We start from the raw sequence: 144179 nt of genomic DNA, 5'->3' as shown, positions 1-144179 counted from the left end.
AAACCAGAACAGCCACTACCACAAAACAGCTCAGTCTATACTATTTGACCACTTTGCCACCTTAAAAGTTAAGAAAATTCAAGACTGTTTGTCTGCCCTTTCATCTTCCCTTTCAGAAATGCAGCGATTGATTAAAACCTTGAGTCAAAGTAATAACTGAGCAAAAAACAGAGTCATGCTGCCAAAATTTTCAAAAATGGCTCGTGACTTTTTATTGCGTTTAGTTTGTGACCAACTCTGGGGGTTACATAGCTGCTGAGAGGAAGGGATCAGGAGATCCTGAAACTGTTATTATATTTTCCCTCTTTTCAATTAAAAGAACTACAGCAACCGTGTCCAAGAAGCTGCTGACACCATTTAACAACCAAAACGATGTTACGAAAAAACACATGAAAATTCCAGCTGGATATTTGCATTTGCTTGTTAGAATAACCAGGCATGCTATCAACATTAAAGATCAGCCTCACAAACAAAAGATGCTTAAAACTCCATCCCAACTGCAAGGAGCACTCTCATGTCACGACTCAACATCCCAGAAAAAGACTGAAATAACACCAGCCTAATCCAATACATCCTTAAATGCGCAGCCTCCGCCAGCCCCCGCTGCCCCGGCTTGGCTGGTGAGGTTACCACCTTTCGCTCTTCTCCCCTCAGCCCCTCACAGGTGGCGAACAAACGTCTTTTACCCACGGACTTCCCACTACGGAGGATTGCAACGGGCATGATCCCACCTTGAGAACAAGGTTGGAAAGTCACCTCCTGCGGTTTAAACCATTAACTTGAAAATCAGCAGTAAAATCAAACGATGCACGGCACAATTTCTGAATAGTCTACTGGTATGGAGAGGACCGCCCACGCATTCAGGGAGGAGGACTGCCCCCAAAATGCAAGTGGATAAAAGAATATGGAAGAATTGTTTTTCCATAAAGGATTTCCCTGTTTTTTCTGTCAGCACTGAGACTCTACACCAGTTCCTGGCCATCATAAATAAGAATTGGGCAGAGAAATAAGGAACTTCAGTGCAGTGCATGAGAGGGGAGAAGTATTTCCCCAAGACTGTCTCTTAAACTGCTTTAAATTTAGTGCATTCTGGTAAAATTAAAAAGTAAAATGTACACTTGGAGAAGCATTTTATGAGCCTGAAGGATCTGCTGTTTGACAGGAATAACTTAGCGATGTTTGGAGGGGAGATGAAGAAGTGGCAGAGTGAATAAGTTATACCAACACTTTCTTCTCTAGTTTTTGACAGCAGAATTCTTAGAGGACATAGGAAAAACTCAAATCGGTAGCAATTTTGAGAGTCTGCAAGTCTCTGCCAACAAATGACAGTTGGATTCTCTAATATTATGGAGAAACTTTTGTCTTTTGGAAATCTGTAACTTAGGTAGGATTTCAAAAACTGTGTTGCATCTAAACTCAGGGATGAAGTGAGATACTCATGGGTTATAGCATTCTCACCGAAAATCCTCCTTTGCTGGAAAATAATATGCAGGACTTCCTCTCCCTTTCCCTCGGGCACTGTGCTCAACACACGCATACCCACCTCACAATTTTGGCATATTCAAAGATTATGCCATAAATATGCTGGGGAAGGAGACCGGGAAATTACTCCACCACTGAACTACCTGGCGAGTTTTTGCTTACATGCAGGCTGGAAAAATTCTTGTGGATTTCTTTATTAAAAAAAGTGGGAAATCTTCATATTTCTATTAGTCGCTTTCTGTCTCTATCACCACTGCCCAACCATACTTTCAGCACTGTCACCAGCAAACTACATCTCCCAACATTTAACTAGCATCATTTGATGATGATTCTGGAAAATGTCAAGATTTTAGAGGCTAAATCTAACCTAATATAAATTGAAGTAAATATGCAAATATGGTTAGGCAAAAAGTACAGTTTGTCTCTTCATCCTGCTTATATGTTTCTGGTATTTTCTGTGCTGTTTCAATTATTTTTATTTTGTTAAATGGGAAGATAGACCAGTCACAGGAATTGTAATATAATTGCAAAATTTAAAGGTTAGTATGCAAGTATATTTTCATTTATCCTGTTTAACTCTGAAATATACCACTAAGCTGCTAATATCTAATAATCCATTTCTAGAAGCTGAATGTTATCTGTAAAAATTTAATTGTTTACATTCACAATGTCATACAGTAAATATAAATGCTCATTCATTATTTAAAATGCATGTGTCTCTGCAGCACATCTACATCATCGCAAATTTTATGTTTTCCCCGCTCAGTTTGGCTAACCAACTCCACAGATACATTAGCACCATCTTTTGGTTAAACTGTATCCTGACCTGTATTTATATCTTTTTCTTACAAAATCTTTTACAAATAGGGTTGTTGTAAAGGGACGGTGGGAAGGGTGGAAGATGCATTCAAATTCATGTTGCTGCCATAAACATTCAGTAGGAGTTATGGAAAGCTTTGGAAGCAAAGGCTCATGCAGTTGGTTACCTGCTCTCTCTCCAAATGGAAGATTTAAATTGGGCCAAGAAACTGGGACTGAGGTGGGGGGACAGCCCACCATACCTACAAAAACCACCTCTGATATTTCCCTGGGGAGCATCTTCTGAACACGCAGAAGAGGCAAAATTGGTATTGAAGCTCAGGCTCTGGCTGATAACCCAACTGAGAGAACCCTATTTGTCCCGATTTATATTTACACTGGGGTGCCTTTATACTGTTGTAGCCCTAAAATTAAATTTTTATAATTACTTTGTTGTCCTAGAATTGTGTAAAGATGATTTTGTGTACAAATGCAAATCAGGTTCACCAATTATTAATCAGCTATGGATACTTGTTTGCATTATATCGTTTTCATAAAACATGTAATGTGAGCCTACTCTAGGGATTTGCTGCCACTTTGCCATTCTCTTGTATTTTATACTTTACATTACCTTGTCTAAAAAGCTCTAAATTCAGACTAGAGATGATTTGTAAAAAGTATTTTTCCCTCCTTATGTTTTGTGTTGCATTTTTTAAAGTGTTTATTGAAACTAGTTAGAAAGGGGGATGAAAATGCTGCTTCTTACTTAGGCAGAAATCTCCACTCACTTCTGTATTAACATTATTCTTTTGTCAACTGACACCACATGAAAAAAATCTTACATATGTCACATCTACTAATGGACCCTCAACAGGATCACGTAAGAGCAAGGGAGGCTACTTGTGCAGTGACCAGGATGGAGGGAATATATGCCAAATAAGGCATAAATCCAGGACTTCAGGAGACTGTACAAGCTGGACTGCTGGAATTTGTTGGAACTTTGAGAATACTCCAAAAGAGAGAAAAGAAATTACCTTAAAAACAATTTTTTTTTGTTTTTTCTGGATCTGGAGTGATTCTGGATAAGCAATTATTTTCCTAACTTCAAAAATTAGGACTCATGGAGCACGGAGGACCCCAGAAAAGGTAGAATCCTCTTGCTGTCACAGAGGCAGAGGGCCCTCTTGGTCCAGTCTTAGTTTCACCCAAGGGAGGTGTCACATTCCGCTTCCCCTGAGGCCTCTGGAGCTTAGTCAATGACCTCAGTGAAAACACGTGTAGGCTCATCTGAATTTGGACAGCGCGCTAGGATGGCTAAGGTCCTTAACTACTTAATGTGCCTTTAAGAGTTACGTTTGTTCCGTGTAGATCAAGGGATAGCCATCTCAGCGTGTCACCTCAGCTAGGCAACTGGGCGCACCACCCTTTGTACGAAAGGCAGTACCATTTTAGAGCAAGACAAAAACAGTAAACCGCAAACATGGGTGATTTCGCATTGGACAAGGACAGAATTTGGCGTACCTTGCTGTTGAGTTCATGTCATCTGTAGAGCTATTCATCCCATCAGAATCCTCTGCACCGCACTTGTAAGGAAAGTATTCTCCCAGGGCAAAACAACATAAAGTATTATGTCTTTTTAGTATGATGCTTTATATTCCAGCTACTGCGATATGTAATCAATTTGACATTCTGCTTTGCAAAGCAGTCATCATTCATTGCCACCCTGATCTATGAGCGTAGATACATCATGATTTGCCCATGGCATCAAGTATTGCAGCTTTGTTAATCTACAGCAGAAAGATAATTTACTGCATGACAGCAGCAAATACCAGTGCAAAACTTAACGTAAAAGAGAAGTAATAACACTTAGGGGGAAATACGTGCTATGTGGATGTTTAATACGGACATATTAGAAATATGTATTTGCTAGTAGCAATTACTGGAGTGGGGTCAGATTCTAGCAGCAGTACTGCTTTGGATTAGTAACTTAGCCCACAGAACTACCTTTTTTAAACTAGACTTCTTATGCCAAATTATTGGGATGAAACTGTTCTTTGTATATTACTAAGTGTAAGTTAGATTGTAGTCTGGTGGTCTGGCAGTTTTGCCATGGTTTGCTGTAGGACTATATTTACGGTGAAGTTCCATCTTGCATAAAATGGGCTGAACCTGTCCAATCTAAAGGCACATTTATTTCCTTTAATTTTTTCCTCTGGAGTTATTTAGATACAATAAGCAAAACTGGTAATAATTAGCTAAATTATGACTTGTGTGGAAAGCCATGCAGTTCAAAAATCTCCTTTACCCCTTTAGTAGGTTTATATGTACGCTTGGAGACAGAGGGGCAAGACAGCTGCTGTAACTGAGCACAGCAGGATAGGCAGGAAGCCTGTGAAAGGGTTTTGTAGTCTGAAGAAAGTCAAATGAATTTAAATAAAGGCATCTAATAAGTACTGTTAACATTGCCATAACCGGTTGCCTGTTAAGATGTGAATAGCAAGTACTTAGAAAGGCATTTATACGTGTAATACAATATATAACTATATAATTTGTATCTATATAATATAACATACCTATACCAAAAGATATTCTTTTATCTCTGCTTATGTAATTTGAATCTTCAGGGTTGAGAAATCTGGAAATCCTGAAGTAAGAATGTACGCGTGAACAAGAATGTTTCAAGGTCATGTGGAACCACATCTGAAAATAGGAGCAAGACAATCATGTCTTAAAAGAATATTCCTCTATCTGAAGGAAATTATACTAAAATTGATAGTCAAAAGAGAAATTGCAAACCAATTAACGTTGTATAGGGAATCACATAATTCATCCGTGCATAAAAGTTGACTATATGAACTGCAACGGTGGAGCTACCTCTAGATTGGGTATCTAAAACTACAACAAACTGCACTTAGTTGTTTCTTCAGAAGTGAAGGGGCAGAACGGATCACACTGCTACCCCACGTATGTACTACTACATATGTAAGTACTGTCTTATGACCGTTAAAGGGGGGCGTACCTCAGTATTTGGGCTACATATGTGTAGACTGTTTGATTGTTCTGGCCACCTACCCCTTTTGGGTGTGGTGATCAAATCTGGATGCAACTAGGAAACGTCCAGTCTTCCCAAGCCTGTCTCCGGTGCTGCTCTTCTGATCTTCAAGAAGCTATGTGAATTATTGCGTCGGCAGATGCGATAGCAGGAGTGAACCAGAAAGCAGACAAAAAAGCAGGAAAGTGCAATAGCTTGTCTCATTCTAGCTGGCAACATTTACATTAACCAGGAATTGTACAATACCAAAACTGGAGATTTATAGGATAGAAAACCCCATAGCTTGAAATTTCAAAAAGGTGGGGGAGCTTTCTGTTCCCATTATTCAGTAAACGAGGGGGAAAACTGGTTACAGAGCTACATGGCTTATACGCTTATACTGCTCGTATTTTCCAGCAAGGGAACATCCTCAAGGAACCAGCTGGTTTCTGCTTGCCACCAAAAGAGCCAGCGTACTGTAACTCTGCATCGTTGACTGCAAGTGCAGTGTTCATAAAACGGCTACCAAGGGACCCAGACTGGCTGAATCCCCTTCTAGCTGCTTCCAACCACATCTAGTGGAAAAGTTACCCTGACAACACACACAAATAATAAAATCTACGACAGCAAAATTTAATATAGGAAAAGAGAAGAGGAAAGAACAAAAAGGAAGGAAAACATTTATCATTATGTGGGCAACACAGAGGCGAAAACTGAAATCACCTAAAGCAAGTTAAAACTGCTAGAACTAAAAAATTAGAAAAATAAGGTTTTCTTTGAATTTTGAAAGTCTAAAAAGTCTCATGACATACTTATTTGCATGAGAAAATTTAAGTTCAAGACGACATTTTGGACAAATAAAAAGAGATACTAAAACCTGCATGGTCCTTTAAAAGTAGTACCCCAAGTTGTTGCAATTAGTTTAAATTGATTCAGAAAGAATTTAAACTACACCAAAAAAAGTTTCTAAAAGGAAATATGCTGAAATAAGGGGGAGGGAGGGATTGTGAACTAGCAGGAGGGATTTTTCTCCCTGTTACACTGACTTTAATAGTTATTTTTTAAAATTTCTGTAAGGCTTCTGAATCTATACCTCATCCTTGTTAAATTTTTTAAATGTGGAAGCTTTGAAATTTAAGCCAGAAGGATACAAAACATACAATTTTTCTTCATCTTCCCGGTTAGTATTTGATAATTGGCTATGAAAGCACTTATTTGAACAGAATCCAGACAATCTCAAGTACTTTGGGTACCTCCCGTTAAAAGCAGCATTGTTATGCAACTTACAAATGGCAATTTTCCCATGCCGACCAGAGATTATTTTTAACAGTCATTTGGCACAGTGTGCGTCTGCTGTATCGTTATCATGGTAAATGTTTTGTTTATTGAAAACCCACTCTCTGTGAACAACTAAGCCAACTAACATGCGGTATTAAATAGCAAAGAGTTGGTCCCTGAGCAAACGCTGTTGCACTAATGTATTCAACTACGTTATTGCGAACAGCAGAATATTAGCTACTGCTAAACACTTAAATATTCTTTTTTAAACCAACTATGAACATTTTAAGGAAACTGGCTCGTTTGAGAGGTTCGATGGTACTGTTAGAGGAGCTGAGTTGACGGCACTGCCATTGCCTCCGTGTACACGGCGAGGTACGGCGTAGGGAGACACGAAGCAAAGAGCGTGTCTTGGGGTGTCCCAGTTCCCAAAGGGTCCAGAGGTGGTTCAGCTGAGAGGGACATGTGGACAGAGGACGGACTTTGCCACCCTTCTGATCCCCACCATCCTTCCAAGAAGCATCAGCTGGGGAGAAGGATGGGAGAGGGAGCAGTCAGGGACATGATCTTTATGAAGAAGAGGGAGAGAATAACCAAATTTTTCTTGTGCATTAAGGGAGAGCTGGGAAAAACAGGTTTTGTGTCTCTACTATATTGTCCTCCATAGAAAAAAAAAAAAAGTAGGAACCGTACTGGAAGACCTTAAAAAAAAGGAAAAAAAAAAACAAACAACAAACCACACAGGAGTTGTCATCTTGAATGATCCATCCCCTTCTATAAACCTGAACACTGCTTCCTTTTTGGCAGGAAAGCATCATTTTAAACATCCCTAACAGACATGCTTCACTGCCCAACACTCAGGTTTTCTCACCATATAAAACCGGCTATCACAAGTCAGTGAAGACCCGGGAAGAGGTGAAATATTAAGCAGGCTGAGCTCTCCCCTGCTTTTAAAAAACAACCTAAACATGAAAAAAAGATATCAAACTTCTCACAAGCACTACATTTCACAGGCTAAACCATAAATGTATTCAACCAAATCAGCCTTTGAAAGTTTTCGTTTAGCTCTATGAAGATAAACAGTAGATCAGCATTTTCATTAAAAAGAAATGTCATGGCTCATTCCTTTCTGTGATTGAAGAGGATGTAGCAACATCTTTCAAAACTCAAGAGAGAAACATATGCTTGCAATAAAAAATAAATAAAAATGTGATTGTTGTTCCATTAAATGTTTCAGTCTGTGATTGTAATTACTTCCTGATTGGGAAGAATTCCCATGTTAAAAACCCTATGTAATAATAGCTAAAGTAGATCAAAACAGAAATGGTAAAACTCACTGGATCAGCCAGGGGTTGCTTCCCTAGACAAGGTGCAGGGAAGGAAACTTAACTGCTCTTCATACGTTCTTTTTTTATTATAATTGTGCAGCTGAAGAGACTTTCATCCCCCAACACTTCTCCGTTCTCCCTCTCCAACCCATAGAATTTAGCAAAGACCTGGAGCAAAACTACTTGAATAGCTTAAGTTACAGCAGATTTTGATTGAGGCAGGGCAGAAAGTCCTCACGCAGGCAGCTGTAGAGAAGGAATAACATTTAACAGCTAGGACTGGCCGAGACGGTAGACTCCAGCTGGCACAACGGCACCAAAAACGGGTCTTTCCCTTTGATGTCAGCAACAACCAGATTGGGATGGCTCGAAGGCTGGATATGAACGAGTCATCGTCCACAAAGGAAACCACTGCCATGGAAGAGGAGGCAGTGTCCCTGAGTCGGGCAGACACAGACCCTGCAGACTCTTTTGTAGGGCAACAGCCTGTGATTGAAGGCTACTAAGATATAGACCAAGGAGCAAATATAGAGCAAAGCAAATCAGGAGTTTTTTGGCAAAATGTCTTCCTTCACTGCAGATCTTTTGAGATCAGAACTTTTCACTGGAGGGTACAAGTTTCAAGGAAGGATTTCTCAAGAAATATTTCTTCAGGATGAAATGAGTGGTTCAAATGAAGGACTGATGGAGAAAATGAGGGAGGAGGAAGGAGAGAGCCTCAAGAAGCAGTAGCTGACCTTCCCAACATTATGCGCAGTGTATCTAGTTCTCATCATGACCCAAAACCGTAAGAAATATGTAACATGAAAAGCAGGAGATAGAGCAGCTCTGTCTTACAGGCAACACACGACAGCTCCTCTGGGGCCCACAGGCGGATGACATTAATGGGGATGCAGCCTCAGCCTCAGCCTCCCCCCACATCCTCCTGCCACCCTCAGTAGCGCAACCTCCATGCCATTTCCATTACCCTCGTCCCAGCAAACCCCTTTGCTGGTAATCTGACACAATCCAGGACGGGAGTTGCACTTGAGCTGCTGGGTATCAAGGTGGAAGCTAATGCTTCACTTATTTAGACGGTAGCGTGGGGTCAAACACCCGGGGCCACCAGGGAAGCTGCACATGCTTGTGTGACATGTTACACCAGGAGAACCAGTCAGAAGAGATTGAAAGGAAACAGAAATGGCAGGTTTGGCTTTAGATCCCTGGGAGAGGTAGAAGCAATAGAGATAGGACAGGTATTAGATCAATGACTGGAAATAAACTGCCCACGTGTTAAATCCATCTTTCAGAAAGTAGGACTCCTGGGAATTTGTAAAAACATTCAAAACACAAAGAAAATCTCACAACTGTGCGTCAGTGATTGGATGCTCCATATGGTAAGCTGGCAGGCAAAGACCGCCAAATTCCTCTTCTTGAGAAGCAATAAAATAGACACTGATTACTGGACAAGCATTGCTGAGCAATCTCCAGCCAAAAGAAAGCTTCTAAAGTCTATACTTTCTCCCTTTTACTGAAAGCTTCTTGCCCGATTGGTGTATAAATTCCAGTCGAGAGCAGAAAACACTAGTGATCTTCACAGAGCGCCTTTCTGCAAGAATCCAAACCCAAATTTGCAAACCAAAGTGAAGACCTGAAAGAGTTTTGGATGTTTATACAGGATTCTCCTCCAGCTCTTTAGTACCATAATGTATTATACTAGTAATTTAACATAAATATATAACTGTACATAAAAAGTATACATAGAGCCACTCAAAAAAAGCATCCAGAAAACCTACAGACAAGGAATTGGAAACCTTTGGTGTTGATCATGACTACTTTCTTTGTGTTAACTTTAAAATAATGATGATTTTCTTTTATCTTAAATACATGAACAATGAAGTAAAACAATGTCAAGTCAGATGAGAAAATCCTAAGTCACTTCAAACAATCGAGATCTGATGCATACTGTAAGTACAGCTCTGCTTTCACAGATTAAAGTACTCTCAGATCTATTTTTTGTTCTAGTCAAAGGAAGACACATTGCATAAAACATCAGGGGGCTTTCTTTGATCAGATGCATATCTTTACATTTCTTGTTAAACAGTTATAAAAATAAAAAAGCCTTATAAGAGGTAAATTCAGAGGCTATTTATACTTTCCAACTGACAGCTCAATCGGGGTCTTGAATTTAGTACCACTTCCGACGTGTAAAAATAATTATTTGTACAGTAAGTTTTGGAGTTGTATCTCTAGAGGAGACAGATCCACAGCTCTGTGCAAAACAAGTCCCACTTGGAGAGGGTTGTTTCCTTCATTGAAATAAACCTCTGCTTAATATCACTGGATTAGAATAGTGAGAGTTTCTGAGCATTAATAGGGCCTTTTTGTGCCACTCTGGAAGTCCACAGGAATGATAAAACTGTCTTAATTAAGTCTAAAGATTTTCTCGGCATAAGAGATTATCCCTCTGAGAGACAGCCAGAGCAGTTCTTTGTCTTTAACAATTAGATCAGAGCTGAGGTACGAATGGCAAAGCCCAGGATAGGAGTTTCTAAAAATAAAGCATGGCAAGGACGGGGTGGTGTTCAGCCTCAACCTATAGCCTCGTTTATTGGGTTTTTCTAAGGCTTGTCCAAAAATAAAACTGAATTTGAGCTATCAAGTTTTTATATTGATTTTCCTCTGTGTCATGAAAAAAGAAGGTTAATCAACTGCTAAGAAATTGGGAGGAGATTAATCATAGAAAAGAACTTGTAATACAAAAGAAAATGGGGCTGTTAGGACCCTCATACTTAGGGTGAGACAAAAGCCACGCTGGAGTGAAGAAGGTGGATTTCTCCGTCCTTTTCTTATCTTGCAGCTCTGCAGACTTTAGCACCCGGCAAAATAAACCTCATCATGCAAGGAAAGGCTGCTTTTCCTTGGACCACCTTTGTTTGTCAGATCACCGAGTCGCACTGAGCACCAGGGATGCGTGGTAACAGTTCTCCTTTTCTGCGTTACCTAGGCAACTTGGTTTTAACAGTCGGAGCAAAAGAGAAGGAATTCTTCTTAAAACATCAAGAAATCAAATAACATTCTGGCAGATTAAAGGAGTTTTATCCTCATTTATCTAAACTACTCGTCAACATACTTAAAGAGATGTAGGTCGGCTCTTCTGCCCTTTCTTGAGTCCTATCAGAAACCATGACAGGGCAACCACTTTGAACAGCCTCTTCTCAGTGTCTGCTTGCCAATCCCACCCCTCGTCTCAGAAATTATAACCTTCATCATCCGAGACATTTAGGGATTTTTCAGGAGGGTCCTACTTTGTGTTTTAAAAGTGCATTTTTTTCTTATGACAGCCATATGACGAGTACCAGGTAGCATTTCTAAAGTCTTGGTCTTTCAAGAAAAATGCTTACTGGTTATGCAAATAAAGGCCAGCTCAACAATTTTTTGAGTTAATCAACACAAAGCAATGGATTTATACAAACAATTTTTTCAGACAGCGGAAAGCACTTTCATCCTGATTTGCAAGACCATGGCTAAGAGCTGTGTAGCTCCATTCCTTTAGCGGTCCACTCTCTGCACAATTCCCGCATCTGTTTTATAATATGTTCAAAGGCATGATATAGGACTTATACAGTATTAAATTACAACTCTATGTGTGTTAAAACTACATACATATACCTATGCTGTATACCTGCCGATATATTATTTGTTCTTCCAAAAACTAGAATAGATTGTGAAAGGTTTTTATTTTTAAACCAGCACCTCCACATGCACACTGCGGTATCTATGTAGTGCAGCTAAAACAAGGCTGGCATTTTTGTGTTTTCTCAAACCAAATGCAACTTCTGTACCTAAGGTAGGCTTAAACTGATGTAAGAGGTGAGGAATTATTCCAAATTGGTTGTACTAGACCATTATTCTCCATTTCTCTATAGGATTGGAATTTGTATGGACTACCAAAATTTATATAAATAATGTATAGGAAGATATTTTTGTCTGCAGGTGAAGCTTTGATATTCTCAGACAAGACTATTGGCAAGATGGCCAACTCATATCATTCTTTGTAGGACTTTTTTCATGTCTGTGAGGTGAGGATCTGTCCACTAGGAAATCCACTGAGACTTTTGATTCATCTTTCAACTGCATATCAATCATTTAAGGATAAACATCCTCCTGGTAAACAAATACCTTTGGTAGCACAGCTTGGAAAAAATAGCTCCATCGTGACAACTTCCAATAGCAGACATTCTCTCCTGTCCACGTTTGTGCAAAATAATTCGCAAATACCAGGTACAACAGGATAGGGGTGAATGATGAGAAAAACTCTTTTTTGCATTCATAGGCTTCAGTGTATTCTTTTCGAGTAGTTCAACATGGCTATGTGTTAAAATGCTAATGCCAACCATTTGCATAGTCTCCTCTGAATAATAAATAGCGGAGACTCACTGAACAAGAATCACAGAGTGAATTCCGTGTCTACACAGACACACCACTGACCTTACCGTCTCCTTTACCAGTTTCAGGACATTTTCTTGATTCACTTTCTTGGGAAAGCTCAAGTGATACTTTGTTCTTATTATAATGTTTATATTCACTGTGATTTATCCTTCATTGCACCGATCCCCACTGCGTGTGCTTCTCCACCCCTTGGAAAACTTCTCTCCACACTCCATGGTTTGATTTTCACATTGGTTTTGAGAGTTCTTTCCCATATCTGCAATAAAATCCCAGATTCCAAGTAGCAATAACTGTCCAAAGAAGAAATTCTGTCCGTAGTAGCAAGTGATCACGGGAAGGCACAGTGAAGAAATGCCCTCCATCTCACAGGAATGCATCCATGCGCAGGTGACAAACGGGAGCATGTGGGCAAACCAGCCCATATCGGGACAGAATAGCTATTTAACCAATCCTCGTCTTTGTCATCTGGCTTTTTGGGCCTTTTTTCTATGAAAGAATGGCTACTCTATCATGTAAATAATGTATTCAATTCTTCATTTCAATTATGCAAAACCAAATCTATGCAGAAAACTGAGTTTCCCTCTGGCTCTAATTTTGATATCAGAGAATATTTCTAAGCTGAAAATGCAATATCAGGCCATGGTGGAGACAGTAAACCTAGCTTCATTTTGGGGGGGTTCGAGGGTAAAAGAATCGTCTCTAGAATGATTAAAAAGCCATAGTTCTCTGCCTCTTTCAAATTAACTGCATATGAGGCAGTACAAAACAAGCACAGAGGCAAAGCAGTTTGCAAAGCATTTGGTTTTACCTGAAGTTTCTGCCAGGACCCAGAGTCCAGACCTGCACCATATATGTATATTTAGCCCTGCAGGCATGAGTAGCCCGACTACTTCATGGGCATGGTGGAGGTGGTTCCTCGTAGGACGTGGCTGGAGGACACGTTGTTTGCAAGCTGGAGCTTCTATTGTGGAGAACCAAATTTCATTAACACATTTCAGGTGAATTTTAGAGTATTATACCTCGAGGAGATGCAGATATGGGTCTGAAGAGGAAGGACCTCACAGCTGCAACCATGCAGCATAACCCAGAACCAATTTAATTGTATTAATTTCGGCTAACGAAGCAGTGCAGATGAAAACCTCTTAGACAACGGTTACATACATACGCATGCTCCCTCCAGTAAATCTTTGTGAAAAGACTGAAACCTGGTCTTAGAGTCACCTGCACACATTTTGTAGATATCAGAGGAACACGTGGCCTCTAACCCAGGGTCATCAGCTTTCGTTCCTCTAATTACTTATCAGAGAGCATGAGAGCACACAAATAAGAGCTGAACATACTTGAACAGAAAAAGTAAGGAATTAAAGAATGGATACACAAAACTTCAGGGATATTCACAGAATCACAGATTGGTTGAGGTTGGCAGGGACCTCTGGAGGTCATCTGGTCTAACCCTCCTGCTCAAGCAGGGCCACCTACAGCCAGTTGCCCAGGACCGTGTCCAGGTGGCCTTTGAATACATCCAGGGAAGGAGACTCCACAGCCTTTCTGGGTAACCGGTGCCAGTGCTTGGTCACCCTCACAGTAAAAAAGTGTTTCCCGATGTTCAGAGGGAACCTCCTGTGTTTCAGTCTGGGCCCTTTGCACCCAAACAGAGCCTGGCTCCGTCTTCTTCCTACCCTCCCTTCAGGTATTTATATACACTGGTGAGCTCCCCCCAACCTCCTCTTCTCCAGGCTGAACCGTCCCAGCTCTCTCAGCCTTTCCTCGTAGGAGAGATGCTCCAGTCCCTTCATCATCTTTGTATCCCGTGTCTGGACTCTCTGCAGTATGTCCGTGCCTCTTTTGTACTGGACACAGGTTCAGTTATTAAGTAGGAGGACCTTGTTTTTGACTGGGAAATGAGACTGGAAGCAAGAGGAGGGAGCTTCTGTTCTCTCCCCGGCACAAGCTGCCCCTGCTCAGCCTCAGCTCCCTCCGGCTGCGACCGACCGAGCCGTACCCGGGCGCTCCACGGGACTATCTGCGACTGAGGTACCCCTGCGTTTCCCTTATCAGAAGGTTTTCATTAAGTATCACGGGTGCTTTGATAAAGTAACTGGCACTACAATAAAAATCGTGATGGCAGCTGCTACCTGGCAGCTCTTGAAATACCACTGTAAGGCGGAAAGGACACAGAATTGAACGGGAGTATTTTCAGCAGGATCCCACAGGGATTAATCGGTGTTTTTCATGTTTTTATTAGTGATATGAGGAAGGAAAACTTTCCATCATACCCTCACTAAAACTTGCAGAGGAAACAAAGAATGGGGCAGGAGAAAAGATGAAAGAGGAGTGGTCACTGACCAAGACTTACATTAATCTTTAGGAGACCAGGCAAAGCAAGCAGCACGCCTCTGACTAGGGAGAAACATAAAATGGTACATCTGTAAGTATACGGCAGAGCTAACAAACAGCAAACCCCATCTTGTCTTGATGCATATGGTTCAAAAAGTCTACTGATACATCGGAGAATTTGGAAGCTTACTTCACATGGAAAGAGTCCAAGACTTCCATCTTCTTAGTTTAACCAAAAGAGAAGTCAAAAGAAGATTTAATCGTGATCTATAAACACTAATATGAGGAATTAATCTGTGGCATAGGAGTCTTCAATTTTAGCCGATAAATCTGTGAGAAGGCCCAAAGATACAAGAACAGCCATCAAATAAATTAAGGCAGATTAGATTCATGTATTTTAACAGTTCTGGTAGTGGCACTTTCAAACAATCCCAGAAATTTTTATATCTAAAAATTTTTTAAAAAGCTTTTTTTTTTTTAAACAGATATGTTCTATCCCCTCTTTTTATTAAAAGTTAAGCTAAATGGTCATAATATTTCCTCATAGACTGATCTCTTCATGTATTAAATGAAACGTTATTTTATATCAGAGTTAGGAAGAATTATTGGCATAGGGGGACTTCTAAACAAAACACAGGGTTCAGAAACTTTCCATTATTATCACTGAGGTCAACTGTGAGCAAATATTACCTGCCATGGGGTCAACCTTGTTGTAAGAAATTCCATTCTTCCATACCAAAAACGTGGCACAACTAACCTGAAGTTTGCAAATCTACTACCATCACCATCTAAAATAAACTCCAGTGAGGCACCAAGACCGGTGTTACCCTTGCTTTGGAAAGCTCTACACATTTTACCACGGTACAATGCTAGAAAAACATAAAATCAATCACAGCTCCTTTATCTAGAAAATTAAAAAAAAGGGTTACGTAACTACTTGAACCGGTTTAGTCATAAGTCAATAACGTGATGATTTCCTGGAAGCTTTGAGCCGCTCTCCCTCACCCTGGCAATATGCAGATATGCTTCCTGTGCAAATTCAAGAGAATTTAATTATTCTCAAACTTTCCCTTTGATTCATGAGGAGGGAACAGCAAGCTAGCCAAGACCATCAAGATACTTCATGGCTTCTAAATAACAGAGCCAAGAGTTGCTGAAGTTTGCAGTCAAGGCTTTTAAATTAGGATGATCCTAAGTAGAGGCACCAGTAAAGCCCAATATGTTCATTTCAGGTGGAAAGTGAGTTGTTATAAAAGGATAGACAAAGTTCATAAAGCCTTGACTGACATTCAGGTTGAACCCTAGTTAAATTATATGCCGAGATATTACCTTTTAGAGAAAACAAAAGGTATTGCTGACATTGATACCTCAGAGCCAAAGCTGCACAAGTCCCCGAACTGATAGGGTGCTTGATACCGCCCGAATGAGGGAGCAGGAATTACAGATGGCCAACACCTGCTGCATTACTGATTTGGATTCTCTTCTTTGAAGCCTGTGGGCATAATTTGAAATTTCAGTTCCATTTGTACTAGACCAAAGTTTTCTGTCAAGGCACCATCTGTAGCAATGAAATTCATATCCAATTCCAATTCCTGACACAAACCAAACCAAACCAAACGAAAATTATACCCGCAAAACAGCTACATGAAAGCACACAACTTCAAAATATCAAACTCCTTACTTATCATATCACATGTACACCCTGTATAAAATGCCCTCTGGGATGATTTGGAACAGCCGCATGCAGTAAAAGCCTCAGTAAAATCAAAAGAACAGTCTGAAAAAGGCTCAGAGGTCTGCATCCCCAGGGCACTGTCTCCAAAATCTCTCGGTTTGTCCTTATGGGGGCAATGGGGACTTTGTGGGTCAGTTCAGCACCCGCAGGTGCGCTGGTCCCAGTGCGTAGAGGTGACCACGTGCGCTGTGCAACCAGACGCAGGTGAGACAAGCGGTTAGGAGGAGACAAGGGAAGTGCTTCTGATAAAAAAGAGCATCTCTGAATGGCTTTATTTTATTTTCTTTCTTATATGTCGTGATCTTCTGAAGGAAGTAAATGACTGATGATGGGAAGAGATCCAGCAGTTTTGCATAGGTTTTTCCCAGCAGCGTTCAAAAGAGAATTGGATTCTCAGCCAGGTAACAAAAATAGGAATGAATATCTTACAAGGGAAGAAACTGAAGGGTTTTCAACACTTTTCATATTTTAAGCTGCGAGAAGCACACCTCAAAGTGTTGCCTAAACACAACATGTAAGCAGAAAAACTTTCCCACGTTCTTGGTTCACGCTTGCCGAGCTGTGGCAGAGAGGAAGGGAAGGTGTTGTAACACGCTCCCGAGCTCATGCCAGAGCCATTGTGCAACTCGTTACTACAGGGTGGAACCAGGAAGAGCTCTAATCAGTTGGGTCACACTCAACACTTCTCTCACCTCAGTAAATATTAATTATTTTGGGCTGGTAACCCAGTAGAACTGTTTGGCATGTGCATTTTTTTCTGTCCTTTTGAAAAGAATTTAAGAACTTGAATGCCTTTGATACCACTGTGGTGCTGACCATCAACTAATATTCATAATAAGGTTACCCCAAGGCAAATTAAGCATCCAGACAGCAGAAGAGAGAACCAACCTATTGGTGAAGGCACTCTTCTTGGAGGCATGGGTTGAAAACCTTTCAGATAAAAGAGAAAGCTGTACCAAGGTCTCCTGCACCATTGATAGATTGGACATTAGGAGAAATTTCTTTACTGAAGGAGTGGTCAGGCCTTGGAACCGGCTGCCCAGGGGAGTGGTGGAGTCACCATCCCTGGAAGTATTTAAAAGACGTGTAGATGAGGCACTTAGGGACATGGTGTAGTGGGCATGGTGGTGTTGGGTTGACGGTTGGACTCGATGATCTTAGAGGTCTTTTCCAACCTTAATGACTCTATGATTCTATGATTCTCTGGATGACCATGGGCCCTACCTCTTTTCCCCTGGATGAGTTTCATGAGAAAGAGATCCCACAGGCATCTAATTTCAAAAGACAGTTCAACATCATGATCCTGCTCTGACCCTTCTCTGCCAGCCACAGAAAGTCACGGGCAGATCCAGCACAGCCGGGGCTGGGGCAGGACCAGCGTTCCCAGGCTCCTCTGCTTGTCCACCTCCGTCACAGCCTCCGCAGCCAAGGATCAATCAGCCAGATCGCATCTACCCGTGACTCCTCTCCTAAAGCTACCGGACATAAAATAGTTTCTGCGAGAGATACAGCTGGCTTGATCGAGCGAATTTATTGAGCTGTTACTGCAGACAGTTAAAATCTATGAACAACTTTGGATTAATTAGTTTGTATATAAACATTTTAAAATAGTGCACGCAGAAATAACTAGGAACAGGAACTAAAGCCACCAAGATTTGTTTTGAGAAATTTGCAATTTTCCTCTGAAAGCATGTACGTGTGACCACAGGCTTTACACCACACGTATGTAGTCACGCGTAACGAGGGAGACGTTTTGTGGCTTTTGTCTGAAGTTGCTCAACAGCTTTGCAACAACCACCATCCTCTGAGGAGCTGGATGAAGGGTTTGGTGTACAGGTACCTTTTCTGGTATTTGAAAAGAACATTCGAAACTGCTCACAACCAGCTCTTCCACAGCGTAAGTTGTCTATTATTAATTAACATTTGTGCCACCCTCAGCTGAGCCTACAAGCCCTTTTCCCTGGTCACTGCACACACTGATAACGAAGGATAGACTGATGCAGTGATTAAAAAGGAAGATTGGAGAGGCAAGGCAAGGCTGAGGCCACCCAACAAGTCCCTGATACAGGAATGCAATCCGGGTTTTAAACAGCTTAACCCTGCTAAGGCCAGTATCTCCCTGCACGTTGAGTCCCTGAACAACCTGAGAAGCTGCTGCTATTCCCTAACGCTTTGGTGGCAGAGGTAGCCATTGATTTGTGATTTAAGGATAACCAGTGCAACACCACCTTCCTGAGCCTGCAGACAGCCTGAAACAATTTTGGGGCCATTCAGCAGATGTGTGGATGGTTTACCTTCCCTAAACTCCCAGTGTGATAGTAGATTGAACGCCTACTCGTGACTTTCTCCACTAGCATGTTTTACTGAAAGTCTCCTAAGCAGGTGGAAGGAAACAGGGTAGAAATCAAGCTTGTGAGATAAAAATCAGGAGCTTTACAATGAATTAGGGCTGATCCTATCTAGAAAGTCAACGGTGCTGAAAGCAATAGGCTCACTCCTTCCCACCTCACTCCAGGAGCTGCTTCCCGCTGTCCTCAGCCACCCACTGGACCTCCTTAAATGCCAGTGGAGAACAAAACCCCCAAGGAGCTGGAGGTTGGGATCCTGCCCCCCACCTCCTAGTGTTTGTCCACCACATAGCTCGCTTCTTCAGCACAAAGTTATGCAGCTTTTTTCTAGGTTTGCAGGGGGTTTTCTGGATTGGTTTTCTGCTGGATTAATGGCAGCATGAGTCAAGCGCTGAAGCTGGTGCAGTGGAAGCCACGACCATGTGTGATGGGACTGAAGTAAGCAGATAGGCTTGCGCTAGCCCTACTCATTTGGCTGTATCCTTAAGTGAGGGGAAAGAGGGAGGACAAACACAACAGAAAAGCTGCAAAGACACAACAATTCTCTTTAAAAATAAATTTTCCTAAGCGCTAATGTAACAAAACAGCGACAAAAAAAAAGATGAAAACATGAGAACCCAAAGTTAAAATTAATGACAAACTTCACAACATATTCCTTTAATCCCCGTACTAATAACAGACAATATAAAGCTCATTAGTAATTCTTTGCAGGATTGAAGTCATAAACTCACAGAATAGTTAAAAAGGATAGCCTTACTTTTTGTTGTTTTGTTCTTTCAAGTGTTGCCATGTACTGGATGCATTTAATGTGCTTAGAAAAAGGGCAAGAGAGGTCTCCGCAACTAGGAGATTTAGAAGGAAATTGTCACTTTCTACTCTTAAGTGACAATTTTGTAAATTCTAGATGTGACAGTAACAATCGAAAAAGTAAATTATATTGGGGGGAGGTTGTTGGTGATGGGGAGAGGTTTGACACAGGCAGAGCTCCGCACGCTCAGTTGCAGAGGTTTGTTCAGGAATTTAGTATAGCTGCTATCATGCACTTCTACAGAGCAATAGTAACATCTAGTGGACGTGGGGGAAACATTGCAGCTCCGCATTCACCATTAGGAATGGAAACAGATTTAAGGAGAAAATATGGGTATGCCCTTACCCCCATCCCCCCCGTTTTTTTTTAAATATATGCATACACCTACTTAAACAGCCCTAGTCAAATCTCACTGGTACTTTGTCAAATTTAAATAGGATGCTTTGCTATTTCTGTTGGCAAGAGAACTAAATTAACTACCCACACACCAAAAAAAATGCAAACCCCACAGCAGGTGGGGAGACGATGATGGGCTGCAGGAAGGGAGAGCTTGGAGGAGATGCCAAAATCTGTCCGCACGCACACAGCTTCTACAGCGAAGTACCAAAATGAGTCGTACCCTTAATTTAGAGCGTCCCAGTATGTTATTTGACATAGGCAATACGCTAGTGCAGACAAACCCATCTGGAAGTACTCTCAAAGCGAGGGAAACTGTATTTTGTATAGAGGTGGTCTCGTTCTTTGGCAAAATGCTTTACCCAGGGAGCAGCAACGGAACTGCAAACTCACCATCTTCCTAAGAGGGAGCCACATTTATTAACTGCTGTCTTACAGCACAGTCTGAAACCTTGGAAACTCAGGGAAGGGAAACAAGGTGAATTTTATTTCTCCGTTCTCTCAGAGTCAACATTTAGCAACAGGAGAGGCAACGTTCATCTCTCTCAGCTACCTGTTGAAGTCTCATCCCTGATGAGAAAAGATGGAAAAACATCAAGTCTTGTAACAAAATATCTGAAAATTATCATTTTAATCAGGAAACTAGATTAAGAAATGGATATTGGAAAATTTAACATTTTAGAAAGCCAAATGTGAAACACTTCAGTTTGGATATTTTAGTTAATCTTTTTTTTTATATTATTTGAAAGGTTTTTCTTTTCTTGAAAGGACACTTTGGTTTTTTTTACTTCGGAGGTAGCTTTTATATCAGAGTCAGTTTTCATTAAAACTCAATAAAAAGCTTGGCCGTACAATGCAACCTCTGTCTTTCTGAATAGGAAGAACAACTTCCTTTTTCCTCAAAACAAATGGATTTGGCTGGATCTGCAACCTTGTTTGGCTATCACTGTGCTAGAAGACATCCAATACAAGCTTTGGGAGGTCACCTTCTCCTCCTTCATAACTTTCTTCTTACACATTTACTAAAAACAGGAGCTCACTTTTTGCCCCGTGGCTCCCTTTAGAGAACCAGTATCCAGATGTTTCAGATTCATAAAGGCTTCAGCAGTAAAAATCCTCCCAGGAACCTTTTCTCAGGCAGGATTCAACCAATCTTTCTCTCTTCCTTCACCGAAAGCCTACCTAACCATGCAGCTGTTACCACTACTTCTGCCCAGAGAGGACCACATCTCCACTGAAAGCCAGTTGCCTCCAGGCCTTTTGCTTCACCCTGGCTACAATTTAAAGGAAATTTCTACAGCTGGACTTGCAATTTCTTTGCTGAAAGCGATGCAGTAGCAATCAGCTGGAATGAAATTCAGGCCACCTAAAAGAATTTCATTCAGCCCAGCAAAAAGATTTTTCCACTATCCATATTCCATTTTCCCCCACTTGCTGAAAAGTATATAGTCCTCAACATTGTCATAATATTAATGTGTAGCTGAATTTTAAAGCCCCTACCTATCGAATAGCTTTAGTAGATAGGCTCAATGAAGATGTGAAGGCATTGGATCTGTTCCCTCTAAGCCTCTCCGTACTCTTATTACATACTCAAGAGACAACCACCCATTACAGCTGTCTGACTACTCAAACTTTCATAAAGCTTGTTTCTTCTTTTGTCTTCCAATTTTGTTCTTTATAGTCAAGTAGCTCCCTTAGCTGTCAGCTGGCCTGGATGACAATCTTCACCAGGTTCTTTTAGGTGTTTCATCCTGGCTAGCTTTATAATCGCCCTATTTTAGAGGAATGGGTCACAAATATTAACATTTTCAAGAATAACTTCTTTTAACTATTATATTAGTAGTGACATACCTAGTTTTAACAAATCACTTGTACCACTTTTTCTGTTTGTTCTGAAAGATCACAAAAAGGCCCTTTATCCACCATACATATTGTTGCAGCCAGATTTCACAACATCCTTCAAGGGCAGATGACCCTACCAACACCCTACCCAACCTATGTGAGCCAAAGGAACACACCTGATATCCAGGACCAAGAATTTATTTATAGTCTAATTAAAGTCTTGATAGTCTAACCCAAGAATTATCATTCGTCCAATTACAATGATACCAAGATTTATAGACCAAAGCATCCAATTATAACAGCTCTTTTGCTGTTGATGATATAATTAAAACTTTCTCACAGCTACCTCTTTTTCTGGTGTTATGCCCACGTTCACTGAATGTCGCTACATCATCAGCAGCATCCCACGCTCCTCACCAGCAGGATTACAACGCTGATAATGGGATTTCTTCCTCTTCACTCTTGAGTATGTGTGGGTTATTTTTATGACTTTCCTAATGGTTTGCTTGCTTGCTCTCTTCTCGTTAGTGCATAAATTCCATGTTATATCAAGTTTTACTGTATATGGTAGAGTTACTGAATGTTGGATACTTGTTCTTTGTTCTCTTTGTTTTAGCTAAAATCAGCTTTATCCAGTGTCCATGGTTACATCCTTTAAGGACCAGTAATGGCCACTCATTGTACGTGCTTACAGCTGACAAGTAGTTACCATTCTGTGCCCCACACTCCCAAGGCCTCTGAAGCATCTCGTGCTTGTATTTTTGGGGCCCTCTGCTATAATCTCCTACTATTTGTGTGCTAGTAAGTTACCAGCACAAGCTACTTGCAGGTACATCCTAGTTCCAGGGTCACTGAATGGTGCACTCTGTAAAAATAGTGATCCGTGAAGAGGTAAATACACGTAGACACGTGCAGACACGCTGCTCTGGTAACCGTTTACTGACAATACGATAACATTTACAGCAATTTCACTGGAATACCAGCAAGACTGCTCTACAACACATTGGACTCCCACGTTACTTAGCTCATAGCAGGAAGCTTCCTTCCTAGTGAAAAACTAGAAGGAAAGCCGCAAGCTCTACTACATTTCTCTTACTTACACATGAAACCAAGCACCTCTAAATTACTCTAGTACCAGGAGATCTTGATATTTAATTTCCTTCAATCTTTTGTCAATTTAAGACTTCCTTTCTACTCACTGCAGAGCCTTCTCTGAACCTCCCATCCAACTGTAATTAACGGTTACTTGAAATTTTATTTAAAGATCTAAAGAATTAAATCTGAATAACTTAGTTTACCCTCTCTGGGGCAAATTTTGCAGGACCGTCAAATTTGGGTTCATTTATTCATCTTCCTAAATGTTCATTATTGCTCGCTCCAGGTTTTGCTCTAGCTCCTTCTGCAAAGTTTCCAGCCGTGATAAAGGAAGCGTCCAGAAGGACGTGTATCTGCTCCGTATGTGTTTTAACATGATCACCAGCTTCTAGCAGCTTTTCCCGGAAACTGGATCCCACCTATGGTGGTCTTATGCTAACAACTCTTAAATACGTCGAGAGTTGTCAGCTGATTTTCTCAGGAGTCAAACCGAAGGTGGGTTTTGTTGTTCCTGGGTAGTTTCTCGTTGTTGGAGAAGTCAGACCACCGCAGTATGGTTTCCCTCACCGGCTCATAACACATTAGGTGTCTTCCCTTTCCCTCTACTCTCTTCCTGTCATCCCTGAAAATATATTAGAATAACTCTGAATAAGTGATTACTATTTTTTTTTTTTTAAATTTCCCAAAGGTAAGAAAAACCTCATTAAGTTTGCCACCGAAATTTTACCATCAGGAATAAACTGGAAGTCGCATTCGGAAATAGAAATCAGCTACGCCAGCCAGCGGGGGCCCGTGAGACAGACTGGCTCTCACCTCGATACAACACACCCTCGATATAACACACCCTCGATACAACACACCCTCGATATAACACACCCTCAATATAACACACCCTTGATATAACACACCCTCGATATAACACACCCTCGATACAACACACCCTCGATATAACACACCCTCGATATAACACACCCTCGATATAACACACCCTTGATATAACACACCCTCGATATAACACACCTGCCCAACAGGGGTGCCCGGGGACCTACTGCACAACCCTGCTGGGCCTGGGGAACTCCTGAGGACCAAGCTACCAGAAGAAAGAGGTCAATAACAGCACTGAAGTTAAAGACTACCTGGAGCGAGAGACACCGAGAAGAGTCTGCACGCTCCTTTCGTTTCCACCAAAAAAAAAAAAAATTGCATGCTACAGTACGCTAACCAAGAAAATTGCAAGTAAATATATTCCTGCAGAGAGTTTCTCCACCGCTCCATCCACTGGGAAAGCAATAAAGCTTTATGTCACCTTGGAGACAGCCTCGGGTGCTTCATGCAAACCGGGGCCTGACTAATAATACAGCCTTGAAAGCAAAATTCCCAAACACTGCGGTTTAGGACCGTCCGAATTAATATTCAGGGTTCTTCAGCTGAAATGCTTTGCAGCCCTGAGGGACAACAATGTGTCACATCTTACTCCTCTAGCTTTAAAGACAGATATGATATCCAGAAGAGGCTAAATTCTCTTTTACTATAAGACCAATTTAGCAACATAAATGTGCAAATGAGAATTTATCCGACAGCATCTATATCCTAACGTTCTGTGCAGGCTTCCTAGACCCCAAAGTGACACATTAGCATCATTCCCACCTCGATCTCTCCAACTCCCTCCCATCAAAGAAATAAAAAAGTAATTTTGAACAAGACGTTATGAGCTGACATTATCAATAAAAGAAAAACTTCTTAAGAATAATTCAGTTTGTTACTGACTGCTTACTTGGACTACAGATTGCCTGTTTCAGTGCTAATCTATCTTTTCTCATTTAGTGTTTGTATTAAAATAATGACCCATGGTCAAAACTGAAGTTAAAATTAGAAAGGGAAATTCATAGCACTTTCAGAGCGTTTTGTACATACAAATACATTCACATTGACTTCTTGGGATATTTGTAATGGTATTCCTTCAAAATTCAACTTTGCAACATCATATCAAAGCACTAATTGGTTAAACCGTCCTTTGAGCCACTTTCAGTTTTCCCTGATTTATCCCTTATGGGAAGAAACGGGTGGAATAAAATTTCAGTCTGTATTAGGCCCAGGATATACAGCCAGACTTTCAAAATCCCATATTAGTTAACAAATTTCTGCAGCCTGTGCCTTGACTCTCATTTGCTCAACATGGACATTACATATCAGCTAAATTTACCTGGAATTTCTATTTCAAATGAAATTTTTGCATTCACATAGCTTTCGAATCTCCACTTTAAACAATCAAAATTCATGATTTTATTTCGCCTTGTTTCCATGCTCCTACCAAAAAGGAGAGAAAATAAAAAACACAAAGGTTTTTTATTTTTAACAAACTCAATTTCTACCTGTTTTTCTTTTCTTTCCCTTGTCTTTTTCTCCACCCACCCACCCCCCAAAGGAAAACCTTTGGTTTTCTAGGTAAAGAAAAAACCAAGGAGAGTTGATGAAATAATTCCAGTTTTACTGCTTTCCACAGAGGAGCTGGAGGAGGATCAAACCAAACCCTCAGAAACAAGATACTGCGGTGTTAGAAGCCTTATGAGTATCTGGGTGCAAGACAGAAGGATCCCTCTGAGCCTCCCAACTTTTGCAGGTACCAGCCAGCCAAGGAGAGTACGGGTGCCTGAGGTACCACATGGAACATGGGCGATGCCACATGCCTACGGCCATCCTCAGGGGGCCCCGTAGGGTAACGTGGCTGAACAGGTTCATCACGAATGCTCCACAGTCATATAAATCCTCTGCCGTCTTCGGTACCTACCTCAGATTACAACAATAGAGAAATTGCATTACCCAAGGTGAGCAATGATCTCTGCAAGCTCCTTTCTGCGGATGAAAACTAGTCTGCAATTCATGCCTTCAAATTCAACTCCAAGCATAATCCATTCACAACAATTTTACCTTTATGGAACAAATCTGGTCCCTTGAATTATGACTGGGGCAGTGGAAAATAGTGAATAAGAGAATACTGTGTAGAGCTGATGGTCATCATCACACACCTGAAATAAAGCCCTTTAGGTGGTTGGGGAGGGGAGGGGGGGAACAGAGAACATCCCATTGTCATCTTAGAAAAAAAAAGAAAAGAATTAAAAATATAATCAAACCCTGGCACTTTATTCCCATGTGTTGCTCCCGCCATGCTGGTATTGCTGTCCTAGTTAATTCAAGCTGCAGTGAGAGTAAATGATCGACCACTCAGAGATGTACCGATTTCCAATTCCTTTCCTCCTCCATGGTCCTACTGACTCTGGGCGTAACTGAGCAGAGTTCTGCTAAATGTCTTCTGAAAGGGAAAAAAACCCACAAAAAGCATTGCTGTCACCGCCAGCTGTCCCAAGAGGAAAGCATCAGCTTCCCGAGCCTTCCTCAGAGCATGCGGACAGCGGTCTGCCGCTCCCCCACGCCGCCGCCGCACCGCGCGCAGCCCGTCTGCGCCCCTCGAACAAACCGCTGCCCCTCGCCGCCCGCCTTCGGGGGGTGCAGGCAGCGGTGCCCGGCCCCTCCGGTCGCGGGGCGCAGGTACCCGGCGACGAAAGAGAGCCGTGGGGTTTGTAGGGCTGGAAGCAATTCCACCTCTGGTTGTGAAGTCCGGGGCTGCTCTCAGACGTGGCGGATGCCCAAGCCAGACCGGTGAGAGGAACGCGGACTGCACGGGGGCGAGCGGGGGGAACATTTATACTAGATTTTCGCTGGTGCAACTTAATCCCATTACTTTTTGCTTTGCATTCACTACCTGTACTTTCCAGTCCACCCTTTAAATATTTGTAGGCCTTCCCCTGGTCCTTTAAAGCTTTCTGTTGCTTCTTTTAATGATTCCGTAATACCTGATTAAGATAGACTAATATGAAGGAATATCCTCGTGCTTTTCCAAAGCATCCCACAGTCCTATAAGCTCCTGTTATTAGTTGCACTGTTCTCCCTCTACCTCCTAGCAATTAATGTTGTCTCCCCCAGCCAGAGCCAAACTGCAAATAAAGAGGAACATAAAAATGTCAAAGTCCCATCCATTACGAAACGCAGAGGTTGGCACCCCTTGTTGCTGGAATTTACAGACTGCTTTTTAGTTTTATCATTTTATCTTCCTTTAATGGCAAAATCAGTTAATCCTGGGTGGCACCATAAAACTTGCAAACAGAGGCAGACCGTAAGTCAGCAAGTCATTGCTAGAGCTGCGCAGCACAAATCCCTGTTGTAAAAAGCAGCAGCAGTTAACTCCTTCCATTTCTGCTCCTCTTTCAAGGACTTAAGGCAGGCTACAAAACGCTTATTTATCTCATTAGCAGCACTAATAGTGCTGCAATTCCTGCCCTTTAAAGGTAGAAAGTGGCCCGAAGGCACAAGTCCCTTAATTAGTCAGTAAAGTACATTTAGTTTTGGAGCGGGGAGGTGAACCTGTTTGATGAGAAGGCTCCAGGGATGATGGCACTGGAGGGCTCAGATATCGCGATGGCTTAGATACTGCAGGCACGGGGCAGAAAGGTTCATTTTAAATTAAGATGATTTCACAGCGCACCTTCCATCCCACCCGTGGTTATGCAGATTTGCAATTCCTCCCATAACGCCCCAAGAGTCACTCAAGCACTCAACATTAAGGAACTAACGAACGAGATTTTCATCCAAATGTTAACGTAGGATCCCAAGGGAAAGCCATCACCATCTGCTCAGCCTCCTCTCCGCATGCCACCGGGGGCTCGCAGACCATCATGTAAAACCCTCCCGCACATACCATGCTGGGAAAGTCTGCTTTCCCAAGAACAATAAGGCAGGAACTGAAATGCATTGTCTTAATCGATTATTGAAACTTTAATCAGTTGCGTAAGAGCGTGGATGAATGAAAAGAAAGGCAAGGGCGAACTGCACCTGTGCTTCTTGAGTTAATAAAAAGGATGCTGAATCTCATCCTTTGATGTTTTCACATCAGTCTGCTTTCTCCCTATAGGGTGTGGTGGGTTTCTTCGAAAGATCTGGCATGGGCTAGTCTTAGGGACTAAAAACCCACACAACAAATAACAAAAATAAAACAGGAAAAAAAAACCAACTAGACAAACCTGATCTGATCCAAAACATTAGATTCTGTTTCTGTGGTTTACAGAGGCGGTTTTTGGAATTGATTTCAGAGATGCAGATTTTTCTCATTTCCTTGGTATGATGTCACTAAACTTCCAGATGATGCTGGAGGGATGCTTCAAACGAGCTGCTGCCACTCACGTTCACGGCTCTCCTCACCAACAAGCAGAGCTCCAGGGCAGAGCCCCTCCACCAGCCCCACGTTCAATACCAAATGGAGGAGACCTGACCACACGCCCCAGGCCGCAGCATCGTATAGAGAAGCTCAAGAGCAGGATATGGAAAATGGGTTGAGCTCATACAACCGTGATCCAGCTCTCACTAACACCGGCAAGTTGTGCTGCCAGTCTTCACAGGAGACGCCCTCCTTGAAGACCACGTTGTAGAGCACTGTTGTAATATTGCTCTGCTTTCAACCAAATCGTGAATAACGTAAGGTTCACATTTGTTTTAATATTATTGTCTTGAAAGCCCGGTGTGAAGCGAATAGAGTGAGTCGAGAAGGAGAGCTTCACAAGGCCAGCAGAAGCAATGATCCGTCCCCAGCGACCAAGAGGTGGCGCCCAGAAACCAGTAGACGTTGCCTGCGAGACTGGTTTGAGGTGGGGGAACTGGCCAGCTCGGATCAGGGTTATCAAGGCAGGTGAAAAACAAAGATCAGAACCTGGCAGATTTTTGGTAAACTGTATAAAAAGACGAACAGCCCTTTCCAGCCTCGATTCGGCAGCTTTCCCGACGACTCAGCCTCCAAGCGCCTACATCTCAGGTTACCCTTGCATACCTTGCATACCCCAAATAAGCAATTTGCTCCTTTCCCACATCTTTGCTGATTGATTATTCAAGACAGGCTCTTGGCTTCTTCTACTGGCCCCAGCTACAGCTGTGTACACCCCTTAGAAGAACATTTGAACACAGTATATGCAAAATCCCATAATAAAAACTCCTATAGGCTTTTCCAGTCCCTTTTCCAGTTTCATTAAGCTGAAATTTCTCAGGTTTAAAAGCAGAAGAATATCCAATATTCACATGTTAAGCACAAACTATTGGAGATTCAAAGATTTTGACTGTACTGTCTTGAAGTTTAGGATTACTCTTGATGTCTTGCTCACAAGTCTTGCACTTCTATACCATGGCATCGCGGTATGGATGTGGTTGGGTAAAATTTATTTACATATAGTCCAGTCCGGAGACAAACAGCCAACAGGAGCATTCAAGGATAAAATAAAAGTAGATGCACAAAATACATTGGCAAAAAAAAAGGCCTTTCAAGGTAATGTCAGAAAACAGAGTTCAACATTTAGAATTCATTAGTAACAGGGTGGAAAACACTAGACATAGTCCAACGTAACCTCGTGGGCTCTGCTGCCAGCCAGCCATGGGGAAATGTCCATCACCACGAGCCTCGGTTTTCCCAAACAGGGGAGGTGAAGGGACAGGCAACCGGCCCAACTTGCAGCGTCAGCATATTCCCAGATGGAGAAAAAGAAATCTTTTAGTGTAGACATTAAGAAAGCTAAACACATCAAAGTGCAAGTCTATCACTTCTTGCTCTTTCACGCTATGAACACAAGCAGATGAGCAGCAATGCATTGAAAGAGGAAAAAAGAAGAGAATGGGGGGAGGGTCTGGTTAAAATTTGTCTATGAAATTCGCTGGCAAGAGATTTCACTGAGGCCAAGACGTTATAAGCATTTTTAAAATAGATTTTTATACAAATAAATAAAATATTTGCTGGATTTTGAGGGACTGACAAGCCAGTACTTCAGAGTACCCAGTCACTGACTAAGAGCTATAACTATTACGGGCTGATTTTTCTATAGCTGCTTGTATTAAAACTTTTCTGAACAGGAATGAAGGACATACCAAGCTTAACCCCAATTAGCAGCAAGGAAAACATCCCGAAAATCCACCCCATGATTTTATCAAGGGAAAGGAGCTGAAGCTGAAGCAATCTTTTAACAACTTTATTAAACGGTATATGTCTAGATTCATAGCAGTCTTCCTCGTAGCTGTTGCTTGCCAAAAAAAGAAAAAAACGGGGAGGGGGGGGGCCCTGCCAATATTTAAACGTGCTTTTGAGAAAACTGCGAGATTTCATTCTGCACTGAACCCAATGGACCCTTTTCTCTCTCTTGAAGAGGAAAAAAGAACTCTGGAGAGTTCGCGCTGCAGGCTTCACGCTGTATGCTCCTGCTTTAAAGCCATGTTCCATCCGGAGTGCCCTAAGTGTTTTAATTAAACTGTTTTCATGGCATAATAGCAAGACAACAGAGCAGTAAAGTCAAATGCAGCCACACGGTCTTCTTTCCTTTACACATAATTCCTGTGAAGTCTATGGGTCGCTTTTCATCCTGCAGCTTAGGCTTTTTCTCTGCCTGCATGGCAGAGAAATTTTTTTCTTCTTTTTCCCCTTCTATTGTTCTCCACCTAACAGCGGGATGACAACAGACTCCAAAGCCATTAGCACGACGGGCAATCTTCAGGCGACGACAGTAAAAACCAACACAGATATAAGTAGCTAGTTTGCCAGCAAGGTGCTGATTTAACTGGAAATTCTGCAAACGGGAGAATATACTTATTCTCCCCATGAAGCTTAACAATACGGTTGAATTATTTCACTTAAAAAGGGAGTCTTTCATGCATGTATTAATACGGTAAAAGCCTATTATATTCTTCCATTCCTTATGGCGTACTTTTTTTGACTTATGTCTAAAGTCACCTCCAGCTGCCTTTGCAATTTGCTTGATCTGCTTACTAGCAAGCAATCGGTGCAAAACTCTGCCACTTTTCGTGCCTTCCACGTTTTTCTCCTAAGCATAAATTACTGTAGAAGAGCAATCTCAGTCTTCACTATGAGATTTTTCAAGCATGGGAAAATTAACCTCTTATCCAACATAGTGCGTGCTCTGTATTTATTTACACCATTTATTGCGAGTGCCAAGCAGGGTAACAGATAAACAAATTTCTTCAAAGTACTCACAAAAATGACATTTGAATTTAAACACTTCACCTACCAGAATGAAAAGTCTTTACAGTGCCTGGAATGACGTATTTGCCCCCATCCCCCGCTGCCGTATTACTGGGTCTGCCTTATCTTTTCTATCATTCTGATTTAGATGACAACGTACAGAGGACAGCTGAACGCTTTTGGAAGGGTCAATTGGACAGACCTTCAAGCAACTAAGGTAGCATGACTGAATCATTCTGTTTAAGAGGACAAGGAGCAAAAGTTGAGCGTCTAACAGAACTTGTAAAGGAGAAACAGTGAAAAAATGTTGGACTTCTGGGCCACTACATAGATTTTGTGTCCACACTGATGGACTAACCCCAGTAGGGTTTTATATATGGCATGGGTAGTATTTGCATTAGCACCAGTCAGCCCATGCAGCCCGAAAGAGGGAAGGATGTTGGGCTCAGCTCGGCACTAAGGCAGCAGCTCTCAGCTCACGAAGCACCGGGCACAGCCCCAACCCCGCCATGGGTCCAGCCCTACTGCACTGCTCCCGTGCTCCATCCTCAACAGCGATGACAAACGACGCACCACCACCCAAAGGAGTGCAGTGACTTCTTTGCCAAGCGGGATCATTTCCAGGTCCCCCCGTTTCTGCAGCCAGATGCCAAACAGCCAACAACCAATGTTGGCTTAGTGATGGGAGGACCTGTTCTCAGCTGGGAAGTGGTCGTCTCCAGAAAGCCACATACCCAGACAGGCGCCTGCAAGCAACCAATGCCTGCAGAAACGCTACTTGGTTTCCCCTCTATAGAGTGGTGCCAGGACCAGACTTAACTTGCAAATTCGTATTCACATCCACTTTAGAGGTAAGACTTTAATTAATGCCTTCACTGCAATAACAACAGTAGTCCATGCGGGTGAACTAGCCTCATCTTCGAGTCAAGGACCTGTAAAAAAGTTCAATATGTTGTTGTTTCTTCCATGGTCTTCACTGCAGTTAAGTGTTTGCAGAACCTTACCCACGTGGGATTTCAGCACCAAGCCTTACCGTCAGCTGCCTAATTGGTTCAAACTTTTACCAAGTAACATGATACGGAACTAAGACTTTCCAGAAATAGAATTCAAAATTAGCCAATTTGCACTGACAAAACTTCCTCTGGACTCATTTTTCTTTTTATATCAAACAAAAATATCCTGTATTAAAAGGAACTGTTAAAGTAATTGTTAAAATTTCTCACCCTTACAAAATTCATGACCTTTGCAGGTATTTCTAGTAGTTTTTACACAATTCTGAAAGTTTCCTTAAATTCTGAAACAACTCTCATTGTGGACTTATTTGGTGAACTCTAAAGCAAATTTAGCTATTAATTGGAAAGAGATTGTTTTGGATAAAAATACAGATCCTGGTGTGACTGTCCTTAAGCAGAAATCCAGATGAATATGAGCTACAGTTTGATACAATATTTTAGTTGTCTTCCAGCCTCGGGACCTTGTAATTCGTTGTCAGGAAGAGAAAATAAAACAGGTAACTATTACAAGACAGCCTGTGAAATAATCATAGTCTTATTTGCATGGGTAAATATTAACTAAGAAGGAACTAAAAGTTTATTTAGTTCTGGGTTGGAGACTTAAAACAATGCTGTACACTCCCGGGAAAAACATGACAGCTAATTAATATTGCTGTTTGGCTGAAGAATCGGGGAATTTGAAAGCATTACCAGCTAGCAACTAGAAAAAAAGGGCAGGGTGACTTTCATTAGTCTTTTGATGGATGTCCAGCTCTTAGAGGTACCTATGGCTATGTGTGGGGAAGACACGCTGAAATTTATTCTCTTTTGCTTGGTCGACCTCCGTTGCTCTTGCTTTTCCCCCATCCCTGCATCCGTGTGACTCCCCTCACTATGAAATTCTGATAAAGTATATATTTAATCAGAGATTTTCACCTACTGCTGCAAAATGCAAGAAGTCCCAGAGGCCACTAGTGGTATATTCAACCCTCATAGACCTCATAGGATCAGAAGCAGGGGAAAATAAAGATGGGAGAGAAGAGCAAGCAGGAAATAGTGGCAGGAATTTTTACTATTGGTAAAAAAAGGGTTTGAGATCAAACCTCCCATGATATCAGCGCATGTAAATAACCTACACCGCATCTGAATCAACCTCTTCTTTTTTTTAAACAGCTAACCAACAGATTTTATGTATGACAGTACGGTATGTCAATGACAGCAGTTGAAGTCGTGGCAACCTGCGGCAGAGGACACCCAGAAGGCGTTGCCCAAGGCACAACCCAAAGCCCACAAAAAGCCGGGGGTTCGTCCACCATCCGATACTAAATCCAACACGTTTTGAATGTTGTGTTGGATCTGTCACTTCTCAAGACCAACTGCCATAACTACATGTATAAATAAATATATGTATGTATGTACGTATGTATCTACACATAAAATTCTTATGCATCAAAACTAAGTCCAACTACAGAGTCTCATTTTCTTTCCCGCCGACTCAGACCAGAGTGATACCCAACAATGTATTAGCAATCTCTGTCAGGTCTTCACAGCTGAAAATACCTGCGGGCAAGGAAAACAATAAGGCACAGAGCAAAATATTAGCGAGCCTGTGAAGGAAACCCTGTTCCCCATGGCTTTACCTTCCATCCCAAAGACCAAATCCTCAGCAGGGATTGATCACAGGAGTTGATTCACCCGGCGCATGGATGCCCTTAGGTTTTCTTTTTCTTTTTTTTTTGCCTATGGCTGAAATTCACCCTAAACGACTATCAACCCATTTGTAACACCACGGTGACATAGGAGCTTATTAGATGTACAACACAAGCGGGAACCCCAGAGGACACAACCGTCCTTCAGTGGCCCACATGCAGATACGGCAGGGACCGGAGAACCGGGCACGCCGATGGCCCCGCGGAGGAGACGCGCGGGTCACGCGCCGCGTTATCAACGCCGCGGCCAAGGCCGCTCTCCTGGGTGGACACTCTCACTGCAATTCCTACCAGATAAGAGAAAGGGCCAGCAGCTCTTCCTTGATTTGTCACAGCCACAAAACCATGGGGAATCTGAATTTTCCTACTTTTAGAAGCAAAGGTTTATTTCCTTTTTATTTTTACGCACCGTTGTCCTTGTTCATAACAGGCCGGCAAGGGTTTTTTTGTAGCCACAGACCGCTGTGAAGCAGGTGGACTGATGTGTAACCGTACTTTAACCAACGAACTAAACCAACAGTCTTGAACAGCATCTACAGGCGGAGCGAACCAGGGTAAGCTCAGCGCCTGGAGGCCCTGGCAGGGTCTTCTCCACCTTCTCCTTACACGTAACTGCGGGCTCCACAAAACACAAAGCTGTTCAACACTTCCTTCACGAATGTCTCATAGCCACACACATAATCCTATTGCACAAGTGAGTAGACTTACTGTTATTTTTATTGCGATATTCACTGAGAAGTAGAAAATGTTTTGGGATAAGATTGCTGAAAAAAAACCCTACGACAAATCGGCAGAGGTGCCCAACCGTAAAGGAAATCCGAAACCTGTTCAGTTTTACACTGAAATCGTTTCTAGTCCAAGGTTAATTAGCTTTTTTGCAGCTCGATGGACGGATGCAGTGATTCTCCAGCCACGGGAAGGACTCGTTCGGGTGCAGCAGGTTACGTCCTCCTCACCTGACGGGCGACCAGATTGCTCAGAGGCACTTAGTGTTCACGTCCTGCAAAAAGGGTGTTTCAGGAGAAATCTCACGAATCATTAAATCCCCATTTACCGAGCTAATAAATCACAGCATTTAGGACCTTGTTCTGTCTGCGTGTCCCCACCTGGGGAAGGGCTTTACCACCTCGGTGGGACGAGCGAGGGTTGAACCGCCCAGGCTTTCTGGGGAGCAGCGCATCGCTCCCCGGGGCTGTCCCCACCACAGCGGGTGACGTCCCTCTGCTGAGACCCACCGGCCTGCAGCAGCGAGGAGGGGGGCTGGTGGTCATGCAAGCACCGAAGGAGCCAAGGCTGGGGTTAGGGGGGCACCCGAGCCCCGTTTCCTCCTTCTGCTGGGAGGTGAAGGCCAGATTGTTTAATTATTTTTATTTTTCCTAAATAACCTGTGTTTACTTAGAAGGCAAAAGACCGCGACTTGGGTATTATCTGTACATTCATAAGACAAAGTTTTGTGTTTTGCAAGAACTTTCCTCAGCGTCCTGCCGCACAGGGAACTAGGAAAATATTAGCAAAGGCTGTTTTCCACTGTGGTGGTTTGCCATCAGAAAACAGTGATTCAATTGCATCCATTAAGTCAACACATTTTTGTTAAGTGCATCTTACAACATCATGGGTAATTATAAAAAGACATTTCAATGAAGTTGAATTTTTCAATCTGACATTTATTACATTATACAACATAGCAGAAAAGTTGGCTTTCCTCATACTGAAGAACATAAATGTTGAAATTTTACATTCGAGTGAAATGTTAAAACTTTACCAAAGTGAGGAGTTTAAAAGTGGTTCAGCTACAGGACTCCGACTGCTCAGTCTGATTTGAAAGGAAACCAAATTTAAACCAGCAAATTGTCTTCAGGTCTACGTGCAAGGTTCAAGTTGGCAACTTTTCTGCGCAGAGTCCTCTGTGCGTGTTTTTCCAATTAGCCACCACTATGTATTTTTGCAAGAAGCGCTTCGGCCTCACCCTTCCAGCCACACGCACGGAAGGAGCCGCTGGGTCACAGCTTGCCTTTTTTTGCCTTACCTCCTTCCTGTTTAAGAAATAAAACAATGTCTGGTGGGTGTTGTTTAGATGACACACGCGTTCCCTGTGGCCCAGGTTACGGTGGGTAGCCAACGAAGGCAACCCACCGCCTGTCGCTTGAGCCATCTGGGAGCCTTCACGCACCCCACGTTGCCACTCGCTGCAGAGCGAAGCACCGTGCTCCCGGGCTTATTTTATTTCAATCGGCTCCACCGACGTTAGTTGACCTGTTTTCTCCTCTGTATATCAGCCATGGCATCGGTCCGGTGCAAATCTCCCCCGGTAAATCCTTTGAAGTCCGCGCACCAAAAGGTGCTTTAAAAACAAAGCATTAAATAAAAAGAAAAAAAAAAAGGACGCTGGTTAAAGACCTCTCGCCGCCCGGGTTACGCCGTGTCAGGGACGGGGCAGAACTGCCTTGGTTGGGCAGAAGAAAGAACGGCTGGTGTTCGTGTAAAACCCAGCCGCAGACTAAAGGCTGTGCCTTTGAATTTTCATTCAAATTGATCGAAATTTGGCTGATGTTGCGGGCGGCTAGTGAGCGTCGCTTACACGAGAAACATCTCTGCCAAAGCCTACGCTGTACGGAACAGCCGAGGCTGGAGCCTGCAAGAGGGAGGGAGCTCTCTACTTCTGTTAGTGTGTAAAGCGCACACCGGGCAAATCGGTATCCCGCAGTGTTTACCTATTTTTCGTGTCCTCCCAGTTTTTAGCCATTTTATTAAAGCTGGAAGGTCGCTTTCATCACGTTTTGCTGCATGCACAACTCACCCTTCTCACTACTGCTACCAAATAATTTACAAGCAAAAAGGCAAACCCCGACGCCGTCGCTCGGGTGCCTTTACTGACACGTGAACTAAACTTCGGGGCAATGATCCTTTTTGCTTTTAATTTTTCTTTTAGCTGGAAACGTGCGCTGGCCCACAGGGATGAGGAGACAAGTGGGTTGGGTTTGCTCCTGAGCTATGACAGTTCGTAAGTTGAACATAAATTTTAAATATATATATTTAACTGTATAAATATCTGTGTTCTTCATCTAGAAGATTGTATTTCTTGTATTTCAACCAGTTGGTGGAGACCTTTTAAAATAGTTTCAAACACCCGAATGTCTTCTTGCTTCATGGCAGCTGGGTGTAAAGGGGAGATTTCCATTTTTCCGAGGAGGTGTGAAAGCCAGAAGCGGACGGGGGAAAGGTAGGATTTGCGAAAAAGACAATTGCCTTATTTGCCCCATATACTTCAACTTGGCAAACATAAAGTCTAAGGTGAGTCATTATTATAGACTCCCACATTTTTGTGGAATACGGGTGAAAAGGAATCATCCGAAGCGCCCTGCAAATGGCAGGATTTTCTCTGCAAGGGGTGGAGCGAAGGAAGGGAGCCTCCTCATGCCCTGCCTTCGGCCCCTTGCAGCCCGGAGACTTTTGGGACACAGCTATTGACCCATATTCCGCTGAAACACCTCGGGTTTGATGATGTAGTGCAGGAAGGACCAGCGCCAGGTCCGGGGATGCCCCAGCTGGGAACAGTGCCCGGACCGCAGGGAGCGGCTGCTGCGCCCACGAGGGGCCAGACGCTTTTCCTTTTCTTTGGTATTTTCCATCCTGAAAGCAAGTTGCAAAACATCAAAACTTCCAGTGAACCAGAAACCTTTTTTTGTTGTGGGTTTTTTTTTTGCCACGGCCACATCCGGAGCCGTTCAGCTACCGGGCAGCCGCCTGATGCTCCGTCCCACCACCCCGCTGCTGGATCCTCCGGCTATCCCAGCTCACAGCCGCCTTACAAAGCTTCGTTTAACTTACAAAAACTTCGTTTAAGATGGGAAAAAGGCGAAACAGGCCTGGCCCCCGCATGGGTCCGGAGAACAGTGTCTCGGCGGATGGTAACCGCCCGCCCGCCCTCACGCAGCGCGTCCCGGCAGACGGCAGCAGCGGGAAGAGAAGCCGGCGGGGTGGGCAGGGAAGCTGAATTTTAAGCTGTTCTTCTGCGGAATAAAGAAAAAAAAGCTGTGACCTTTTGCTATTTCTATTAATCATATTTGATAATGTGACCCACGGTTTCCACCGTCTCCTTTACTGCTGGATGCAACCGTTACCCATTAGCGACTTAATGAAGCCGGCTAATGACAGGCATCTCACTAATCCAGGCGTCATTTCCCTATCGTGTTTCCGAAGTGCCACGGAAGAGCGAGAAGGAAAAGAGAGCACAGATGTTCCTCTTGGGGAATTAAGAGCATACAACGCCGGCGAAGACCACCTGCGTCTCGCTGCCGAAGCCCCTGGCCGCAGGTCCTGCGCGACGCGGGTGCTGCCGTCCCGCCGAGGGCCTGCGCCGGCTCGGCATGGCACGGGGACTGAGGAAGAAACGGTCGGGGCTCAGAAAGAAAATAAGAATAAAATAAGACAAGGAAGCGATCGATAAAGACAGAGTGAGGATTTCAGAGGCCACCTGATGGCCTCACTCGCTTCCTGGCAAGCCCTTGCCCCACGCTGCCTGAAACCAGAGCAAGAAAAGGCGCGGGCGTGCAGGAACAGGAGGTCTGCGGTCGGGGGGTTACTGAATCCTGCCCTAACCCTGCTCGGAAGAGGCTTCTCCAGCTAAGGAGGGGGGACACCGGCTTTAAACAAGCTGTTAAAAGAGACTTGAAACTGAGGGAAGAATGGGTTAATCAGCACCAGTAACTTTTTGGACCTCCCCAAGGTCAAACGAGCACCAGTTCAAAACGGGAAGAGGTTACTGGAGGCAAAACTTCTGAACTGGTGTTTTCCATCAGCTTTATTAAGCAGACAGAAAACCGCTGAGGGCTGCCGGGCCGTGGGTTCCTCCCGGCTTCAACAGCAGCAGCGGGCGCTGCAGCGGGACGGCAAAAACAAACCGCGTCCCTCCTCAGCACCGACGGGGATCTTCTCCCGCTGACTCCGACCCCATCCCCGTCTCTGCTCCCGCCACGTCCGCTCATCCCGACCCGGGAGCCGCGGGCGAAGGAGGTCGTGGCTCCTCCGCAGCCATCGCCCGCGGTCCTGCACGAAAGGGAGAGCCCTGGGGCTACGGACGGACAGAGGGACCGCGTCTGCCGGCACATCTCAGCCATTCGGGCTGTGTCCGGCTCTGCTGACAGCAGGCACGGATTAGGTAGTGTCATAAACAGTGTTTGACCGTGGTACAAAAACGTCCTGTAGCAAATCCCCGGGGTTTAGCAAAACTGGACCAGAAGGAAGGATTTGTATTAAACCTACAGCTGCAAAGCGTCAGTGTTCCTGGTTCCCAAAGGCAAAACGTTAATTCCGGTTCATATTTTCCAGAACACACCCTAAACAACGTGTTGGCCACAAAACCTCTGTAACCTGCGCTCAGCACAAGCTGGGTGTGGAACATCCCTCCTGCATCAGCCTCCTCATCCCAAGCACCGAATGACCGGCCGTCAAAGGGGCGAGCTTCCATGCGGAGCAAGCGCTGGCCCCAGCCCCCCGTCCCCGCCACCCCCTCCGGAAAGCTGGGCCAGGAGCCGACGTGAAGCTAAATTAGAAAATGGTAACAAAGAAATCGCATGACTTTACCTGCGTAGCTTGTTCTGCACTGGCAGAATAAGAACGGAGCTGCCTCTTTTTCCCTGCTCGCTTTTGACTTGCCTAAAAAAAATAGATCTGGCTGAGAATCAGAGGGAGACACAAGGGCCAAAACCACCCCAAAGCGCTCAGGTTTCTCTTTCTAGCCTGGCCACAGGCTTCCAGGAGGAAGCGCTGGAAGAGCATTGCTCTGATTAAAGGCAAGGTATTTTTTGAGCATAAAGTCGGGTCACCATTCAGTTCCCTGAGGTTTTTCTGGCAGATCTCGGGAAGAGTCAGCGTGGTCGGGGCCGATGACTCCTGGCACAGACGGAGTGACGGGGAAGCCCCAAGCACCGGCAGGATGGTTCCCCTCTTGCAGATCAGACGTCCCTCCGCCCCAGCCCTTGCACGACTGCCCGGTGCCCCCGCCGCGGCTGGGCTTCCCTTTCAGCACCCCATCTATTCCTCGCACCCCTATTTGTGGCACCCCCGGGGTCCAGGTCTCTCCTCCCAGGCCAGGGTCTCCCCTAGCCCATGGCTGCCGGCTTTGGGGCTTCTCCTACTCCCATACATCTCCTGGCAGAGAACAGAAGTCTTCTGGGGTGGCCTTTGGTGGGTTAAGTGGTCACCTAAGGAATTCCTGTTCCCGTTGTACCCAGTATTGTGGGTTTTGGTTATTCTCAAGGTTAACAAGTCGCTCTGTCACCTCCACTGCCGCCCTGCCTGTTCTTCGCGTGCAAAACAGTGTTTTTGTTGCCACGGGGAATTTCTTGCCTGTGAACTCTGACGGCTTCACCTTTGCCCCGCGTGCGAAGGGCCAGTGTGGGTAACTCGCTCGGATGAGTCACGGCGATGCACGAGTCTGGCCCGTACCCGAGGCGCGGCAGCAGTAAGAGTGATGGGTGAACTTGCAGCTCCGGGAGACCTCCACACGCCCGTGCGGCGAGCGAGCCCCAGAGCACACGCGCCCGATGGCAACGCGCGGGGCTGCCAGCTCGCGGCTCGGCGCTGCTGACCCCGCACCCCTTCCCGCCTCGCAGCGGTGAAGAGCTCCTCAGAAACGAGCCCGTGGGTGCCCTCAGGGCAGCGACGGGGGTGACCCGGGCTCTTTACACTGGCTTCTCAAGTTTCATCCCGCGAAGCACGCCGGCTCAAACCGGAAAGCGCGTTCGTTCGTTGCGGCGCCGTTTCCCTGCCAACACAAATTTTCTTCTCACGGATGCAAACATCGAGGTCAACGCTCTCGCGCTCTCATGCTTTCCGGGTCAGGAGGAGTTTATTCTGAGCGTTCGCTTCCGCTGCTGAAGAAAAAAGGCAGGCAGAGATGTCAGACGCCCGTCCCGGCAGCTGAGGCTCCCTCGGGGAGGGACAGACAGGCTCCCCCGGGGCCAGGCGGGTGCCCGGCTCCCCCGGCGCGGGGCGGACGCCCAGTCCTCGCCTGCTTCCCGGGAGCCACGCTCACCGCACTGAGCGCTCTGCAGCCGCCCCGGGCTCGCAGGGCGGCGCTCCCGCATCCTGCAGGCACCACCGAAAAGGTCTGCGATCACCCATCCTCTGAGCCCACCTTCCACCCTTCCAGGTACAACACCTTCGGCTGGAAAAAAAACATTGCAGGCGTAAAACAGATGAACCAGGGATGAAGGAAGGGAAAATGAGAAACAAAGGACTCACGTTTTAGGCTAAGGAAAACGTGTGTACGTTCCTGGTTTCACATCTGTTGTCAGAAGTGGAAGAGGTTTTTTCTGCCTTATTCTTCTCCTTTGAAGTAATTTTTAATATAATGTGTGACTAAGACTAGTATTCTGCTCTGCAGCTGAACCGAAATAAGGTTTCAATTTCTAAGTTTCTGATCACACCAAGATGTATTTTTCCATTAGAAGCTTATGGACACGGAATTAAGAGAGGTTTTTTTTGTTCCAGACTACAGTAGAATTACACTTATGACCTTACCAGTAAGCCTCTGGGGAGCCCAAGACGCTTCAGATGTTTGAAAAAGTTAGAACTAGGGTTTTTTTTATGACAAGTTTGATTTTAGCAGAGGGGCTCCTGCCCTAGCAGAGTCTGCTCCAGAAGGAGAAAACCATACTGGTGCCTGCGGCAGCGAGGTCTCAGCAGCGCGGGCTCACGGGAATTTGGGCATACTGGGACACTTGCTACTCCCCCCACATACACACCAGACCCCCAGCTTTTGATGCCTCTCGCATTTCACTCTTAGACCTATTGGTCACAGCTGACTTTTAGCCCTTACACATTTTCTATCAGTCCGATGCCCTGGCGTTTTGAAGCAGACGACAGACTGCTCCCGGCTTCCAGCAAACAGACGCACCAGGCCAGCGGCCATTTGATCCGGAGGGGTTTGGAGGAACTCCCCTCCCCGACCTGCTTTTTAAAGAAATCCGAGATTAAGGGCAGCAAAGACCCGACACCCAAACCCGTCCTGTAATCCGCTGTAGCAGCTCTTAACAGCACAGCACAAGGTATCCGGCAGAGTGCCGACGGCAAAACATCGTCAGTAGGAATAAGAACGGGTTGATGTGCCGTCCCCGCACACTGAACTGCGCACAAAAGTTGTTGTTTTAACATCTAAACTAAAAAGGAAGACTAACAAGCAAAACCTTGAATTTCCTGCTTGTGAGCTGCCCCACATCTCTTCATAATAAAAGTGAGAATGTCACGTAAATGGTCAAAATAAACCGTCTGAGAACAGCAGGTGCCAAATATAGTTAAGTTTTATTTTTTTATTGTCTGACAACACTGTGATAATATAAACTATATAAAGCATGATAAAACACTTCCATAAAACAGAGTCGGTACATATTATAAAATAAAAAATACAAATATGTTAACAAAAGGAAAAAAAAACATTAAAAAGAAAATATTACAATAAAATAATGCTACCAGTTTCTTCCTGTATTCCAAAATTTATTGAAAATGTTTAAATTATGCAGCACTAAGATAAGTTACTTTTATTTTCTCTCCTGATTTTAAACATGCACTAACTCAAACAGAAATAAAACCTATTAATCAATACAGAAAATGTTATTAATCGCATAACATTGCATGTAGATTTAAGGAGGGATGATGCAGTGGCTGTTAAAAGAAATGCATTATAATTACTTCCCATCCCATGGGCTTACAGATTTTAGCAATTAAAAATAGCTCAATAATTCACAATAAAAGGAACAGCCACTGAATTAGCAATAAACTCTGATAAACGAGCAGTTATCGTAGAGATTGTTTGTCAGAAAACTATCAAACAGAAGATCAGCCGCGCTTCAGACAGTCTGTGCACAGAGATGGCATCCACTGCGACCACGATCTTCGCATTTGCTAGGACGCGACAGCCCTAGCAGAAGGACGGAGGGCGAAATGGGAACCCTGCTAACGTCAACAGAAATCCTGAGAGCAAAATTCCACTTGGCTCTTGAAGAGAAACACGCGCGCCTCCTGACCGCGGCGCTGCAAATAATCCTGCTTACACCGTGTTTTGTTTCCACCACGATGATATTCCCAGTGGAAGGAGTGCTTTCCTTCTCCGTCTGCTGTGCAGGGCCGGACAGGCAACCCGCAGGGCAGCTGGGGATGCGTTTTCCCCCCTCACCTCCACAAAACCTTTTGCATTAACGCCCAGAGACAGCGATCTGGCCTTGAACTGAACTACTCAGCCCCTACTATCTTCTTCAAGAAGAAAGCAGCTAAGGAACAACTGCCAGGCGCATCTGCTGAGAGTTAATCCCACAAACTTTAAAGACCCGAAACGGGCCAGCCAAGCGCCCCAAAAACGCCTGACTCCCAGCTCCTGCTCGCAGCGCAAGGCCATCGGTGACCTCCGCAGTTCCTTCCGCTCCTTCCCGTGTCACACACTTGCCGACTACATTATTTCAAAGGAGGCTGGAAGTTTTCAGAGGGGCGACTGCATTCTTCTATGCATTTGGAGAGTTATCTCAACACTTGTTGAGATGGTACTAAAACAATCTACGTCTATGCAGGGTCTTTCATTATTCAACGTAGTAAAAATAGATTTTTAAAAACAGCCCTTAACACATGAACTTCACATTCTTACCGAGGAACGTTTTACCCATCCCCAGTAAACATTGCCACTATCCCTTTGCAGAAATGTGATGCTTTTTAATCATGATCTAATGCAAAATCACTTTTAATTTAGCTATAAACATTTTGGTCAGAAATACACAAACTAACAATAATTCAACACATAGGTGCTACTAACTCAAGAATTCAAGCAATGTAATTTTGTGGAACAAAAGAGAAAAAGAAAATATAAGAGGTTGGATTTTCTGCTGAGTGGATACATATATTCTTAAACAGTAGTAAAGCGGACTTCAATTTTTGTGAAAATATTTGTGATTAAAAGCTTCGAGAGCAGATCCTTCTTAGCATCTGTTACAAAAGCTCTACTAGCATTAATAACCAGCTGAGGATCCTACTTATAATATCAAAGATGTATAAACCCCATTTCTTTGATACCCGTTTGTTATCAAAAGTTTATTGGTTTTTTTTTCAGAGATGCCACTCGTGCAAGAAAAGTGAAATTTGAAACGCAGCTCGATGATGGAGTTTCGGTAAGGCCAATGTAGCCAGTGGTTATTAGTGTGCAAAACCCTTTCCAGTATAAGAAATCAACCTTAACAGAGCTAGTAAGCAGCCAACCGACTTAATATACTAGGGAGCTGCTGTCGCCTACTAGGAGTCAGCAATTACTGACTTTTCAAAGCAAAGTCAGAGGAAATCTTCTCATTGATACAAAGGAGAGTGGAATCTGGGCCCAAGCCCAGGCATACATATTGTCTCTGTTATTAAAGTTTTATTCTGTTGTGTTTCTAATTCCATCTTACATTTCAAGGTATGCCCAGTTTACATCAACTAAAAATCAGACCATTGCCCCACTACGAGAAACCAGTGTTTAAAATTTTGTAAGGAAAAAAAAAAAGACACTGAATCCAATGACCATAGTCAAAATAAACTAATTCCATAGTTTTTAAAATAAGGATATCAGCATACTGAAATGTTTTCCATGTTTTTAGTTTAAAAAAAAGAAGTACAAAATTATACTGAAACTTGAAAATTCACAAGAAAATGTTTTCAGGAGTTTTGCGCAGCCCTGTTCAGGAGCAGTGATGCTCTGACAATGTCTTTTTGACTCCAGTTATAAAGATAGAACCAGCTTCTTGAAGGAGTGGGACCTACGACACATCCTCTATGTGTGGTTGTTGTTAAGATTGCTCTTATTAAAGAATCTCCTCGCTTCGACACTGCTAAGAGACACGGAGCAGCGAGATGGATTCTCTTTTCTGTATTCAATGCTTTCCATCATAGCTTGCTTGATCACCTGGAGAACAGTGAACAATGTGTCATTCAGGGAAATAACTAACATTTTAATGATTTATTAACTGATAGAAAGGACCCCTTCAGATGTTGTTGCTCCTGCTTTTATCACTGTTCTGTCATTGAACAAAGTGATTGCTAAGTATTATTACGAATGCTATTTTCTTGATCATATAAAACAATGATTTTCATGTAGTTAATATATAAAGATATGACAGAATACCACCAATGTCAAAGTCGTCACACAAGAATATACACCATTTAAACCGAGTCCCAATGCAATTCTGAAAGGTAAATCAAACATTGAGAAAATCCATACTTGAAGGACATAGATAATAATTATTATCTTGAGAAAGATTAAGTCTTCACTTTTGCTTCCTTTGTGCTGAAGTAACAAGATTTGTTCACTATATTGAAATAAAAAGAACATTTCTTTATCTGGGATGATCATTTACGCTTGTGAATATGTCAAGTCATTCTATGGATGCTGGGATCACGGTCTTGTGTTACAGCTAGTATCAATTAAAAATAATGATTACTGAGTTAGTTGATAAAGACATTTCCAGAGAGCTTTAAAAAAATTTTCCATTTTCCTTTTTTTCCAGTTAGAAAATCAGCACACATAAAGAACTGAGTATAAAATCCTGAACGTAACGTCTACATCCTGTGCAGCCACCTTTGCTCAGTTACCCTGCAGGACTTTCAATGGTAAAATGACAAAAAACCCACAGGACCCAAATTAAAGAGAGTATGAACTTACCTCGGGTATACTCCAGCCCTCGCTAAAATAAAGCAGGATTTATCCACTAACTATAATCGGCTTTGATCCAGCCAACTTTGAGAAGAGCAAGGGGCACAACTAAATGCAGGAAGCGCTTTCTATGTCAAACGCTGAAGCAAACGCCTGAACCTTCTGTATGGCAGATTTAGGGCTTTACTCACATCATCTACTTTCCCCTTTAAAAGTCCAGACCCCTTAAGGCCCTTCCACACCGGCATACATACATCTATGTTATTGAGGGTGTTGAACTCCATTAGATCATGAAGCCTCTTGAAAGCCTCATTGGGATACTGGAAGTTGAAGGTAGAGAACGGTGTATTCGGATCATCAAAAATGTCAAAGTCTGCAAAATCCTTTTCTTCTTGTGTCTCTCTTGGAACGCCTGCATACAGAACAAATACAGAAGTACAATCGAAATGTTAGGTCTGAGGACTTACCATTTTTTAATGGCTCTTTTGAAATTCCTAACTACTACAGATAGACTTATGAGTTATCTCAGAGACAAAACGTTTCTAGTATATAATTACCGTGTCATTATAAAGCGTGAAAGGAACAGCTAAATTTAGCATCAGAAACTGTGTGCTCACCTGGAGCTTTGTACTTCCGGAAGTTGATGTTGGCCAAAACAAAATGGATTATAGTTGGACAGTCTTTCTCCGAAGAGGTATCCTTTGGTTTGAAAACATAGCACTCCTTCATGCCTTCTCGATCAAATACATTTGGGTCTATTTTCGGGAAAGGAAGCTTGTTCATTTTGGCCCATTTTTCAGCAAGCAAAATTTCCTGAAAAGATAACAAAGACTCAGGTGCATATAAGCATCCACTGCAAAGTGAGATTTTATGTAGAGAGACACAGGTCAAACTGGTTACCAGAAGCAGTTTTATTAACTCGCGCTTCTTTACGGCAGAGGGACCGATCGAGTCAATCTCTGTACAGACGACCCAGCACGGCATACTGAGCACCTAGTTCAGCCTGCCCAATCTTCACCACCTGCGATGATTCACAGGAAGGAAAGAGCTGGTCTGTCACGTAAATCTTTGGGTGAATTTACAGAGCTGACAGCTAGAAAAAACCATCCGTAATTTTACTTGCAAACTGAGTATCAGTGCTATGGAAACCAACGAGAGTTAACAAACACCAATCCACGCATTGTTATGTTCAGAGTCACATCACAGCACAGACAGCATTTGAAAACATGCTAAGTGAAGAAGTAAGTCTGGAAAACAGGCTCTTTTTCCTCGTGACAACTCAGTAAACAAAACAATTTGTAAATAATGACTCAAAAGCGTGTCATGAGGGTGTGTGACAGGGAGGAGAGGGAAGGTCAACATCTTTAATCTTGGTTTTGAATGAAATGGGACCCTTCTTCGGGCGACTGTTTTGGATACACAAAAGATTAAAAGATAGTGGGTGTAAAATGATAAAACAAGAGTAGAGTCATTGACTTCAGCTGGCTGATTTCCCTGTGTGTTGGAGTAATGAAAGTATATTAGAGTGCTGCCATAGATACAGGCCAACTCTTGAACTGGCATTTACTCTTTCTGATGCAAGCAGAGCCAACGGGGTTGCACAGCCAGTAAACAAAACTGGTTTCTGTCCTTTAGGCCACCAGCGTACAGCCTCTGCTTGCGGACTACACTTGTGTATTAGCTGGAGGGACGTCACTCTTTTCATTACGCACATATTTGCGCTTCGGAAATAATGAAGCATTCCTTTCAATGGTGGCTTCATGAAAACCTAAGGCACCACTTAATTTTCCCACCATTTTTTCTTGCGTAAAAGGGTTTTGCCTTTTTGAAATTAGAGTTTACAGAAAAACCTTCAGGACACCACTTGACTTCCAATCAAGCTCTCCACGTTATGTTATGTTCTCCAAAACGGCATAGAAAATTGCAGCTGACGAAGACAGAAAGCTCAATGATAGGCTAAGTGTAACAGAGACGACTATACACAGCCTTTTGCACAGACTCCACATGCAGAACACAACACAGCCGGAGGAAAAAGAAGATGTTTCAGAGGAGATGACAGTGCTGTGTCAGCAAATTCAGCTGACGGGGAAAATACTCAGTCATGACAAAAAAGGAGAAAAATTCTTAAAGAAATAGAAAATTAAAGGAAGAAACAGACTGTGGGATTCAGTCAATTAAGAAAAAAAGAAGGATCTCAGGACTAGTATCAGTCTTCTCAGTGCTCTACTCTTCCAGGTAGTCCCCAAGAGACCTAAAAATTACAGAAGTTACTCCTTTTTATTCTCCTGAAGCTTGGGGGTTTTTTGCATTTGACAACACTGATCTAGAGTTCATTTTGCTATTGCTGTTATTTTCTAATGTTGTTCTGGGGTTTTGTCCCTTATAGCAAGAGGAAGGAAAACAATACTCTGCTTGTTCTAATTGAAATTTCTCTGTAAAGCAACAAAGAATGCCAATTGTTTCTCACACAGGCAACTTTTCCTGGTTTCCTTAAAAATTATTTTTAAAAATCCACATGGGTTTCAAATAAATATTGCCTCTTTTTTGAGTACCTCACAACAGTCTCGTAAGTGCTGCTTTTTCTGTGTTAGCTACCAAAACGATCCAGTGTTAAACTCTTCTGACCAGTTGGAGCTGTCTGGATGCGAGGGTTGTACAGGTCGTACAGAATGACAGCTGTGCTGCCCACACCTGTGGGATTTTTCTGTGGTTGCTTTGCGCTTGCCTGAACGGATGTAGGAATCCTACTTAAACCAGTACTGGGATTATCCTAGTGAGATGTAAATGAACAGTTAGCCCCACTTCCAAAATGTTATATATGTAGCAATACCAGAGTGACTGAGGCACAATTCTGCAAGATGATGACAGAAAACCATTCGTTTACATCACAGCATCACAGAGAACAGCTGTACAGAGCTAGAGCACTGGCACAATGCTAAATGACTGACTTAATTGTTTAATACTGACATAAAATAAAATCCTGCAATTCAGTGTGAAGGCAAGACTTCCATAAAAACAACAGAGCTACTGCTTCAAATGAATTATATTCTTTGTGTCAGTTGTCTCGTGTGAGTCATGTAGACAGGAACTGAGGCAGAGTGCAATATTCTGCCTTGACGTGGAAACAAATTGCTCCGATGCTGCCGATACAATAGCACTAAGGGGTTCTGGAACCATGAAACGTGCAACCAACCCAACTGGAAGAATACAACTGAGTCAAATTTACGAACACAAAGAAAGGAATGGCCTATCTTACTTACTTTGAAAGGAGGACTGGAATCACTTGGCCTCGCTGAAAAATCGAAAGAGATGATGAGATCAACGCCCCTCTGAGGTCTTAAGATAAGTGGGTACGGCAGGTTAAAGGTAAGCCCACTGTCCACTATATGAATCTTTTTGCTCTTCACATCTAGCGGCTCGTATATCCTCTCAAACTCATCGGGATCTGCACAGAATAAATGAAAACAAAACAGAACAGGAACACACAGTTAAGAACTGAAATTGTGATGGGCTTTCAAGTGTTTCCCCAAGTACTGAAGGTACCACAGAATTCAAAATGTACAGCATCCCAGCTAAGCATGAACTCATGTGTAACCTTACCTCTCATCTTAACCACTGCAGAATGAGGGGAAATGAACAGAGCTGGAAGGGACCTCAGTAGGTCAAGTACACAAATGCCCTGTCCCAAGGCAGAAGCAGGAGTGGCTCGGGGCAAAGCTGAAGGGGACAAATGCCCAGGTTTGACCCAGGCCTTCCCAGCTTTACCCCTTCACCCTAACAACCCATACACAAAGGAAAGTGTTTATGGGACATTAAGAGAGAGACTCCTAACGTACACCCTCTCGGTGTCCTACAACCCCTGCCCAAACCTCTTCCCCCAGGTTCCCTCCCAAACCCCTGTCCTTCCCAGCTCCTCTTCCCCAAATTTGCCTAACAGCCTTGATGTGGCTCTGGGCTTGAGCGATGCTTTTCTATGTCTGTGTCTGTCCGTTAAAATTAGGACTACCAAGTCAAATGACTTGTTTTTCAACCTACACCAAATTCAGGACCTCCTACTCACTATGATACTAGGAACAAAAGGCACCGGTAACCCATACCCATATCTGCAATTTAAGCATTGGGCAGAATTACACGTAAGCCACTTAATGCTATTACTGCCACGCTATAGTACAAAATAGTCTCCTACCTCTACTGCCCGAACTGAGGGCTGAAGAAGATGATGGTTCCCCTTTAACCCCAATATTCCCTGGGAGCAGCTCAGGAAAGAACAAGCAATTTTTCCTAAGTCTCTCTGCACTTATCCAAGTCTCTGGATACGCCTAGATGATCCCTGCAGTACTTGAAACTTTTCTCCTGACAGTCTTTTCTTGCTCTAAATCTTAAAAATATTTCCAGTGCACGTTTTTGCCTTTTGACTAAAAACTAATGCTCATATCTATAGAGGGCAGTGTAATCTAAGAAATGCTGAATAGAAGAATATAATTATTTCTTGTATAATTAAATTTCCTAGCATCCACTTATTGGTGATGGAAGTATCTGAAAAAAGATACTTTAATGTGAAGAAAATCCATCAAAAATAATTCAAACTCTAGTTCCTATCATTTCAGGATCCATGAGAAAAATCTATTGTTATGAGCAGCAAAAAAAATCTCAGAAGAGATATTTTGACTTTTTATTTCTGTTATTATTATTATTTATTAGAGGGCACTTTGCTAAGAAATGAGGCACCAGTTTCCTAATAATTGCCTTGATTTCTAAGGGAGAAAACACTTCCAAACCATTGCCTATTGCTAAAGGGCTAAGTGTGTTTATAGACCTATTTTAGAACCAGATATATTTCATAACTATGAATTTAGCATAAATCAATGAAAATAGTTTATCAAATTCATCATAATTAAAAAAAATACACTTACTACAGATCCTTTTAGCACAAGTAAACCAGTTTTGTTTTCCCCCTCCTTTTTTAAAGACAACATTTCAAACACAATTTAACCCTTGTTCTCAATAGAATTTTAAAAAATTGCAGAAACATTTTTGTTGAAGTTTTCTATTATCTTATTTTACAAAATTTGAATTTGAAAGTCAACACTGATCCTTTAAACAAGAATAGTACCACCTATAATAATGTTTGTGATAGGAGTGTTACTGCATACACGAACTCCTTTCCAAAAAGGCATTGAAGAACAAGACAGTTCCTATTGCTTACAGCCTTCATGACTCTATCATCAAATTTATCATAATAATATTATGATATTTTAAATGATAAAACATCATAATGCCATCAATAAAATGACCACATAGATTGTTTTTATTAGTCGTGGTCGTCTTTGATTACAGGAGAAATACAACTTAAAGGTTTTTCTTTTTATTATAATTCATTTTAGAAGTACATTTCTAATCTTTGAACTGAGAAGAAAAGTTCCAAAATGCAACTTGTGTCCACGTTAGGGGGTCAGCATTCAAAAAGCAATGAAGATAATCCAGTGTTATTTTAACGACATGACTTTAAAGGCAGGCTGAGAATGTAACTTGATTTGATTTACACGGGGTCTGGAGCCATAGGCCAGAAGGAGCACACAACGCCCTGGTGAGACAAGGCAAGCAGGCAGACTGATCTGCGGGTCAGGACACTGCGGGCGAGCCTGCAATTGCTCCTGGGAGAGGCGTCATGCTCAGTAAGCACCCCTGACGCTAAAGGAAGCATCACCTCCTCTATAACCTGTGCTGTAGTTACTCTAAGGGCTGGATAGGAAACCTTTGTTCTTTTTATAGTTTACAACATGTGAATCCAGGACAATCATTCTATATACGCAGCCCTGGTAAGTCAATCCATCATTATTCATCAAACAGCATGAAGACCGAATGGAGTATTTATGCTCTGAGAGCCTGGGACATTAATCGTCAACCCATGTAGACTGCTTTTATGAAAGATGCATCCGTATTACAAAAAGCTTTCAGTCCATCAAACAGCAAACTGGGAGATGCACAAGATATTTACGAGTACAGCTCTGTGTTAAACTAGCTCAGCATGCCTATCTGGTTCGCCATGATCAAATACACAGATATTAAGAACTGTTTGGAAATAAAAAAGAGAGCATATTCTAGAGACCAAACTTTGTCACAGACGGCAGCTTCAATGGAAGTATGGGAGATGAAAAGGGCATCTGCTTCTGACGTGTGTCTACTATAACAGAGTTTCCATAACCACTGAAATAAGGAAGCAGAGATTATGAGTTATTTTTTCCCTATTGTTTATTCACTTGGCATTTTCTCAAGTGATTTTAGTGTGTTGTAATATCAAGGCACAGAAACAGAACAACTCTGAGTTGACAATAAAATCATTCAAGGGGTGTAAAGTTTTAAAGCATATTTGAGATCAATTAAGAAAATGCTCAGCATCAATAGAATCCGTAGCAAAGCGAAGCACAGCATTTTACTTCCAGATCAAGCAGCTGGGATCTCTGCTGTATGCACTGCAGACCCCAAATTCAATCCTCAGTAATGACTGTAACATCGGCTTAGGTCTGCCACAGTTCATCCTTTGCAGTGCAACTCAGTGGGTCTACAGAAGGTCTGAGACAACTGGAGATGTAAAGTATTATTTATACCCTTTTTGATTCATTTATTTCTCCTTTGGAGTGTCTGGTAATAAAGACAAAGTGAGCCCTACAGCAATGCAGACTTCTCTCTGTACTCAGGCTGATAGGTAAACTGCTAGCGGTAGGAATAAATATGCAAAGCTTAAATGCATCCAGTACCTTGATAACATACAATATTTGAAATTTACACCAAAGTTTCCTTTCTACTCCTCTGCATTTCTAGGCTCTTACATATATTAGCAACATTCACAGCATTAAAATCTGGATACACTTAATCACACTACCGAATGATGAAATTTTGTATTAACCACTGAAATTTCAAGGGTTTTTTAACTATTCTTGACCATAATATTGCAACTACTCATAGCTGTTAGGTTTGAGTTGTTAGTTCAGGTTTGTGAGCGTGGGCTTCAGCTAACACTAAACGAATCGCAGTTATGTCAAACTTTTGCCAAACATTTTACCCAAAGAAATTTCAGGTGCTCAAAAGTAATTGTCTCAGATGTGCAGGCTCGTTCTGTCAAACCAGCATTTTATTTCAATTGAAATTAAAACCCAGGAAGTTGATAGTTGATTCTGAAGATTATCCACGTCTTAATTATGAAAAATTCTCATCAACTGTCATTTTTTCCAACCATAAATTTACTACCCGCTTTCCTGCCTCTTTTACAACTACTATAAATATTAAGATTACCCAGTTGTAAACAGCTCTGAGATGATAAAAATATTTAGAAAGTGGAGGACAGATGGAAATTACTATACAACCACTCAAAGGGATTTGTTACATTAACAAATACACATTAGAGCGCGTCTGCTACTTAAGCTTTAAAACGACATCTGGTATTTACTATTGCATAATGACCAGCTAGCACAATCTCTTTCCTCTGAATAGAAAATAAGGGCTGAAGTGACTACTGTTATTACGAGGGACGGTTGGCAACACTGCGCCGCTACACAAGAACATGGGAGGAACACCACTTTCAGAGATTTCTAGTTCCTCAGCTTGATGGATGTCAGTAATAATCCACAATAATCCAGAAGCATTACAGTTTGTGTCACAGAAACTGTATGTGGAGGCTCCACCAAGTATGCGTCTTCACTCTGACGTAACTTTTCTATAGGGAAACTCACACCCTTAACTCAGTGCTCTGTTGCCTCCTGAAGAAGAAAAAAAAAAGCACCAGTGCCAGAAGAATACTAAGAAATTCACTGGCTCTCATTGAGCAGATTGTAATGAACACTGTCTATAGCAAATCTTCAAAATACTAATCGAACATGATTCCTAATTCTCTGCAGCTACTGTCCCAGACACCATACACTTCGTCGAGTGGGGGAAGACACTGAACGTCTTTTGCAAATTAACATTTTTCTGCAATTCTTATTTTCCATCCTCATTCTTGCTTCCTGCTTAAGCCAACATGAAATGTGGATGCATCTACACATCAGTCACACATGAAATGTGAATGCAGACAGATGGGTCACACTGGGAAGAACGTGGTGTCAGCAAAGCAAGGACCTACATCTAAAGAAGTATGCTCCCTCCACAGGTTTTTCAGAGGAAGACAAAGACAGCGAAATTTTTGCAACAGGGAAGCCCTGCAGGAGGACAAGGAAAGGTTTTATTTCCACCGGAAGGCTTAGCACCAGTCAGAGAAAAGGAATAACACAGGATACCCTTCAGAGAAGTCCAAGAGAGTGACAAAGTGGCCTTAATGAAGGGCACCATACACAAAAGCAGCTTGGTCACCTCTGCCAGCAGTTCCTTCAAAACAAAGAGCCACTTGCCCTCCAAAAGGTACTGACTGCTGTGCACACTCTGCCAGGGGGCACGGGAGGTAGGCAGCAGACAGAAGTCACCGAGCGGTGCCCTCTGTGACACCCCGTCACCTCATAACCTCTGCTGCTGATCAATAGTCACGACTGCCGCTACAGAAACCTTCTCCTGCCTTCAGGTACCTGCTGTGGTAAGCCTCATAGTTCGATGTTTCTGGTTTTCCTAATGGATATGCAGCAACATCGGCTTTCTGCGAACTAACCTGCAACGGCTGCATCTAGCTCATCCTCCTCCACGGACTCCTGAGTAAGAAGGTCTGCCAGAGGAGAGAGCGGGTAACAGCTGTTGAGGTTCAATCCCAGCATGAAGTTGTGCACCTTCCCAGCACGCCCTTCCCTGGTGTTGAAAAGGGCACTGTCACCCACCAAAGCCATCAGCATTCGCTGCACCCAGCTTTCTTGGCTGCTGTTCTGATATTCTTGATTTGCCTCAGCGTTTTCAGTGCCTGTAGAGGAAAATGAAAATAACCAGTGGTGAGACAGTTAACACATGAAGTATAAAACCAAGGTTTCTGGGTCTACGAAAATAAAGGACCTATTAAAATAAAAGGAATCGGGTCATAGCCTTCTTTCAAGGAGCCATGGACTGAATGTTCACAGGAATGGAGAGAAATCACCCTCTTACCTTCACAGGCCAGTGAAACTTTTCATCTGCAGTATAGTAGTATGGATGTGTCCATCAGGAAAATAGACTGGGAATGTGTTAGATGACCTGAGCCAGACTTAACTAGTCTGGACGGCAAGGGCAATGAGGATATGGCTTTATCTGCGCTAGCACCCAAAACGCAAACTCTCCTGGGCTCTCAGGAGACAGACTTGAGTCACCAAGATCCATGCTCTATGTAGACCTAATTCATCTGGATGCGTACTGACACCCTTCTCCATCCTTTGCTGACCCAGCTTTCCTTAAGAAGGCAAAGTCAGTCTGCATAAAAGAGAATGCTATAGCATGGGAATTCTAAAATATCTGAAAACATCCTTTCAGTAAACTGTAGACTACAATCAATATCTGGTTTTAATTAACTAAAGAGTACAACGAAATGTCCAGTCTTAGATGTCTACAGCTAGACGTTGCAGTAAAAATAACTTGGATTGGTGTCACCTTGCATTCGTACTGTCAAAACTTGACTTTTTTATAAGGAGATAATTCAGGCTGAGGCTTGATACTTTAAATCCAGCACTGAAATGTGCCTCTTCAATCCAGGCTGTAAAGGAGCTGATTTTTATATAAGTAGAGAGAAAACAAGCATCAAGCACCACAACGTTTAGAGGTCCAACGTCTGTACAATATATTCTATAGAAATGAGAGGCATTACCCATTGTTTACAAATCACAGATTTGTAGGTTGTCCACTATGGCTACAAACTATGAGGGAAATGTAGTGTTTTGTGCTGGCTATAGTGCTTAAAAAGGAAATCCGCAAATAAACACAAAATGTGGTATCACCCTGTCCCTATTATTTTACACATAAGGGGAATTGAGGAAGCAATCGCTCAACTGAGCTAATGACATAATTCACTGTCTCATAGCACAAGATTTTCTTTTCTTCCTGTAGATCCTAAAATTACAAAGAGCTGCATTCCCATCTTTGCTTTAGTTGTTAAAAAAATAGTTCATTGCTTCAGGTGAAAACCACTGTTGTCCCCAAAAGTACCATCAAATACAGAAAGCATGATTAGGACGAGACAGAGACCCTGACTAAAATCACAGAAATCCCCAGGTGGTTTAGGTGCCTAAAGACAATTTTCAATAGGATCTTTTCTTCCCACTGCCTGATGTTTCCCTTGTGGTTGCGCCTCTTCTGATGCCAAGACTGAAGATGTGTGAGAGAATCATTTGATCATCAGCTTGAGCAGGAGGCATGAAGTCAAGCCAAAGGCCCTCCTGAGGTCTCTTGTTCAACATTTCTCTATTTTGCTGAGCCACTGGTTCCTTTAAGTTTTATACCAATTAAGTTTTATCATTGGTATAAATGAGAGCAGAGCTCTCAGTTATAAGAGACTATTGGTAAGACTAAGGAAAACCAGCTATGGCTAATTACCAGCATCTACCGACTTGACCATGCTACGCCAAAGCTGATGAAAACAGTAAACTACGAAATAGAACGTGAGCATTTCCTTACCTTTTGGATGCTGTGATTCATCTTCACTGTCTGAACTGTCATTGCTTACAAGGTGCTTTAGCCTAATATTTTCTGTTGAAAGAAATACAAAATTACTTTAAACTGCTAGGGTTTATCAGAACAGCTAAGAATTTCAAAACCATTTGAGTCATAAAACTATCACAGTCTTCATAATAGAAAATACAGCTGAAGAGATTCGATTTGCTGTGGACATCTCTATGTTCAGAATCTGATCAGAATATATTGGCTTTAGCCTGCAATTTTTGCAAGGCTCCTGCACTAAGGAGATTAGCCAAAGGGTTGAGGAAACAAAATGTAATCCTAAAGCAGTACCTACCACTCACCTCTGCACCACGTATCTGACACATTTCATTCACCTTGATTAAAATTTAGATGTATAACTTCTGCCCTCGCAATAACTCCTAGTGAACTAGGAAGACAGCGTTTGTTAATTACCTGCTAATTAAAAAAAAACAAAAAGAGCAACGCTTAACCTCATTCATACATATATGAATGGGTACCCTTACAAACAGTGGGGGAAAAACCAAGATGGTTATAAAAGTTCTACTGGAGTATGTATGGAAAAAAAAGGCAAATGCAGTTACACGGGTAGAAAAGACAATGGTTTTCATCTCAAAACATTAAGTTATGAGAGAGAAATAAAAACAGAAATGAGTGAACTTCTCTGGCAAAAATCTGCATTTTGTTAGGGTTAACAGCTTTGTTTCCAAACCAACCACAAAGTCATTGTTAACTGTTCATTACTATCTCAAGGAATTATTTCAAAGTCAAAATGAGTACTGAAAAAGCAGCACATTCCACTCCTCAGGTAAGGTTTGTAGTGGAGGTGAATTCATGTGAAAAGGGATTATAGGTTGACAACATTATTTTCGCTAATTATGGAGAGAAGCCTTTCTTGAAATACAGTAGATTTACAGTAGTTTTATGAGCAGCTTCATCTTGGAAGCTTATACCCTACAGAGACTGGAGACAGAGACTGAAGTCCAGTGATGCAACTGTATCCAAGAGAAGATTTTTGAAAACTAAAACCCTTTATTCCCTAGTATAATGTATGCTAGGAATCGTCTCTAATTGAAATTTGAAGCCAGTTAAAATAAACTGAATGAGGGTTCTTTCCTAAATGAACTTAGGATATTATCAACTAATTGGCTTTTCCATTAAAAAATGAAAATAAAATAACATCTACTTTTTCTCACAGAAGGATAATCTAATCTCGCAGATGTTGGTCTCTGGTGGCATACCCCTGCTTTGGGCTGTAATTTCCAACAAATGCTGTAATTTCTACCAAATGCAGTATCAAAACAATAGCAATTACGCTCTGCACCTTTTGCTTAAGTCTAAATCTAATTCCTGTAAGCACACCTGGCTGAAAGAGAAGGTTGAAGAGAGATTCACCGTAATATCAAGTGTAACAACCCACAGCTTTATTACGCTTGGTAATGAATACTTGATACAGATGACCACCACTTTTGCTTTTTTCCTAAAGAGGATCACGTCCTCTTAGACTTACAACACTGCAAAAATCCCCACAGAAACAGAAGAGCTTAGTCATCATGTATTTTAACTTAAATACTTTTTCTTTTTAATACTCAGTGGGTCCTCAATATACCAAATACCGTCAACAGACAAACACACACCAAAGACAAACACGTACACATTCTTGAGCGATGACATAGGAGACACGTCAAAATAAAAACCAGTGACCAAAAAAGGAAGCTAACAAAAACAACAAATGCAATTTTTGGACATCAAACCATCTCTTTAAAGCAACCCCCATGCAAAATTTATTATTTACTGCTTCTAGGAGTGATTTATACAGGCTGTGTGTAACACTGGCTCTTCTGATGCCCACTGGCATTTTGCCATTCCCTTTGGTGGTACCACAGTTTCATTGGGACATCTACAGCTCTGGGAATAGATTGCGGTTCAAGTCACATTAGTATTTTCACATCCAATCCCACTTCAAAGCGTATTTTTAAAATTATATGTGAAATGAACCACGGATGAGAGAGAACATTCTGTCTCTCAACATCTTAAAAAGCAATAACACAGACTGTTTCACTATCAAATTTATTGATGGAGATCTTCCATTAGTAGGTATTAACACTCATGAGGTGTATCAGAAATATGAACCTAGAGGCACAGGTCTCATTTTCATCCATAAATAAGTACATTATCAAACAGCTGAATACAATCTATTAGGAGACAGAGACAGCTAAGGGGCTTGGGGGTTTTTTGTTGGTTTTTTAAAATCAACTCATCTGCATTTTCTCTTCACGCTCTTGAGAAAAATCTGGCTGTCTAGTACAATTTATTTATTGGTTATATATTTCCCTGAAATGCCGTCTTCTGAATAAGAAAAAAAGTGTAAAAACCCCTTTCATTATCAACTGCATTCTCGAATAAAACACAATAGTCTATTCAAACCAAGCTACAACTCCTTCCTTACAGTCATTACGCCATTTGTGCATTAGGAATGAAACCAAAATCATTAAATTAGTAAGCAAAAGACCAGATACCAACAGATAACTTGTGGTTAGAATGGAACAATCTGACAATCCAGAGACGGTAAAATTTGGTTTTACTTTACTAATCCCTTGAATAGTACAGTCCAGTGTCAAGAGACTACACAAGTAACTTCAAGTATTTGTCAGCTTCTGATCTCCAAGAACTAGCATAACAACATAAAAAAGGGAGTGGGATTCTTTTAATTTCATGAAAATAGTTGGATATATGCAGGTGACTTTCAGTACTTCTGAAACACTCAGAAACAAAAGTGAAAGAAAGAAAAGAAAATTACTAACCCTCTTTCCCTGACCTCATCAGCATCTAGCAATTTCAGCAATTAAAGTTACTTGAATTCCACATTCTTAACATGACTACCAGCAGAGTGCCATCCTTCCACTGAGTAAGAGTGCACTGAATCTTGCTGGTCATTGTTTTGCCTAGTAGAAGAATTATTTACTAATATTACCTAATTCTTCTTCCATGGTGGGACCTTTATTCTGAGAATTGGAGACGCCAAGCACTCTGTTAAATAATATAGAAAATGCACTGCCCCAGACGCCTGAAAGGGAAAAAGTAAACCATGAGTGGAGGCTGGTAGAAGAAGAAAAAACATATACTGCACTATTTAAGCAGTTGCTTGCTCTCTGAACACACCTCTGATTTTGGAACATGGTAAGTCATAAGCTCAGATGTACATACCAGAAACAAAAAAAACAGGGAATGCCAATCCATGTCTGTGAAATCTTTCAAATGGATGCCTTCCAACAAATTGAGAACTCTACTTCTTGTCTCATGCTTTGTGTGATTATATTTAAAAACCCTTGTCCATGAACTACTGAAATTAGTTTTATTTTAAAGTCTCTTTCTGTCACATACTCACCCATCAAGAAATGCAAGGGATTTTCACTATACTTCTTCACTACTGTCCCCATAAAAAATTTGCTTCCAAACAAATCAGGAGACATAAAAGTGCCATACTTTGCCATACCAATCTCATACGGACTGAACTCCACCCAGTCTGCAAAATAGGAAACACAACTGTGCTTAGTTAGCAATCTCAACCTGAAGAGAAAGAGAGGGTGAAAATACATAAATGAATGAAACCTCTGTCCAAGCAAAGACATTTTAGTTAAATGGGAAGCTAAATAACCAACAGGAATATCTCTTAGGTTGTGCAGAAGTCAAAATTTTGACTTCAAATGAAGGACAGTCTAATGTCTCAGCAGAGAAGGAATTCTCATTCTCATTCTCTCTTATCACAACAAACTTTGATGAAAAAATATGAAGTAAAAACAGAAGTATAAAAGCAGTGATCACAAATGAGAAAAACAAAATGACATCTGGTTTTCATCTCATGCTTCAGTAGGATTCCCTGTCACATGAAATGCAACATGGGTCTAAGTTCCAAGTTTCTTTTCTTTCACTGTGATCCTACCAAAAATGTGGAGGGCAGCGACAAAGGCGGCTTTCAAAAGTTGTGAAAGATTCTAGGAAAGGCATTTGGGTTCCACCAAAACCTAAAGTTTCTAGTGAAATCCAATATGAAAAGGCAAAGCTGAGAGGCAACTGAGTAACTTATTAATACGAAACGATGCAAAACATATTTTTAAAAGTACATGCCATTTTACTGAATAGAAAGGTCAATAAAAATATGGAATAAAATGTTCAAATGCACTTTCTGATCTTAGCAGAAAATTTCAGAAGTGATTTACATTCTATGATGTATGCCTTTTTTGAAAATGGATTTTAGCTGATTTTGAAATATTTTCTTTGATACCGGTAGGGTTGCTTACATCAGAGAATTCATTTCAAAAAGAGAGCAATACAAACAAAAAATACCTGACATTTTTAGTATTTCACCCATTCATCTATTTTATGTTCCATATTTTTAGTAGTGATTGATTTGACTGCTTCTGTAAACAAATTAGAAATAATTCTGAACTAGAAAGGCAAAAGAAACAGCTTTGAAAAAGCCCCACAAGTCATATGATGTCATCCACTCCTCAAGATATTCAGTGTTTCTGTTGAAATGTTAAGCATAAGGTTAGCAACTCATCCTGAAAAGGCAGGATTTAATCACGACTGCAGAGAGTTTCGTTTCGTGGGGCAATGCTTATCTATGCTAAGTCAAATACAACATCCTGTTTTCCAAATAAACCACCCACAAATCTTCACATTTATTGGAACAGAAGGAAATTCCTTTGAAGACCCAATCCAGGAATTTAACGGTATTTCCCTTTAGATATATAAACAGGAATCGGCAGATACGTATTCAGAACCATGTTGACAGCAAAACTGAATTTAAAATTTAATCTGTGATAATCCACTTTTATTTTTCTATTTGCACTGAAGAAGATGATTTCTCAAATCACATATCCTGCTTAGGGAAATAAGATTTCTGCCTTAAAACCAAAGGGCTTCAGCATTAGCTTCTGCCATTCCAGAAGCTCCTTGAGACAGCGGCCATTTAAATGAGCAGGACTTGAATGTCCCAAGAGACAAGAACTCTATACCAAGAGAAATACTTAGTGTTTATATCCCTAAAAAGGGATGTAAACTGGGGCTGGGGCTTAATCCAAAATGTACTAAAGTCAAACCTCTCAGCTGTGTTCACTGCATTTCGGATGTGGCCCTGATGTAAGTTAGATCATAACTCTACAGTGCTTCATACCAGCTGAAGATGCAACAGATTTTTCCTGTTCTCAGGAGGGAAGACAGAGAGGTAATATTTTGCCAACTTTAAGCATTTGGCAGATTCAGGATTGGGCACATAAATGCATGGACTGTACTCACACACCAAGACCAGGTCCGCTTTACAGTCCGGCCTTGCTGCAAGCATACCCAATCCAGTACGTGTGATGAGCATGGCAAACGAGCGCCGACTGAAGGATCCCTCTGAAGCCTGGAGCCTGGGATCTGAGCACCATGAATCCATACCTCAAGGCAGCCCTGCTTCCCAAATCAGTTCTGTAGCACTGACTGGTATGGAGCAACACACACACTCACCCTCTCACAGACATAAGTTTAATATAATGACTTTCAAGAGCAAAACCCCAAAATCCAAATTTTGACTGATCTGGCATTGCAGCAGCGGTAAAGCTGGTGAACAAGGCTGTCAGGGGATGGAAGCACGCAATACCAAAGCCAAACATTAAATTCCACTCCCCTCTTTAACACTGGATATCAGTATCTTAAGGTAATTTCTTATCGTTAAAGAAGCTATCGTAATACAGAAAAAAAGCTGTCTTTAACTAAATCACTGTAATTATGTTCAGTTAAAATGATTACTGCAAGTTTTGGGTATGGCCGGCGCCACCTGGGTCAGAAATGCTATTGGTAGGGAAAACATGCAGAGCCCGGGGCATGAAAGCTATTAGCAGCTGCATGAAATCTTGCACCATCGCTCCCGGAAGGAATGTTATCTGATATAATTAATGCATTTCAACTTGAAGCAACATGAACGATCTCACCTCCACCTATAATCTAGTAAATAAGAAAGTGTAAATATTCTGTTCAAAACTTACTATATATTTCACATCAAGAATAGCTGTTTCAGTTCTAACAGGAGGAAAAAACCTTACAACAGAAACGATCAAGATCTAGCATCCTATATAATGATATAGATGCTAGCCTCAAAAAAGCAAAAATAAGATCCATTGGCAGAGGCAATACCTTTTTTAGACCAATGGGTAAGGCTACAGAAATTAGACCAGCCTTCCGGTGCTTCTGGTCTTGCTTAGAGAAGGCCATTATTAACTAAAGATAATTTTGTTTTTAAAACAGTAAATAAGTAACCCAAATAAAATGTCTCAGAAAACAGAAGCTCATCAAAAAACAAAATACTTTTATTTTCAAACAAAAAGGTTTCCGTTTCCTAAGGAGGTAAGTAGACATTCTCCCATGAAAAATTTAACGTCATTTACAATCTCATTTTCCATTACAAACAAAGTTTTGACAGCAACTTTTCCAAATAATCTTTTTAGGAAATGTGGATACAAAGTCTGACTTATAAACCTTGGGCAAGCCATTTGGTGTTTTCCTTCTCAGTCTTTTATATAACTATATAGAAATACATATCCTTTTCTTTGTACAGCATCTAGCACAACTGGACCCACTCTCAGTTGAGGTTACTGGATGGGATTAAAACCTATGGGATAAATTAAAAAAAAAAAGAAAAAGCAAAAGCCCCTTTTGTGTTACCAACAGTACTTTACACTGTGCAAGAAGTAAAAAAGAGGAAGTATATCTAATTTGTTTGTTCAATTCTCATTTCACTCTTCTTAGAAAAAGGAATAATCTTACATGACTGAAGAAATTTCCCTTTTGATATACTTACCTGTTTGATATACTAATGTTAAGCAGCTTTCTGCTGTTGCAGAAACACCAGCTTTCTTTTTGTCTTGACTGCTGCAATGTACTTAGCTACTTCATGGATAAGCAATATTCTTTTCAATTGGTAGGAAATAATTTTTTTGTAACATACAGAGAACAAAGCTTAACTGTACATCACTCAACACTTTACAGAAACCTAAAGAGGCTGTTACTGTGTTAGACCTATTTTCAGGTAAAGAAATAAAAATTAAGGTTTACAAAATGGTCTAAGAGTAAGTCTCCAAACCCAAGAGACTAGATCCTGGAAAATCTGTTGACCTAAAACATCAAAAAACCTGTTGACCTAAAATACAGTCTGTTTGTCTTTCCATGGACAGGAAAAGATGCATCTTAAAAGCCAAGACGAGGCTCAGTTCCATGGTATGCCATGAGGAGTACGCCCATTTGATGCCTGTTCTCCACAACCCTGTAACCTTGGTGCAAATACTGCACCAATCCACTCAGTATCCACCCACCTTAGTACGGGATCACTTATCCCTGAGCTAACCTCCTGTTATCAGACTCGACTGTCAGATTCCCAGAAGCCGCTAACACAAATGTGTCCGTTTCCCCATCACCTTTTAAAACCCATCAGAACTGTCCTTATGATGTGCCTGTTTGGTACATCCTGCAACATCACAACTTCCTATTCTTTTTATAAATTAAAATCTCCCCGTACTCAGTTCATAACAACGCGAATTTTGTTAAGCCCTGAAGAATGTTTCATATCATGGCAAATTCCTTCCTAATCCTTGCCAGAAGACTAATAATTTCAAGGTGTACCAAGTTGCAGGATACAATTATTCTCAGAAGTATTAAAAAATAGGGTTTTTTTCAGCCCTGCACTTCTCTCTTCTTTTCACAAGGGGCTTAATACACAGATTGAAAACATACCTGCAAACATCAGCTCCGAGACATCTGGTTTGACATGGAGACATGTAAAGAGTGGGAGAGCACACTGTGCATTATTGATTTTCTCTTTCATGTTGCTCAAAGTGGTGTCCATTCTCTGCATGAGAAGAAAGACATTACGTCCAAACGGATCCTATACAGGCCTGCTGATATTTGGGAAACTACTCATTTCTCTGAAATCCTCAAAAGAGAAGGAAAATGGACAAACACAGTTATTTCCAAGAAAAACAGAACAGAAGAACTTGTAAAAGGAAGTAATCTGCTTGAATACCTTTTAAATGCACAATTCAGGAAGGAAGGAGTGGGAGAAGACATGGTAGGGAGATGAAATAAGCATGTGTTATAGAATCCAAAATAACATGGCCAAAAAGAAAACAGTATTGCTGGACAAAGCAAGTTCTTTCCCTCTGCTACTGTAGAAGATGAAAACAAGGAAAAACCTCTTAGGCAGAACTGCCACTAATGATCATGTGATGTTTTTCAATCTGTGCTGTTTCTGAAAAGTCAGCAAAGATAACTAAGAAAAGCAAATGGACTATTAGGAGGCTTACATTTGCTAACCAAGGATCTGCATTTCCCCCAGAAAAATGTTCTGGAGTCTGCAGTCAAGAAAGACTGAAAGTCATTATGACATAATGGTACTAAGATGTATTATCTGTGAATAAACCAAGAGCCTTATTTCCATTTTTCAATGATTGTGTCAGGTTCAGATTTAAGCTAAACATCTGTGCATTTCTCCTTAATAAACAGGGACTTCTAACCAGCCTCACAGGATCATTAACATCCCTTCATCATCAGAAACTCACCCTATATATCACAGTTACTAAAAGCTGTGTTGCCTGTTTTCCGTATTTTAGTGTTTAAAACCTAATGGCAACATATACTCATGAAAGATACAAGTGTATAAAACAAGTCTGTGAATCTATTAACACATTTCAATCTTACGATAAGATCAAATCCAAATTCTGCTCACCTGACTCATTTGAACTTGAAGTCTGTGTGCCCGATTCAGTCAATTAGGATTTGTCAATAATAAAATATAACAGTATGAAGCCCTCCTATTGTTTCTTTTTTCAGAAAAAACAGTAATAATAAACAGACATGTGGATCTTTCCCCTTGAAATTAGTATTTTGTTAAGCAAATGCTGCTTTTCTTATAGCAAAATGTGCGTAAAAAGGTTACATCATTTTGTAATTTTTTCTTGAAATTGCTCAAGCAGTAATTTTAATGGATGATACACAATGTTAAGAGCTTGTTGCAAGTACCCAGCAGTTGAGTTCATTTCTGTTGCACATGAATGCATGACGTTTTCCTAGTTCTTAAAGAAATGAGTACCATTCAGAAACATGTCCCAGAGCAAGGAAAACATTTTATAAGTTTCTTATCCAGTATCTGTTCAGCTATGACTTTAAATATTCCTTGTGCTAAACATGCTTTGTTAAATGTTACCAAGGTCGTTTCAAAAAAATAGTAACAGCAGTTATTACACAATAGTTTCACAACTCCAATAATCATAAAAAAATGAACTCACATTATGGATAAGTGTTTCACCTATTAGCATTCCAAAGATATCTGTGAAGGTGACAGGCTGGCCTGAGCTTTTCTTATTCCACAGTGCTTCAATGTAGCGTTTGACTTTCTGAGGAGTGAGCAGCAGAAGTGGGTTGTGACTCACAGAGTTCATCAATTCTTGATTAATCTCCTTTGGTCCTTTTTCTGGAAAATCCGGGTGTGAATACAAAGTTGACATGTACCTGCAATAGAAAATAGGCTCTGTAAGTATCAAAGCCTGGTTCAGTGTCAGCTGCCTGAAACGTACAATAAGCTCATAAATAACTTGATAAAATTACTGATTAAATCAGATTAATTTACTCACCGTTTATAAAGTAAGCTGTAATTTCTTTTTTCTCAAGGCACAGAAAGCTAAATAATTTATTCTAAATATAAGCATACAATCAACATACATTTCCATAATGCATATGAAGTAAAAGATTAGAGAGTTCTTTATTTATCTGTTTAAGGGACAATGGACAGAATCATCCTAAGCTGAAAAAACAGCTTCTCAAGTTATCACAGCGTACCTCAATTTGGCAGACTGGAGGTCCTATAGGCATACACACGCAGTTCTTTCACTCTAAGATGTACCTCTCTCTCTCACTCTCCAGTTCATTATTACTATTCAAAAATTCCTAACATACATTAGTATATGGCATATTTTCCAGGATCCAGATGTTTTCATAATAAAATGAAGCACAATAACTACAACCTGTGCAGAGACTTAATTGAGTCTGAGGATTCAGAAGAGGCCTATCAGGTAAATCTTGATTCTGTCACTGAGTAACTCTGGAAACTGAAGTTTTGCTTACTCAAAACAAAGTTTAGACACACATGCAGACAACTGTTGTTTGCACTTGGTTGGCTTAAGTAACACTATGGGTGAAGACTCGAGATCGGCCGTCCTAATCTACTAGATGTTCATTTCACTGTTATTTATTCAATTAGCTGACTCAGGTATACATACCATACTGCAGGCATAATTCTGCGTAGCAGTGAGATACACAGTGTAAGCTTGGCCCTGAGATCACTGCCCGGCAATTTACTTGACAGCATGATGAACCCCGTCACATGCATGATGTAAGAACTTGATTCATTAGTCCTTGCGCAGTCTCTAAAGCTAAGCATGCACGTCAGCTCATGGGCGGAACAAACACAGCAGCAAGCTTCCATGTGAGCAGGGAAAGGAAAATGCAGGATGAAGAATTCAGTACGAGGTTGAAGCAAGATGACAGAAACAATCAGGGGGGTAAATGCATTGCTCCAAGGTTAGGCATGCATCTGAGTGAACAAGCGAAAACCTGCCTCTCCCTGCAGGAAAGGAATTCTCCACCCTTCAGAAAAGAAAAAACAAAAAAGAAAAGAGCATTATTCCCAAGTAACAGACTGCATGGAAAAAAAGAAAAGAAAGGGAGTGTCAAAGTGTCAATTTATTTATTCATCAAGCAAGGAAAGTCTGAATAGGTGGCATCACCAAGACAGCAAAAGCAAATTTGTTTAAATACAACTGTTTCCAATATATGTTCCTAACAGAATCAGTTCAGATAATCTTGCTATTTTAATACCGATTTTATAGGTTTACATTAGATCAACCATGTATTCACACCTGGGTTTTCCCAAAAAAGGACCTCATGGCTAGCTGATTGACGTCTTTTCAGAACATGGACTATATACCATTCCCTAGAAAATTTTTCACACTGCATTGCACTATTCAATCGCTTTTCATCCAGCCAAATGACATCTTCCACTTCTTGCAATTTGACAAAAGTACATCCAGGTCTCTCAATAGACAGTGATAAATCTGCACCCCCAACCACCAGTGATAGAAAACCCAGGTTGAGGGATGCCAATCTTTTACAGTTCAACCTGAATGAGAAACTTATCGTAGTTCATGGAGACTTTAGGCATTTCAAAACCTTCTGGCATTCTGAAAGCTTTCAACCTAGTCTGGGAGGGGGGAAGCAAGCTTCACACAAGTGAAAAATAATTGAAAAAAAAACACACAAGGAATAGAACAGATCATTACCTATTTCAAAAGAGTTAACAACTTTGGGGTTAGAGTATTTCCTTAGAACGTGTGGAACCAAAATTCATGTGCTTCCTGAGAGTTCAACCAGGGGATAAAACTCATCCTAGGCAGATTCTCTGCTCATTTATAGTAAGCTATTCCAACAAAAGTCTTTCTCCCTTACTCTCGAAGAAATGAGACATTCATATAAACTTGTAATTTAGACTGGAAGGAACCTTCAGTCTCTATTCCCACCTCCTGCTCAATGCGGAGCCAACTTAAAGTCAGATCAGGTTGCTCAGGGCTTTGTTCAGTCAAGTTCTACTTTCACATTAAGTATTCACTGAGTCAGACAGAGAGAGGATGACACCTTACCCAGCCCAGTTAAGTAAGGATGCGGCAACACATTCCAGTGCTTGACCACTCTCACTGCACAATAATTTTACTAATAGCTAATCAAATTTATCTTGCTGTAACTTACGGCCATTACCCCTCGTCCTTTCTCTGTGCATCTCCAAAAAGAGTCTGTTTTCCTTACAGCTACCCATTAGGTAGCTGAAGATAACAGTCAGACCTCCCACCACCACTACCTTTGCCTACTCCTCAAGGCTAAACAAATCCAGCACTTTCTCATGTGCTCCAGTCCCCTAATTGCCTAGGTGGTACTCTCAGGGAATTAATCCAGTTTGTAGACACCTTTCTTGTACTAGGTGGCCCTAAACAGGATTCAGATGCAGCTCCAGTATTCAAGCTGGTACATTAAAAAAAAAAACTGTTTATGATAAAATTGTATTTTGTGACATTTGGGATACTCCCTTGAAAAGTTCAAAATTTTCTTAAGACGTAACATCCTCTACTGCAACCTGACCCATTGACATTAAAACCAAGTTTTAAAGTTAGACAAAAAGAAGTCTGCAATTTTTCACAATGAAAAAAATGTAGTGTTAAAGAGCCCAAACAGTTAGGAAATTTGGATTGAATTTGGCTGATGGAAATCACACAGCTTTTAAATATGTTACGTGTTTTCATTTAAGAAACGTCAAAACAAATAGTTTCAACATTTGTAATAAGTGTAATTTGGGACAATTTTTATAAAAGCCGAGAAGACAAAAGGCTGCAGGTTCATAGCACTGGGCGGGGAGAAGAGAAACCCTCTCATTCAGAAGAGTGGTTGAGGCAGACATAATACTGGGGTTCAAAGCGTTCTGCTCCTCAAAGCTCTGAGCTCATAACGCCCAGAGAGTGCCTTTCACACAATGAAGTCACTCTGATTTTCTCCTGGTGATGTTGTTCCCGTTAATGGGCTGAAGAATTCATTGAGTCAGAGAGGAGGACATCATAACTACCTGATTAAGGAATTCTAATTGAGACATGCTGGAAGATCTTTTCTCTGATCTGACTGACAAACTATTTTAAAAAACAATGTAATTTCTAAATTAAACAGTGACAACAGGAGTGATACAAGGCAATCCATAGCAGGATGCCCTGCAGCATGGCAGTCAGTCAGTATTCTTTCCTACAAGCTGAAATACATCTGCTCAAATCTCCTTACGCTAAGAAAGAATCAGTGAACAGGTCCTAGACATCCCCAGTAAATTCACTAAGAAGGGGACTACTCAGTCTAAAATGGAGCAAAAGATCTTTCGGTGATTTTGAGAATCTCTGAAAAGTGCCCCAAAAGGATATAATCCATTTTGAGTCAAATGAGTCATCATCTTCAAATCACAAGGAATTTGTTTTCTCCATTTCATCAGCAAAGTAAAGCAACACAAAAAATATTTTGGATCTATATCAACAGCCTGAATTCTTAACTTTTTGGTCATCAAGATGAAAGAATCAGTTACGCAGTCCTAGTACGTACAGTAGTAGCTGTTGATACAGAAACGTGGGTGCATAAAAAAAAAAGCACCTCTTTTCATCCATTCCTCCTATCAAAGCTCCTAGTAAGATCACCTGCAGACTGGGCTGTCCTCACCCTTCAAGGCATTCTGAAACACCTCCACCCGCAGACTGGCTCCACTGACCTGCTATGCTGCAAGACAGCTGTCTCCGCATGTCTTTTCCATACTGATAGTGTATGCGTAAAATTTGCTGTGAATTATAACCTTAGAAATAAGTCAACTCTCATCAAAATTCGTTCTTGAACTGCCTGAAGAAAAAATGAAGAAAAACAAAAGAAAAAACCCTTACCACGTGGATCCTGAGAGACCAGCAACGTAAGTCGCACAGTCTAAAATTCCAGATTCATAAAGTGCTTTCATGACTCCAGCAAACCCTACCATGGCACGGAATCCACCTCCTGAACCCAGTACCGCTATCACTGGTACCTGCATAGATGAGAAGAATAGCATATCACCACATCAATTCCGATAAAGACTTAAAAGTAGTAAATAAACATTATTCATCAATCATCAGCCAAACATACCAGCCTTGTCCAATTAACAGGTCACCATCCAGAGATCCTCACAGCAGAGAAAAAACCTGTGCTTTTCAAATCTGTACACAAAAGTTCTAACAAGACAAAAAGAAGGTATTCTGCGGTCTCTTAGTGGTACGTGTGTAAGAGAACGGCAAAATGCTTTAATAAAGCACTTTGAAATATGACTTTTAAACACTGTATGTAGAATGGAGCAGTATCATAATCCCATCCATGAAGTTACCTGTCCCTCTTAGGTTCTCTGGGCCCAAGAGTGATGTACAATATCTGTATGTCACTTATTCAGTCCCTTCTGCTTCACAAAAAGCTGGACTGCAGCATGGGAGGAGAGCACTGCTGATCACAAGCAAGGGAAGCCAGGAACCAGCCAGCAGCATGCGAGGTTCTCTCTGCCAAGGTGGAAATCTCACAGAGCGGCAGAGCAGAATTCCTTCCAGCTCCCTATTTATCTTGTACCTAGGGACCATCAGCAACCAGGAGGTGCAAAGAGATGGCATGTAACAAAGCACCTGGCATGCAGGGATATAAAGTGAAGCTAAATGTACCTAGCGCCCATGCAGGCAAGAAGAAAGGTACGACTGAGGCAACACAAGGGCAGGAAGAAAGCATGAATTCCCAGGAGAGGGGGAGCTGTAAGCTTGCTACTTCTGGCAGTGAGAGAAGTCTCCCCTTCCACCTGCTGCAGCCCCCCGCCTCGGGTCAGAGCCCTGGTGACAGGGAAGGAACAAATGCTGTCAGGGAGGATTTTGGACCAGACATCAGAAGTTACTGGGTAAGAAAGTGTCAAGTGATGGTGGCTGATGACTCCCTCTTCTGTGGGACACAGGCCAACCTGCCAGCCAGACTGATTGTTTAGGGAAGTCTGCTGCTTTCCCAGACTCCAGATCCACGATGGCATGGGGAAATGGCTGAGTCTCACCTGGCCTTCCAGATGCTACTCCTCGCTGCTCATCCATATGGGCAACAGTGATACAAGCAGGGGAGACCCTGAGCTTTAGACCCTTGAGATGAGAGGTGCTTTGCCCCCTCTTGGAGCAAGAACGAGGGGCAGAGGCACCCGAGGCTGTGGCCTATGGACTTGATCTTTCCAGTCGGGAAGAGGAATGGCTCAAGCAGATGCTATCAGGCTCAGGTGGTGTCACTAGTGAGACTCTTGGCTTCTTGACGATGAAGCCTTTGCTTGCTGATGAAGATGGACCATGGGAAGATAAAGAATCTACCTGACCAAGAGAGTGAGGAACACCTTCATGAACAGACTTGCTAACTTAATGAGGAAGATTTTAGACTAACTTCAATGACGGGGACCTAAGTGAGCAAAGGGTGCAAATGTTGCAAATGCAGTAGGAATGTATGGGAGAAAGCTAGTAGTGAAACCTACATGTTCCTGCTCAGAAGGAAGAGCGTTCAGAGGCTTACCTCAAATGTCTCTATATGGATGCACAGAGACATCAAACAAGAAAAACTGGAAGTTCAAGTGCAGTCACAGGTCTATGACACAGCCAGAATGCCACAGACTTGGTGGGACAGCACGCATGCCGGGCACACTGCCATGGATGGGTAGAGACTGGGAAGACAGGCAGGGAAAAAGGGTGCCAGGGGGCTGTGCTCTACAAGAAAGCATCTCCTTGATTGTACAGAACATGAGGATGCAACCAGAGACACGTCTTTTGGGAGTTTCTGGGTCATGATCACAAAGAAAGTAACGCTAGGGATGCTGTGGCAGTCAGGTTCAGACCGCTGGCCATTGGGATGAAGTGGGTAAGACCTTCTCTAAAAACCAGAAGTCTCCTGATCTGGCTGTGCTCCTCACAGGGGATTTTAATCCCCTGCTGAAAGGTCAGCATTGTGCAAGCCACCCAGGAAGTCTGTAGACTGCCTTGGTGACAATTTCCTAATGCTGGCGGGGCTGACTAATGCTGTACCTCACCTGCTGCTCACAAATACTAAAGAACCAGGGGCAATCGCGGCCACCGGGAGCTGCTTGGGTTGCAGTCCTCACAGAGTGATTGAGTTCAGGATCAGACCAAGGTCGGGAAGTGAGCATCAGAGTTCGGACGCTGGAATTCACTAAACTGGATTGTTCTGGGACTTGGTAGGCAGAACCCCCCGATTTTCTCTGTTGGCAGTAAACTGAGCGTTGGTAATAGAGCTCCTTTCAGAGGCAGCTGGGACTGGCTGACCTCCAGAGGTCCCTTCCAAACAGTATTTCTACGACTCTGTTGTATCGTACATTTTATTCAATACTACTTGCTAATAGGGCACAATATTATCACTGCGCAGAATCCTCCGGTTTAGGTTCCTTAAAGGCACAGAAAGGTAATGCCTGATTTTTCTGATTCTTCAGGCCAAATAGTAAAATATATATATATAGAGAGAAAGTCAAATACTACCACTATGACCCTCCTTAGCTTCCTGTCTACTGAAATAATGTATAGAATTTCAAGTTCAGTTCACTCGCACAGATTTGTGGCACTGCTTCAGACCTTAAAATACAACCAATAAGTCTACAAATTGAGTGAATAAACCACATCAGGTCTCAGCATTAGCAAGTTGTTGCCCCCATGATGCCCTGTCACTTAGAACTCTAATTGCCTGCTTTCTCAAGAATTAGAATCTCTTTGAAGAATTCGCCACTTGTAGCAAGATTTCTAAATAAAAATATACTCAGAATTTCGTTAGAATGTCTGTCCTTCTTATCCATAATCCAAAACAGAGAAGATATTAAATTTAGTTATTAAATAAACTATTTAGTTACAAAACCACAGAAATTTTTAAAGCAATCCAAACACCAGCTTTAATCCAAATGGTATCTTTGTGACAGAGCCAAAACCAGTAAAAGTTACTGATCAGAAACCGGAGAGACAAATAATATTTTGGATAGCAGTTTAAAAACACATTTTATAATAAAAACATCTGATATTACTACATAGCATGAAGACAATCTCAAATTTAGAACTATCTTGCAAAAACTACAGGAGAGGTAATGAGAATTCATGCGTGTCTGTACAGCTGCTCAGCTACCAAGAGATAGCAAAGTGAGCAAAAGCAGAGCCAGTTACAAGTGACACCATATTGAAAACGTATCTACAGGGGTTTTATTTTATACTTCTTTCCTTCTCACTTCCCAGCCTCCTCAGCCCTAACTTCAAAGCTGTTCCCTTCCATTGCATAGTTTCTCCAAGTATCTAGAAAGAAGACAAAATAAAATAAAATAGCGATAGGAGGAAAACTGCCAGCAAAACCTCGACCCTGGATTTGGGAGAGCAGACTTGGGGCTGCGAAGGAGCTAGTCAGTAAGGTCCCCTGGGAATCTGCTTTTGAAGGTACTGGGGTCCATGAATGCTGGTCACTTTTTAAGAACCATCTCTTAAGAGTGCAGGGGCAGGCAATTCCAAAGTGTGGGAAGTCAAGCAAGCAGGGCAGAAGGCCGGCTTGGCTGAGCAGGGATCTTCTTCCAGAACTTAGGCAGAAAAGGAAAGCTTACAGACATTGGAAGCAAGGACGGGCAACAGATGCTGTTCACCACTGTATGGAGAACATTTGTGTGGCCAAAGCTCAATTACAGTTCAAGCTGGCCACCATTGTGAAGGACAACAAAAAGGGCTTTTTAAAACATGTTAACAGCAAAAGGAGGATCAGAGATAACATTGATCCATCAGTCACCTCACAAATAGGGACATAGACAAAGCAGAGATATTTAATGCCTTCTTTGCCTCTGTCTCTAACACCGATGATGGACCCTGGAACTGCCACAGCCTGTTGGAAGACCGTGACTGGGGGGATGATGAACTCCCAGCCAACTCTGAACTTGTTTGAAACTTGCTGCTCCAGCTGGATGCCCATAAGTCTATGGGGCCCGATGGGATTCATCCCAGGGTACTGAAAGAGCTGGCTGATGGTATTGCGGGACCCCTCTCCATTATTTTTCAATGGTCTTGGGAGTCTGGAGAGGTCCCAGTCGACTGGAAGCTGGCCAGTGATGTCCCAATTTTCAAGAAAGGTAAGAAGGAAGACCCTGGTAACTACAGGCCTGTCAGTCTCACTTCAGTGCCTGGTAAAATTATGGAGAAGGTTATTCTGGGAGTTACTGAAAAACACTTGAGAGACACTGCAGTCATTGGTCATAGCCAGCACGGGTTCATGAAGGGAAAGTCCTGCTTAACCAACTTAATTTCCTTTTATGACAAGGTCACCTATCTAGTTGGCCAAGGGAAGCCAGTAGATGTGGTGTTCTTTGATCTTAGCAAAGCTTTTGATACTGTCTCTCACAGTATCCTTCTGCATAAACTGTCCAGCACACAGCTAGACAAGTCCATAACACGTTGGGTGAGCAATTGGCTGACGGGTTGGGCTCCAAGAGTTACAGTAAATGGAGTTACATCAGGCTGGCGGCCAGCCACCAGTGGGGTTCCCCAATTTTAGGGCCAGTGCTCTTTAATGTTTTTATAAATGATCTGGACACAGGAATCGAATGTACATGAAATAAGTTTGCCGATGATACTAAACTAGGAGGAGCTGTGGACTCCCTCGAGGGCAGAGGGGCCTGGATAGACTAGAGAGCTGGGCAATCACCAATCGTATGAAATTTGACAAGAGCAAGTGCCGGATTCTCCACCTGGGAGGGTAATCCTGCTTATATATACAAACTGGGGGACAAGAGGCTGGAGAGCAGCCCTGCGGAAAGAGATCTGGGGGTTTGGGTTGATGGCAAGTAGAATATGAGTCAACAGTGTGCCCTGGCAGCCAAAAGGGCCAACCGTGTCCTGGGGTGCATCAAGCACAGTGTAGCTGGCCGGTCGAGGGAGGTGATCGTCCCACTCTGCACTGCATGGTGCAGCCCCGCCTCGAGTGCTGTGTGCGGTTTTGGGCGTCTCAATAGAAGAAGGACATCAAACTGTTAGAGGGTGTCCAGAGGAGGGTGACCAAGATGGTGAAAGCTCCCAAGGGCAAGACTTATGACGAGTGGCTGAGGTCACTTGGCTTGTTCAGCTTGGAGAAGAGAAGGCTGAGGGGTGACCTCACGGCAGTCTACACCTTCCTCAAGGCAGGCAGCAGAGGTGCTGGTCTCTTCTCTCTGCTGACCAGTTATAGGACATGTGGAAATGGAATGAAGCTGCGACAGGGGAAGTTCAGATTGGACATTAGGAAAAGGTTCTTCACAGAGAGGGTGGTCGGTCACTGGAACAGGCTCCCCAGGGAAGTGGTCACAGCACCAAGCCTGCCAGAGTTCAAGGAGCATCTGGACGATGCTCTTAGTCATATGGTTTAGTTTTACGTAGTCCTGCGAGGAGCAGGGAGTTGGACTTGATGATCCTTATGGGTCCTTTCCAACTTGAGACATTCTATGATTCTGTCATTCTAAAAATTAACTTGCTACCATGATTGAGTGTTTCAGCAAAGGTCCCACCTGGTTCCCAGTTTCCGAAACCTAGAAGAATTTTCCACTGCTCAATGGTGATAAGGTAACAACCTCTTGGTTGTTACTAAGCATAAAAAGAATTACACAGTTGTGCAGAAAGCCCCTATCTGATCAAACTAGTAATCAGTCAAAAATTTCACTGACACACAATTTAAGGTGCCAATAGATGGGATTAGTTATAAGAAAAGGAACCATGTGACTACTGAGTACAGCTTCTTTCAGGCAGACTCCACACTCCAAGCCGTGAAACTCCCCTGCAGACTGAAAACACACTCACACGGAAATGACCATGCACAATGACCAAGTATGTTGAGACATTTCTCAAGGCTTCCATGCCACAAAAACTGCTTATTCTTGATGCAGTAAGATTATTTGATTATGCTTATAAGTGTTAAGCTTTAGTAATAAAAACCACAGGTATTTACTGGCATTAGCGTTCATCATGCACCTCCAGAGATAGCTATCTATCAAAAAACGACAAAACAAAGGTAAAGATTTAGGACATGCCTGTTTTCTTAAGCCAACACCCCAATAACGGAGCAGTTGCTTTGAACAGAAGAGCCATATTACTAATCACAAATTTAATAATGTACGTTAGGCTTTGAAAGCTCTTTACAAACACTACCTAATTAACCTACACAGACAAATCCCAACAGGATGAAGACAGTGCAGGTGCAAGCCTGGAAAAAGTATGTGAGAACACTTCCAAAGCACCACTATTCAACAAATCTATTCATCAGTGCAGTGGCATGAGCACAAGGGAAAATCTGAGTTTTCCTCGGGATGCAGAGAAATCTGTAAGGAGGATCAACAAAAAATATCGAGAAGAGTCACTAGCATCCTGACGGCAAACTCTTCCTGTATACTTAATCCACAGGCATTCTGGGAATCATAGAATCCTATACTAGGGGAGGGTGGGTATACCAAGAAGTACGTGTATGTATGGTATCGCTTCATTTCCACTCGATACCAAAGCAAAGTATGAAGAGTTGCAATCACTACTTTATTTCCAGGCATGAAATTCAACTAAAGAGCTCTAGAGTAGAGGGCAGCTGCTTAAGTAAGCTTCCCACAGTAAATAGAGCTTTTAAATAATGAAAAAATAACTGAAGAGAAGCATCTACTGCACATTTACATTCATTTATTTCAGCCAGCTGAATACAAGTTGACTTGTAGGCATAAGTCAGGTGATGAAGGTTAAGAGTTCTCTTCTGCTTTGCAGAGGAACGTAGAGTGCATTTCCAAGCAGGCAGGTTTGTTAAAGCAGCTTTTTAGCTGCAATTCAGTTTCCAACATGTTTAAGGGCAAGAAATGTTAAAATTTGAAATTACATACACCCATCTTACAAGTTGCCCTCTAGGATAAATAGGGCAGAGGCAGGGGGGAAGTAGCTGCAGACAGAGTACAAAGGGAAAAGAACCAAGAAGCCATCTCACAATTGAGAAAGAACAGAGAAAAGATAGGATACCAAGGTGTGCACGTTCCTCCAGGTACACAGGCTGGGGCTGACGCACTCTATTCTTTGAGGCACTCTGAAAAAGTAAAACGAGGGCAGAGGTACTAAACCCATTCAAGCGGGTTAGTAAACTTAGACCAAAATGGTAAGTCACTCACAAGAAAGCGATGCAGTGAGTCAACAGCAAAAATGTGAACTGAATTCAAAAGTCTTGGAGACAAAAGCCCATTGCTCTAATCCCTGGCCACACTGCCACACTCAATTCTATATGGTTGTGCCCACTTCTGAACAACCAAAAGGCCATGCCAGCACGGCCTTCTTTTTCCTGCGGTTCCTATGCACGGCACAATGCTGAGGGACCCAAGCTAGTTTTGAACAAACCAGCTTAGATATGTTCCAAACAAACTCCACTGAACAGGATTTAACAACGCAGATGAAGTGTTCTGTCAATACATCTGTACTGTTTCTAGGATCCATGGGGCACTGTACTGTGTGGACAAGCTCAGCACCATACAGTTCCACTTCAGTCAACGGGCGCCTCATCTCAACAAGTGCTGATTGCTTAATCACCAAACTGGGCATGAAAATGAAAAGGATGGAAGCAAGATATGTTTTAAGAAAAGCAAGCTCCGAAAAAGACAATCTCAATCATATTTTCCACTAATCTGGCAAAAAAGTTAAAACATATTAAATCTTGTTTTGGGAATGAGTGGTGTAGATGTTTTTATCCAAATGCTCTGGAAACACAGTGCACAAAATCTGTACAAGAATACCTGTGGTGGAAGAAAAATTGCCATGGGGTACACAGATGATTATTTAAAAATTGTTCTGCAAATCCGGTCTTAGAGAACTATATGCTTTCTGGTGCAAAATGAAAAGCATGGATCTATCTCCTTTACCCAATTTTAACCTAGGCACAGCCTGCTAAGGATTAAAACAGTAAAGAACCATTCATTTTTATTGATCATGGTATTTTTACAAAATTGTTTAAAGCAACAAAAATTATAAACATAAACTGAGCAATAACACAGGTACGAGAAATCTCATCCTCTGTGTTTTCAGAATGTGCCTCAAGATTAAGTAAGGAAATTTGGAAGTACTCACTTCCCCATCCAGCGATGTATAATTATTTCACAGGTATTAAAGTCTCATAGCATCCCTGCAAGGCACATATGTTGCTATTCACAGATGAAGAAACTTAGGTGAACTTTGTGACTTGTTTAAGATTAAACAATGACTCATAGGCAGCTAAGAATACTCATTATGTCTCCTGACTTCTGATGCCATGTTAAGACTACAACCATCCTATAAATCCTCCTGCTATCTCCCATCTGTAGCAATAAAAGTAAAAATGACAGGTTATAAGGACAAAACTATATTTTAACTTGAACAAGGGGTTTTCATTGCTAGAAGCAGCTAAAAATTCTGACAAGTCAGCTTAAAAATACACACTTGGCATATGAAAAACTGGAGGAATCACATTACCTCAGTCCTTCCTAGGGTTGATAAGCCTACAATTAGAGATTACTGTCTGGTCTTGGAAGATGCAATTTAACTGATAAACCTTCAGTATTTGAGACAGTGAGGGATACCAAGGGAAGATGATGACAAAAAGAATATGAAATCTTACCTAGCGTTTACAATAATTTATGCACACATACCACCTGCACAGAACTGATACTTCAGGCACGGAGTATCACTCCAGTCCTAACTGGATCTTGGCAGAATATCTGCAGCCTTTCTGAGAAAGATATTATTCTGCTGTAGAACATCAGACCAATGTCACATCCACAAATATCTATTCTGATAAGATTTGCATGTGTTAAGATTAAAATAACTGAACCGAAAATTAAAAAACCGTGAAAATGTTCCTTCACAATATGCACAATTTATATCTCTACAAAAAAAAAGTACGATATTTGTCAAATTCTTTCATCTTCCTCAGAAAGCTCACACAAGCACATTTTACTATGCAAGACAGAGTTCAAAAGTACACAACAGCAGCGTTTTTACCACCTGCTCAAAACTTCATAGAAATTTAAAAGGAATTCTTCAGTGTCGGTTCCAGTTTCTGCAAAAGACTGTCACACTCCGCTTATACTAAAACCAAAAACTTCCTACACAAAAGGAATCAATATCAGTTAATTAATCAAGCCAGATTAATTCACTGACTCTGCTCATTGCTTGACACCCCCCGCATACACACGGTCTTCCTGTCACAATTCTGGGAGCAGAACAGGACAGGGAACAAGCAAGGAAGAAAGAGGAGGATGGAAAAGCTACTGCAGAACAAGTGGATCTGTACCAAGCGTATCCTTAATTAACTCAAAATAATGCCTTTTACGAAATCACTGAAAAGATCAGTAGGGTTCAGCACCCTTCCTCACTGTGACGTGACCCAAACCACCATCAGTCCATCTAGAGCTGTTGGCTTGACTTTCTGTTGGCTCGCTGCAGAGCACCAGCCAGTCAATGAAAGCTGCAGTTTCTCACGTTCTCTAAGAACTTCATAATCTTAATCCTACAAAATGGGCTAAAGGAAAAGAAGAAAGGAAAGAAAGGACATAATTTCTAAGCTGACTCTAACATTAAAACAGCTCACGTCTTGCCTAATCCTTTAGACACGAAAGCCATACAGCCAAGGCCATTTTAAGAGCACAGGCTGGATATCAAGCATGCAAGGGCAGATTCTGCAGCTGGGCGCGTGCCCAGAGCCACCGCACACTTCTTGTGCAGCAGATATTTCACATGCCCCTTAGGCATTTTTCAGATGACGATCTCAGCTCAGAACCAACACCTTAACAAAGCATGGTATTCAGAATCAGAGCAAAATGAAAAGCATGGATTTAGCTCTTTACCCAATTTTAACCTAGGCACAGTCTGCTAAGGATTAAAACAATAAAGAACCAGCTAAAAGTTACAGCAGTTTGTTTAAGGTGCAAATGAAAAGCTGTGATTTCTATCCTACGACGGCATTTGTGCAGTCTTGTCCTTTTGCACATAATCCTATTTAAGTGAAGCTTCATTTTGGCACAGGATTTTGTCTCCTTAAAATTTAATCTATAAAGATTATATATCTATATATCTATAAAGCACAAGAAAAATTATTCTCCATTCTAAATATTGTATACGCATAGAGGAGAAAGAAATCCTTTTTCTTCTGCCATCTGTCTTTACACTGAACCCTTCTACCTCATATGTCTCATTCATTCCTTGGAGAGAGAAATGCAGGACTCCAAAGGTGATACTACTCTTGATGTGAACTCTCCAAACTTACATCACGGGAAGTGGTCAAGTTCTTGCTGTTTTCCTCTCCTAGAAATGATTTCATACTGTGCATGATATTATCTTTCCTCTGTTGCCGAAATTTCTTCTCCTCATCACACAGAGCCATGCTGAACCGGAGATCAGTTGAAGAGCTATTTTGCAAAACAGACAGGCTTTAACAAAAGGCATAATTCAAAACAGAATTAAAAATATCGCCTAGGGAAATGAATGGAAGTAAGAGTAAATTCCTCATTAACTTACATAAGATGAAATAAAATAAAATAAAATCATGATTAGTCATGCGACACAATTTCATCAGTTGATTTCATGGAGTGATGGACATAAATAACAATGGCACACTGTGTCTTTAAGACGTGCATTTGATATAGAAACCTCATTGTTCACATACTAGTGAAAACCAAACACAAAATATGCAGCTTCTAGTGGTGGTCTTAAAAAAACCTAGATTAAAATACAGCAAGTGAGTTCACCACTCACATACAATTATAAATTTACAGTCTAGAAATTTGAATTCTCTGCTTATCCACTGAACAAAGAACTGCAATGAAAATTTCTCATACATTCCTACTAACGTATACTCTTCTTAAGTTAGAGGTTCATGTTAAGAGAGAAGAGGGTAATTTTGACTCGGTATCCATTCAGTCTTACAATCAAAAACTGTATGGATCTCAGCACAAATTGTACTGGCTGGCCACAGGAAAAAGCCTTTTCCTCTAGCTTTTTCCCCACAATGTGTGACCAAAAATGTACATACACCTCAAAATGTGCATAAAGACCTCTATATTGTACTTAAATAAAAGCTATGACTTCAGCTCCCACTTCTCATTTCAGGTATCAAGGCAGGATAAACAATTGGAACCGTCACCTCATTTGGACTGGTTAACTCACTGAGCCAGTATGTCATTCCAAGGGTTTGAACACCACCTCCCAGCTGCGCTGCCTCCAGCAGACAGCAGCGAGGAGGAGTGTACAAATTTGTCCTGGCGCCTGCCTCACTGAATTCACCTATTTACAAAGATGAGCTAAAAGTGTTTGTGGATACTTTGACATGTTAGTTACAAGGCAGCATTTTTAAGAGTCCTTTATGAAAAACATACAATGGTGAAATGGATCTATTCAGGCACAGATAATAATTCTTCAGATTTTTTAAAAACTTATTATGTAATAAAATAATGGGATTAAGAAAAACCGGGAAAAAGACTGCCTAAAAGCGACATTCCATGAAGGTATACATGATACCATGAACAACAGGTCCACGCAGAATCCAAAATCTGCACGGCCATCCGAGAATAAGAGAGCAGAACTTGATCAGATCCTCTTGTTTAACATATTGCAACGCCTACTGCCTAAAAGCAGCAAGCCATAGCCAAGCATCTTCTGTTCATTTAATGTCAGAGATATAAAACACTTGTAATGTACAAGCCCTGGAAGGCTTAGGGGTGGTCTCAAGGACCACCCACATATGCAATCCTACTAGTACAAAATGACGAGCAGAAATTATCCCTGGGGGATCTTTGTCAGTCTCCAGAGTCATTATAAAAGAGTTCTACATTTACAGCTACAGTGCTCAGCACTGCTATTTATAGTTACAGACAAAAAAAGACTCTTTAAATGCCTGGCTCTCAGTAATTCATTTTTAGACTTAAAAGATATTTTTCTGTTTATGCCTCAAGGTGATTTTTGGTCTTTCACCTAGATAGACTAAGAAAGAGAGAGAAAGAAATCTAGAGAGAAGGGAAAAAAAAGGCAAAGAAAAGGTAGGCATCCGCGTAGCTTTACACGTGGTGAAATCCTGGCCCTACCGAGATCTTCACCTTTGACTTCAGTACTGCATGGTATTAACATCCAAATACATTTCAGGGGCAGCTTTGTAATGACTATCCGTATATGCTGAAAGTTAATGTGAGATGCAAAGTTACCATAGAAGGTAAAATAATGAGGATAACAGCTGAACCTGATGTCTATGAGTTTATTAGAGAAAAAGCCCTTGAAAAGGAAAGCACTTAACATAAACCAGGATGAGAAATTCATATATGATGGCCTTGTTCCTGCAAACATTTGGAAAGGGCACACCTATTAGTACAAGTAATGGTGTTTAAGTCAATGATAGAATTACAATGTGAAAATAAGTCTCAATTTTAAAGTCTCCTGACTTTACAGTACTTGGTATTTCTATGTTAAAACAAGGCATTTTTGCACTCTACCTGACATGTTTTTAAGAAAATTCTAGCGAACAGAGTAAAATAAAAAATACTTCTGCTGCTAATCTATCTTCCACTTTTTTTTTTTGAATATGAGATACTTACCATACTTCAAGAGACAATTCCAAAGTCATTTCTGTGACCTAAAAAAGAAATATTTAAATATGCTTACACCACTTACAGAGGCAAAAAACCACCAACACACCTGGAACATAAACTAACTATTACTGTCAGAATTTTTCTTTAAATCACTTTTTTTTAAAAAGGACGACATTTCTGAAATACATGAATGAGTTTCTTTTCTATGGAACTTTTTCTTTACAAAAATACACCACTAGCACTGAATACAGTATAAAATGCTGCTAGGTGCTGCTAGATCCTGACTTTCATTCATCAGATCCCATTGTCTTGGCTTTCTTCCACTGACAATCACTTTTTGACAGTGCTATTCATCTCTGGCCTGAAGGGATCCAATTGTCTTCACACACTTACGATCCTTTGTTTCCACTGCCAGCCACAGTCTATCTGCCATTTGCTTCCCAGTTCACTGGGTAAACTTCATACTCAACTTGTATCTGAAACAAAGACTTGTAAGGGAATGACTGTTCTGTGTTCCACATGAGCCACCAAGTTTGTTTCCACAGTTAAATACACTTAAATTTATCAATCAGGAAGAGTGATAGCTTACAAGTTTCCAAAAGATGCAAATAAATTAATAAATGTCACTACATAATGATTTCACTTGCAGACCACATAGAACTACCTGACCCATAAGCTGTGGGTTTGTCTCCTCTACCTCCTTCATGGAGCACTTAAAGGGGTTCCTTGCAGGCAAAAAGTTTAAAAATGATGGTTAAAGTACCAACTGCATTTGTCAGGCAAAATTCAAGAGTATGAGGTTGCTAGAACTAAGACGGAACGGACAGGCATTTTCATCTCCCCAGCTCTCTCATACGCAATGACCACCGACGCACTGGTACAGCCTTGTAGACGTGTAACAGGCTCACACAGTGTCTTGTTTCACTCTGCCTCTAGCTGCAAACGGATTACCCTCCTCGTTTGTGGCATGTGATCACTAGGAACGGAGCTAGAACACCGCAGCCTGAACGTTTGCTTGACACTTATACAGAGTAGTTAAGGACATGGAAGCGCAAAGCCGGCTCTGGCCTCCCACATCCCGCGTACCTGCCGACGGGCCAGGTAAAACCTGGCACTCCACTCCTGCCCTCTGAAATGGGAATTGTAAATGAGGTGGCGTATTAACAGGGTGGTGGGCGAAAGAAAAGGCAAAGAAATAACAAAGGAAGAACATGAAGAAACAGAGTGAGGAGTCATTTACGGAAATACTTCAAAGACAGGGTAGTAATTACGTTATTCCAGCACCTGATATTACTAATTTAGAAAGCACTTCAGAAACCACGCAGTGATCCAATGGTTGAAAAAAATGTACGCACGTGGTATTAAATAAACCCTTGAAGTGAAACCTTCCAATAGGGAAATAGCATGCCATTTTCTATACCTTATACAGGCTGCCATAGAAATCTCAGGAATACACGTTGTGTATACAAATTGTCTACATTGGACTCAACCTGACTTGATGTTCCCTTACCACTTGCTTACAAATTTCAGAGTCATATTTGGCTTTTTTCACTGATTTTTTTCCCCTATGTACTCTACCAAGCTTTGCTGAGGGCTGATGAGAAGTTAAAGCACATCTGTAATGTCTCAAGGCCTTATATTATTGGCATGAGCTTTGTAAACTGTGTTTTCAAAATTTATTCATCAGCTCTTTCTCACTACCTCACCTCGTGCCTGGCAGAACCAGGCATCTGCAGTCAGCCCACACTCTGGAAGCCCAAGTTACTGAAGCACTTAGTGAAATAAATATGCAGAAACTTCAAAAAATGCAGTAACTTTAAAAAAAAAAAAGGAAAAAAAAAAAGAGGGTATCAAAATTCCAACTGCCCTAAGGCTACGCTTAATTAAATGCTAGATCTTACATATGAAACTCTCCGATTCCAATAAATAGGCCTTAACCAGTTATTTGCTGTAACCACACTTTTAAAGTTATATCACATGGAAAACAGCAGAGCAGTCACAAATCAAGACCTCTGATCATATAATAAACCATAGCCCAAAACAGAAATGCAGACAGTATTTATACATACAGTATATGCATACAATATATATACATATAAAGATAACTAGATGTGATGGATATAACTACAAGTACTGAATTATGTTCAGAATGGCCTGTGATACGTCGTTCTAACAAATGATGATATTTTAATACATGCAGAACAAGCTCAATTACACACAGTTTTAACAACAATTTCCGGGAGTTACTGTGCCGGCAACAATCCTGTTAAACTGACTCCATATGTTTTGTATATGTGTTTAAAGAGAATAATCCAATTGGGACTTGCCTTTTTTTTAAAGCGTTCACATTAATGCATTATTGCATGTTAACTAGGGCTGTGTTACAACAAGCCATTTATTGAAAGTGAAACATATAATAATAAAAGAATTTCTGTTAGCTTTCCGGAAGCCACAGGCATCAGTAGTAGAGGTAATATACTGACCAGCAAAATCTGCGTAACCTCTCATGCTAACAAAGACCATTAAACTAAATTGAACCAAGTGGTGCAGAAACTGGTTTAGCAAGCAAAAGTTTGAAACTAGACTTTTAAAGAGGATTCTCTCAGAAAGGACACTAAGGCATTCAGTGGCACTGCTTAATTCTCCTCTCAGCAGGATGTGAGAAGATAAATACAGTGCTTTAGGCCAGTAGTCTGTGTTTAACCATGGACAACAGTGAGTGCTTAGGAAATGAGCTTCAGAACAGGGTATGAAGAGCACAATCCCCACCTGAGATAGCCCCTCTTGTGCCCCCGTTCAGCTATTTCCTGACTGAAAGGCTGCCACCCTTACCCCCTCCATGATACACTCTAATTCCTTCTTGAATTCAAAACTTAGCTCTATATTAGGAAAACACATACATACATAGTCCTGAGGTAGACCGATGGGATAAGAAATAGTCTTGGATTTCCTTTCATCTAGGAACATGTACTTCTGACGAGTATCAAGAGCAGGCCAAATGTTTTCCTTATGCTTCAAGAAAGTGACTGAGGGAATACTCTGAGTAACGTCAGACTTAGGACACATCACTTAGCCTTTATAAGCACCATCCTCTACTGATTTGTGAAGAAGCTTTATCTAACCAGAATGTGGCACAACTAAAATTCAGACACCTGATAAAGGACAGAAATGTGGTACGTCCTGGTGTACACAACAGTTTAGGTCTCTCAGTTCAGGTGCTCTTTTAAGAACTTTCCATCATGTTCAAAGCTGCACCAACACAGGTAAAGCTAAGAACGTTGCAACTTACATCATTGAAAGTTAACTGGACCTCCTTCTTCTCTCCCAGTTTCAGAGAAGATATAGGAAATGTGGATGTGCCAAGAGTCTCATCCATAACGTAGTTGGCGTCCATCAAAGTAACCTACAAAAGAAACACGGGTATTCAATTCTACTTCGATAAATCCCTTTTTAATTCCATACAGCCTAAGCCTAAAGTAAAAGAAAATTATATGGAAAAGGAATAGACCTAACCCAACCCAGTCAACGCCCAATGCCAACAGACATGTTCTTTTACAACAGGCTAAGCTCCTGTATAGTGCAGGTGGCACCTTCAAGGCATTCAATTGCATGAGTACGACAGTATCATTTACAAAGCATTTTTTATCTGAGCACCTTTTTCAGTAAACCTCACCATCTTTCTAAGCAGACATAATAACTTCAAATTATTCATATAAAATATACAATTACTTCAAATTTCCAGTTAGTAAAACTTCTCTATGGAGAAACTAACATAGTTTTAAATGTGATATGCCAAAAACCATTTCAGTGAAGATAGAATCCATACATCCTAGCCTTGTATCTACAGACCAAGATTTTTATAGCAATGATTTGGCAAAATGTGCAGCATTCCAAATTACACAAAGCTTTTCTCTGTATCCAGCCAGATCTTCAAGTCTCTTCTCATATTCTCCATGTCAGAGCATATACCTTTTCAAAATGCGATACTATCCAAAGACGTATGGATACCGCAGAGCAAAGTTCAATGCTTTTGCTCTAATCCATGTGGGTCTACATCTAAGCAATCTTTTTTCTCAGTGGCAGCCTTCCAAAGTTCTCAAGTAAGATGTTCAGAAAGAATTTCAAATTACCATTTACATGGTTTCTATAAAATGAGCTCTCTAAACTCATTTGGCTTACGATTTTTTTCCACTTTGTGGAATTGTATCTTCTAAAATATCATATGTTTGCGGTTTGGATCATATCTTTTGCATAAAACAAAGGGAATCAAGATACAATCACTTGAATAACTAGTTGCTACATCTGGGTTCAGTCTCTTCTCAGCTACAAAGAATCTTCTTCATCCTGTGCCACAAGCAACCCTTTGAAATGATGAACTGTATTTTAGGACAGAACTCTAATGGCATCTATGTTCTTCTGTTTCTTTGCCAAACTTTATGCCCATTGCTGTGATCTCTGAGGACTGTCTTTTAAAACCAACAGCAATAGCAAAAACTTCTTAATGGGATTTTGCAGAGCTGCTAACACTTCAGAATGAAAACTGCACTTGGGATAGAGTTAAAGATTTAGATTAAAATAATCTGAGGAGTTGAGAGAATTGTGGAGTCTCTTGTGAGTCTCTCTTGTGAGCTTAGGAATTCACAATGAGATTTTGGGTGGGGAGGTGAATTCCGACGCTGCAATCCATGCAGAATCCAATGCCGGGCACTGCGTCTGTGTACAACAATGGCAGAACACAAACATCAGTTTTAACCTAAAGACTATACCTTTCATGGTAAAGAGAATGTTTTCTGTGAACAACACATATATGTGTATGCAAATATACATATCGACCAGGTCCACAATTAACCATTTTACATGGTATCACTGGCTCTTTGCAGGCAATTTTCATGGAATTTTATAGCATGTGTCTCAGAAATCAGCAACAGCCTTTAGTTATTGTAATTCCAAATTCTACTTATAATCAATCTTGTTGTGTTCTGTTACAGGAGATAGAGACTTGCAGAACCTTGCAGTATGCTATGGCCATACTGTGCTGGAAATCAACAGCGTGCCAACTCACAAAATCCTGTGCTTTATAACAACTGCGTAAAAGCATGCTGAAAACTGAGAAACACCTTACAAAATGTTAGCCAAATTGCAAAAGATGCTTTAGTAACTGGGGGTTCTCACCTTGGTGGAATATGAGCTAGTCACATTATTACCACAAAAGGAAGCAAATGACCGAGACCTCCACATGGCCAAAAATACCTGAGATCATGTAACAGTAAGAAATTAATGGCTTGCCAGCATCTCAACTTCTTCACATCAGAATGCATAAAGACACAGAGTATAGGAGGTGGAACTGTTCCCAAAAAGACAGCCACTGGCCACTGCTGTTTGTGACATTAATAATTTATCCTTTAAAAATCCTTGAACGAAATTTTGTACTCAACAAATTCATACATTACTTAGGAAGCTGCCTAAGTGTGACTACAAGCAGAATCTGACCCAGTCTTTATACAATGCCAATAAAACCAAGGGACTATATTTTAACTATGATTTGCTATTCCTCATTTTACCATTCTGCTCATCTTTTGAAGATCATGAGAGCTACTATAGATCACGTTAATTATTTAGCCAGCTGTAGCTCCTGCAGATATTCCAAAAAAGCACAGGATCTGCAAAAAGACAGGTAAAACTCTGTGCCCCAGGACTTCTGTTAGAATCCACAAAGGCTTCATCAGATGAAATTGAAACAATTTTTATTTCCCATACTGCAACAAAGGCACGTTGATGAACTCAAGTTGTTCTTTTCTTCTTCCTATTTCCACAAATGCTTTCTCACAAAGAAGCCAAAATCACTCTATTCCTCTAATTCCTGATAGCTATTTGCCTGACTTGTTACTAGAAAGCAAGAACTCAGTTAGAAATTTCAAACTTTTCTCAAATTTCACGTGGCCAGTTTGTATGTCGATGACCAAAACATCTAGTATGAATCAACTCAGGTGACTGTTGCACCTGACGAGCTGGTGAAAGCTATTTTGGGTAATCTGCTTTCTGCAAAGCTGTAGTGAAGTTATTGTGAATGCCCTATTGTGCAGGATGCATATGATGGTTCTTCATGCTCCATTGAGCTGATCATGGGCTTCTTCCTCCCTGAACTGTAGAACCTACTCCACTCCCCAGGAACACAGGGAGACTTGTAGGAAGCACAATTCAATTTTCAGATCTTGAATAGTTTAGCCCCAAGAGATTATGGTTACCACCTCAATGAAAAGCTTCACAGGCTTTAGCCTCTGTCCCAGTTGGCCAATTTAGACTGAAACTCCGTAAGCTTGGATGGATGCATCCAGAGGGTAGTGATCAATGGCTCAATGTCCAGATGGAGATCAGTGACGAGTGGTGTCCCGTAGGGGTCCGTATTGGGACCAGTACTGTTTAATATCTTCATCAATGACATAGACAGTGGGATCGAGAGCACCCTCAGCAAGTTTGCAGATGACACCAAGCTGAGTGGTGCGGTCGACATGCCTGAGGGACAGGATGCCACCCAGAGGGACCTGGACAAGCTCGAGAAGTGGGCCCGTGTGAACCTCATGAGGTTCAACAAGGCCAAGTGCAAGGTCCTGCACCTGGGGCGGGGCAACCCCCGGTATCACTACAGGCTGGGGGATGAAGGGATGGAGAGCAGCCCTGCCGAGAAGGGCTTGGGGGTACTGGTGGACGAAAAGCTGGACATGACCCGGCAACGTGCGCTCGCAGCCCAGAAGGCCAACCGTATCCTGGGCTGCGTCAAAGGCAGCATGGGCAGCAGGTCGAGGGAGGGGATTTTGCCCCTCTGCTCTGCTCTGCTCTGGTGAGACCTCCCCTGCAGTGCTGCGCCCAGCTCGGGGATCCTCAGCACAGGACAGACATGGACCTGTTGGAGCGGGTCCAGAGGAGGCCACGAAAATGATCAGAGGGATGGAACGCCTCTCCTGTGGGGAAAGGCTGAGAGAGTTGGGGTTGTTCAGCCTGGAGAAGAGAAGGCTCCGGGGAGACCTTATTGCAGCCTTTCAGTACTTCAAGGGGGCTTATAAGAAAGATGGGGACAGACTTTTTAGCAGGGCCTGTTCCGACAGGACAAGGGGGAATGGTTTTAAACTCGAAGAGGGGAGATTTAAACTAGATATAAGGAAGAAATTTTTTACAATGTGGGTGGTAAAACACTGGTACAGTTGCCCAGAGAAAAACATTCAAGGTAAGGTTGGATGGGCCTCTGAGCAACCTGATCTAGTTGAAGATGTCCCTGCCCACGGCAGGGGGGTTGGACTAGATGACCTTTAAAGGTCCCTTCCAACCCAAACTATTCTATGATTCTATGATTTTAAGGTTGGGTCATAAGACTTGACATGTTAGGGCCATGCCCTACAAAGAACCAAGCTAACAAAGGACTATAGATAATCTTAAATGCTTGCCATGCCCACTTATAAAATAGTTACACTTAACACTCATCATTTGTACACAACCCAGAAAGGCTTAACTTATTGAGAACTGAATGGTGGCTTGGTCAACAAGCAAATGGAATAAGAGTACCCAAAACATCACTGGGTGGGCTACTTAGCCCTTGGCTCCAGGCGCAGAGGAGAAAGCAGAACCATGCTGCTTCTTTCTGTCTCCTTGGGGAGAAGCAGGGAATAGGCAGAGACTTGACTTTACCCCCAGCTATTCACTGTCCATAATAGTTGAATCAGTTGTAGGAAGCAGGGAGAAAATAATCTATGGCTGATTTGAAGAATAGTAAGCCACTAGCCCTCAGCAGCAGTCCGAGAGACGACTCAGAGGCATATCTCACCATGACTCTCAAGGCTACTCCTTGAATAACACAATTTATACAACACCTCTTGCTTAGCACCATGCCTAACGGCAAAAAACAGCCTTTAATGTTTAAAAAAAAGTTGAAACCTTGAGACAACAGATGCCATACACGTACAAGCTACTGTTATTTTAATCTTCCAGACATTGTACAACTTCCATTTTCACAGAGGCAGCTCAGCCATGTGATTTACCTCAAGAACATTCTCTTGGTTGGGGTCCAAAATGAACTCAAAGGTCTCATTCCACACGGGATTCACATCGTTATTGAAATGTTTCGTTCTCTTCCTGCAATCGGGGGCAGATGGGATGAACAGCTCCACATAGGGATCTGGCGTGTCAACTACAGAGCAAAACCGATGTTCAAGTTAGATAAAACTCAAGTTTGGGTTGTAATAATCAATACAATTATGTGAAACCACAGATCACCTCATGGTCTATGGCGAAAAATATTCAACTATATAAATTACATTAATATAATGACATGAATGATACAATGATAATAACAACCTCCCAAAAAGAAACAGACGTTATGCTTTTAAGAGGGGAGAAGAAAAGCCTTGAACAAACAGAATGGCACTGGGACTGATTCAAGTTTATTGGAAATATGTACACTTCTATCAGGCAGTGGTAATTATTTTTAAAAGCTCTTACCCCTTCCTCTCTTTCTAGCCTTTAATTACTTTGGCTTGTGTCACAGAAGTAAGTATTCCACAAAAACAGTCTTCAGTTAATAACGAAAACAAGCAGCTTGGTTTACAGTTTTGGATCCTCTTTCACCTTTGCTGGTTTGGCAATCATAAAGGAAATCAGTCAAGCCACTTATGTACTGCTAAACACAGCGTAAGGAGAGCTGTTCAAATCTGAAGCCATTGCAATGACCAGAGCTTTGTGGAGATCAGCACGGAATCAAGATCTTATTTATACAGTATATTTGAATAACAACTGCACAGAACACTAACTGAAAATACAGAAACATATGCCACCTATAGTTAATCAGAATTATCAGTGGGAGAAAAATACACGTTGAGAAAACTCATCTGATGTGTCTAATAATAGTCATTCCTGAGAGCAAAGAATGCATTGTTGGCAGCCCTAAAAATCCTACCTTTCCAACCGGTTAAAGCATGTAATTTTTTTCTGTCCAATGAGGTTTTTTCTGTCCAATGAGATTTTTTTCCTGTCAAATTGGACCAAGGCTGATGCAGTCCTTTACATACTTCTCTAAAACATTGCTCAGAGGCTTCACGGGAAAGCATGGGAAGTTATTTCTGTGGTTTTGGTGATCATGAAAAGCCACCTGTTCTGCTGTGGCAACACGCACACATCTTTCCAGCATCCTCTCTTCAAAGTTTGTCTTCTGCTTCAGTGAAACATTTTCAAGCAAATACAACACCCACCACAAACAAGAATCCTTTCCTTAAAGGTCTCTTTTTGAAAGAGATTAAAACCCCTTAGTAGGTAAACCGGGTCTGAACATTCCTCCTTGTACACACTTTAAGTCTGAAGATACTTTTTTTAACAAAGCCAAATGTTTTTAGAGACTCTTGGATTTCAATAAAACGTTCTCAGTGAGATTGCTGAGGCCCAGAACCCCATGGTCATTTCAGCTGGGAGAAGGCGGAAAAGAGCAAAACAAAAAAGTTTGATACTTTCAAATGGAAATCAATCGTCTTTTGGAAAAAAAACAACCAAACAACCAAAAAAAGGCTTTTTGAAACCACTCAGGAGGTTCTGTATGTGTACCAGGGCAGAAGGGAATCAAAACTCAAAATGTTTGGCCTCCCGGCAATTCTAGTGAGGAACATCAGCCAGACCTAACGCGCCTTCTGATGCCATCACCAAACATAAAAGATACTGAACTTACCCACAAAGTACTTCAAGTATCTCTGGAGATGCAGAATAACACGCACGGGTCATACTTTGAATTAAGTATTCCTCTAGCTAGGGAAACTTTAGGGACAGTAAACTTTTCGACAGTAAAGTCTAAAATCCTAGACTTGGGCTCCCTCAGTGAAAATTTTGTATATAAATAAGACTTTGTGATTCAAAGATTTCACTGTGTGAGAATTTCCTTGGACGCGAGGAAATACAATACAACACTCCCCAGAACTTCTTAGGGAGTTTTACACTCTGCTCCGTATCTGCTCCGTATCTGCTCCGTATCAGGGAACAGGGGGATCAACCTCCAAGTGTTTTCTCACTGGCAGATGTAACTAATTACCAACTTTTACTGAATACATAGCTCCCTTGAATTACTACACAAAATTGCGCCAGAAAAAAGGGAATCAAGGCCCCTTGAAACTAAACAGCAAAATATCCACCCAAATCAGAAGTGACAAGATCTCATCTGGTAAGTCTGGATATCGAGCACTACTTTGGCAATAAACACTACAGACTTGCTCTGCCAAGAGACTGAACTTGCCTACAAAAGCTTGGGTTTTAACCAAAATACTGGTGCTGAACAGTGTTCTGGGCAAAACGTTAATTCTTCCCTTTCCATTTGATTTTTTATGTGATTATGTGATCAGCTCTAAGTTACAAAACTTTAATTTTTTCTTTTAAACACAAACAGCAAATGGTTTCCTACCTGTATTAAAAATCCCGAAGCACGTGGAAACCCCATACCACTGCACAGCTGGCATACAGATGCCATTACTAACTTCCTATCAGACAGACTCCAAATAAGCGTTGAAACAGAAACTAAACCCAAGGCACGGAACAACTAAACTTAGAAAAATCAGTCTTCATAACTCAGTATTGCCAAGCCGCCCCCTCACTCCCTGCCTTTATTATCTTTTTTAACCCGAGGCAAAGAGTTAATCATCTGCCCTTTCATGTTTGAAAATTTATTTTGTGCTATTTTCAATTAAGTAAATGAAAATCTATTCTTTTATAACTTCCTTCTTCGGATGAAGAGGAAAAATACTGGAAGACTGTGTGCTCTGATTAAGATATTGCTATAAGCTATAATATAGTAATCAAAATCTTACTCCTCATTATTGGTTGGGGACCAAAAACTAGCTACCAGCAATCTGGCAAGTAACACAAAAGTATTCACTTAATGTATTTCAAAACAGTAAAGTTATCAAACACAGGAAAAACAGACAGAGTGTGTACCCTTTTGCATGGACGTATTGACTCCTGTTTGTGTTTTTGCTAGTTGATTTGCCAGGTATGTTTTTCAAAAAAACTGATCTGAGCATGTAAGTGAAAAGTAGCTTGATCACTGCTGTTACCTATATTTTGATTTTAAACTGAACCATCTTTATGAAATGGTTTATGGGTCAAAAGCTGATGTTTTGCGAGTGTAACCAATACAAGAGAATTATCTATGTAGAGACAACACTGTCGTGGAATTGCTCTTTTGTTTTAGCAGCCTACTTGAAATACCAACCACAGACTTTTCAGAAGAAGCAACAAGTAAGAATTTGTACTTCTTCCTCAGGACACTTCTGAAGAAAACGAAGTTTCTATACAGCTCAGCTAGGCTCCAGGCTATTCTTTGCGCAAGCATTCTCGCATGACTCCTCCATAATTTGTGGGCTAGCTATCTGCAGTGCATCTCAACTTTTTAATGTAGGTAAAGTTTGGAAGGTTTGCAACTGGAAACTCGGAAGGTTTGCAAACGGACACATGCACTACCATAAGACAGTGACTGTATGGTATGATTCCATATTCCTCTCTTCCTGGCACTCTTTGACTACTTACAGTAAGTGCCTCCACATGTGCATGCAACTAAAATGTCATACTTCTCCCAGTGTCAAAGAGCTTCATGCATAACGGCACAGATAACGCTCTGGAATAGAGGGACCAAACTCCATTAGCATTTCTCAGGAAAAAACAAATATGAACCGACCAGTAAGTACAAGTGTATCTAAAACCCCACCTTTACACTAAAAAATAAAATTAAGAGTTTCGGCATTGATGTCAATGGAACTAACAGCTGCAATCAGCAGCTTATAGCTAGATGAATTATAAAGGTAATTAACAAAATATTAACACTAACCCTTTTGTAAGATTTACAGCATCCACCAAATCTCCAGGGGTTGAAGACAGGTATCCACTAACAAAAGCAGAGTCAGCATCTAAACTGTTATTTTTAAACATACTGGCTTAAGAAATGGCTGAGAGGTAGGAAGTAAGGATTCAATGACTTTTCCTCCTTTGATTTATCTCCTGTTTAAGTAATTGCTGTAGATCTCTAAATTACATTATGAATCATGATGTGAAACACACAATGGACAGTAATTAGGATCAATCATTTTCACATTAAAAATGAGTAATGTTTTAAGCAATCTGTCTATTAACGAAACCTGTAAAATTTTCTACAATGACTGGAAACCATTTGATCTTATGTTACTAATTTGGTGCGATGACTGTCATCAGGCCCCCGTATTAATGTAATTAATATTTCAGACATATAATTCATATTTCAGTCATTCCAATTTCAATTATTTCAACAGCATAATAGATATAGAAAGCCTGTTCAAATATGAAATACCAAGGATGAAGCCACTACCATCATACATGAAAATTTATCTCATTTGTCCATCAAAAGTTGAAAGAAATGCAAAGTTCTTGAAGTATTTCCAAAATCTGGTTTGCTACAAAAAAATGCTGCATCATAAGAATTTGTCTTTTTTTTCCATGTGAGCATGTTTTAAACACTTGTGATCATAATGGATATTAAATAAAACTATATTAACTTTAATTTCAGTTAATATATGCATCACCATTATAGAAAGTAAATCTGGATCCAGATTTTTTGGACCCATGATCTCCAGATACCAAGTTTATGCAATTACAGAAATATTCCAGCAAGTATATGGCAGAACTTCCTTAAAGAACTGTGTGAGTTTGGTTCATTGGAGTTTTTTGCCTTCTGGTTAACCAACATCCTCCACCATTAAGTGCAACCCCGTTCATGAAATCTTTCGAGGTCCCAAATGACCATCTTTGTCTACTTTCCACCATTTTTTTGGCTTACTGCACTACAGGACAACTTGGTTAGCATGAAGTTACGTGCAGCTGAGCGGCTTGAATGAGGCCAAGCTAGTAACGGGAATTGCTGAACTACCTTCCTCTCCTCCGAGGGGAAGGAAGCTAAAACAAGCCAGCTGTGCCTTATGCACAAGCGGTTCTGGCTGGGGAAGGGAGCTCGAGCAGGCTGTGCAGCACTTACTCGCTGCTGCCTGGCTGCAGAGCTCCTCTGAACTTTATGGAAGTCATCAAACCTACCGTTTGCCTAGAGAAATCCAAAGCGGGGGGCACGAAGGCGTTTTTCCACGAGTTGAATATTAACTAGTATCGATCACAGTTAACCAGCATGGCACAAGCTACATGAATCTCTCCCTAGGCCAGAAACATTGTTTTGTTGTGTGCTTAAAAATAATAACTGAATTTTTATTCAAATAGTGAATTTTATGGGGCTCACTGGACAATATGTTTCATAGTGGCATAAAAAAATGATTTGGTCTCTCTGCCACAGTCAGGTGAAAATGTAATGAACTTTAAAATCATGTTTTTTCCCAGTTTAATGTGATTTTCCAGTTTAAAAAAAGGGAATTCTTAAAAACAGTATTTATCAATAATTGTCAAATATCAATAATTCCCAAATAATTAATGTTTCCCAAAGAACATACTAACAAATATATGAATTATTAGATTTGGCTTACCCTTGCTCCGCTGCACACTAGTGAAAGGACAGACAAACACAAGGGCCTGAAAAAAGCTGTCTCCTGCGTCCAGGAGAACATGGCTGTGTGACGGGGTGGAGGGGATGGTGAACAGTGCTGGGTGCTCGGGGTAAGACATCGGCTTGGTGTCCCCTCCCTGCCAACGCACAGGCAACAAGTAAGTGTGTAGAGTCTTTGCTGCCGAGGCTGGCGGTGTGATTTTGGAAACCAAGAAGTTCTTCTCCCACCTGAAGAGGTGGAGCCCCGGAATGCCAGGAGCAGAACTGGCTGTGTCAGGCTGCCACATACAAACGCATCTCGTCACTCTCTTAGGTAATCTTTGCGTTTAAAACTACCGCAGCCACACAATCACCAGCCCTCCATGCAACACCATAAAACACTGCAGCAGCTAACAGCAACAAGGCCAAACTTTTGATCTGTCTTTTTACACATGTTCTGAATTTCCATTTTCAAAGAGGACTGTAGTTGAGTCCACTATAAATTCAGGCCTCCCATTCATTTGGAGCAGATACTTCTGAGAGCCTTCAAACAGACAAATTCATAGTCTAGCAGCAATACAGATGCGAGACTAAGAGTCTGGAGTCATGCCAGAAGGCCACAGGGAACCTAAAATATCCAGGAGCACACAGAGAGATTACCAGTAAGGTGTCCCAAGGAGGAGGAGACAGGTTATTTGCTGCCTGTGTTTAAGGTACTATAGGGAATGCCAGGGCTTGTGGCCTTCATCCTCAGGAGGGATTTTGCAAAGGGGATGATGCAGTGCGAGATTTCATGAGCGGAAGGTGACTACAAGTGAAGTAAGGCAAGCTCCCAAAGCAGCAGCCAGCTATGCTATGAGAAATCCTGTGATTAGGTATATGCTTATTAGAGATTATTAGTGCCTTGTATTACAGTGCTTTTCATCTCCGGTGTTACTTAAGTGAAGAACTGAACTCCCAGCACAGTTTACTGGGGTGAGACACCACTAGCGGTTTCGCTGATCAAGCCTTGAAAGGAAAAAAACCCAAACAAGTCAGCTGAACCCTTCAGTAGGTTCAAACCAAATTTGTAGAAGTGCCAAGACCAAAAAAATATTCACTTCTCTAGGTTATCTGTACAGTTCCTTTTGCAGACAGACAGCACTGAAAAGTGACTCAAACATTAGCTTGCAATAGCCCAGAGGAAAATCTGGTTTTCTAGTAGAGTGCCAGAATCTAAGGGGTTTGGGTTTTTTTTTAATTAATTTAAATGCCTAGGTCTTAAGAGCTTTTTCAGTGTAAAACTTGTGAAACGTTTCACTCTGCCAACAAAGACACAAGCAGGAGAGAAGGAATAGGCGGCGTGGCTGCCTAGTTCAGCTGTGACTGTGGGTCCACGGTAATGCCAGATCTGGGCAGCGATAATTCAGTCTAAAGTAGGTTTAGGCATATCATCACATTCCTGGTAAATTACTCAAAACCCACAATACGACTTTTATTCCAGATTTATGTTAGCTGATGGAGTATAGATCATTCCTAGTCTGGCATAAAGTCTGCTAATACAAATTTAAACTGGCAACGTTTTCTGAATCCGCAGAACAAGTTTACACTGGATCTGTGTTTGGTATCATGAGGCTTTAGAGGTTTTGGTCCTCTACCAGCAGCCCCAGAGCTTGATTTACTATATTGCTGAAGTGCAGCCTCCAGGCCTTTGAGTGAGAAGAGGTTCTTCCCTTCACTTTTTAATTCAGACAACTGTCAGGAACGTTTTAAAAACCTGGAGCTGTCCTAACTGGGCAGAATCGTAGCTAAGTATAGGCTCAGGCTGGCTACGTAAACATCACGTCTTAGTAAAACCATCATCATTGCTACTGCAAGCAATTACAGGAAACTCAAAAATAAAGTGACACCTGTGAATTGTTTCTACCCCAACCTCACTGCTCAGTCGGGTTATTACAGGCATTTCATTTAGAGGGCTGAAGAATGGATTGCGAAGCACTTAGTCAGAACAGCGTGTGCACATCAATGTTAACAGGTCCATAAAGGAAAAGGGATGATTGTGCAACTGAGTTATCTGTCCAACCAAGCATGGCACAACCTACCCTTAAGCAGACATTCCCTGTATTTCAACTGTCCTCTAACACCGTGGGCTGGATGCTTTGGTAGAGCATTGTGTCTAGTGACAGGCTTTACAAAAGTGTTCCTTTCTGTAGTGATGAAGATGAGGAAGCTTGATGATTTTTTGTTTCCTCCCTTTCAGAACACATTCAGTCAGAAATACATAAATGAACACATTTTTTTATTTGTAAGAACTGATACGTGGGACAGTCAGCATCCTGCAAAATGCAAGACAGTAACCAGAGGATGCTTCAAATCACACTTTTAAAAAAACATTTTCAAAACAAATTAAACGTCATCTTCATGCAGTAGATGGCAACCCGCAGAACTCCTTATCAAAGGAGCTGTGGATGAGAAGACTTACATGGATTCAATGAAAACCAGTGAAGTTTATGCAAGAGAAACTCAGTGAAGACTCTAATCACATCAGAAACACATCCAGCTCAGGGAGTCCCTTACTGAAGGCAGCTGAGTGCTTGGAGAGGATCAGAGGAAAGTACCACATGCTTATCCTGTTCATATTTTTCCTTTGTATTTGACTATAACTGATGTTTTTCCTGATACTCCCTTAGGATCAGGCATTAGCCCAACCCTAACACAACTTCAAAGCCTTCCCTGGGAAAAGGGATGAGAGGGAAACGAAAAGAAAGCAGAAGAAATCAAATTATTACAGAGGACAAATGAATAAAAGAAGGGAGACCCCTCCTAAATGGAAGGAGTGAAAGGCTCGAACTGGAGAAACAGTGGTGTCCACAACTCCCTGAAAAGAGCCCCACCACGAAGTTCTGCCTGGAGACATGACAGCACATGAAACAGAAAGAGTTCCCAGTCCCCACCAAGCTCCCTTCTCCTGGGACTGCAGCTGGTCACAGTGTGGCATGGGCAGGAAGACAAGGAGGTCCTTCAACCAGAATATCAGGCAAGATGGATCCTTGGTCTAAGCCAGCATGACTGCTTTGACATTATCATTACAGTGTAACGGAGTAACAGGAGAGCCTTCCTCTAGGATGAAAACAAGTTTTCACTAACATTTTACAGAAACAGTCCCTGCCTCAATAATTGCACAGCAAGTGTTCAGAGACAGAATTTACTTCTCATTGAAAAGATATTTTTGCAATTGGGAAGAGCAGCATTTTCTGCACCAGTTTCACCGTGGAATACACGAGCCTGTTTCCAACACGACTTCCACCTCTCAGCGCTGCTTCTGGCTAACCCTACAACAGGGCAAAAATATTGCATGTGTCAAGGAAACTGAAATCTAGTCTACAGTTGCCTCAATGTTAGACTGAGATCTACAGTAGACATTTCATGAGCAGTTGTAATTAGTATTGTTCATTTTTGAAGATACCCATCTTTTAAAGATACATATTTCAGTACCCGCCTATGGCTCTAGAGCCAGAGTCAGCTGCTACGGTTGGCGATGGAGCATGGACCACTACAGGACATGACCAACAGCAGGGCTGGTACAAGGGCTGTCAGGAAGAGTCAAATCAAAAGGGGTTGCTGAAGCTCACAGAGCTTGGTCATCCTGGGACTCAGTTGCCCATCCAGGCCACCCTAGCACAGACTGGAGCAGCATGGGTCCAAATGGGAACATTTCTATCTCCTTCCTGCATGATACTTCCAGTGTTCCTCCTCTGCTTTGCTCTGTTAGGCATATAATACATCTTAGGGCTCCTAGCCACGTGAAGATCTGCATGTGCAGCTTGTAGGACTTGGAAGATTGGCCAATTCTGACCTACTTTTTCCAGGTTGTTAGGCTGGCAAAGGGGAGGAGTTTGGCTTGTTTTCCTCTTCAAGCTCCCTTGCAAAAATCAGGTCCTGCTTCGTGGCCTTGCAGGAAGAACATTATCTGATGACACTTCAACAGTTAAATCAAGTATACTGTAACTAAGTCAGGGTGCAAGACCAGCCAGCTGCGATACAGAGACCAGCTGGATTAGTCCTGAATGAGCTGCTGTAACACAAACTGCTCTGTCCCTGCTCTAACACAAGCAGGCAAATCTCCAATTCCTTCCCTTTCAGCTAGCTCAGGTTTAAAACCCCACATAAGTATGCCTACACTGCACTAGACTACTGTGTCTCTGGCTTTAAATGAGCCAGCTTCAACACCAAGGGCTATGCCTGAAAGCGAACACAACCCCAGGGGAGAGGCATATGAAGAGAGAAACGGTGACTGAAACTGCACTGGACATCACCTCCTCTTTCCCTCCGCGTTGCTGAAGCAGGTCCTACAGCCAGGGCCAGGCTGGCGCTGCAGGCAGGGAAAGGTGCACACTGGTCCCAGGCGATGCCTCCTCGTTTCCTCTGCAGAAGCAGGAGGCAACCAGGAAGCCGGTCAGTGACACTGCCCCAGTGGAAGAACGTCTCCGTGACTTGCGGGGGATGTCTACTGCTGGTTGCAGCAGCATGGGCTAACCGTGCCAAGAGCCACTTATAGAAGCTGCTTTCCACCTCCGTGTTAGCAAGTTTTGCAACCAGGGTTGAGCTCTATTGGCAGGAGTGCTCCCAATATTTTAACTCGTTTATCTGATCAGCTTAACTACAGTGGAAATGAATCCTTAATTCCAACCAGGTGGACAGAAACTGGGATAGAAGCTGAGTACCAGTGCCATAAGCTATCCAAACTTCAAACTTTTTTATTTTTAAGAAAAGACTTATTCCTTAAAATGCCCGGAATTACACTGTTCATTATCATAACATCAAAAGTAGATGAAGCAAATAAAAGCTGACAATTCAAAACAGGATTAAGCAAGATTAGTGATCATTAAGAGTAGAGTCATACAACTCGTTTCCTTTGTAGATGCTACCAATTGTTTTGAAAGCCAGTATACTTAAAGGAAAATAGATCTTTAAAGATGTAAGACAAATTTTACGATGCTTCTTTTGGCCCAGTTTTCCACCAAGACTCTTGAATATCCAGAACAGGACAGATCCTATGGAAAGAAGAACCGCAGTTCGCAAGCATTTCTCTTCCAGAATGCTGCAGTTTGGGATTCTGGTCTTTTTCTACAAGTTCTTGTACTGTCATGGAAGTAAAGAAAGGCTCTACAGTATGGTGTGGTATCTGGAGTAGATTCAAAAGTAAACATCCACTACCTAAGAATGCACTGGACTGGAGGCAAGCTCTTTTCCAAAAGCTCCGATCAAAGAAGTGATTTTACAAGGTCTATTGATCCCTGCGACCAGCAGAAAGCTAAGCAATTAATATAATTAAAGCCTCACTAAAAACATGCAGATTTTGACATATTCCATCTTGTATTGGGTTTATGTGGCAGGTTTAGGCAGCAGGGGGGTAGGGGGGCTGCAGAGGTGGCTTCTGTGAGAAGATACCAGAAGCTTCCCCATGTCAGACAGAGCCAGTTTTAGCTGGCTCCAAGATGGACCAGTTGCTAACAAAGCTGAGCCCATCAGCAGCGCTGGTGGTACCTCTGTGATAACGTATTTACGAAAGGGTAAAAAACACGGTGCAGCAGCTGTGAGAGAGGAAGGAGAAAATGTGAGAGAAGCAACTCTGCAGATACCAAGTCAGTGAAGACGGAGGGGGAGGCGGTGCTCCAGGTGCTGGAGCAGAGATTCCCCCATAGCGACGCAGGTTGTCCCGCTGCAGCCCATGGAGGACCATGGTGGAGCAGAGATCCACACTGAAGCCCGTGCAGGATCCCACGCTGGAGCAGGCAGATGTGCCCTGAAGGAAGCCCCAGCCCGTGTAGAGCCCACAGAGCCTCCTGGCAGGAGCTGCGGCCCATGGAGAGGAGCTCACACAGGAGCAGATCTTCTGTCAGGAACTGTGGCCCATGGGGGACCCATGCTGGAGCAGTATGTTCCTGAAGGACTGTACCCCATGGAAGGGGCCCACGCTGGAGCAGTTCTTGAGGGACTGCAGCCCATGGGAAGGACCCACATTGGAGAAGGTCGTGAAGGACTTTATGTTGTGGAAGGGACCCCAGGCCGGAACAGGGGAAAAGCGTGAGGAAGAAGGAGCAGCAGAGACAAGGTGTTATGAACTGACCACAACCCCCATTCCCCTGCATCGCATGAGGGGAGGACGTTGAAGTGTCAGGAGTGAAGTTGAGCCTGGGAAGAAGGGAGGTGTAGGTGCTTTTAGTTTTATTTCTAACTAACCTACTCTGTTACAATTAACTAGCAATAAATTAATTTCCTCAAATTGAGTCTGTTGTGCCTGTGATGGTAATACGCAAGTGATCTCCCTGTCCTCATCTTGACCCATAAGAGCTTTTCATTGTATTTTCTCCACCACCCTGTTGATGGAGGGGGAATGATAGAGTGGCTTGGTGGGCACCTGGCAGCCAGCCAAGGTCGACGCACCACACATCTGCTGCAGTTGCTCATCTCATAAATCTTCCAGCCTGTAAAAAGACTTAGCCAGAAGAGTTGAGCACAGGTATTAGAGCAGCAGTCACTAAAATCTTTTGTAAAGATAGAGCTGCACCGATTGGATGTTGATAGGACAGTACGTAGAGTGTGAGAGTCACCTTGAAAGGGACCCCATAAAATTAAAACAAGTGAAATCAGTAAAAGAAGTGCTCCTATACGAAGGCAACAGTAAATGGGCAGATACCTGAAATAAGAAGGGACTTGAATGAACTCCTGGGAAAGAGGGAATCTGCTCTCAAAACTTTTTCCCCCCCTCCCAAACATCCTGGGTCATGCATTCTTACAGTAATTTTCATTCATCATCCCCACACACACATTCATAGAATGACAAACTGGTGTAAGTAGAATAACTTCCTTCATATATGAAAAGCACTTGCATGGAAAATTTCTATGATGCAATTATTGCCATTTTCATTTATTTTGATGTGCTTTATCGGTGAGAAACAAAAGCAGCTACTGTAGCTTAGCTACTCAGATCCTGGTATGACCCAGACTCAGATTTGATTGCTTGTCTTTGTCAGATCACTCTACAAAAATTTTAAAGCTTACAGAGACAATGGGAAATCTCAGCCAAATAAAATAAAAATAGAGGGCTGGAAGCTATCCTAGCGCCAGCCTTCTCTGTTGTTCCAGCCACCCAGATCAGCCAGGACACTAAAAATATGTCTTCAGTCAGCAGTGCTGTGTGTGTGAACTGTTCGCTCAGGGAAACACATTGCCTGTGGAAGTTACAGCGTAGTGAGCACCTATTACCTAGTTCTAAGGATGACAACCATTTATGCTCTCCATTAATGGAGAGCTCAAGAAATCTTGAAAAACTTGCTTAAAATACTGCGTATCTCCTCAGCCTAAGCTTGAGCAAACAGAGGTACAGATAACTATGCCAGAGAAGTCAGGTCCTCCATGCCCACCCACAGAGTTGGGGCACCATGCACACTAGACCTCTCACCTAAAACTCCTTGAGCAGAAGCAGACGTAGACCTCAAATCCTTAAGATGAAAATATCACACAAACAGCAAAATTATAAGCACTTCCACATATTTAATAAACTTAGATTTACTCAGATCTTTCACGGCTATCCCAGAAAGCCTTAGAAAGACTGATACAGAAAAAAGAAGAAAAGCAAAACATTATACAAAATCTCTCATGTTCCCTAGGACCTCCACCACAATGTAAAATTACCTCTCTTGCCCACAGAGCAGTCACTGTCTACACAAACTGGAGTAACAACAGAATAAATTAGGGGAAACCCACCAGAAGAGTCAGCAGCTTGCTAGTGTCCATCATGGGAGAGCAACACTCAGGTACCCTCCCCAACCAAGGCATCTCATATTATGTATCACAGCCACCCTCCATGGTAGTGAATCCTATCTTTGAGATTAGAAACCCAATGTAAATGTTCAGAAGTTCCTTCAACAAGTTACAGTTTTGGCAAATCAAATGAAAAAAAGAAAATACATATATAGGCTGGCATGATCAACTGTAAAAATCCTCCACCACTCACAGCTTCATGAATCTTTAAGTAATTAACATGATTACTGATTTGATCAAATAGCTTCCAGGCTCCAACACACCAAGCTTTGCATATACATGGGAAATAAAAACATTTTTCATTTTCCCAAAATAAAAACAGAAGCAACGATCTGTTTTTTTCACTTCAGGGGATTTGCCAGGATTACAAGAACAAGCCCCGGGAACTTGGAAGCTCACTCAGAGATGCCCCAGACGGCAGGTGCCTCAGGCTACGGAGCACTCGTAGCTGCCTCAGACAGGAAACCAAGCAGGTTTCAGTGGCCCTTGAGCATAGTTCTGTCAGGTTTTATCAAAACAAAAAGTTCTTCCTGAGTAGCTTTTTGGTTTTGATGATTTGGTAAGATAAGAGTTTTGTCTGGAAAAAAATCCATTTATATTGATGGATAATATTTGGAATTTATACTGCAGGACCATACTTGGGGGGGGTAGCATGGGGAATAATACCACGGTCTTCTGGCTTTCTTCACCCTTTCCATACTCCCTATCATATCATGGGATCCCCATTTCAACCCCCTTTCTTCCCTTCCCATGTTCCCCATGCTGTCTCATGCCAGAGACCTCTGTGTCTGAGAACCTGTGTCTTTTCATTTAACCCATCTTCTTACACACACAAACCTGTGGGCCCCTCGTTCTACTCTTTACAGCAATTTTCCCCCAAGGTCTTCTTATATAAAGACCCTCTCAGAGGCCACCAGAATAACACCCCACTGCATCTTCTCTGTGCGCTCCTTTCCTTCACCCCACAGTAGATGCTAAATAGACTCCCAATTCCTTCTTCTCCCCTTCTGCCAGGGCTCCCCTCTCCCCCATACTTGGGGCTCTTGAACATTCCCCTTCCAACTGTCCCTCCAACTTACCCCCCAAGTTTAATATCAACAGTAGACACTAATCATGAAAAAAAAAAAGTGTTAACCCACTGAAGCAAAGCTGTGTGTCAGAGCAGCTGCTGTAGTTTGACCTGAAAGCAGTTTCCAGGAACATGCTGGGAGAGAAACAATTGCATGTCAAAGGAGCCCGATGAGAGCGCAGGAGCGAGGCACGACACGCATCCTCCCAGCATCAGCCTGCAAGCCTTGGGCTATGCAACGCTCTGCGTGAAGCACCAGGGAAAGGGAGAGACGACCTGACAGCAAAACAGTCATAATCAAGCGGGAATATTCTTTTTACAGATTCAGGCAATATATTATTCTCTCCCTCTTCCCTCCTTAAGAGCAGACAAGAGTTTTCATGGGTCATTCTTCCTAGTGGTTTCCTGTTCAGTTACTCAGTCGCGAGGCTCAGAAGCCTAACAGAAAGGGGAAGAAGTGCTGGTGTCTTATATAGCTCTCCACCGTAAGATCTGCTTATCTGTTTTGGATTTTTTTTTTTTTCTTTTTGTCTTCTTACTGCATTGACTCAGCAGAGCTCTGGACTTCTTTCTTTTTAAGTGTTCCCACCACCAAACCACAGCCTTTTGAACATACAGCAATTGCCAGTTTCACTATATTCAGAACAGCACTTCCGACTGAGCCAAAAAACTAAGTGTAGGTGTTGCTTGCTTGTAGGCAAATTGTTTACAACTCACTCAGCTTTTTTAGATCAATGGAAAGGAGCGGCAAATCTGCTTTCTGAGTTAGAGTGAGTGAGCAATGAAATGGGTACATTGCCCTAGCTTTAACAAGCAAGACAAAAAAAACCACCAACCCACTAACAATCATTTAATGCATGACCAGCTTAATGTGTCATCTGCCCCTGCCTACAGCAACCGTGTTCTGGAAGAAAGAGACAAAATAGAAAGAGAAATACTCACGCATGTCACCAATCGCTCCTTTTGTGACATTTGTGGCTTTCCTTACTGTCACAGTGAATACGTGTGAATACTGGTGTTCCACCTGGAAGTCAGAGAGTTAGAGATGATTAAGCTCCAGAACCAAAAACCACCTATCAAAATAGGTTTCATTTTGTCCAAAAACTGACAGAGACAAATCACCCAGTCAAAAATGTAAGTGAAAATCATACTGGATAGAGCATCTTAAAGCTGAACTGCACCCTGTAGCTTTACTGAAAGGTCAGACCTTATACTAGGGTTGCTTGATTTTCCTGCAGCCACACCTACTAATCTCAATGAATAACACTCCTCCTCTCTACAGAACCTGCTTTAAGGCATTTAGTCAGTCAGGGACAATTTGGTACGGTAAGAAAAAAAAAAATAAAAAGGGGGCTATTTTACAGTGTGCTTGTCTTTGTAATTACCTTCCCCCAGAAAAAAGAATGGGTGCAATTATTTCAAAGCATACGTTCTGGAACAGATATATGCATACTGCACACGCAAGGGATATAGTTAGTAATGCACGGAATATACCTTCTTACTACACATCAATATTCAAAGTGCAAGTGTCTTTAAGACAATGGAGGGAAGGTGAAAAGCAAGCTGTTAAAACATTCACAAGCAAATTTCATGCAGTTTCTGAAGCTTCCACTTCCTGCAAAGCCCAAGCACACAGCAGGAGCTGCCTTTCTAAGAGCAGGTCTGTCCTGAACGAACTACGGAAGTAGAAAAAGGCATGAAATCAAGAAACAAAAGTAAGAACCTTAATGAATAGAGGTCAGTAATTCACATCTATTGTTACTATATCTACATAGCCTTAAGTTTGACCAACCTACTGAATACTATTATGAGAACCACCAGTGCATACTGCAAGGCAGACAACATTGGCCTTTACAGGGACACAGTACAGAGCTTGTGGGTAATGTGTGGGTATGTATTAGAGCCAGGATCAGGTCTCACACAACTGCCTCTCAGCACTTACATCTGCACTGCTATCTCAAAGCCAGTCTTAAGACGCTCAAACTGTCTGACTGCCCACACTGCCTGGACATTGACTCACGCGCTGGTAACCTGGAGGGCACCAGCTCGCTCTCCTGTGACAGAAACCCGGGCTCCGGGAGGGGACCACCTCCCGCCGGAGCTCTGCCTCTACAAAGAGCATCAGGCCCAAGCTGCCTGGCTCTTACAGCTCAAGCCAGTGTATCAAAAGCGTTCCTCCTGCGGGACCTCAGCGATACACCCCTACCTCAGGTTTCCATTTCTAAAACTGAAACAGTGATTTTTTTTTTATCTTTTCCTAACCACCCATTAACTTTGTGAAATACGTTACAATAAACACTGAGTATCAGTCATTAGGACCAAAACAACTCACCAAATATTAAAGGTCTTAAAACATACTCCAATCAGAAGGAAAAGGGGAAGTACCAGAATCAGGACATTCACTGACGTTTATTTAAAATGATAGAAAATGCCCCTCATATGGGACATGGAACACGCTTATTCAGGCTGTGCCTGGTGCTTTCTTGCTATGTTTTCATCTGGATACTTCCCTTTTTTTAAACCCCTTTTTAAAGGAACAAACAGATAAGCCAACAAAATCCTTCAACCCATACGTGGCTTAGTTTTCAACAGTGGCACATGTCTCCATTTAAGCTGCTGCTGCTTTAACTACTAGACTTTATAAGGGCCTTCAGGTGGTTCTCACAGCTATTTCAGAACTGGTTGTTTCAGTCAAGCCTCATTATTTCACATCTGCAACATCCTTACACCCAGAGACTAGAACCAAATTGGATCCCTCTAATACAAATAAACAAAAAATGACAGTTTCTTATAGGTTATATATCATTCTCTCAAAAAAAGAAAAAAGCCAAAACCAATCTTCTAAAGACAGCAAAAGTGGCTTGTGAATGCTTAAGTAACAGCTGAGTCAGGACGCATTAAAAAACAACGCAAATGATACCAACGCAAACTCCTCTGCAAGTCTGTAGTCTAGAGGTCTGCAAAAGCATAGCCACATCACCATGGCAAAACATCCAGGAGAAAATGCCCACAGTGATACTGAGGGTATGACGTCACTGCAGACACTGGCTGACCCAGACACTGAATTGTTGCATCTTTATTAAGGCTGTAATCACCCACATGTTGTGACGACTGCTGGAGGCTCATTTCATGATAGTCTGCCCAGCAGTAAATTTCAACTCTGTAATTTTTCCCCTGCAAACTGTAGGAGTTGTCTGGTTCAAAGAACAAGTAAGCAGGCGGGGGGAAAACGGTGGCAATGTAACTATACAAGCGGTATACTGAAATTGTCATTGCACAGCAAGTGGTTCACCAACCGCAGAAAAAATGGAATCCAGACTCCGACAGATTCTGCCAACCAGGACTGTTAACTCACTTCAAAAGTATCAAACCCAACAGAAAGGGTTTAGACGTGGGAATTCAAAGTTGTTAAGAAGCAACACCTATTTAACAGCCTGCCTTGTGCTGACACGAAGACATATCAATGATTTTGTGACATCCATCACCTTTTGCACCGCAGCTTCCAGGAGCAGATGGATGAATGGGAAGGAGGATGGGACTTCTCCCTGAACAAACTTCTGCCTCTGCCACATGGCAAAAAAAAGTCCAGAGTTTCCCATCACAGCAGGGTAAATGGGGATTTTAGTGGGTATCTGGGAACAGCTAGTACGACTGTGAACGCAGCTACGTAAAGTTACCCCAGCTCTGTCACTTACCCTGCTTCAAGGATTTTTTACAAGCTGTGAATCTCCAGAAAACAATGACTCTCACTGTCCCTTGTTTTCAGTTTGCTTCTTGAAAGTGCTCGAAACTGTTTTATCGGTGTGTGCCACCTTCACACACATCAGATCGCTGAAGTGTCGGTTTCACAATGCGGCACAGGCCCCAGAGTTTGTTCACACAGACTAATGCAGTTCCTTTGTCATATACAACCTTATAATTAAGAGAAACAGCCCAAAGTACAAACACACCACCCTTCTCCTTATTCTTAGCTGTTAAGAAAGAGCCTGTCCTCACTAGAGACCACAAATCAGAGATCACTAAACATTTAGCAACAAAGAGGAGGATGGAGTTATAATTAGGTTACAAGTATGGGACATGGGCGTGCTGGATTTAGTTCTCGGCTGCTATGTGGAACTCGTGTGCAGTTCTGGTGCCCCAGAGTCCTGGGAATTCCACACGATGCTCACTGACAAAAAGCACTTCTGTACAGTAATTTTCTTGCATCTCCTAGACCTGCACATGAAACTCACATGCCTAAATAAAATGCCTACCATCAAAACAAGGCCAAACCACCACTTACTACTGTATTCTCATTACAGCAGTATAGAGATCGTCATTATCTTCTATTGTAAGTCGATAACTGTTTTGCTAATCCTATCATGGGAACTGCTTTTTATTGACCTAAGCAGCAAATCCCCTCATTCCAGCTGTTGTTCTGCCAAGAAAGTTAAGTCTGGTTTAAGATCTGGTATCCCCTGAAATGAACGCAGCTACACAGAGGTCTGGAAAAACAGAAAAACATTATCTTCTTTCCCCGCGCCTCACCCAAAATAACACACTGAGGCTATAATTATAGAGTTATTAATATTTGGCCATAATCACACGCTTGGAAGAAATTTGCAACTACTAAAATAAACGATCTCCCTCTTAGTAAAAAAAAAAAAAAACACAAGAGACACACAGGAAGCTCAAAAGTCTAGATCTTTTCTTACCCCAAAATAAACATTTTTCATGCAACTTAAGTGCAATCGGAAATTAAGGCAATTTTCCACTTAGGATTCAGTTTCTAAGGGTATTAAGAGGCCTAAATGTCCTTATTAACAGCTAGCACAACTTTCAGAAGCAGTTTTTGGACAGATTGAGTTCTAAAGAAGTTAGATGCCCCCTGAAAATACCACAAGAAATGTATTGACTCTGATATTTTATAAATCCAGCCCTTGCTAGTTTAGATGACTAAGCTGCATTTTCTAAAGTGACTTATGTTCACCTTAAGTCTTGATAAAAATCTGTACATTGCCAACTCCTCAGTTACTTCTGAAAAATAGACGACGGTATATAAATCACTTAAACGTTGCAACACTGCGTGGAGCAACATCTGCATAGCTTTAAAAATCTAAGCCAGGTTAAAAGTTTCAGAAGCTCACAATTAACTCAAAAACCTGAATCCTATCATCCAAAGTGACCTAGCTTTACATGTGTACTTCACCTCACTTCCTCTTTCTCCATAATTTTTGAGGGGGAAAAAAAAAGTTTTCAATATGTCCTCTCTGAACATGGGTTTTCCAAGTTACGGAAACTCCTGTGGACAGTATTCATTCTCTGCTGGTTCAATCCACAAGGCTTCCCAAGTATCCTGCACAGCCATGGTTCAATATGACTGGAAAAGGAGAAACATAACCCCCATTTTTAAAAAGGGAAAAAAGGAAGACCCAGGCCATGCTAAGGCACGTGGAGGACAGGGAGGGGATTCGAGACAGCCAGCATGGCTTCACCAAGGGCAAGTCCTGCCTGACCAACCTAGTGGCCTTCTATGGTGGAGTGACTACAGCAGTGGACATGGGAAGGGCTACAGATGTCATCTATCTAGGCCTTTGACACAGTCCCCTACAACATCCTTCTCTCTAAACGGGAAAGGTACGGATTTGATGGGTGGACTGTCCAGTGGGTGAGGAATTGATTGGATGGTCATCCAGAGGGTAGTGGTCAATGGCTCAATGTCCAGATGGAGATCAGTGACAAGTGGTGTCCCGTAGGGGTCCGTATTGGGACCAGAACTGTTTAATATCTTCATCAATGACATAGACAGTGGGATCGAGAGCACCCTCAGCAAGTTTGCAGATGACACCAAGCTGAGTGGTGCGGCCGACATGCCTGAGGGATGGGATGCCATCCAGAGGGACCTGGACAAGCTCAAGAAGTGGGCCCGTGTGAACCTCATGAGGTTCAACAAGGCCAAGTGCAAGGTCCTGCACCTGGGGCGGGGCAACCCCCGGTATCACTACAGGCTGGGGGATGAAGGGATGGAGAGCAGCCCTGCCGAGAAGGACTTGGGGGTGCTGGTGGACGAAAAGCTGGACATGACCCGGCAATGTGCTCTCGCAGCCCAGAAGGCCAACCGTATCCTGGGCTGCGTCAAAGGCAGCATGGGCAGCAGGTCGAGGGAGGGGATTTTGCCCCTCTGCTCTGCTCTGCTCTGGTGAGACCTCCCCTGCAGTGCTGTGTCCAGCTCGGGGGTCCTCAGCACAGGACAGACATGGACCTGTTGGAGCGGGTCCAGAGGAGGTCACGAAAATGATCAGGGGGATGGAACACCTATCCTATGAGGAAAGGCTGAGAGAGTTGGGGTTGTTCAGCCTGGAGGAGAGAAGGCTCCGGGGAGACCTTATTGCAGCCTTTCAGTACTTCAAGGGGGCTTATAAGAAAGATGGGGACAGACTTTTTAGCAGGGCCTGTTCCGACAGGACAAGGGGGAATGGTTTTAAACTCGAAGACGGGAGATTTAGACTAGATATAAGGAAGAAGTTTTTTTACGCTGAGGGTGGTGAAACCCTGGCACAGGTTGCCCAGGGAGCTGGTAGATGCCTCATCCCTGGCAACATTCAAGGTCAGGTTGGACAGGGCTCTGAGCAACCTGATCTAGTTGAAGATGTCCCTGCCTGCGGCCGGGGGGTTGGACTAGATGGCCTTTTGTCCTGGTTTCAGCTGGGATAGAGTTAAATTTCGTCCTAGTGCTGTGTTTTGGATTTAGTATGAGGAGAATGTTGATAACACACTGATGTTTTCAGTTGTTGCTAAGTGCCCTCCTAGTCCAAGGACAGCTCCCGTGCCTACTGACTGAGCTAGGTACACGAGATGGGAGGGAACATAATCAGGACAGCCAGCCCAGCTGGCCAATGGGGTATTCCATACCATGTGACGTCATGCTCAGTATATGAATGGTAGGCGTGATCCAGGAAGTACCGATCGCTACTGGGTTATCGGTCAGCGCGGGTGGTGAGCAATTGCATTGTGCATCACTCATTTTGTATATTTTATCATTATCATTATTATTTTCCCTTTTTCCGTTCTATTAAACTGTCTTTATCTCAACCCACGAGTTTTTCTCACTCTTACCCTTCCGATTCTCTCCCTGTCCCGCTGAGGGGGGGAGTGAGTGAGCGGCTGCGTGGTATTTGGCTGCCTGCCAGGTTAAACCACGACACCTTTAAAGGGCCCTTCCAACCTAAACTATCTCCTGTTCTCACACCACAGCTCTCCATCTCTTCCTCCTGCCTCCTTTGTTCCTCTCCCACCTTCCACTGCTTTTTTTCCTCCCAGTAAAATTTCCCTATTTATCTGATTTCCTCTATTTTACATATCACTGCATTTGTATGTACATAAACACCATTACCTTCCCACTACAGGACTGGGAAACAGAACAACATGGTAAAATCTCCTGTAAGACAATCGGGTTTTACCTACAAACTTTCCACGCTTACTGAGAAAGCATGGGATTTGCATACATTGAATATAATACTTTTCATATCCCAGAATGCTTGTAACTCAATCAGGAGATAGTCTTGCACACGAAATGCCAATCAGGAAACTCTGGTACAGACAGATTGTGTAATAAGTATTTATTACTTTACTTCCTTAACATTCAGGACACTTGAGCTGACAATTGGGCTGGACAAATGAAAATGTTTGCCTGTTTTCTTAAGTAACAGATTTTCATAAAGTCCATGCTCCTCTTTCACAGGGTATCACAATTAAGACAAACATTTGTGCATACACACAAATTTTATCTTGAAGTGATTTTTCCCATTGTTATAGTATTTATGCCCCGTATCAATATAACTGAAGATGCATTATGCATCTTAATTCCTTATTCTCTGAATCGAAAAGCATTTTTGGTACAGTCAGTTCTGTCTGTACCTGCAGTAACTTTGTGAATGCCTTATTTTGTTCCTCCAAGTCTTTCATAAAATGAGAAAAAAAAGAAAAATAAAGAGATCAGAAAACGCATAATAGTTAACAGAAGGACTTTTGGAAAATGCAGAATTCTTTTGAGTCTTTTAGTGCCAAATGTCACTAAAAATTCAAGATTTTGGCATTCATATGAGCCTGCTGTCCTTGACTGTTCTAAAGTTTACTAAAACTTTCCATGCAATTTCCATTTTCGAATTAAGAAACCTCAAAGATTTCCATTCACTTTTCAAGCAATTATCGGATCAGCTCTTGCATTAACAGTGTTCCTTCCTGCATTAGCAACATTCCCACAGCATCATTCAGCATGGCCAGAGGACTGTAACTACGTATACTTCTAAGGCTCCGTTTTGTTCATTATGGTATATATATTGGTATCGAAAAAGATCTTTTATGTGAATGATTCAATGAAATATAACTGAGTACCTCAGAGACCTCTCCCATAAAGGTACAGATCAGATCAAGTATTCCATCCAGGAGAGGGCACTGATGCGGAAAGGAGGAAGTTAGTGTATTGTTTTAACACTGTTAAATACAGACATCAACCCGAAACTTGTCTTTACAGCAGCATTCACAGAACTGCAGAGCGAGTAAAACACAAGTTTGACATCTGTTGGCTGCAAACTCATGTAAAGGATGTGACTGCGTGGGGTAGAAACCACATAATTGATAAGAGATCTTTTCAAGGAAGCATACGCTATATTTTTAGCAATGTAAAAGTTCAACATTATGACAAGTGTATGGTAACTATCTTTGAGTACGTATCACTTTTCCTGTCGTGAGGTTCTGGGACTCTTACGAAAAGCGCTTGATATGAACACACCCAGCTTGTTTCAAGATTTCAGTTTGAGCGGGAATTGCAATTTCAGTGTTTACTTTGGAAAGTCACTCAAGCAAAGACACGTGTGAATATTACAGCCGAAAGCCAGCATTCAACGAGCTGCTGAGCCACTCCACTGGTTTGCCATCCAAAGGGCAGTTCTGGTCCCGTTTCCTTTCTCCTCCTTCCCTTGCCCCTACTTCTCTACTTACACAGGTTGTGCTCACGTGGTTGTACCCTTCCCTTGGGCCAACTCTGACAGCAGAGAACTAATCTTTTGCATTGAACTGTTTTTTCTGACAATTCACCAAGGTCAATTGGCTCACTCCAACCACAGGCGTTTGATAGTTGGTACAAGGGATGCAGCAGGAACACTGGAATAAAGTGGGAAGGAGGGTGCAGGAGCTTTTGGCAGTAGTGTGTCGTTGAGTTGCACAGATCATTTCACTGTACCTAGAGTTTGCAGGCCATATTTTGAAGATTCTCTTTGAATCAGCATCACTGATACACACTAGTTTAAGATCTAAATGTCCAGAATTGCCAATTCCATACTGATGAAAAGGGAAGAGAGTAATTCGGTAATTAGAATTGTAAAAAAAAGAAATTGTGCTGTAAGGGAGAAAGTTAGACACATGATATTACTTTTGTAGACTACAGTTCAGTTTCACAATCAGCGTGTGGAAAAACTTGTATGAAATAGTCAACTACAGGCACTTTGATGAAACACTTTGAACAGGCAAGTCCTTTAGAACGATACCCTACAAATCGTGCCCATGGGGTCGTAAGTTTTGCCTTACACATGAGCAACTACACTCAAAGCCATGACATGCTTTCAAAAAGCTAACTTGAATCTTTCAAATTTCATCCAAATAAATTTCTGAAAATATTTGCTCTAACCACACTTACCATTGCCTTAAGGAATTAATGATAACTTTAATGCTGTGTGCTTATTTAGAGTAACTTCTAGTAGGATACATTATACAAGACAGTATATATTATACGAGACAGTATACACAGAAGATTCAAAGCTACTTACCACAATGTGTTGATAAGGATCTATGACGGACATTTTTGCCTTAATTTTTACTCAAGACAACTGTCAAATGTCTATTTCAATTCTACTCAGAAGAGGCTTCCCAGTTTTTCAAAACAGAGTTCAGTATGGCAGATTCTTTAACTATTAAATAAAGAAAAAAAAATAATTAAAATTCTTATGTTCCTTTTAAACTATATTTTGTAACAGAGCAAATTAGTTCCACCACTTTAGGAAAATCCCCACAATTTATTTGTTTACCAAGAACTTAATTTCATATAAGCTATGGAGGTATAGATATTTACTTGCCTGAACTATTTCCTCTACCAGAGCACGAACCAAATATTTTGAATTCCAGTCATCCAAGTGTTTCTAGCAGCTCTACAGATAAACAAAAGAATAGAACAATTTTATGTGTCCATTATATACATTCAAATGTATATGCTTCCATGCATTACAATCCTAGTTAAAAAAAAAAAAAATCCGTGTTTAATAGCCTTCGTAGTGACAAATTCTTGGTTCCTATGCTTTGCTTCTATATTAAGATGTTCACATGGTCAGGACAGGACAGAGATGAAGTTCCTCTTTGTATCCTCCTCTCTGTACAAGGATATGTCCTGCACTCACACCAAGGGACGTGAATTTTAGAACTGAAAAGCCAGTGGAAGAGCACAAGCACAACAGTCAGCAACTTGCACCAGACAACTGCAACCCTTCGTAGTAAGGGTCTGTTTAGCCATTTTAACACAGCTTTTCATGCCACCTTCCCTTTGAAAGCTTTTTCCACAAACAGCAAATTCCTGACGTCGCACCCAACTGCCCCTAAGACAATAACGGAAAACAAATTCCAGATCTAATCCACAGCAACAGCACAGGAGAGTTCATTTGGCAGCTATTTAACTATAAACGAGCAGCAATAGTGCCCTCTGTAAACCTGGGAAGGGAATTCCAGCTGAAGCTGTGTATAACCTCCCTGGCCGCCCCAGCTGTCTACACAGATCCACAAGAGGCTTTGGTGGGCAAACTGCAAACCAGCTGGCAGGATCTGAACAGGTTCTTCAGGGGCCACTGTTTTCCGAACACTTGGTGAAGATTTCTACTGAAATCAGGGGCCACCACAGGCCTTCAACTGCAGAACTGTTTCCAACCACCAAAGTAAAATATATTAAATGAGGTTATTCCTTTCTGCAACTCTAAAAAGCCACAGAAACTGCTGGACAGGATCAGTTCTCAGATTCAGCTGCACCACAGACCTGAACTGTCAGCAGAAGCTTCAGAGTGAAAAGAAAAAAAGCACTATGTGGGGGCTTGGTCTCAAGGAAATTATTCCTAATGCCCGATTTTGAAAGGGCAGAATAAGCCCTGAAGAATGATGATTTATGTCACTCCCAAAACCCTTGGTCTTGAGCAACTATATACAGGCATTTCCATAAAAATTTTGTTTCATTATGATCACTAGAACATTACGATATCCCTTCTTTGATCCTGCCAGCCCTAACAATAACTTGAGGTTAGAAGTTTCCCTGGGTTTATTTATTTGTTTTTATCTAAGGAAGTCTGAATAAGAAAGACTTTAAGCTACATTCAGTTCATAGTTTTTATTCAAGGCAGCTCAATGCCAGGGCAACAGGAACAAGCCATCTTTATTACAGAAAGCAAGTAGCTTTTCAGACTTAAAGGAAGATCTCTAACACACAAATCCACCATTATTTCTCCTACTGTAATAATAATTGGAAAGACTTATTTTTATTAAAATTCTATCAGCCAAACTCAGCAGTGGCGTAAACAGGCAGATGGGAGGGAAGTGGCATTGTGTTTACAGGCATATTTTATCACTGGTTTGTTATATTCAAGTTTATTTTACCTTCTGGCCTACTTAAAGTAGGACATTGGAGAACCTTGGCAAACAAGCCCTGCCATTTCAGTTTTGGAGGAAATGTTGCAAACTTCAAAGGCAATCAAGAAAAGGGAACAGTGAGGGCTATCCAATCGCCATAATGAAGACGAAATTTGTAAGTCATCAAACAGAAAATAAACCATTTCCCCTAACTGCAGAGTCAACTACCAACAAGTTACCACGCTCATTTTGAGAAGATACACGAAACTAAGCTGAGGACACTGCTCTATCTGTGGAAATAAGAAAATGGGTTAGGCCTAGGAGGAGAAGCCTGGTTTGAGTTACTTGTCCAGCATCCTAGAGGCAGAGTTCCAGTTCTCCAGATCATCATTCAACTGGTCGACTGGCTTAGACATGAGATCATCCTCTTTTCCTATACCCCCTGCCTCATTTATTTCAACATCTGCAGGAAACAGTTTCTTTGACTACAGAGCCATAATGAATCCCCGAGCACCATCTGTCCTCCATGTTGAATGAGGCAAGGATCATGCAGACAGACAAATATGCAATCACGTAATTAACAACTGTCTCACAAACACACATGCACAAACTGCAAGCTAAAGATATGCAGGCAGAGTCTCTGAATAGGGAGAAAAGGGCCAGGGAGCAAGTAGACCCTGATGCGATACACAAAGCCTAATATCCTGGTTTTCCATACAGCTCCAACTAACAGCATGATGGATCCCAGCCCTAGTCATGCTGGTATTATTCCAAATTGGAGCTCTTGGTTTGCTGTCTTAACCAGTCTTTTCAGATGTGATAAAGAGAGGCAGGTACCCAAAGACAGGCATCCAGTGCCTTTCAGACACCTGAGTGTACTTGAGGCACCCTGGGGCTGGCAGAGGGACAGGTATCCATGCTCTGCCAGAAGCCAGCAGGACGTCTGAAGTGATAGCAGACATCTACGTTTAAGTGACTTGAATACCTATGTCCGTTGTAGTGGATTTAATTCAAATCAGAGTTACTTGACCCTGATAAAATTACACCACATCCTCTGCAAGCTTGCAGTACATTATCAATGGAATTTGGGTTAAGCACACTAATATATTTCTATATCTAAAGTCTTAGTGTGGCAGAGAAGCCAAAATACAGCACTAATAGAAGCTACCTATTATGCTCATCAAGAGCCACAAAGGAAGTCTTGAAGAATGTTTATTTCAAACATCTTCAGTAAATAAAGCTGTGATCCCAAAATTATCTCACTTAACACTGCCACTATACACTGTCCATCCCACAAAGCCTGATGGAAAAATCATTGACTAATTAAGGACAGTATCACAAGCGCATACAAAGAACCGAACTGGAGTTGAAGCTGGTAGCAGGCCAACCCTTGACAGATTGCAGGGGAAGTAGCGCCTCTGAACAGATCTTCAAGGACACTTTAATATTATTAACATGTATTGTTTTCTTTCCCTGATACCTGGTGGTATCGCATCGGCTGCGAACTCTGCTGTTCCCAGGGCTGATAGCATTCTTTCCTAAAGGACTAGCAAAGCACCTCGCAGGCAGTGCCTCTGCAACAACACAAGCATAAATTCTGTCAATTCATACAGCATCACCAAAATTCAGCTGGCCAGACTGATTAACAATATATTTCTTGATGTGTTATTGACAAATGTCCAAGTTTACAAAACACCATAGCAGTTTAGCTTGCTCATGTAGCACAAAGACAGCTTTCTGCTAAGTTCCTAAACCTCACTTTCACCCAAAAGTGAACTTCAAATGCCAAGAGCATTTAATTGTTAGGCACAGTTTCAGACATCAAAAGTAACAAACTATTAGTGGATAGGTGGATCACTGTTTAAATCAAGACTCTTCTGTGATCTTAGCCCATTTTCACCTGAGGTGACAGACTGAAATGGATGAGGGATTATTGTCTCTAAAGACTGACAATAACAGAGCAATTCCACAAAAAGAAGTTACACACGCACACACGGACAGAGATTATTACTGGAACGTTTTCATTCTTAAGTGTTGATCCAGTAAATTCCTACAGATAATGCAGTTTTACAGGATATGTCAAGGACAAAGGACAAGAAAAATAATGAGGTTTTCCCATTTCAAGCCAAGTATGAGCTTACTCCACAGTTAGTCTCACCGAGTGGAAAAACTCTGAAAATGAGCAAAGCACAACACAGTATAAATATCACCACCAGAATACGTCCTTAGGATTGTAAGAAAAATCATAAAGAGGAGATTGTCTATATCAAGCCTGCCAATTCTTCTTAAAAATCAAAGACACAGACCGTTAAAAAAAAAGTGAATAAGTACGACTCACTGATACAGTCATTAATGCTCAATCTCATATGATAACAGTAAGGGGTACAAAATAAGCTAAGTATTGACTCAGACTTTTGGTATGAATGTCACCATCCATTTTTATCAAATCAGATTACAGAATTTTATTTGGTTACAGATTGATCCTGTGATTGTATAATAGAAATAACAAATAATCTGCTTCTACATGATTTTGCCTAGCATCCTGGAAAATCACTGTAATGTTATTTCTTAATTTAGGTCTTCCCACACAAGAAAGGTTTACCTCTTTGTCTGTGTAGAGCATCCATCACTCCATTTTCATCACAAATGAAAAAGTATATGCTTTGCTGATGTGCAATGACTGTTCTTCCCATGCCTTACTAAGAGAGCATGGGTGGAAGGACGGATTCTGAGCAGAAAAGCAAAAAGCTCGACCTTTGTGCCACATTTTTGAAGGACGCTCTGAGGTGAAGTTTGGCAAGGAAGTTGACAGAACATAAATAGCTAGACAGGAGATTTTAAGATTGGGAAACCACATTTGACTTCCTGCTAAAGAGGACGTAACAGATGAAAAGATCATGACTTTCTTTTTGAAAGATGACCTGGCAGTCTGTAAAGCAATTACCGAAACTACAGGTGACACACAATAACTAAGATCTCCTTTCAATGGAAGGAGAGCGCTATAAAATACCCTAGCAGGGATGAAACTCTGGAAACGACACAGAAATCTTGAGCAAGGTAAATTTACACCTTATCTAGTGCTGGAGGCTACTTCAGAGGCCAAAAGCAAGGAAGACAGAAGTGGTAAAATAGTCAGGCCAGTTCTCTGTATACAGCTGCCCAGCACCTCCTGGAGAGCTCCACGTTACAGTAACCTCCTGTAACAGGAGGCAAGACGTGGTGAGCCAAGGGAAATCAGACATGCTCCCGTAATAAACTTAATTAAGCTGGATTTAGTCCAAGAGGGGGAAAAAAAAAAATCCCTATTTTACATTCTGCAAGGAACAACCTTACCAACAGGAACATTCAAGAGGCTGAAGCATTTCTGCCTGAATACCTGCACCTATTTCACGTCGGTCATGGAAGTTCCCAGTACTTTTCCTGTCCAGCCAAGTACTGTATTTTCCCCATGAACACTAACTACAGGCCTGAAGGAAGAGGCATCTGATTCAGGGCATGATGGTTCATCTTACAAATATACTGCTTACACAGAAGAGACTTAACAAGAAACACTCACTGCAACAGTTTGCAAGAAAAAGCCACGTCATCATGCATGATTTTACCGTATGGGGAACTTACAGAAACATTAGAAAGTAGAACTGAGTAAATTCAAAATAAGGAGTTAATTTATTCTGAGAATGAGAGAGTTCCTTGCATTAATACCTTTAGGTAACTTTTCTCTAATGTCTTACATTTTACTTCAGTTGAAATTGCACTAGAAATAAAAAACAGCCTTGAATGGGGAAAAAAAAAAAGCCTCAGCTGAAGGACTCCAAGAATATTCTTTAAAAATGGCAAAGATCACTGTCTTTTTCTACAGAAATCCAAGCCACAAGACAGATACTTTAGATGGCAGAGTCTCAAAATTTGTCAAAAAACTTCAAGCATCTGATCAGTAATCCCCACTTTGTAGGTCAGACTCCCTGCAGCTTATGTGGGAACCAGCTAGCTTGTTTTTCCAGCAAGAAGGCCAAAAACCAAAGACGACTGAAAAATCTGATGGAAGTTCCATGAAAAAGAAGAATTATTAGGATATCTTCCTCGTAAAACCAATTACAGCACACTAGTCAAGTCCACCTATTATTTAAATCATTACAAGAAGATCATCTGTTGTTATATCCACATTGCAATTAAGAAAAAGCAAGATTAAAAAATGCCCAGCATTTCTGTACACTAGGATTTCGTAATTTAGTTATTCCACCAATAAACTTTTTATGTATGACAGTTATTCCTTTAAGGGTATTCTTACTTTTGGAAGCCCAACTTAAGGCAGCAGAGAACAAAAACTCGCACTTCAAGATAACGGGTGCCCCAAGTACCTAGCATGTTTCAGATGTCAAGCCAGGCTCTCCAAAATGGAAAAACTCAATACCAGTGGCAGCTTTAAAAGTGTTGCCAAAAATGCAAACACTTAAATAACAACTTCTAAAATTAAATTATATGCATCTCAAGTGCAACACCTGACTGGACAGAGCTGTTTGTCGAGTATATTCCTTTAAAACTTAGGTGAAGAGAAGGAAAGAAAAAAACTCCCCTGCATTTCATTCTTACCTGTTATCTTTGATAAAACTTTCCATTTCCTCTACTGTGCTGCAGTGTGCTGGCCGAGAGCTGTTGCCTGCCAACACCTCCAGGAACCCCCTTTAAGAAGTCTCATTGGTACTGTGGAAAGAACTGTTGCTGAATGTTTTACGGCACTGGATTTAGACGCCAAAGATCTCAATCCAAATCCCTCACTCTCCCTTAGTGAGAACAGGGATGTCATCCAACTTTTAAATATTTCTGGGCCAATGCCTTTTGAAGATTTTATTAAAATAATGGGTTTGGTTCTTACATATCTTTAAATTATCTACACCTTCATTCCTTCTTTTGCTTCCCTGCTGTAAAATACAGATGGTTTAAAATAAAAAACATTAGGGAAAATATTAGAATAAATTTTTTTTTAAGTATTTGTGTTTGACTTTTGGGGGAAGAGACAAGCAGGCAAAGCTGCCCGATGCCCTCAGGCTTTGATTGCAGATGACAATCCTTCTGCATTACAGTTATGCAGTGGTTACACATGAAAGAACAACCACAATAATAGCTGAAAATGCAAGGAGCTGTTGAAATTAAGAGTTGGCTTCTGTTCAGGTAACACATGTCAACAATAAAACAAATTCATCTGAAAGTCAGGCAAACATTGCCTTTAAATATCTTTTTTAATTCTTTTTCAATTCAATTAGTATCCAGAGCAAGTTATCCAAACTGCTCTTTTCTTCTGAATTTCCTGGCATTTCAGTGCAAACTGTAACACCAGCCAGCACACACAGGCTACTGTCACGCTGGCACTGCAGGGATGGAGAAAGGACTGCCCACAAAAGGTGTATTCTGTCATCTTACACTCAGAGTGTCTGTACAGCGTGACTCAACATTACAACTTTCATGTTCTGGTTTGGACTATTTACTCAAAATATGAGCTCTGGTCACTGTCTGCAATAAAGGGGACAATTGTGCTGACTTCCTTTGGTCTGTATGATCATAACATTAGAAGTATGGCAAAGTAGAGTGACTCAAGGAATTTGTCAGGACTTTCTAGTAAAAGTAGTCATGAACAAACTTCTGACGCTGAGATTTTTCAGCTGCTTTTAAACTATATGAGTAAAATTTATATGGAAATATTTTATGGCTATTGCCAAGCTGGAGTTTGAGGAAGTAATATAAACCTATGTTTTACACACAAACTCATAGACATAAAGGCAAATGTAGACACCCCTACTGCATATGTTATATTCTTAAGAGGAGAGACTAAGTGGTAAACTTAGACTATGAAAGATTTCTTTGCATTTTTCATATATAAATAATTTTATAATCAACTGATTTAATAAATAAATACCCGACCTAGCAGGACAGCCCAGGTGCCCTACCCATTTTCTTCAGAAGTCTGCGATGGGACACTTTTGCAATAGAAGGTGCATCAATACCAGTGTTCTTCCTCTTGTATCTAACACCCGGCTGCCACACAAAGCCAAACAGCCTGGGGCAAAGCCCACCTGACCCACGCAGCCAAGCCTCTAGCCAGAGAGACCTCCAGTCCACCATCTGAGCCATTACAAAAAAGCTCCCGAGTTACCAGCTTGCGTTTGAAGCCAAACTTACATCAGCAAAGCATTTACTCAGGGGTTTTGATTTTCTCTACAAATTCAAGCAAGACTTTGTGGCGCCTCCTCCGCAGCCCTCCTCTCCCGGCTGGAGAGGGTAAGCAGCAAGCTACCTTCCTGCTGGCGACTGCACAAGGGAGTCATTCTGCCCCTTCTCGAGCTTCCTCTTTCTGTGCCATGCCTCTCACGACTTTTCTGAGGCGCTCTCTGTTCCCCGGTCACCTCTGCCACCCGTGCTCCAGCCGACAAGTGCCTGCGCCTGCTCTTTTCCCAGGGCTATAGCAGCAGCATCAAAATGGCTTGAGTTTTCTGCTCCGCCATTTCGACTGCTTCGAGTATCAACAGCAAAAACGCCAAGCTGCTGCAAGAGCTCTAGTGCAATCTCTCTGCTGATTTAGGAAGAAAGCTTTGAATCGGGTGATGCTTCATTTTTAGACAACTATCTCAAGTGCTACTGTAAACAACACAGCCAAGTCCTGAGAGGATGAGGGGAAGGATCTAAGCCACTATTAATGAATGCACAACATTATCAACTAAGGCTTTGGAGATGGGTTGAAATTGAAAATAACATTTTAATTTAGTACAATTATTGGAAATTTTTCTATTTGTCATAAGCAAGAAGATATGTAATCTGATTCTACCAGTACCAAAAGGTTAGCTACACTAATGGTTACACAAAGCAAACAAAAACCACAAAACCAACAAAAAAACAGTAACTGATCACTACCCAGACCTTAAATGTGGCCTTCAGGAATGCGATACAAACAATCTAATTCACTAAGGAGCCACAGACAATGACTCAAGAAATAAACGGACAGCAATCAAAGTCAGGAGGAAACTCCAAATTTGCATATTCCCTTTGCTTTGCAAAATTAGGGACATAAGGGGGACTTTCATGCTCTTCCCTGAGGCATAGAGGATCGGTCAGCCAGAGAAAGTTCAGCAAAACTTATATGAACTATGACTACTGTCTTACCAAACTGTCTAAGCTTTTAACTTTACTATTTCTTAAGACACCGAGGGCTTACTACCTCCCTTGCCAACTCAAACTCTCTCTCAGCATATTAAAACACCGGTTAACGTGCCCACTCTGTGCCAAAAGGGAAATGACTGACACATACCACAGGACAGAGGAATACCCAGTGGAGATGTTCAAGCACTTTTAAACAAGAGAAAGTGTTCAGAAAATGTCAATTTGCCAAAGCAAAAAGCTGTCACTAGAGAACTACATCAGTTTTAATAAAACTTTTTTTGGGAGAGTTTAATCACATTCATACTCAAAACTGAAGTTAATTCAAAATAGCCAGTCTGTACGTTGCCAGGTCACTCTCAGTTGGGGGAAACTAATGCTCACCTTTCCACACTATTTGTTTCAGAGCAGGCGTATGAAATTCGGTCTCCCTCATCATCAATGCTTGTTCTTTCTCTGGCCCTTCATTTATGCATAGCGAGTGATACCAAGAAGCAGGACTGCCCCACAACCAAACACATATTCTTCCCTAGCATGCAAAAAAATTCAGAGTCAAATTCTTCACCCGAACTACGCAGAAAACAGGCTGGACACCGCTCTCCTCCTGCTCACAGCAGTGTGTTAGCCAGCACTGTCCTGCTCTGCTCTACTCAGCACCATCGTTTTTTCTGAGCTTATTTCAGAAACATTTATACAGCATTACAGCTGATCATAGACAGACCTATGTAAAACAGTAATTTTAAAGAGAAGGAACTGGAGGGAGAAGCCAGGCTCAGTTCATATGATCCTCCTTACTTCGCATTCACTGGTGAAAAAAAAGTCTTACAAGCAACAAAACTTGTTTTCCTTCCGCTTTAGCAATATCAAACATCTTTTTCATGCTTGCATTACTTCAGTTCCTAAATTACAAGAGATAACCCTCAGAAGCACACACAAGATAAGCTAAAAAAAAACCAACAAAAAACTCACACCTTAATTTTTTTCGGACAACACTATCTAACAAAATTCACCATAGTTGTAGTGGCCATTTTTTCACAACACTGGATTTGGGAGGGGACAATATCTAAGGTGAGACTATGAGACATGGTTTCAGGTTTTTACACATAATTTTGATTCACATTTGACTTAATGACTAGGAAGAAGCTATTTAATTTCTCTATATCAAAAATACCCGTATAAAAATTAAACCTTATTCCCTAGGTCACAGGAGAGTTGAAGAGCTCATTAAATTAATAAATTTGGGATTCTTGGAAAAAGGAATTTAAGTATAAAAAGCAAAATAATACTTGGAAGTATGTCATAGTTAAGTGCAATCAGTCACTTACCAGGAAGGTTTATGTGAGCATGTGCTAGTCAAAGTGGAAAATGCCAAAGAAATGCAAGATGTTGGCAGATTTTGCAACGAGAAAAAAAACTGGTTTTCATTACTGTCAGCACAGACATCACACAAACTTCCTACAGGAACCTTAAACTGCTTGGTTAAAAAAAAAAAAAAAAAAAGACACTGCAAGTATCATCGCTGAACACACACAAACCCATAAAAATAAACTGGATATAAGAAAAGCTTCCTAACATCTTCCTGTTAGATGTTGTACAACCTACTACTATTCTTGTTTGTCTTGATGTTTTTCACTAGCGCTGTCCTTGATTCAAAGTTGCTGGGTTTTGGTTATGTGAAGAAAAAGTATTTTTCCACGCAAGACGACAGTCCAAAAACACCATGGTTGTGAAAACTTAGCAGATTCATGCCTTTGACAAAAGATAAAGGGGTGTTGCACTTCGTGCTACGGTTAGAAACTCATGATCAATTCTCTTCGGATTAGGGGGAAAAAGGATTCAAATAAAACAGCAACATAAGAATGGTTAGTTTCATATTTTATAGAAATTGCCTAGGTCAAGATATCATCGTTATTCCAGATGTTCATTTAAGCAGGCATCCATATTTATGAAACTTTTAAGAATAGAGGTGCCTCAAAAGCGCGTTATCTTTTACAATTCGCCATTATAGTTATTTTTAAAAGCTGGTACACAGGAGTAACAACCAGAGAATGTCTAATTAGTTACATTCCAAGGGTCTACACAGTCACTTTCTCCCCAAAATGATTTGTAGTTATGTTTTTTTTCTAACAGGACTGCAACGTTAGGCAGCAGCTACTGATTTTGCATAGAGTTACACTTTTGCATGTCGAGTACAAAGGCACAATTTTTCTGACAGCGCATGCAAAGTAATGGTTCAGGCCACAGCGAGAGCTTCGCCGCGTTTGGTACAACAATTGCCCAGGAGTGTTGTTTGTTTTCCTACTGACATTAATGGGTTTTGGAACAGGACAAAATTAATCCTCTACTTGGGGGCACTTATTTTTAGCATCCAATTCACAACGCAGTAAGTTAAATGCATGAGAAATACAGTTCTAGTAGTGAAGCCCCATTTACAGTCTATATCCTGGAGACAGACATGGTAATGGGGAGGGGGGAAAATAACCAAACCAAACCAAACCCCACACTTAACCTACAAGGCTTTCCAAAAGCCAGATCTTTCTATTAAATAGTCTGGCCAATGCAATGGACCAGACGGGATGAGACAGCCCGTAAAATGCATTCACCATGCTTCTTACTCCACCACCTCCATCTACCCCAACATTCCGCTTATCAGTCTTGTCCATCATGCACGTCTTCTAAAATGCAGTCCCCTGGGGGCTGTGACTGCCACTTATTACAATAAATACACATTTGTACAGATCTTATTATAACCTCTGTGTGTGTGCAAATAAACATATAACTTTACAATCACTGTAAATATAAAAGGATAATTTATTATGAAACTGCACATTCCTACAGATCTTGGCTAAGGATATAAGCACTGTTATAACTGTCTGATAATACCAGTAGGAAAAGAAATAAAAGTTTTACTGATTTATACCGAGATCATTTTAAGGAAAATATTAGATAAGTATCAAAGACGAGTCAGTTCAATGGCTTTACTACCAGATAACCACAAAAAACATAAATGTGACTGAGTCAAATCATGTATAGTTCTGAACTTGTGTTTGTGGAAGCTTTTGACCCTACATTTTCTGTCTCCTTCCTAAATCCGCATATTTAGGGATGGAAGCTGGAATGATGGAGAGACAAGGATTCTTGTTTGCAAACAGCCTACTTTATATTTCGAAAAATATGCTTTCAGCATCCTAAGGTGGTGTCCTCATTTCGGCTGGGATAAAGTTAATTTTCTTCCTAGCAGCTGGTGTAGTGGTGTGTTTTGGATTTAGGATGAGAACAATGTTGATAACACCCTGATGGTTTAGTCGTTGCTGAGCAGCGCCTACAGTTGTCAAGGACTTTTCAGCTTCCCATGCTCTGCCAGGTGCACACGAAGCTGGGAGGAGGCACAGCCAGGACAGCTGACCCAGACTGGCCAACGGGGTATTCCATACCATATGACGTCATGCTCAGAGTATAAGCTGGGGGGAGTTAGCCGGCGGGGCAGCAATTGCTGCTCAGGAACTGGCTGGGCATCGGTCGGCGGGTGGTGAGCAGTTGCATCACTTGTTTTTTTTCCTGGGGTTTTCTTCCTCTCTCTCTCATTGTTTTACTTTTCATTACAATTTATTATTATTTATTTTATTTTATTTCAAGTATTAAACTGTTCCTATCTCAACCCATGATATTTCTCACTTTTACCCTTCCGATCCTCCGCCCCATCCCACCAGGGAGGGCGGGAGGGTGAGCGAGCGGCTCCGTGGTGACTAGTTGCCGGCTGGGGTTAAACGACGACAGTCCTTTTTGGCGCCCAAGGTGGGGCTCGAACCCGTGACCCTGGGATGAAGAGTCCCATGCTCTACCGGCTGAGCGTTATTCTCATGCTAAATCCAAAACACAGCACTATACCAGGTACTAGTAAGAAAATTAACTCTATCCCAGCTAAAACCAGGACCGGTGGTGAAAATTAACAATGAGCAACATTTACTTTAGTACTTAAGCCTATAAGTGTCTGCCAAAGTAATTTTGTTATCAGCAGACAAAAACAAGCACTATATTCTTTGCACTCAGCCTTAGGATGCACCACTACCAACGCTACCACTCATTTGAAAGGAGATTGCATCTCAAAACTTAAAAAGAGTGCTTGCAAACAGAGCTGTGCAGCCTGCACTGGAGACTACTGTGCTCAGAGACACAGACCCCAGAGGTAGGATTCCCCTCACCTAACTTCAAACACCTACCATATAAAAGTCTTCATCTGTGCTTAGCTAGCAGAGAGAAAGAGGCACTCCTAGCCCATAATTTATGTGGCCTGTTGGATATCTGCTTCAGGATCAAGTTAATTTTATCCTGGAAGTGCCTGTTTTTCCTCCAGGGATTACTTGAAGAGTCTGGACTCACTCACACATCGACTTCTACAATGCCTGTATTTGGCAGTCCAGATCCCAAAAGCTTCCGTCACTACACATGCTGACAGTCTTGAAAGCCCCAGCACGCAGCAAAAACGTGAGCTGAGATGGAAAGTGTCATCTCAGCAACCGTCTTTCTGGGAAAGGAAAATGTATTGGGAGAGAAACTGCAGTGTCCGTGCCCCTGCCCACCTGCCAACTGATACAGGACCAACACAGGCTTCAGAGTTACCACTGGCAACAGCCCATGGATTTCATCATGAACGTTAGAGAAAATGAGTAAAATCTGTACAGTGATGGCCCCATCACCTATCAATGTATATCTGATATTTTTCCCCTCACCAACACTGTGGTCTTATTTTTTACGGAAATAATCTCATTCTATACAATACTTTCAAGCAGAAGAACTAATTGATCTTTCTAAGGGAAATCCACCAATTCTCTCTTGCAGTATTGCCACAATATTTTCCATTTTAAAAAATTAGGCTGAAGTTTAAATGTTCATTATTTACTTTTACTTTCCCCACAATCTGTTTTTTAAAAAAAAAAAAAAAATTCTGTGGAGCTTCTTGGTGCTTTGTTTGCTCCTGTTTTGTGGACCACTTTCACATGTCCTAGAGACCACCTCCCGTCCCTGCACCACGGGCTGAGTAATGCTGCTCCAGACGTTGACACACAGGCTACTGGAAATTGGTACAGTCAGGAAATTCGTATCATTTCTGTGAGGTAAACAGTAAATGAAAGCCCTGGGGAAAGTCTGAATACCAGGGTGTGCTGTTTTGTTTTTTTTTTTAAAAAAAAGAGAGAGTTCTTTTGAAAGTATTCTGTTACTACATCACGTTATTATAACCTAGGGTAGTGATGAGATCATTTCCATTACTAAGACAGGTTCTGGGATTTGTTTTTCAGACTAGTGAGAAAGACGCAGTTACATGACTGAGGCATGGCAAACACACACGAGAGAGTTCATCACCTCTCAGGAAGATGATAGCCAATTCTGCTGCCACTGCCCGTGAAGTCGAAGATAAATCCTTCCACAGATTACATGGAGCTTTAGAAAGAGGCAAATGAAACGAAAACAGACCAGTTGTAAACTCAATTTAAAAATGCGTCTCATGACTGGTCCCCCAGGCTTTAGCTGGGAGCTGAAACACCAGCTGAACCAGAGCTGTAGGAAAGTACTTGATTTCACTGGTTAAACCACCTCCAGACTATAAGTCACAGATATTTTTGACATGTACTTGTCTTTAAAGCAACCACTGAAATGTGGGCTTCCCCACCAATGTCAAGTAAACAATTAGTCAAAAATTTGGTTTTGCTCCCTCAAGGTCACTCCCCTTCTTAGGATACCGCCCTGAAGGATAAGGAGACTTTGATCCACATCAGTATTTTGTATCAGGTAAAGAATAAATTTGAACTTCATCTCCCATCTCTCAACTCCACGCACTAACCATGGGCCATACCGTACTCTGAGCTTCTACCTGTTGTGCTAGAAAGTTTCGATAGGAAACTACATATTTTCTCATGGTCAGTTTTCATACGCTTGAACTTCTGGGTACAAGCAGGAGACACCTCCTCCTCTGGCTGCTACGCAAGTCTATCCCTGATACCTTCCAGCCCAAGTTGGTCAATTAACTTAGTCCAATTTGAATTCACAGTTCCCAAGTACCTAAACAGCTTCAGTTCTACTGCCAATGCTGTCCCCTTCCAAGCTATATACAAGTCACAGAAGTTGCCACATGCCTGAATATCACATGTCAATTAAAATAGACTCAAACAGAGCCATTTTCTATTACTCCTGAAGTGATGTGCACCTGGAAAGTCATTGCTACATTGCACTGGATTCAGTCCCTTGGTATTGTCAGGAAAATATGCCAAGGAAGAAAGTAGAGGTTACGCAAAATGTCAGTGAAGCCCGCTCAGTGGCTCTGCAGGAATACCTCTGCAGGAAATAGTCAGGGCTTACTCCATACTCATTACTTTTCCCCTATGTATGATTAAAAGCTATGCACTGAAGTACACAAAGGCAAAAACAGATTGGCTGAAACATTTCCTATTCTGGCTATTTTAGGCCAGCTGACAAAAGTATCATGAAAATTCAAGAAGGGCACCTTATGATAACTATGTTCAATAAAATACATTCAAGTTAAGATGAAATCAAGTATGCAATCTTAGTGAAGCAACAGCATTGGATTTTTTTTTTCTTTTTGTCTAATTCTTCTAAGAAAAACAACTCATAAACAGCACTTGGTGCTGAGTCAAACTGGTATTTTTCCAGTGCGGATTAACTGGCCATGCAGAGGAGATTAAATTATGTGATTCACGCATAAATAAGTATTTCCATTTCTCTTTTGTTATGCATCCCTGCCATAGCAGAACAATAGAGTGCAGAAAGGTGGTCATAAAGGGACAAGGTGGAGATTTTGAGAGACAATAATGGTAGAGGAGCACTTAACTCTACACTGTATATTTGAAACCTTCCCCCTAACAGAAAGAAAATAAAATAAGCACATTAGTTTTAGGTTCACATTTTCTCTCTGAAAGTCTTATTATATTGAACAACTCTTGGTAGCCACAAAGAAGCTGATCCTATGAATCAGCTGTTTCATACAGTAACTATCTGAGCCTACTGAGGTGCAGAAGACCATCTTCCTGCCAGCAATATCCACTGCAGTTAGAAGTCCTACCCACACCATTGCTCCTCACTCGGGATTAGATCTTTACCCAGTTTCAGAGTCCGCAGGCCTTCACCTGCAAGGAGCCTCCAAACTGAACGCTCCACACTCCGCAGTGCAGGTGGCCGAAGGGATTTTCCCAAAGGTGTGACAGAAGGTGCCGACAGACAAGCTCTGAGCAGCTCTGCAGGGGTGACACAGCCAACACACAGGTGCTGGAGCCTCAGCAGCTCCAGTTCACAGCCCACCACAGTCGCACAAACCCGCTTTCAGCGGCTGCTCGAGGGAAGGCGACTGACTTTGTACCAATGCAAACCACTGAGCTACTGGGGGGGAACTGGTCATACCACCGAGGCAGCAGCTTCTCCAAATGGTGCAGCAGGACTGACCAGAGGTCAACCAGGACAACAAACTAACCTCTTGCAGTAAAAGTGTGCAAGTTTGTTCCCCAAAAGGAACACGTAACCCCATGAAAACAAGGGATTATGGTCTGTGATCATAATGCTAACAGATGCCTGCTATAAGTCGCCAACAAGAACTCTTACGCACATTTTTTTCATATCAGACCCAAAAGAAAAGCTGCTGTCGCAGACATTTTGTGAAATTTTTCCTTAACAGATGTGTTGTTTTACTTCCCTATAAATTTCAAAATGGATTGCTTCATCGCGCATACTATGCGGGGATAAGTAAATGCAATGGCAGAGTTTGCAGTAGTTGTTGCCAAAATCAGTTCCAGGGACACCGGGCGAAGGCAAGCACGAACCCAGCACCCCAGGAGCGAGGGACTGATAATGAGTAATGCAGTTTATGTAACTTGTGCAGTCCCTCCTCCCACCGGCTGCAGGACCACGGCAGGCATGCCCTCGTCCCTCCCGCGGCACCCGCCGCGCCGCTCTGGCACACCTGCAAGCGCTTTTTTACCCCTCGCTGCCTTTTTTTACCTCATGAAAGCTTCGTTTTACGCGGGTGTGTGCTTGGGGAGGGCGCACGCCCTACAGCGATTGTGTTTCTGACAGAGAGGCGAGCGGACAGCGCGCCTTCCTCGGCAGCCACGGCCGCGCTGCCCGGAGCGGGGCGCGGGCAGGGCGGGCAGCGCGGCGGCAGGTGCCTGGCGCCCTTCTCGGCGCCCCTCAGAGAAGGGGGCTCGACATGCCGCCCACCCGGGGACACCTCTCCCCACCGCCGCGCTCTGGCCCGCCCCTGCGGGTGCTTCAACCGCCTCAGCCCGGGCCCTCCGCGCCCTGCCTGCCTGCCTGCCGCGCACCCCCCGCCCTGTCAGCCCTCCCCTCCCGCCCCGCGGGGGAGCCGCTGGGGAGCGCGTAAGAAGGAGGCACCGCGCTTACGGTTGCCTGGGGTCCCGCGGGCTCGGCCATCCCTCTCGGCTGGGGCAGGGTCCCGCTCCCCATTGCGGGCATACGGCGCTTTTCACCCGCGCGGCGGGGGAGGCGCCAGCCCTCAGCTGGCCGCCGCCTCTTAAGGAGGCGTGACGCGCGGGCCGGCCGGCCGGGGCGGCTGTGGCGGGAAAGCCCTGGGGTTTAGCACGGCTTCCTACTTTCGGCCGCTCAGGGGGCACGCAGGGCGATGGCGGGGCGGCGGTCAGGCTCCGCGGAGGGGAAGGCAGCCTCGGGGAGCGGCGGGCAGCCTTAAGGGCGACCTGCCCGCCCAGCGGACGCGGCCCGCGCTCCCGTGAGGAGAGGCGCGGCGGCGGCGGCAGCAGCAGGAGGCGGGCGGGCGGGCAGCGCGGGGGGTGCTGGCCCTCCTCGGGTGGTCACCGACTCTGCGGGGGCCTTCTCACGAGCAGCGTTAAGTTGAAGCCGTGGAAAGCAACCAGGTACTGACTGTGACAACAAAAAAAAAAAAAAAAAAGAAAAAAATTTCAGGTATCTAACAGGCGGCTAAATGGAAGTTTGCATTAAAATAGCTTTAAAAATAAAAATCCACAGCTCATCGCTGCAGTCTGTGGATATTCGTGTGGGAATACCTGTGTGTTACCGAATACCGCATCTATTTGCTCCCCGGGTGCCTGCAGCATGGCTGCTGCGGGAGTAGGGGAGAAGCCGCTGGCGGTGGCCGAGGCCCTGTCCAGCAGCCGGTCCCCAGCGAGGTAGGGCAGCGGTTCCGTCCCCGCGGTGCCTGGGGGGCTGAGGTGCCGAGTCCTGCTTGTCACCCGTGTGAACCTCCCGACCTGAGGCAGCCGCCGCCGCCTGCCACCGCGTCCCGCTGCAGGTGGAAGAGCAGCAGCCCTCCGGTCCGTCACCCGCCAGCACGCCTCGGGCCTCGCACCAGGGGTTTATCAGGACTCACAAAGCATCCCAAATCCTCAGAGCTACGGACAGGAATGGCAATTCTGTCCATTAAACCCAACATTTACCACAATCTCCTTTTAAAACTCAGGTGATGCTTCCCCTCCTTTCCATGGGCCTGAATTACAAAAAGAGGCATCAAAGTGGAGACCGACAGAACGAGATTATGCCCGCTTCCATGCAGAGATACCTAAACTGGTGGCACGGTAAATCAGTAAACAGGCAGTTTGGATCCCGAAGCTCTACACCAACAGTGTACGCTAACAACCAGGGACACGGGGTATTCGTTTGGGGTCAGTGCCCCATACTCGTGGCCACGCTGCGTGGGCCCAGCCTGGCGTACCTGCCTGGCTCTGCACCGAGCCACGCACATGGGCTCGCTGGCTGCCTGCGAGGTCTCTGTGTCTTGGCCCACGCTGAAATCCTTCAGCTCAGTTAGAAGAAAGTCTCTGCCATGCAGAATCTGGCTTTCAAGTTAGTATTTTACCACCCTAAGGCTTACAAATGCAAAGCAGCTGAGCTTATGCACGCATGGAAGTCATTCCTTGTCACTAAGTCTTTTCACTGTCAGGTTACTGCTTCCCCCCACACTTCAGCGTTATTAAAGCTTGTAGTCGGACCCCCGCCATGCCTTATTCAAATTATGCCACTGGCTTCTCATCTGGCACATACAAAGTTAAAAGTTGCGCATTTTGGCTGTGCGCAATGGTTTTTCGTGGAGGAAGGGGAAGAAGGAAGGAGGGGAATAAGGGAAGCAGCTCTGGTTTTGGTTGTTTTTCATGGCAACACAGTCACTTTTATTAATTCTATCACTTTTGCCCTTTGTGAAGATTTAAGATGACCTTAAAGTTCCTTTCCACGTTTTTTCTGTTTTGCTTTAAAGGATTTAAAATTGATGTATTTTGAAATGTACTGAAATATGTTTATAAATTGAAGTATTGTATTTGCTGCATCATTAACACCCAAATAAATATTTCCGACCTGGGTTTGTGGACTTCACAGTGAGTCAGTGGGAGAACCTGACAGGCTTGAACCTCAGCTGCTGTTCGCCCATAACAGCGCTTTCAACATAACAGATCTCAAAGAAGCCAGTTCTTCTCTAGACGCACCAAAAGACGAGACTGAGTTTCACTTCAATGTTGATGTCAAGCTCTATCCAAATATCCAGTTGGAATTTGCTTGGGCTTTGCACGTACTTAGCGTCTAAATAGGAACTCACTTCTTTGAAAAATGTGGCCATAAAAAAGCAAACATAAAGGAAAAAAATGGCTTAAATGACTCAACTAGGACCTCTTCAAAGCACAGAAAACCAAAGGGTACACTTCCACAAGTGAGAGGTAAATAAGTGGCATTCACATTCTGTTAACAAGGTTCCTTAATGTGTAGTAAACTGGTAGCCACAATTAGAGGACAGCAAGCCACTCCTCAGTGCAAAGCAATGCAAGCCAGAAACCTCATTTTCTCCATGATCTTACTGGTCTCCTGCTGTGATGCACTGCAAGAGCTGAGCAACTCTGGCCATTACTTTTAACCTAGTTTTCTGTCTCATCTTGTAAGGAAAAAAGGCATGGCAGGAAAGTGCTGTCCTGTAAGTGCTGTCACAAAGAAGGGCAAGTTTATGTTTAGAAAGCAAACTGCCAGCTCAGAAAGCACGTATTTGATGTGGACAGCCTCTTCACCCACTTCCTCGTGGTGCCTATTTGAGGGAACATTAACCAGAAAACTGCAGCAAAACCACAATGGTGTCATTATTCAGGTCCTTTTGACTACTGTCTGAAGATCACCATCAACTTGTCTTTTGGTAGGAAAGGACTCTTTAAAATGTGTCAGAAGACCTCAGTAATGGTCTTGAGACACGTAGAAATGACAAAAGGCATGAATATGATTGCTCTTAGCAAGTTAGTTACTTTCTTCCCTTTGACTGGTGATTGATTGGCAAGGCTGAGGGTACGACCACCATTCCTGTGCTCCAAATCCCCCAAATTTTCTTATTTTGATGCATCCAAGACATGTACTACATACTGCTGAGCGCTGGAGAGGCGGTTTCCAGAAGCTGCGTATGCCTCAGAGGTGACCGTATGCACCCACCAGGCCAGCCCAGGTATGAGCTGTGTTCCTAGGGGTCTTGTTGCTCAACTTTCTCCCAGGCGTCTCCATCCTGGCACAGTCCTGCTCCAGCCACATACAAACATCTGTGGAGTCAACATGTTGCTCGCAAGCTTGATCAGCTGGCCCTGAACTGTGCCAAGGAAGGGTTATCTGCAAACCGAGGCTTAATCTCCAACTCTCTTTCTTGGCATTTTAAATTTATGCAAAACACGATTCCCAGGGTATGGCTCTGGTTATATTCTTTCTTTGTGGTTTTACAGATAGCAAATGCAAAAATAAACACAAAACCCAACAAATCGGGGAACTACAGGATTTCCATCAAAACTCCCTGGCTTAGTTCTGAGTAGCAAAACTCCGATTTCTCCCTGCCCAAGGAAACAACGCAGATTCTTGATAAGGAGCTGACTAACTAGCGAGCAAAAATTCCTCTTCCCTTCTTTTGACGCAAGAAGAAATGAAAAGCTTTCTTTTGCATTATGACTGTTCCTGTTATTTCATATAATATTATGAAAGTTATTTTTGGTCTTAATCCTATTTCTTCAAGAAAATTACCGGTAGGGGTTTCATGATTTTTTTTCCTGTGAGAAAACAAGTTTAGCAGATGCCTTCCCCCATCTCTCTTTCCTCCCCACACACTGCGGCTCCTTACTCACCTCACCCATGTGAGATTTTGTGGGGTGCCTCATCAACTAATCTCTGAACGATACCAGTTAAGAAACCTCCTTCCATTCTCTTTTATGTGAAGTTTTTTTTTATTTCAGACGATGTCAACCCACTAACAACTACCTGCTGCTGCTGTTCATTCTGCAACACCCCGCAGTGAGATGTCACTTCTGCCCTCCACTGATCAACACGTGCCATATATGTTTCGACCTGCCAGAGCCCCCAGACCATGAGCTGCCTCCTTAGCTTTTCTCCCTGAGAGCGGCTGGTCCACAGTGGAAACAAGCCATGAACTGCGGTGAGGCAATTAGAGGGTGTGGAAAACGGCATTGTGAAGTACGAAGCAGACAAAGGTCTTTTCTGAAGCAGACTTGTAAGGGAAGCTATGACAAATTACAGAGGCCGTTTTAGTGTGCTGCTCGAGAGCGTCAAAGCTCAGACACAACTTCAGGCAAACCACGGAAAAGCGAGACTGGCCATATCAAGACAAACAAGCAACTAAGTAAACAAAAAGGAATATTTTGTCAGATGCTTAACACAAACCCAGTATTTTCTTCCAGTCATCTTTAAGCACAGACACTTCAGGATGTATCAGAAAAGAATCACTCTTTGATCAACCTTACAAACCCCAGCTACTCCATAGAGGATTACCTCCTGCTCCACATTCCTGAGGCTCCATGAAGCCTGAGACATTTGCTCTTGTCAAGAGAAAATATCTCTCTTTCTGTGGTGAAAATATCTTAATCCATTGTATATAACACCACAGAGGGGGGAAAACTGTAAATCTTGCTTTTAAGATTGCTTCTAGTGAAAAAGAGCCATTTGCTTATCAATTGCATAGCCTGAAATGGTGTGGCTGAGTCCCTGCCTAAAGCTGGGTCCTCAGCTAGCAGCAGCTACCCAGTGCCTCCTATCATTGACATTTGGCAGAAGAAATGCACTCTTAATTTCCAGTTTGCTCCTCTAAGACAATTTATCAGACATATCGGTACAGCAGAAAAGTGAAATTTCCTCTAAGCCAGTTTGCCTCTGCACTTACTCCCCCACGTCCACAAGCAAACATTTCCCCTATCACTTAAAAAATAACTAATCATTCTGGAGGACTTTCCACTGCAAATGCGGAAAATTTGCACTCGAAGGGAATACTGCTCAGGTGTCTGATTCCTTGGCAGACTCCTTCTTTCTGTCCCTCCTTCCACCTACATGGTGGTTTTCTGGGGTTGTGGTCAAGTCACCCATGGCAGTTATGGAAACAAACATGAAGGGCTAAAATAACAGCAGGCTTCAGACACAATCCTGCAATCCTGAAATATCTTCTGAGAGCTTGAAGTACAGCACGTCTGGTGAAACCTTCATATTAAGGAAGAAGTTAGTCTCTGTAATTGTCTGCTATTATATCTATTACGTCTGACCTCATAAAATGATAGGATCGTGGCTGGAAGGGACCTCAGGAGGTTTCTGGTCCAACCTCCTGCTCAAAGCAGGGGCAGCTCTGGGGTCAGACCAGCTTGCCCAGGGCTTGATCCAGTGGGAACTTGAAAACTTCCAAGGATAGAGATGGCACAGCCTCTCTGGGCAGCCTGTGCCATGGCTGGACTGTCATTGTGGAGGAAAAGTTTCTCTTTAGATCCATTCTGTACCCCTCGTTTCAATTCACACTCATCATCTAAGGTCTCCCTGTCATGTACCACTGTGAAGGACCTGGTTCCATCTTCTCCATCCCCTTCCCGCAGGCAGAGCTCTTCTGCTTCACACTAGATCCTGAACTGGTGAACCTGGTGTCTACCACAAAGTGACACATCACTTGGATTCCCCCCGAATTGCTGCAACCCGAAGGGCCGGTGAACGCGCTGCATAGCCCGTTTGTCCAACTACCAGGTCAGCTTAAGTAATCTCACCGCAGTTGATGTTTCAAGGTAGTTTTACATTATTTAAAACTCATACATGGTTACCAGCTTCTTTGCCACATGCTTGACAGGAAAATCATGTGACTTTTCAACAAATTAGAATAATTATACACTAAGCTGATCTTATTTATGCTAGGACCACTTAGAAGCATTCATTTTAAAGGACATGAGTACAGGACCAAATATTTTATTAAATTATACCCTGAAGTGACATTTACATTATAGAAGTAAATAAAATTGCCTCAGTCTAAACAAAAACCAGTCACAAAAAGAAGCACTAGACAAAAAAAAAAATCATTCTAACACGAATGGTATGGAGTTCATTATTCTGAAGATCTGCTGTAATTTCTCACCTTCCTTCTTGCCCAGTATCTGGTCTTCAACTGAGACCAGTTGTGGGACTTAAGGAAAAAATGTGGGAACCAGAAAGGGTGTAACGTGCTCCTTTCCCCAAGAGCGATGTGCAGCCTAGGGACTTCCTCCCCTTGGGGTTGCACCAGGACCATGGTTTTTAAATAGCTGTCTGTGGACATAACTTTTATCATAGCTGTCTGATCTTTTTGATGCAATACCTTCAGTCTCTGTACCTTCCTATGTCTAGAAATTCCACAATTTGAGTCTATAGAAAACTTACTTTCTTTTGTTTGTTTGTCTACAGGTTGGTCATTTATTGGCTGAAGCTGAGTTTTCGTGCTGTAAGTAACAGCGAGTAATTTCCTGCTCACCTTTTCCAAATCACCGATCACTTACGGACTTTCGCTTGTCACCCCTTTTCCAAGCTGAAGAATCCATGTTTATTTAGTTTTTTTCTTGAGGTGCGTAAGTCACTGGTCTTTCATTTACATTGTCTGTCTTCTATATTCTTCATAAGATGGCCGAGTAGAATGACATGCGTCATTCAAAACATGGGCTAACTGAATTCATACAGTAACAATGGCTTTACTTCTTTCTGTTTCCTTCCTAACTATTTTTAACTTCCTACTTGCCCTTTGCTGACTGCTGAGCTAGCCACAGTGATGACCAGCTCTCCTCCCTGAACAGTAATACTGAATTTGGATCTACATCTCTGTATATGTACCGCAGCTCTAGCTACACAGAATAATTCTGTTAGCTGCAAAGCCAGTTCCCTCACTCTTAAACCTTTTTTTTCCCTGAATGAATATATTAAATAGCACAGGCTCCAGCAAGAGATTCCACTAGTTATCACTCTCAGTTACAAAAACTGAACACTTCTTCCTATCCTTTTTCGCCTCTTTTAACCAGTTATTAATCCATGAGAGGACTGTGGATATTTTACCTTCTTTTTCAAAAATCCCAGTTTATCAAATTGGATCACCTAAAGGGCGGTTGACATCTTCAAAGTGGATTTGTGAAGCATGATTTCCCCTTGAAAAAATTATGTTGTTTTCACATATTCATAGATATAATTTAATATGGCCTGGGAAGAAGTAAGAACTCACTGGTCTAGAAGTCTCAGCTCTGCCCTACAACCATCGTTAAAAAAATCAGCAGTACACTGGCTACTGGCCTTGCCGTGAAACTGAATCAAGTGATAGGTTGCACACATCAAAATTAGCAGTTCAAAATTTTGCTACATGAGCTACACTTATATTTGTGTTAGCGATCTGTCCCAAAATTCTTTTACTAGGACTTTCCCTCTAACCCCAACCCATGAAGAATGGCTCCTCTATGGGAATCTCATTGACTTCTGCCGTATGGAGGATGGATACATTAAATTTATTTAGATTTCCTACAATTTGCTATCATCCTTGAGTGCTGCTGTTACACCTTGCACACAGCTAAAGGAGTAGAAACAGACAGTGTAAACAGAAAACGATATGAAATACATTTCAGTTTGAAGCTCAAACTAAAAATCAGTAAATAATGAAGACTTTGTGACCTGAAAAAACTGCATAACAGAGAAATCAAAAGAAGTTAAGTCAAGTCAAACCCGCTACTAAACAGTAGAGTGGTTCAAAATATTCAAAGCAAAATATCCAGGAGAGTGGAAGGCCACATCAGTGGAAAGCAGAGGAGTACACATTGGGACTGTACTCTGTTCATCACAGCAATAACAAGAATATGAATATAGGGCATTCAGGGACTTCATCGTGTCCCATCCTTTACAGTCATGTTCCTTCTGACAAACCTTTATTCGTGGAAGTTGTTCAAATAAAGAAAATGCTACTGCTCTTGGGAATAAGTATTTGCAGGACTCACTGCTTATTCTATTTTTGGAATTGTTTTGTGCAAAGAGACTTATGGAAAAACTGCATGATTCAAAAAAAAATATGGAATTTTTAGAAATAAGTTTCTGACATTGTCAGTATGGAGCAGCTTGAACACTTGCTGTGCTTGAGTGTGTAGTGCTGGAGAGGGCTAAGGCTTCAGTCAAGCAAAGGACGTTTTCTGCAAAGAACTCACACAAGTATCACAAGAAAACTGAAAGGAACCCATGGTTTATGTTTCAGAGACACTTTTCAGGAGGTAAAATATTTCTGTTAAAAAGCTGAAGGTAGTGTTTGGACAACCTTGTTTACCCTTTTGAGAATTATTGCATAATAAACACTCTCTTGACACGCTATTATTAACATCACGGGTCACTGGTTTTCTGCATACTTCATTGAGGTTCTTCAAAGAGAACACTCCAGTTAAAGGGTAACTTGCACATTTCCTCTCCTAAATGAGGGCATTTCTGTTATAATGTCCTTTTTTTTTTTTTTTACCGATGGGAAAGATTCTCATTGTATTATTTATGACAGAATTTCCACTACTGTAACATACCACTGTAAGCAAATCTCCAATGTCTCATTTTGGCATTAATTTTTCTTGTGAAGTATTTTTTTTTAAGTGTTTCTTCTTTTGCAGTAGTCTGTTTCAATTAAACATTTAAAATACTCCAGAAATGTCTGTCTTATTCAGATTAATACAATTCTGTTTATAGTGGAACTAGTTGCTCAGGCAGTTAAGAAAATGAAAATGTGTAACAATAAGAAAGTTAAGCATTTTTTCAGCTGCATCCTCTTCAATGAACTTTTCAACTCCAGTCTTCTCTCCTGTCTTTGTTACTTAAGCCCAGATTTCCAATTTATCCTGTATGCTAAAAGAATTTTTTTTCACAATGCCCATTATTCTTCTGCTTCTCCTTTGGCTAAAATCAGTCTGAGCTTTGCTGTGACCACAAGAAGAGACTCAACGCCCGTATCAGGAATTAAAATGGAAGCCTAGGAGTAGTGAAAATCTCCGGTGCTATTTCCAAAGAGTGCCGCCTGCTGCTAAAGAGCAGAGAATTCTCCAGGGAGTGCTCACCGCCCAGGAATCCAGGTGTGACAGACCGATGTGAAGAAGCTCTTGAGAAATGTGTTTGCTGAGTATTGCATCTTCTGTTGATAAATTCTGCTTTAATCTCTTTGGGTTATTTTGTCTTCATTCTCCTGAATGTTACTTCGTTTGTCTCATGTCCATAAACAAAGTTAGACATAAAAAACCTACATCAAAGACCAATATGAGAAACTGCACTAGGCAGAGAGGTGGCTTTATTTTTTAATATGTTCTAATATTCAGTAAAGTTCCTAGATACCATTAAGGAGTCTTTGGCTATCAGGAAACCTTATTCCCTAGTGCTCTAAATCTACTATATTATTATGACAAAAGCAAAGCACATAAAAATATTCCCTAACCACAAAGAAACACTCCATAAAACGAGATAAACTCAAATAGGAAATTGTTCTACTAGTAAGAGTTATGCACCCACAGTCCTTCTCCGTTACAAGGAAAGTAAGACTGAGGCTGAATTTGAATTTTCAAAATACTTCTAGAACAGTTGAACCTCAATGTACACATGCTATCTGCTACCAAGCATCTAATAATAAAAAATAAGTCTTGTATCGAACAATCTCTCAACCTGCAACTTTTAAAGCTTGGGAAGAATTGAGTCCAAATCTGCAGAATACACACAGAAGTGAACAATTTTTACATGTGCAGAATGAGAAAATTGTCTCTTTTTCTGGCTTTGCTTTTGTTTTGCACTATAAGGAATAGATCATTTGGAAGTTAAACATGTCTCAAATATTTCCTTTAATATACAAAAAAACCCAAGAAAATCAGGAGCCAGCTGTTTCTCAGAGATTACACAGACTTAAACATCTCTCACTGAGAAACTACGAAATCCTTTCTTTATCTTATAAATGGTGAAAGGCACTCCTGAATAAGAGTAAACCCGAAGACCTCCCACTACTTGAAAGCTGAATTATTGAGTTGCTGTTACCTATCAAATTGATCCCAGCAGTCAATTGTATGTACTGGTATGAGTACTTCCGTTATTTATTTCTAAAGTAAAGTAAAGTAAACTATTCTGATGATGAAAGACATCTGCTCCCAGAAATGGCTGGAAAACATTAAGACCAAATGAACACCATCACCACACTCCACCCCGCAGCAATCTGTCACTCTCCTCAAAATAACAAACTGACAGTCAACTTTGCAAGTAGAAGTTAAGAAATAGAAGTAAAACCTAGAAACATCTGAAGCGACCAACACAGAGATCAACACGGAAATGCTGATAACACATGATGCATTCAGAAATATTTTTTTACAATTCTACAGACAAACCTGGGCAACCCAATACAGCAAGAAAAAAAATCTGCATTTCATGTCTCAGAACCTTGGGCTTGGGAATATCCTTTGATTTGCCTTTTTGCACAACTTCGATTACTCCAGGTGATTTTCCTATACCTTCCCTCATTCTCTTAAACTTTCACTTGTTTTTTTAATTTTAGAGATAATCGCTAAAGCAGGAACGTACGCGGCGGAGGCTATTTCAACCTGCAGGCAGACTGACACAATGTGCTTTGTTCCATCATTTCAACACTAGAGCAGAGTGAAAGTTTCTGGGGTCAGACTGATTTTTTTTTCCTCCAAAGAGTTGTCATTTCTGTTATTGGCTATCTTCTTGTTATTTGAGTGGTTAGGCTTCCACCAAGCCTAAGGCCCCAACGTGACTGACCTCCAAAAGCACAGCTAGCAGATGTGTTTCCCCAAATAATTTAGTCTAAGCAGGCGAGAAGTGGGAGGAGTGCTGAGCCGCGAGGAGTGCCAAACTGACTGGTCTAAGACCGTAACCGTACACCAGTAAGAGCACAAAGCAGGTTGCCTCGCCCCAGTCCTGCATCCCTAGCGCTGCTGCTGAAGTCTGTACGAGGCACGAAAACGCTTTCGGCTGCATGACCCCTGTCCTGCAGCTCTAAAGACGCATGCTTCCACTGGGACAGTCATCTGGGGAGACCTGTTGTAGCTAAATTAATAAGGAATTAAAATCTCTGTGATGGATGATTCCTAAATAAACACTGGTTGTGCCTTGGGCTTTTCACTCATTACGTCTCATAGTAATGAACTGCACCCTCCTAGATGCAGGTAGTTTTTGTCACGTCAGAAAATTGTGGAGATCTCTAACAGAAAATACTGTAAAGGTCCAAATACTAAGTGAACTCAGAGATTAGAGAAATACATGAAGGATATGTCCATGTGCAGCCATTAAATGCAATGTTACGGGCATTACCGCAGCCTCAGTAAGTTCTTAAACCATTGCGTGCTGAATGCTGGACAGGGTATGTGACCTTTTCTTATTTTCTTTTCTCGGCATAGGCTACTGACCAACGCCAGTGAGGCAGCAGTGAACGAAGGCACGGCCATCTCATCGAATGCAGCGGCTTTCTCCCCACCAGGCAGTGTCTCCCACTCTTCTGGGAGGGCCTCCCTCCACAATCCTTCCTTTAAACTGCAAGTCTCACTTACCCACTGCCTTGGGGGAGAACCAAAAATCAGACTGCAGAAGACCAGAAAAACAGCTTTCTTGCCTGGAAAAGAAGAGGCTGCAAACCCTCATTTCAGTAAATGCGGGCTAAATATATCAGAGGATAGTGTTGCAATTTTTGAAACACCCTTTAGCTTCACGCTTAATCTACTTGCCCCTTACAAGTATCACTATCTACTGGAAAAGAATATACAGTAATTTGCCAAATAAAACAAACCTTTTACACAAATTCGTACAGGATGTTATTATTATTATTTGATAAAGCATAATCCCTTTTATTAATGACTAAATGGGTGCAACAGCTTAGTCCTCAATGATTGTGCTTCTTTACATTCCTGGATATGCCCAAATTAAATTCTCTTAAGGGACATAACTCCATATTTACCATCAGTACAACAGGGCTTAGTCCTGCGAAGTTGCCAAGTAAAACAGCTGAAGAAAAAATAATTACAGATTGAAGTATAAACTCTATTTTTGTTAATATGTGAGGGTGGAATGTTTCAGTAAGACAAACCAGCTCATTACTGGCAGAAGGACATACTCTTGTGTCAGGATACTTGGAGGAGCAGTCAAGTGAATGAAGCATACTGGTATTTTCATGAAGACCCCAGTGAAGAATTATTATAGTAACGAGGAACTCAAGCATGCAAGTTATTAGAAATAGTAAAGATGCAGATGCAGAAAATAAAAGAGAACAAAGCAGTTCTTATGCTTGAGACATTTCCAGAATTTACCTTTTCTTTGTTCCACCTTTTATTTGGTGGAGTTCTGCATAGCTGCACTTGTGAAAACAGCACTGAATATAGACCAGGTACCTCAACTGCAGTTCCATTCTTCACTTCTGGGTTTACAGACCCCGACCTTTTACTTTTGTTCTGCTTGCTTTTTTTTTTTTTTTAAACTACAGAAGTAACATAAATCATTACCAGCCTTCAGCAAGCGTTGTCGATATCCAAATCTCAGCAAGCAGAACTCTTCTTGC

General features: G+C 42.0%; 1 protein-coding gene across 3 annotated transcripts; it reads right to left on the bottom strand.

Annotated features, from left to right (window-relative positions):
* Nucleotides 1–43748: 43748 nt before the first annotated feature.
* Nucleotides 43749–131855, bottom strand: PLA2G4A (phospholipase A2 group IVA). Of its 3 annotated transcripts, none has more exons than XM_075156982.1 (18): nucleotides 131747–131855; nucleotides 114361–114738; nucleotides 105500–105581; nucleotides 90200–90348; nucleotides 85459–85572; nucleotides 82176–82213; nucleotides 79859–80000; nucleotides 69460–69596; nucleotides 65239–65461; nucleotides 63689–63803; nucleotides 59304–59441; nucleotides 58890–58982; nucleotides 55895–55966; nucleotides 53976–54218; nucleotides 48601–48785; nucleotides 45958–46153; nucleotides 45595–45752; nucleotides 43749–44593 (listed from the first exon to the last, which is right to left on the bottom strand). In XM_075156982.1, exons 2-18 carry the CDS (start codon nucleotides 114391–114393, stop codon nucleotides 44462–44464), a joined length of 2250 nt encoding a protein of 749 aa, XP_075013083.1. In that variant the 5' UTR covers nucleotides 114394–114738; nucleotides 131747–131855; the 3' UTR covers nucleotides 43749–44461. The 3 variants fall into 3 exon arrangements, with proteins under 3 accessions (XP_075013083.1, XP_075013085.1, XP_075013084.1); XM_075156984.1 differs by lacking the exon at nucleotides 131747–131855 and adding an exon at nucleotides 124666–124982; XM_075156983.1 differs by lacking the exon at nucleotides 131747–131855 and having other exon boundaries at nucleotides 114361–115216.
* Nucleotides 131856–144179: the final 12324 nt, after the last annotated feature.

Source organism: Calonectris borealis, chromosome 8 (genome assembly GCF_964195595.1).
Source record: "Calonectris borealis chromosome 8, bCalBor7.hap1.2, whole genome shotgun sequence".
Taxonomy (NCBI): Eukaryota; Metazoa; Chordata; class Aves; order Procellariiformes; family Procellariidae; genus Calonectris; species Calonectris borealis.
The sequence above is the reverse complement of the archived record's forward strand: the minus strand, read 5'-3'. Positions and strand labels throughout refer to the sequence as shown.

What these genes read in the sequence shown, in the direction of transcription:
- PLA2G4A (XM_075156982.1), bottom strand. Translation starts at nt 114,393, where the DNA reads ATGTCCGTCATAGATCCTTATCAACACATTGTG. An exon ending in ACCAAGAGAATGTTCTTGAG is followed by an intron (nt 85,573 to 90,199) that starts GTAAATCACATG and finishes TTTCTTTTGTAG; the next exon opens with GTTACTTTGATGGACGCCAA. An exon ending in TCCAGTTAACTTTCAATGAT is followed by an intron (nt 82,214 to 85,458) that starts GTAAGTTGCAAC and finishes TTTCTTTTTTAG; the next exon opens with GTCACAGAAATGACTTTGGA.